We start from the raw sequence: 144179 nt of genomic DNA on the forward strand, positions 1-144179 counted from the left end.
ATCCATATTTTCATAATTATGCCAGGACATCAAGTCGAATAAACTTACAGCTTTATATTGTACATACGCACATGGAATCATGCGAGAGACACGTCGTCTACCAAATTGAATATAATTTTGCCACCGCTCGATACACTATACCCGACAACGCTTCACAAACTTAAAATTATTTCTACCCTCTTTCGGCCAACATTCTTACTAAATGATGAAAGAGAAATATTGACGTCAGCCGCATGCCGCATGAGGGCATTGAGATAATTCAATGACGCGACGAGCCCTCCCCCCTCCCCCATCCACCCCAGCAGTTCGCATGATTCTTGCGAGAGGTCAGACCTAGGGCGCATCCACACTAAAGTTATCATGAAATGCCGGAAGGGCGTATGTATTAGACTCTGATTAAGATTACTTTGTGGCTGACGTTTCAGAGAGTCGAGTGGTAGCGGTCGATCATCAGCTAATCGCAGCTGTTTGTCGGGATCCATGTGCTCCATGTGTTGCCAGCTCCGCCCGCACATGCTTTATCGAGTGGCGCGGCCTGCAGAGGTTGAGAGGGCGGGAGTAGAGCGGACGAACCGACAAATATGCAGCGATTTTTAGATGTTCGGTTGCGTCACTACAAAAATATTTTCATAAAAATAAAGCAGAAATAAATCTGCAAACGAGTTAGTACTTTGGTAAACGTTTTACTGCACAGTAATACTGAAAAGAACAATGTCAGGTTCACAGTCTATGTGAAGAGATGATAAATCAACTATTTGGTTAAAGACTTCCATTCTTTCGCATCTTATTGTTTCGCATCGTCGCTTGCCTTCAGTCGTCGGAGCTATTACTATGTTTTGAAATTAATAAACACAGCAGTTAATTCGGACAGCTGCCAGTGAAGAATATGGTCGCTTGATACTTTACATTCAGTCTTACTATTTACGAAATGCAGCCATCGTTAAAAATTGTATGTTGTTTAGATCGAAGAAAACCGCTGATTACCACGAAGAAATGAAGGAGACGCATTTCAGCGGTGGATTAAGGAGTTGCCTTTGCAAAATTAGAACAAGCCTTCAGTAACCGTTATGAACAACGCCTCGTATCAGTCGGCTATCACTGGTAAAGCGCCTACAGCAGCTTTCAGAGAACAAGACATTATCGACTGTCTAGAAGGTAAAAACATTCCCATACCAAACGACTGTAGAAAAAGTGAATTACTGAATCTCGTGGCTCAGAATAAACCCCTTCATGTCTACAGAGTGTTCGTAAATTCCCGTTACAAACTTCTATGACTTGTAGAGGGGAGTCAGAATATAATATCTTGAATAGGAACCCATACCCGGAAACGTACCATTTCCGTTCTACGATTGTTTTAATTCAGATGTTTAGCTCATCCACTACTGCTTGAGGAACTGAATTGGGCGTGACGCAGTACAATTATTTGGTAACGATTCGAAAGGAACCAGAACGTGTGTGTGTGTGTGTGTGTGTGTGTGTGTGTGTGTGTGTGTGTGTGAATTCCTATGGGACCAAACTGCTGAGGTCATCGGACCCTAGACTTACACACCATTTAAACTAACTGAAACTAATTTATGCTAAGAACAACACACACACCCATGCCCTAGGAAGGATTCGAACCTCCTGCGAAAGGGGCCGCGCAATCCGTGATATGGCACCCTAAACATAAACCTGAACGAAACATCCATTTATCACTTATGCACATTTGTTTGTATTAACACTTGGACATTACGTGTTTACATTATTCTAAACCAAAAAAGAACTCGGCATACAGTACGTACGGGGCAGTTCTGATGCATTGAAAGAGCGGGTATATGTATCGACCACCTACGTTGTTAATACATTCTACCTACGAAATATGTTCTGGTGCACACTCCCCGTCGTACCTGGTATCTCTTCAATTTCTAGTGCAGCGGCCAGAATTCTTGCCAGCCGATCTTTCCCTGTATTAAAGGAGGCAGACGCTAAGTGACACAAGGTGACCGTCTGACGCAGTACACGTCATCTTATCTACACAATTGCATACCATGACAAGCAATTCTGAGACTTCTCTTTTTACCTCAGCAGACATGGACGCGTTACACATCTGAACTGGTAAGTGTCGCAGAACGGAAACGGTACGTTTGCGGACATAAATGCCTTTCCAAAATATTATGTACTCTCTTCCCTCTGCAAGTCTTAGAAGTTTGGAACAGGAATTTCTGAACGCTGTATAGAGGTAAAGGTGGTTGAATATGAACCACGAAATACAGTAGTTCACGCTTTCTAAAGTCGTTTGGTACGGGAATATTTTCCTCTTGCAACCAGTTGCTAATATCTTATTTTTTCAAGATTGGAACGGGAATTTCCGAAAACCCTGTACATGTTGTAGATGAACAGGCACATAAAATGTGGTCCCAGGTTCCTCAGACTGCTATCATACCACTGCCACTTAAGTCCCTATGAATTCGTAGGGCCCATGCAAAAGGTTACGTCGCAAGGAAGAACAGAAAATGTAAGACAGCAGAAGTGTAAGGACTGACAAATGATGTTATAAACCAGATTTCGCCGGCATATAGGCATAATAAGATGCACGAAGTAAGCCATCATGAAAGCATGGGAGAATGAATGCGAGGAGGAAAATGACAGTTAACAACTCATTGTTTCGTTAGATTCTGACAGCACTTGAAGTGACAACACATACGACAGTTAAGCGAATCAGATATAAGTGGTTGGCATACGTCAGCGGTATAGTGTGTAACCTAAAATCCAGTTGTGTCACCTCTTACAAATTTATCAGTTTATTTACAGAGTGACAATTATTGAATTACACTGAAGTGCCAAAGAAATTGGTATAGGCATGCTTATTGAAATATGTAAACAGACAGAATACGGCGCTGCGGTCAGCAATGCCTGTATGAGACAAAAAGTATCTGGCGCAGTTGTTAGATCGGTTACTGCTGCTACACTGGCAACTTATCAAGATTTAAGTGAATTTTAACGTGGTGTTGTAATCGACGCATGAGCGATGGGACACAGCATCTCCGAGGTAGCAACGAAGAGGGGATTTTCCCGTGCGACCATTGCACGAGTATACCGAGAATATCAGGAATCCGGCAAAAGATCAAATCTCCGATATCGCTGCGGCCGGATAAAGATCCCGCAAGAACGGGACCAACGACGACAGAAGAGAATCGCTCAACGAGACAGAAGTGTAACCCTTACGCAAATTGCTGCAGATTTCAGTGCTGGACCATCAACATGTGTCAGCGTGTGAGTCATTCAACAAAACATCATCGATATGGGCTCTCAGAGCCGAAGGCCCAATCGTGTGCCCTTGATGACGCCTCGCCTGGGCCCGTCAACACCAATATCGGACTGTTGATGACTAGAAACATGTTGCCTGGTCGGACCAGTCTCGTTTCAAATTGTATCGAGCGGATGGACGTGTAAGGGTATGGAGACAACATCACGATTGTACCAGTTTGTTTGGCCCTTCACTGTTTGCGTTAGGATATTTAATCTTCACGGTTGGCCGCAGGCCATGATGGGAATTACTGTGCGCTGTATGATCTGGTTCAGCGACGAAGATGGGTTCATCCATGGACCCTGAACGTCAGCAAGGAACTGTTCAGGCTGGTGGAGGCTCTGTAATGGCGTGGGGCGTGTGCAGTTGGAGTGATATGGGACCCCTGACACGTCTAGATACCACTCTGACAGGTGACACGTACATAAGCATCCTGTCTGATCACCTGCTTCCATTCGTGTCCATTGTGCATTCTGATGATCTTGAGATATTCCAGCAGGACAATGCAACGCCCCACACGTCCAGAATTGCTACAGAGTGGCTACAGGAACACTCTTCTGAGTTTAAACACTTCTGCTGGCCACCTAACTCCCCAGACATGAACATTATTAAGCATATCCAGGATGTCTTGCAACGTGCTGTTCAGCAGTACTCTTACGGATTTATGGACAGCCCTGCAGGACTCATCGTGTTCAGACATTAGTCCAGACCATGCCACGAAGTGTTGCGGCACTTCTGCGTGCTCGGCGGGGACCTACACGATTGTACCAGTTTGTGTGGCTCTTCACTGTTATGAAATTAAATAGTCATAACTTCTGTACGGTTTGCTTTAGGGTGTTTAATCTGCACGGTTGTCTGGAGGACATGACGGGAATTAATATGCGCTGCATGGTCTGGTTCAGCGACGAAGCCCACTTTCATTTGTATAGGTTCGTCAAAGAGCAAATTTGGCGCATTTGGGAGACTGAGAATCTGCATTTCGCGATCGAGAAGTCTGTTCACCCTCAACGGGTGACTGTATGGTGTGCAATGTCCAGTCACGGAATAATCTGTGGATATTCCTCGATGGCACGGTGGCAATCTAACGGTACGTGAAGGTTTTGGAAGATGATTTCATCCCCATTATCCAAAGTAACTCTGATTTCGACAAGATGTAGTTCATGCAAGACGGAGCTCGACGCCATCCAAGCAGGAGAGTGTTTCATGTCCTGGAGAAGCATTTTCTGAACTCAAAACAGCCACTCAGGAGGTCATCGACAGCATCGATGTTCCTACACTTCAGCGGGCCATACAGAATTTCGCTATTCATCTGAGCCATATCATCGCCAATAATGGCAGGCGTATCGAACATGTAATTACCTAAATCAGAATATCTTTAGTGACGTTGACATGTTGAATAAAGTGTGTGCAAGCCGTAGTTTGTAACTAATTTACTTTTTTTCATATAGTTCAATAATTGTCACCGTGTAAATTGTTTCTTATTTCGCGAAATGTGTGTGATTGAACGTTGGTCTTATTGCTGTTACTCGCCTATAACACGTGATGAAAGAATCTCAGCGCATCGCCGTTGGTACAGCAGCAGCCGGGTCTCCCCCACCAAACCTACAAAGACTTAAAGTCGTTGAGTCGACTACTTGTTTATTTCTCTGTGCGCGCGCAACTATCGATCGCATGAGCACGTGGCTAGTTGTGTACGAGTCGGCAACTCCCCTCCGCTCCACTGCTATTTGTCAATCGCGAAGGAACTGCGTGTCTGTATTTTCGGACATGTCATTAAGGACGGACACCACACATTCCGCCGCCGTACAAATACATGATGAATGACAAATACCGACCTCAGCAGCGTGAGGACACTGAAGTAATTTAATGGCGACAAGTTAAAATGGGATACAAATGTATTGCTTCAATATAGGAAGTAGGAAATACGTCTTGCAAGAGCGAAATTTTCTGATTTACGGAAAATGTGAAAAAAAATAGAATCAAGAACAAAATCTAAGGAATTTCACAGTACAAATATCACAAGCGATAAAGAGAATTTTCAACGAAGTCTTTAAAGTGAGTGAATCCTGGACAGGGGTCTCATATTAAGAAATTGTACTCTTCACACTCATCAGAAACTCTCCATTGTGAACAACTTTTAAAGATATTTACAAGAAGGTAGCGAAATTTGTTACTTTCAACTGAAACAGTGTAACCGGACTTTAAATAAGCGCAGGTCAAAGAATTTTGTGACTGCTTTACTTCATGTTTATTGAAAACTGTAATAACTAATTTCAGTGGGAACATTTTGTCCTAAAACTTCGCTTGAGAACGCTGTTAATTGCTCGGGTAGGAACCTTACGTTGAAGTAAGAACAGAACGTCGAGTTTTTTATGTATTCTGTGGTTCTGGGAGAATGACCTTGATCGTTACAGTCACTTTCTACGAAGGTACAGTGGTGCTAACGTCACGCTCGGTGATGGTGCTGCAACTGCGTCTGTCCTTTCTCCTTTAAAATACAAATTACTATTTTAAAGCAATATTGGCTGTAATGTTGTAGGAAGAAGTAGAAGAAACAGTTCATTCAAGAGGCAGAAGAAGATTCCTAAGGCCATTTTCATTATAAACGTTTTTAACGCGTAATGCGTGGAAGCTGTTAAATGTTGTAAGAATGACGTTTGTAAGAAGTATTTTTTCAAGTGTGAATCGAAGTTGTTATTTATTTTGTTGTCAGCCATTACTTTAGCAGATATTGTAAAACTGTAGCTCATATTTTGAAACGAACGCTGCCTATATGAACTCACAGCATACACTTATTTGCAAACCAAACAGAGGAAACTTTTCAGCGATTCGATAAAAGTTAGTTTCATTCGTTGCTATGAATTTCACATAGTGAACCAGGTTGTTGTTGTTGTGGTCTTCAGTCCAAAGACTGGTTTATTAACCCCTCCATGATACTCTGTCCTGTGGAAGCCTCTTCATCTCCGAGTAATTTCTGCAACCTACATCCTTCTGAATCTGCTTAGTGCACAACAACTTCGGTTTACACTTGAAAATACACTTCTTACAAACGTCATTCTTACAAAAATGGCTCTGAGCACTATGGGACTTAACATCTGTGGTCATCAGTCCCCTAGAACTTAGAACTACTTAAACCTAACTAACCTAAGGACATCACACACATCCATGCCCGAGGCAGGATTCGAACCTGCGACCGTAGCAGTCGCGCGGTTCCGGACTGAGCGCCTAGAACTGCTAGACCACCGCGGCCGGCTCATTCTTACAACATTTAACAGCTACCACGTATTATGGGTTAAAATCTTTTATAATGAAAAGGGCCTTATGAATCTTCTTCTGCCTCCTGAACGAACTATTTCTTCTACTTCTTCCTACAACCCTTCAGCCAGGATTATCTTAAATTAGTAATTTTTATCTTAAAGGAGAAAGGACATATGAAGTTGCATCACCATTACCGAACGTGACGTCAGCATCACTTTACTTTCGTATAAAGTGGCTGTAACGATTAAGATCATTTTCCTAAAACCACAGAATACGTAAAATACTCGACGTTCTATTCTTACTTCAACGTAAGATTCATATCATAGGAATTAAGAGCGTTCTCAGATTTCACTTCCAAGCGTCTCAGGCCAAAATGTTGACGAACCCATCCAAATGAAAGTGGGCTTCGTCGCTAAACCAAACCACACAGCGCATACTAATTCCCATCATGCCCCGAGGCCAACCGTGAAGTTCGAACGTCAAACGCAAACCGTTCAGAAGTTACGACGATTTTATTTCATATAGTTCAATAATTTTCACCCTGTATATAGTTCGTAGACGGCTTCGCATTGGTTGCAAATTACATAAAGCTGTCGCAGATGGTGTCAACGTTGCGCTGTTGCCGCCATTGGTCCTGTCGTTGAGTAAACATTGAGGCGCAAATCTCTGGTTCTTCTCTGCGTCGAGAGCTGGCTGCCATGCAGCGCTAAGATTAAATCCACTTTCACCGGCAAAGACCTTCTCTCACAGTCTTATTTCTATAGCCTATTTAATTACTGAATCGTATTATGTAGGAACCTGGCACAAAATTTTGGTTTCGTCAAACAGTATTTTGTGATTTGTTTGTGAGGCTGTTCTTGGCAAATGCAGATTTCTCCAGTTCTCGATTTTTAATATGTCGTTGATGTGCTGCACAGTGGTCGGAAACGGTTTGGATGGACTGGCCGATGTAATTGCTCCCGCATACATAACTAAGCAGAATTTACATACCTAAGCAAACAAACCCTGAGAATTTTGACAGTTATCAGCAAACCTTTAACAAATTAAATTTTGGAGTCCTTTTCATGTTTTTTAAATGTTCAGTCGTCCATAAAGTACTGGTAAGAAATAAAATATTAAACGTAGTTCAGTCATGGTTCAATAAGCATAATCAGTGTCATGGTAAAAATTTGTCCGTATGCGTTTTCATTCCTTCTCCTTGCATCTGTTGCCCTCAATGAAACTATTTTATTTGTGTTTTGTTGCATCTTTGGAATGCGTTAAAATCAGGACTGGTAGTTTAAACACATACATTTAGTCACAGTTCAACGTCTGTTCAATAAATACAGTTGATATCACAGGGAGAAATATTAATAAAATCAACGAATCGTCGTGGGTACTTTTACAGAATGTGATTGTGGGGCCCAAGAACAAACCGTTCAGCATATTGTCAGAGACTGCCTCTCAGAAAGTACCCAGGACCATTCAATTATTTTATTAACGCTGCTCCCTCTGCTATCAACTGGCTTCGTTCAACAGATGTTGATCTCTGGCTAAATGCATCTGTTTTAATTAGCATTCCTAATTTTATAGTTTATATGTCCTACTTTTAGTATTATTCAGTTATTAACTTCAAGAATCTGAACGTATTAGCTTTATGCCTGCATCCTTAAAATTGTAATTGTAAGCTGTATGTTTTTCTCAATATTTGCCGTTGTCGCCATACGATAAATAAATAAAATAAATAAACAAATGCGTTTTTTGAATATCCATACATTAAAACTGCAATCACCGCACATCAATGAATGTCTGAGTGATTAATTAAGTATTCATAAGTGGTTTGTGTGATTACGGCGTATACGGAGCAGAACGAAGTGTTGGATAAAATCTTACAAGTTATCGTTCCTGCAGAAAAAGTTGACAAAAAATATTATCAGTGGATGGATGTCAGGGTGCGAACAGAAATGTGGAGGGGACGCTCGTCTGCCAGAAAGCTTACGAGAAACATTGCTGTGGTAGTGAAATCGCTGTTCGTGGAATGCTCGCAACACATCTGATGGCTAACATTCGGTAGAAATCAATAAAAGGGGAATAACGCTACGACGGGCTCACGTCTACTAAGAGGGAAGCTGACACGAGTCTCAACTATGGACTAGGGATTTTGTGTGTGTGTGTGTGTGTGTGTGTGTGTGTGTGTAAGAGCACCGCTATTCCGATTATTGGACGACTGCGAGAATCCTTAAAGGAGGACATACTCGTACCGCCGTCGCCAACATTTCGGACCAGACCGTTGAAATTGCCAGACGGAATGAGACTGCGTCTACTCCGAGACTTCATAAGTCACACACTGATAAAGAAAATACCCCGCTACATTCATTTCATTTCTTTCATTTACCCATCTCATATCAAGGAATCTGCAGTTTCTGGAAAATACGAGTGTATGCTGCTTCTCTATGGTCGATCGAATCTTCTTGTTTGCTTTGTTTTTTTTTCTTTCCCCATCTTCCAGACGCTTCATCTTCACTAGTATCAATTTAAAGCCCCATGTTTATCGTAAACGTAATACAATATATTAGCAATGGTATTACTAGAGAAGCGGTTACTACGACATTTCATCAGTTCTACTTAATGCTTATGATATCACAGGACCTGCGTTATTCCAAATTACGATGGAATGCCCGAAGGAACTTTGCCTCTTAATTCGGAATAACACAGGCACTGCAATATCGTATTTATCCGCGGACACCGAGAAAAGCGACTTTCAAGTGAAATGTCTCCCCTGTATGAGAATATACACAATGAATGTACGAGTACAGGTTGTAGACACATGGGTGACCACATATGGAAGTTTGGGGCTGTTCGTGAGTCGTGTTCGGATGGCCAAAAGCTAAGGCGGCCGCTCGCAACAAGCGGGAAATCTGGGTTCGACTACCGGTCCGGCACAAATATTCATTGTCGCCATACCATCATAAGCTGATGATTGTCCATACTCGCAACTGCGAATACATTTCTTGTACCACTTAATGCTTTTCAGAGCTCCGCAAAGAGATCGACAGATACACTCCTGGAAATTGAAATAAGAACACCGTGAATTCATTGTCCCAGGAAGGGGAAACTTTATTGACACATTCCTGGGGTCAGATACATCACATGATCACACTGACAGAACCACAGGCACATAGACACAGGCAACAGAGCATGCACAATGTCGGCACTAGTACAGTGTATATCCACCTTTCGCAGCAATGCAGGCTGCTATTCTCCCATGGAGACGATCGTAGAGATGCTGGATGTAGTCCTGTGGAACGGCTTGCCATGCCATTTCCACCTGGCGCCTCAGTTGGACCAGCGTTCGTGCTGGACGTGCAGACCGCGTGAGACGACGCTTCATCCAGTCCCAAACATGCTCAATGGGGGACAGATCCGGAGATCTTGCTGGCCAGGGTAATTGACTTACACCTTCTAGAGCACGTTGGGTGGCACGGGATACATGCGGACGTGCATTGTCCTGTTGGAACAGCAAGTTCCCTTGCCGGTCTAGGAATGGTAGAACGATGGGTTCGATGACGGTTTGGATGTACCGTGCACTATTCAGTGTCCCCTCGACGATCACCAGTGGTGTACGGCCAGTGTAGGAGATCGCTCCCCACACCATGATGCCGGGTGTTGGCCCTGTGTGCCTCGGTCGTATGCAGTCCTGATTGTGGCGCTCACCTGCACGGCGCCAAACACGCATACGACCATCATTGGCACCAAGGCAGAAGCGACTCTCATCGCTGAAGACGACACGTCTCCATTCGTCCCTCCATTCACGCCTGTCGCGACACCACTGGAGGCGGGCTGCACGATGTTGGGGCGTGAGCGGAAGACGGCCTAACGGTGTGCGGGACCGTAGCCCAGCTTCATGGAGACGGTTGCGAATGGTCCTCGCCGATACCCCAGGAGCAACAGTGTCCATAATTTGCTGGGAAGTGGCGGTGTGGTCCCCTACGGCACTGCGTAGGATCCTACGGTCTTGGCGTGCATCCGTGCGTCGCTGCGGTCCGGTCCCAGGTCGACGGGCACGTGCACCTTCCGCCGACCACTGGCGACAACATCGATTTACTGTGGAGACCTCACGCCCCACGTGTTGAGCAATTCGGCGGTACGTCCACCCGGCCTCCCGCATGCCCACTATACGCCCTCGCTCAAAGTCCGTCAACTGCACATACGGTTCACGTCCACGCTGTCGCGGCATGCTACCAGTGTTAAAGACTGCGATGGAGCTTCGTATGCCACAGCAAACTGGCTGACACTGACGGCGGCGGTGCACAAATGCTGCGCAGCTAGCGCCATTCGACGGCCAACACCGCGGTTCCTGGTGTGTCCGCTGTGCCGTGCGTGTGATCATTGCTTGTACAGCCCTCTCGCAGTGTCCGGAGCAAGTATGGTGGGTCTGACACACCGGTGTCAATGTGTTCTTTTTTCCATTTCCAGGAGTGTATAATGCAAGATAAAAATATTTACGTAGCAAACGGAAATGACATTAAGTTCTCTACTTCTCTCTAATACCATGCCTTTTTTCTACTTTTCTTGACGATAGTAGTAATATTAAGAAAGTACCTTGCGTTTACAGTGACACAAGTTTAGATGAGTATTTAGTGGCCTTCGAAGAACGAAGATGGTGTTCTTTGATCGGACTAAGCAGCACAGTGGATAAAACATCGAATTCTCGTCAGTAAATGCTCATTTAGATTGTCCGTGGTTTCCCTAAATAATCTGAGGCGACGATTCCTTCAGCATAGTAGCGTCCGAGTTCCTCGTCCATTCTCATCCAGCCAGCTACATCTCCAACTCCAATAATTTCGACATTGACGCAGCATAATACGTTGCATACAGTGTAGTTAGGACACTTCTCAGTGTCAAATCTTACTTGTAGTGGTTCCACGGACGAGAGATTTTGTGAAACGTTGTTCAGTGGATCTACGTACAGTCTTATTATTGCCAGTCGTACATCGCCCCATACTTCTTCTATGTAAGAGTATTTCTGTGCCACTGAGAATACAGAAACACTCAGTACGGATCAAGCAAATGTTTGTGCTTCAGACTGAAAGAAGATACTGAATTATCAGATTTCACTAACTGAAATAATTTGCTGGTCACATCAGTTCACAAAGTATTTCCTTTTATAACGACTACGAAATATAAGTATTTGTTGGCGGGCGTGGTTCGGTGCCTTAATGAATAATTACCAGATAGGGAATCACAAGATTTGAGGGTCAATTCCTCATTTACGCTACCGTTTCTTTTCCGGACACCGAACATCATTTCCACCTCTGTCTATGTTTTTTGTGGGCGAAAAAGTTAAACTGCACCGTACGTTAGCTATAATTAATTCAATAAGTCAATGTACGAGGGTGTGCTGAAAAGTAATGCCTCCGAAATTTTATGTGTAAACTCTTGAAGTTTTTTAAATGAAACGAACGTTATTAACAATCTGCATCTTTATTCTTCATGTCTACGCTAGTTGCAGCCCACTGTTGCTAGGGGGATCCGGATTGTGGCGTATAAAATGGGGGCGTGTAACGTAACAATGTAAGCGCGAGAGAAACAGCGTGCTATAATCGAGATTCTAATTCGGAAAGTTCGTCCACACATGGGGCACCCTCTCCTTCAGCATGGCAATTCCAGATCACACAAGAGTGCTGCGACGCTTTGGGTTCGCTGTCATCGATTATTCTCCATACAGTCACGACTTGGCCCCATCCCATTTTCATCTCTGTCCAAAACTTAAAGAACACCTTTGAGGACTTCATTTTGATAGTGATGAAGCGATGCAAGCAGAGGAGAGGTTGTGTCTCTGTCAAAAATGTCAAACGTTCTACAGCGACGGTATCAACCATCTCGTTAGGAGAAATTGTTTCGTTGCGACGATGATTATGTTGAGAAATAAGTATCTAGACGTGACGAATAATGTTAACAAAACTTGATTTATTTAAAAAAATTTCAGAGTTTTCACATTAAAAAATTCAGATGCGTTATTTTTCAGCACACCCACGTAGAACAAAGATTTCTGTCTTGCGTACACACACCAAGCACCTCACAAAAACACAACTGTGGTCAGCAACAACAAGTAAGTAACCGAATTTGTGACATTTTACGAGTTTCTAACCAAGAGCGACTTTTATAGTCTGTGTGATTTGGTACTATTGTATCTTGAGCTTCTGCGTGTTAATTTAATATTTAATAGACACAGTTCTAGAGTTTTCGTTTGCGTTGGAGAGTGAAGCGATTTTGTGACACATTAAAAGTTTCTAATTAGGGGCGAATTATTTAGTCTCACGTAAGTGCTTAGGCAGTTCTGTTTTTGAATCTCTGCGTGTTAATGTAATTTATTGGACACAGTTCTTACGTTTCTCTCCATGTCCACAGTAGAGTTCCATAGCGCGTGTCGATTGTGCTTGTTTGTCTGTGTACTCTCGTTTTCTACAGTCTTTAGCACGGACAGGGACTGTGATGGCTGTGTGCGAACGGAAGCCGAGTTGGTGACACTTGGCTCTCAGTTCCGGGCTGTGATCGCTTCGGCTATACAGCTTGAAGCTGCAGTGCATGGGAATCACTGTCGTGAGCCGGCCGTGGAGATGCAACGGACGTCCAGCGTACCCGAGTCCTCCGATCGGTCTTCACCGGTGGCCAGCCCAGTTACTACACGCAGTGAGGCTGACCCCTCACCCGTGGTAAAGTGGGAGGTCGCCTCGGGGCAAGGCAGGCGGCGAAAGACTTCCCAGGGGGCCTCCCCGGTTAGTCTGACAAACAGGTTCAAGGTGCTGTCTTTGGTTCCAGGTGCTGTCTTTGGTTGACACTGTCCCTCAGCCAGATACAGTTGCTTGCCCTATTTCAGAAGGAACCTAACAGCCTGCAAGATCCGGGCGATCACAGATGGTGGGATTATTGGTAGTTGGGAACTCTAGTGTTAGGCGCATTATGGGTCTGCTTAGAGACATGACTCGCAAGGAGGGCAAGAAAGCCAAGGTGCGCTCCGGGTGGAGTCATTCCAGACGTCGAAAGGGTAATTCCGGATGCCATGAAGAGCACGGGGAGCAGCCAACTGCAGGTAGTGGCTCATGTCAGTACGAATCATGTGTGTCGCTTTGGATCGAAAGAGACTCTCTCTGGTTTCATGTGGCTAACAGAAGTGATAAAGACTGCAAGTTTTGCTTGCGAGATGAAAGTGGAGCTCATCATTTGCAGTATAGTCCATAGGACCAATTACGAACCTTTGGTACAGAGCCGAGTGGAGGCTCTAAATCAGATGCGCAGATGGTTATACGACCGTGTAGGCTACAGACTCCTCGACTTGCGGCATAGGTTGGTGGGGTTTCGGGTTCCGCTAAATGGGTCAAGTGTCCATTACATGTAGGAGGCGGCTACACGGGTAATAGGGATTGTGTGGCGTGGATTCGGCTCTTTTTTAGGCTAGAGGGTCTCGGGGAATCACAAAAATGGCTCAGTCTCAAAGGGTGCAAGTCAAACATAGGAAGAACGTAGATACAGGAACCATCGGTATAACAGTTGTAAACTGTCGTAGCTGTCTTGGGATAGTACCAGAGCTCGAAGCGCTAATAGAAAGATAAAATACATGTTTGAATCCGCAGGTACACATAAAAAATCATCCGAAATTGTGCTAAACGCATTCTATGAAAATTATTTCGAGCAGTTGGTTCACAAGCCCACGCGAATAGTTAACGTTTGTGAAAATACACTTGACCTCTTAGGAACAAATGCTAATAACGAGCATCAAAACGGATTAGCGATTAATGAACACTGGCTTATCGTAGCGAGACTGAATACTGTAACCCCCAAATCCTCCAAAAATAAACGAAAAATACACTTATTCAAAAAAGCAGATAAAAATTCACTTGATGTCTTCGTGAGATACAATCCCCACTCCTTCCAAATTAACAATTTAAATGTAGACCATGTGGCTTGAACTCACAGAAATGGTATGGACAGCAATTGAGATTTATATCAAATAAAATAACAAACGACGTAGCTGACCCCCACTTGGTACACAAAACAGGTCAGAACACGGTATTAGAAACAACGAAAAATGGATTCCACATTTAAACGAATGCAAAATCTCAAAGATTGTTATAAGCATCTCGCATTGAAGTCCGTGCTAAATTTTGAGCTTCTGTAAAAGATCGCCAGTTTCCATAACGAAACTTTATCTCGAAACCTGGCAGAAAATCCAAAGAGATTCTGGTCGTATGTAAAGTATGCTAGATGCATGACACAGTCAATGCCTTCTCTGCGCGATAGCAATGGAAATACTATCGACGACAGGGCTGACAAAGCAGAGTTACCAAACACAGTCTTTAGAAATTCCTTCACCAACGAAGATGAAGTAAATATTCCACAATTTTAATCAAGGAGAGCTGCCAAAGTGGGTAACGTAGAAGTAGATATCCCCGGAGCAGTGAAGCAACTTAAATCACTTAACAAAAGCAGGTCTTCCTGTCCAGACTGTGTACCATATAGGTTCCTTTCAGAGTATACTGATCCAATAGCTCCATACTTAACAATCATATACAACCGTTCGCTAGACGAAAGATCCGTACCAAAAACTGGAAAGTTGCGCAGATCACACCAGTATTAAAGAAAGGCAGTAGGAGTAATCCACTAAATTACAGGCCCATATCATTAACATCGACGTGCAGCAGCATTTTGGAACATACATTGTGTTCGAATATTATGAATTACCCCGTAGAGAACGGACTATTGACACACTGTCAACACGGATTTAGGAAACATTGTTCTTCTGAAACACAACTAGCTCTTTACACACACGAAGTGTTGAGTGCTGTTGACAAGGGACTTCAAATTGATTCTGTATTTCTAGGTTTCCAAAAGGCTTTTGACACTGTACCTCACAAGCGGCTTGTAGTCAAATTCCGTGCTTATGAAATATCGCCTGAGTTACGTGACTGGATTCGTGATTTCCTGTCAGAGAGGTCACAGTTCGTAGTAACTGACGGAAAGCCATTGAGTAAAACAGAAGTGATTTCTGGCGTTCCCCGAGGTAGTGTTACAGGACCTCTGCTGTTCCTTGTCTATATAAACGACTTAAGAGACAATCTGTGCAGCCGTCTTAGGTTGTTTGCATATCTACATCTACATCTACATCTACATTTATACTCCGCAAGCCACCCAACGGTGTGTGGCGGAGGGCACTTTACGTTCCACTGTCATTATCTCCCTTTCCTGTTCCAGTCGCGTATGGTTCGCGGGAAGAACGACTGTCTGAAAGCCTCTGTGCGCGCTCTAATCTCTCTAATTTTACATTCGTGATCTCCTCGGGAGGTATAAGTAGGGCGAAGCAATATATTCGATACCTCATCCAGAAACGCACCCTCTCGAAACCTGGCGAGCAAGCTACACCGCGATGCAGAGCGCCTCTCTTGCAGAGTCTGCCACTTGAGTTTGTTAAACATCTCCGTAACGCTATCACGGTTACCAAATAACCCTGTGACGAAACGCGCCGCTCTTCTTTGGATCTTCTCTATCTCCTCCGTCAACCCGATCTGGTACGGATCCCACACTGATGAGCAATACTCAAGTATAGGTCGAACGAGTGTTTTGTAAGCCACCTCCTTTGTTGATGGACTACATTTTCTAAGGACTCTCCCAATGAATCTCAACCTGGTACCCGCCTTACCAACAATTAATTTTATATGATCATTCCACTTCAAATCGTTCCGCACGCATACTCCCAGATATTTTACAGAAGTAACTGCTACCAGTGTTTGTTCCGCTATCATATAATCATACAATAAAGGATCCTTCTTTCTATGTATTCGCAATACATTACATTTGTCGTTTATCGTCAAGTAAACTAACCAGAAGATCAAAAGAAATTTCAAAACGATTTAGAAAAGATGTCTGAATCATGCGAAAATTGGCAATTGACCCGAAATAATGAAAAGTGTGAGGTCATCCACACGAGTGCTAAAATGAATCCGTTCAACTTCGGTTACACGATAAATCAGTCAAATCTAAAGGCCGTAAATGCAACTAATACCTAGGAATTACAATTAAAAACAACTTAAATCGGAAAGAACACACAGGTAAACTAAAGACTGCGTTTTATTGACAGAATATTTAGGAAATGTAACAGATCTATTAAAAAGACTGCCTACACCACGCTTGTTCTGCTATTCCGCAGTACTGCTGCGCGGTCTGGAATTCTTACCAGATAGGGCTAACGGAGCACATCGAGAAAGTTCAACGAATAGCAGTACGTTTCCTATTTTCACGAAATAGGAAGAAACGATCATCTTAATAGGATAAGGGAACTCAGAGATCGCTCGGAAAGTTATAGGTGTTCTGAAGAGGTTGAAAAATCAGCCAACCAGTTGCAAACAAAGCTTCATTAGCCCTTGACCTAGATTTCGATATTTGTAAAAATATCTTCTTCACAAAGAGTGGGCCTTGTTACATCACATGATGGTACGTTAGATTAGCGTCATATATAAAACTCACAGAGCAAGAATTATCACAAGCCATGGCTTTAGACAACAGCCAGATTACATGTATCGTACTTCAGAATGAATGCTCACTAATAAACGCCCATAGGTAGAGGCTCTTGTCAACATAAAATTGTAATAGGAGTCACAGGATAAAATATTTGCCTAAGTTACGTGTACTCCGTGCCAGAGACTACTAATGCCAACAATTGGCATGATGTACACGTAACATATATGTAATCTGGCTGCTGCCCAAAGCCATGGCTTGGGATAACTCTAATCTAACGTACCATGATGTGATGTAACAAGGCCCACTCGTTCTGAAGAACATATTTTTAAAAATATCGAAACCTAGGTAAAGGGCTAATAAAGCTTTCTTTGCAACTGGTTGGCTGACTTTTCAATCTCTTCAGATTTACATAGTCGCTGTTTCGTAGCCACGTTTAAGATTTTAGTATAGGTATTCTTTTTTCCGTGCACTGTTGGAGAGTGGAATAATTGACAATTACTGTGAAGGTGGTTTGATGGACCCTCTGCCAGGCACTTAAGTGTGATTTTCAGAGTATCTATGTAGAGGTAGACGTAGCTAACTCTAACGTTTTTTCTCTCTATAGAAGTCATTGCTAGTGCACTGTCTAGTGGAGTGTTCATTATTTTAGCTCGCGTAAGAGATTTAAACGCGTACTGGACTAGGACACAAGTACTGGCCGCTGTTTATAGTAATTTACTGGAGGAGAATAAACATTACTAGATAGAATCTGTAATAACAGCAGTGACGCATACATAGACTCTTCTGTTGGTGCAGCATCGTCCACGACAAGGAATAATACGCTCCGACACACAATTTATCACTGCCTGCTGCATCAGTAGGTCACGTCCTTTGTAAGAGAATATTTTTGATGTAAAATAATTTGGTGTCAAACCGACAGACTGGCTGATTCAGCGACATGGTAGAAACAGGACTTCTCTTAAAAGAGTGGGGATACCACTACAATAATTCACTCTTTGGTGTCAGCAGGGCATTGCACAGACCTTTCACCATTACTACTATTCGTAGAACTACCGCCTTCATCTGTCAACATGTTAATGGTCGTTGTATCGGATAAAATGCGAACGCTTGTCAATATTGACGTTTATTGGACATGCTCTGTGCTGTCTACAAACACTCTCTAATAAATCACTCACCTACTGCGACAAATAATAAACACAGTCAGAGAGCTCTAGCGACGTAGCCAAATCTATGTCTTTTAGTTCTGGAGTGCAGGTAATTCCTGTATGCACGGAACCGAGCGAGTTGGCGAAGTGGTTAATGCACTGGACTCGCATTTCGGAAGACGACGGTTCAAGCCCGCATTCGGCCATCCTGATTTGGATTTTCCGCAATTTCCTAAATCATTCTAGGCAAATTCCGGGATGGCTCCTTTGGAAGGGCACGCTCGGTTTCCTTTACCATCCTTGAAATAATCCGAGCTTAAGCTCCGTCTCTAATGACCTCGATGTCGACGGGACGTTTAAACCCCAATCTTTCTTCCTCTCCTACCTGTATTCACGAAGACTATTCAGCATCACGACAAATTTAGCAATGAATTAAAACAAGTCCTGCAATCATCGCACTAACGTATTGTCAGAGATGTGAAGAAGGTGTTTCCTAACAATCCAGCAACGAAGAAAATACCCTCTCGTTACTGTTCTTCTGAATTCCTCGCGAAATTCTTCATCTTTTTTTTAATTATTAACATTCTGTTCTATTCATATTGTTTCTTCACTCCTCCATAATTTTCTTACACTTTGGCGATTAAGATCAGCTTCATTTAACATTTAACACTTACTTATTTTTATTTTAAGAAAATCGGCGCGTTTAGCATGGTCTCCGTCCATCCGTTTCGCACCAGTTGTCTTTTTGTGATCTCATAGAGTTGCACAAATCTTGACATCCATTCTGAAATAGTCCCATTCACGCGGCTTTTCTAGTCACATTCTACATTTCTTCAAGATCTTTTTTAATATTCGTCTACTAGGAAACTGTTGCTTGTCGTTATGAATGTAAAATGTTAACGATGCTTTAGCAAATAGGGCGCTGTCCATCCGACTTATATCGTCACCGAAGCCTCTGCCGTGTGGCATACTTATTGGTCCACAATTACTTTTCTTCTAGTATACCAGAATCAGTTTTTTTTTTTTTTTTACAAAGGTTCTCTCTTTACGTTGTAGTTCAGCGAGCAAATATTTTAATACAAGGTAAGGCATCACCTACCGACTTCAAGGCACTCTTATAATGGTGATTTTTTGTATTTCTAGAAAACAAAATGGTGTACGACTCGAGCGGTTTGGAATGGTACTGCAATATTTGTGTTAAAGTATCTTTACTTACTCTATTTCAGCACATTACCACGTTATTATTATTATTATTATTATTATTATTTAATAAATATTACTTCTCAGCCAGAATTATTATTATTATTTAATATAATACTACATCTCAACCAGAATCTTATTGTGACCTCGATCGAATTAACACTACTGTGATTACAATTGTTCTTTTTAATTTTTAGTAATCGTTTAGCCTGCTGGCACTAACAGTTTTATGATTCTACTTAGTTTAGTTTAGAGTTTATAATTTACATTCACCACTATCTAATACCGCTTCTCGTGTTAGCATAATTTGTGAAGAAACATTTGTTAGATGTAAGAGAGGGCTCCATGGCCCAAATCTTGCAAATTAAAACAATCGCACAGATAAAACAAAAAGGCAAAATGGTTCAAATGGCTATGAGCACTATGAGACTTAACTTCTGAGGTCATCAGTCCTCTAGAACTTAGAACTACTTAAACCTAACCTAAGGACATCACACACATCCAAGCCCGAGCCAGGATTCGAACCTGCTACCGTAACGGTCGCGCGGTTCCAGACTGTAGCGCCTAGAACCACTCGGCCACTCCAGCCAGCACAAAAAGGCATTTCAGAGCAAAATAAAGTGCATTCTGTTAGACTTTTTGGTGCCCAGCCAGAATGACGACTCCATTTTTGTTTCCTATATCTGGGCGACAGATCTAGTTGTGTTCGCTGGCAGACAGGTTGGGTTCAGTCTGCACACACACGTAACATCACATCTCACAGCATTTGGAGAAGAGTATTGGATCTGCCGTTGAAATGTGTGCATATAAATGGAAAATCACGACACATATCTTCCGGTTTCGGATGGTCAACTATGTTTTCGATTGTTATATTATAGTCTCAGTATTGGATTTTTTCCGTAGCTATTTCGTCAGTGGGAAATAGTAACAGCCACTCGAAGTGTTTCTTCTGTTATGTTTCAAAAGGCCAACAACACTTAATAATTTCAATAACGACGGATTGAATAATATGTGTTAAATGCCAGCAGTTTTGGCCGAAACATGTTCTCAACATTTTAGACAGAATATTTGTATGCAATTGATGTAATCTATCATTATATTAAGTTTTGTTTTGCACAACCATTGGTTTGGCACACCGGATAGCGTATTGGGATCTTTAGGCGGTTCCCCCTAACCCATTTAGACGAATGCCAAGCTGGTGCCTTAACCCCACCTAAGAAAAAATTAGAGACCGAAGCACAGTTTACGTGTTTCGCTGACAATTGCTCTTCAACAGTGGGAAGCAAGAAGGTGCTTTAAACATCAATGTAGGCCTGTGCTGTGATAGCGCCACGCAATACAACAAGGGTGCAAGCCCCCTCCATGAAAAACACGACCACACCATAACACCACTGTGAGTTGCGCGGAGCGCCCCATTCTGCTCTCTCACGATGTGTAATGACTACTGAGTTCGCTGATATAGAGTACCTAGCAGTAGGTGGCAGCCCAATGCACCTAATATGAGAAACGTATGCCGACCCTCGTGACCGAGCGGTTCTAGGCGCTTCAGCCTGGAACCGCGGTGCTGTTACGGTCCCAGGTTCGAATCCTGCCTCGGGCATGGATGTTTGTGATGTCCTTAGGTTAGTTAGGTTTAAGTAGTTCTCAGTGTAGGGGACTGATGACCTCAGATGTTAAGTCCCATAGTGTTCAGAACCATTTTTTTTAAACGTATGTTTTGGGGGGTATCCGGATACTTTTGATCACATAGTGTACACAATCTTAATCTCCATAGTATTATTGCAAATGTCCTAGATTTTTACTTACACCGATGCTTTACTGTCAACAAAGAAGAACCGAAAGTACTGAGAAAACAATCGCAAGAAGATGAAATATACCGATTCTAGGCTCCCTTCGTCAGTGCAAGCAGAAGGTATGTGACAGAGTGTTACTGTTCTTGCTGAAAGAATCCTTTGCCTAACTAAGTGACTAACATGAGCAGTGCTTTGTCCGTTCATATTTCTCGGAACTGAAGGTGAGTGCCCATGAATCAGTTTCTTAAAGCAGTACGACGCTATTCTAAAAGAAATTGGAAAAAATCGCCTATGAAGATTAAAAGATTTCCGAGTGCTGTTAAGAATATCTTTTCGTAACTGTTACTCAAAACTGTCTGCTTAGCGCAGAAGTTTTGGAGCCGGAAATTCACTGGTTATAATTTCCAACTTTTCTTACGTTGATTTAAATTCTATATTTATCATGAAATAGAAATGTTAATTAACAGATTCTGAAACATTTTAAAATAAAACTAACGTCTTTATTTTTAATTGCTAATGAAATGAAGTGGACGTTGTGGTCTAGCAGGTAAAAAAAAAGCGTGTAGAGCGCTAGGCTCTGGTCCTGGTTGCCCCTTGTTCAGTCCCCATAGGGGCGGCCATTTTCCTCGTCCCAATTCCTCCAGGAATGCGCCAGCTCCTCTCAGTAGCCGCTTGGTTAGAGGAGCCATGTCACTGCGCGACCCCTCCCGCCGGAGGTCCGGGCATAGGTGTTTTTATTGTTCTGAGCCTAAGTTAGTTTAAGTAGTGGTTAAGTTTAGAGACCTATGATCTCAGCGGTTTGGTCGCTTAGGAATTCACACACATTTGAACATTTTCCACTCAGTAGCGGGGTTCCTTCGCCGGGCCTGCCACTCGCACCCTCCTACTGCCACGGCGGAGAAAGGGGGAGACCGACAGCCCGCTCACGAGCACCATAGACTTTAATTTCACTTTTAATGGGATACAAATACGAGTACTCGCAATAAATTAAAATTTTGCGCAGAAATGCTAAACATAAAAAAAGGAAAACGTTTTTATGTTTCAAGATTGAACAGCATTATTGATGTACATAATTTTTTCATTTTACATTTGCGGCATTTCGCTGCTCCATATCAAATTTTATTTTCATACGAACAGAAATTAAATATAAAAAGATGTTATTTACGTTTAAAAAGTACGATACTATTTTGTTTATTAAAATTTCTATTCCTTAATAAATATGGAATGTAACTTTAAAAATTTAATAAAATGGTGCTACTGAGAATCGAACCGGCGGTTTTACGACAACTGAACTTTCATGCACTCAGCTAATGGCAGCTATGTTAACAACTGCGAAATGCTTTACACAAAAAAATAGCTCTGAGCACTATGGGACTTAACTTCTGAGGTCATCAGTCCCCTAGAACTTAGAACTACTTAAGCCTATCTAACCTAAGGACATCACACACAGCCATGCCCGAGGCAGGATTCGAACCTGCGACCGTAGCGGTCGCGCGGTTCCAGGCTGTAGCGCCCAGAACCGCTCGGCCACTCCGGCCGGCATGCTTTACACGTATAAGTGCTCGGCATATTTCTAATTTTCAAAAGCTATTTTTTTAATTGTTTTGTACTGATTTGGAAAGTCATGTCTGAGCATGTGGTAAAAGTGTGAAGATGCTCAAAGAGAACCAGAGTTGTAAAACTATCGTAAACTATCATGTGTAAGCGCAGACCACGGTACTTTTCGCAGTAGTTCTGGTTAGTTAAGGCCGCACCCGCGTTACCTGTACGTTAGGCGTGTTGCATACCAATCGCACTTTACCTCGTGTCGATCGCTTTCTTGACGTAGACGATTAGTGTCTTCCTAGAGTCCCGTAGAAACTGGAAAAGGTGAACTGTCTAGAAACTGAGTGGGATTACATAAAGCGTCGCATACCTACGGAACATTTTTGTTCTACACAGTTTTCCTCCTGTCTGTTACTTAAAAATACACTGCATTTATACCAATACTGATATTTTCAGTGTTTAATTCAAGTTTTATTCGAATATGGTTGATTTTTTACGTGAAACAGAGGAATGTTAGAATAGGAATTAAGAACAAACAATACAAATTTATAACGTAGCGTTAGAAAACGCAGTTTCTTTAAAAAAGCTGAAATAAAGAAACCACAGAACAATAATATATGAAACATCGCTTCAGTACTTCGTCGAGCTTACATAAATCATGTTTCTGTTATTCGTAAACAACTACCGCATTTATCGATAATAACAATAAACTCTTGCCTTTGATCATGCCGGCCGGAGTGGCCGTGCGTTTCTAGGCGCTACATTCTGGAACCGCGTGACCACTACGGTCGCAGGGTCGAATCCTGCCTCGGGCATGGATGTGTGTGATGTCCTTAGGTTATTTAGCTTTAAGTAGTTCTAAGTTCTAGGGGACTGATGACCACAGCAGTTAAGTCCCATAGTGCTCAGAGCCATTTGAACCATTTTGAACCTTCGATCATGACTAAGAATGTTCTGTATAGATTTTTTTTGCATGTAGCCTGTACTTGCATCAAAGGTAATTGCTTTACTTAACTAAAAGCTTAGAAGTTGCGCGATTAACTCATTTTTATCACTTATAGAATGCAATTTATACTCCGTAAAGATATAAAATACACAATGGACTGACACTGAATGATGTGCGGGTCTAATTATGTGCAAAACGAATATAGAAACAAACAAACGAAGAGAAGTCGTCGTTTTCCAGTTCCACTCTTATCTATTTATTTATTTTTCTTTCCCTACCAGTGCAATCAGTACCACCGGTAGACCTACCATTTACTACGTCATTTATGTACTGTACCAAAACTACCGAACCGCATTTCTGGTAGAGAAAAACTCTAAAGAGAACAGAGCAGTCCGTAATCTGACTTTTTGTAGTGTAAAGTTTACCATTATAGCGATTTCGTTCGGTTGGGTCTGGGTGTTCAGGAATCGACGACGTATTATTCCGTCTAACATTCACCTGAAGGGATCGAGAGAAACAACGGAAATCGTGAACCAGAATGGCCAAACGAGAATTGGAGCCTCGCTGCGACTGAGGTTGCAGTGCGTTACCTCACTTGTGTTGCACAGCGTGCCGTTAGTGACGTGTCACAATTCTAGCCGCAAATGTGGCTGGACGCGGTTCCGGAACACAGCTTTCAACTGCCAGAAAAACAACGAACCCTTTAATTTCGTCCCGTGACGGGTAATCTGCTACGGACTGCTGGGTGCGGACACTGATGCGAATGCCAGCCGGTGTGGTACGTGCGACCCAGGCCTCTCGGTGTTATCATCTGCGCCTACGTGGCCGCGGCTGGCGGCTGGCGGCTGGCGGCTGCGCGTTTGTCACTGACTCCCGGCGAACAGCGCTCGCGGAGCCCGCTGCCGCGCCGGTGTCACCGAAATGCACGCTGCGAGTCTGCCGAATTACTCGTACAGCGCAGCGCGGCGCGTAAGGGTGCGGTGCGGCCGGCAAATGGGGCGCGTAATGCGCGCTTTGTGCACGACCGAGGGCTGAGGGCTGGCTTATGCGGCGCCCTTTCACGGCTCCCGTATCACCAGCCGGCAACCGCCATCGCTTCACTCGCGCACCGTCCGATCCAGTTTCCACGCGTTCAGTTCACTCGTACTCTAGCATTAAATTCGAAATGCACCTTCGTATCGCCTATTTTTTCTTCTCGTAAGTAGTTCGTGGCATGGCAATCCGGCTCACGTCGTTGCCAGAGTATCGAATATAGGACGTCATAAGTACTAGCTATTTTAACTGCAACACCACGAAGATGACGTGTAGCACACGTCAAGCAACTACGAACGGTCCTACAGGCTCGGACATACAAATGATAGACATTTCAGTGTAGCCTCGCAAATTAGTCAGCAGTAACGTCATCGACTTTAAGTACGAGGGGCGTTCAAGAAAGTAACGAAACGCATTCTTTCCTCAGCCAACTGTCGGCCGTTGTCGCCGAGCGGTTCTAGGCGCTTCAGTCTGGAACCGAGCGACTGCTACGGTCGCAGGTTCGAATCCTGCCTCGGGCACGGATGTGTGTGATGTCCTTAGGTTAGTTAAGTTTAAGTAGTTCTAAGTCTAGGCAACTGATGACCTCAGATGTTAAGTTCAAAAATGGCTCAAATGGCTCTGAGCACTATGGAACTTAACATCATCTGAGGTCATCAGTCCTGTAGACTTAGAACTACTTAAACCTAACTAAACTAAAGACATCACACACATCCATTCCCGAGGCAGGATTCGAACTTGCGACCGTAGCAGTCGCGCCGTTCCGGACTGAAGCGCCTAGAACCGCTCAGCCATCGCGGCCGACAGATGTTAAGTCACAAAGCGGTTAGAGACATTTGAACTTCAGCCAACTTCGGTTAAAAAAAAACACGGAATTTGTTGTGGGACATCGTGGAATACTCCCGCTTCAAACCCTACAGTTCCTTGAAGTTCCAATAGGTCGCGGCGCTTTACATACCCTTCAAAATGGCGGAGGTAGTTTTCAAGCAGAGAGGTGTCACTGAGTTTCTTTAGGCGGGAAAGCAGAGAATGCAGATATTCGTAGACTTTTGCAGAATGTCTCCGGAGATCTCCAGTGAACAAAAGCACGGTGAGTCGTTGGGCGAGGTTTTTACCACCATCTTCGAGGTCACTCAAATCTGTCCGATCTCCCGCGTGCTGGTCGCCCACACGCAGCTGTGACACTCTCAGTCGTGGTGATAGACGGATCATAATCAAAGCCTTAGCTTCACAACTGGACGCTTCTGTTGGTAGCGCTGCCACACCCGTCCAGCAGTCGGGGTACTCACAAGTCTGTTCCCGCTGGGTTCCTCGCCGCCTAACGTAAGACCATAAAGAGCAACGAAGGACCATCTGCGCCGAACTGCGTGCATGTTACGAGGCTGATCGTGACATTTGTCAGAGCCAATGAAACACAGGTTCATCATTTCTAACGGAAACAAAACGGCAATCCATGGATTGGCGTCACACCACCTCTCCTCTGACGAAAAAGTTCGAAGTCGCGAGCTCAGCCGGTAAAGTCATGGCGACGATCTATTGGGACTCTGAACGGGTTATTTTGTTTAGTGTACTCTCTCATCCTGCAACGATCAACTGTGAAGTGTATTTTGCTACCCTCACGAAATTGAAGAAACGACTTCAGCGTGTTCGTCGCCATAAAAATGAAAACGAACTTTTCCTTCTCTGTGAGAATGCAAGGCCTCACTCAAGTCTATGCATTCGAGAGGAGTTCATAAAACTCATTGGACTGTTCTTCCTCGTCCACCCTACAGCCCGAATCTCTCATCTTTCGGCTTCCATCTGTGTAGTCCAATAAAGGATGCACGCCGCAAGAAGCAGTACGTGGCTGATGGGGAGGTTACTGATGCAGGAACAGGAAGACGTTGGCTCTGACTTGAATGGTACGGTGTGGGCATACGAGTCCTCCCACTGAGGTGGTGCAAGACCGTCGCACTGAACGGAGATTAAGCTGAAAAATATGGTATTGTAGTCAGAAGAGTGGGGAATAGTATGATGTTCTGGAATCTTCAATAAAACCAGCCTGCTATCAGAAAAAATGTATTCCATTACTAATTGAACTTCCCTAGTATATAATGAAAGATTACGCAGTGGGTTTCGGATTCAGAAATCGTACTTTAGTGATGTTTCTTTTTCAGGAAATCGTGTTATGCCTCTTCTAAGAAAGCGCACTTCTACCTGCATGTTTTGGAATCCGCCAGTGACTGAACCGTAACCTATCGAGACTGCAGTTTACCTTTCTGCAGTACTGCTGCTTGTATTGGGCAGCATCCCGTGACATTCATGCAGGTATGTGCAGATACGGAGTACTAACATGCAGGACCTCAACGACCCCACGTGAATAGCGCTCGAGAGGGCAGAAATCTTGTTCACTTGGCCCTTGCATGATCATACAATTACGTAACGTACCTTGAGTCAGAAATGCTTGTATGCAGCAAGAGAAGTATCCACATGTCCTCTGGAGCCATACGGACTGTCAGCAAGGCGACCATTGTTGCGGCTTTCCTTAAGACAGAAGCACAAAAAGGCACACCGAAAGAGTGACTACTCTTTTGGCCTCAAACGAAGGTGTAACTTCGCTCACGCTAATCTCTATGTCCTGTGACGTGTTGTGAGCCGTGGTACAGAAGTGGTTCGGTGGCTTCTATACCCCATCGTGAGGATATAGTTTTGCATGCTTTCCTTTGACAGGGCACGACTGATTTACTTCCCCATCCTTGACACCATCCGAGCTTGCGCTCCGTCTAATGACTTCGATGTCGACAGAACGTTCACAGTCCTCCTTCTTTCCTTGATTGGTATAACTGCTCCCCAGCTTTAAATTGGCAAGCAAATTGTTGAACTGAAGGCCATAAACCTACTGTTATAGTCGACAACGAACCCTGTCATCAACAGAAACTTTCACACATGATAAGCTCAGTATCTACACAACGTCGTATATTTAGCGATCCGTGACGTCTCTGACGTGTGACGTCACGGCTACAGGAGAATATTTTCTCCTACTTAGCTGCTACCTCTCATTGCGCTGCTGATACATCTGGCCTTACGCAGGATCAGACGCGTTAGATGAAATACACATCTTATGTCGTGAGACGTTCAAGACTGAAACAACATTTTCTGCAGATGATACGCAGTGGGGCACGTAATTTTGTCAGAGAGGTAACTCTTGTATCATCTGAGACAGCAGAGCACGTTTTTGTATGCAACAGCGTGCTTTTAAAACAGCTTTCAGATGCTTTTAAAAGGCTTAGTACTGTGATATAGAGTTTGTTACTGATAGTGTTGAAACTTTTTCCAAAAGTGTCTGAAAAATATTCAAAAATTGAGAGGGAAGGCAGCCGAAACCAGTCAATTTGTTGCAAACACCGCCAGTGACAAATGCCCCTATTGTTGGACAGGACAGTTTGCTGCAGTAACATAGCCTACCAGGTACCATGATTAGACTGCTCTTAATTTTTTGCTTTGTGGTGTCCTCAGAGATTAAGTGCGCAGACGATATGTGTCTACAAATATGTCCATGCGCTCCTATATCATCCACTGACACTATATTGTCAGTTTATCTGTTTCTCGAGCGGCGATTTCAAATGTCCATTGCAACCGATGGAAAAAGAGTTTGCGCACATGCTGAAGTGTACCATAAGACCACGTTTTGTTGATAAAAGTGTTTATTTTGTACGTAATGTTAATAGCCTTCAAATAATTTTGCGTAAAATGATGGAAATCCACTTAAATACGGATCCGAGTAGTATCTGCATTCAAATTTGTCCGACACCAAATATTTTACAGAACCTCCTCAATTCCTTTAAGAATTGTTCGAGTGTCTCCGGGCAAATACACGACAGCACAAAATGGAATACCCTCTCTGCACAGCTGTTAAGTCCCATAGTGCTCAGAGCCATTTGAACCACCCTCTCTGCATGACACCTTTCAGTGCGGACAAGTAAGCAATTGAAATCCATCGCGCAGGCTTCAATGGGAAGCTTTGTGATGAAACTACACTCGTTTTTACAAAAACTGTTCCCATACAAATGACAACATACACATATTCAAAGTAGTTTACCTGAGCCTTTCCTGACTCGCTGGAAGTGTCCCATTTACAAGATCATGACAGACTTCGTATCTTAGCCGAACAATTTAGAAGCGAGAGGAGTAACAATTTAGAAGCCTCGACCTAACTTCTTGCAGCATATAACGACGGAGTCTGGCATGATTCGCTTAGCGTATTTTGTAATAAATTTTGTAATGAACTTTCAACGACAAGCGCTGTATTACCATACTCGTCTATTCAAGAGAGTTTGAAAGCCATTTTAGAAATACGCCATTCTGTTTTTTTAATGGTACTTGCTCCAACATCTCTTTGGATATAAGAGTTAAGAACATTAATCTCGTAACAAAATGACATTTTGCTCCGAGTACTTTGATTTGCGAGAACAATTTTCAGTAACGTGAACCGTTCATAAAATAAACTCAACCCGTATAGTTTCTAAGAATAACACAAAAAACAATTATTTTATTGTCATTTGAGACTATTACATCAGGAAACACATTTTAACGTGATAGACACTAAAATACTTTAGTTTTTTTTCGAGTTTCAAAATGTAATTCAATGTGGCTTAACGATATGCGGTAGCATATTCTAGTAATATTCATAAAAGGACTATGGCAACAATGAGCGTCTCTCAGTGGTCTAGATAAATAACAAATTTAAAGAAATTCAATCCATTCTTAAAAATGGGCTCTAAAAACACAAAAATCCACTTCAGTCATAAGACAATGCTCATATTTCCTTCCTCATTCTTTTACCGTCATGTTCTCCTTGGAACGTCGTCCTTGAGAATGTTTAATTGCATCATACTTCATTTGCTGTTAAAAATAAACATATTTTGCAATGCTCCAGTCCCTCTCATACTCCTTTCGTAATCTTAGTTATGGAAACTAATGCACAGATCTTGTGACACGCATCGGTAACTATATCCGAGAAGATATATTTGACGGCATCACATTTCACACAGATCCAAAGCTTCATACCATTTCCGACTTTACATCTGTTGCCTACACATTCAAAACGAGTTCCACTCACTTCCTCATGGTTGTTGGACTTGCAAAGGAATACGGCAACGATAAAATTCCGAGTTGTCTCATTTTAGTACACGAACCATTAGATAATATTAGTTATCAATCATATAACCGTTCCGAGAGGCCACGAAATTCACTTATCGCTAACGGCTGTCACTAGGTACAAATAACAGACAAGAAAAAATAAATTCTTACTGTCAAAAGTTATCCATTCTCGTTCAATGTTTACTTTTTGTAACATAGAAGTTTGGAGAAATTGCTTTTTAACTGTTTGGCAGATTTCTGTACCCTCTCATCTTGGATCCAGTGAAATCTGCTTCATTTAGAATTACTAAAAATTAAAGTTTCTTTGTGAATAGTCAAACTTCCACTCGCGTCTCATTTATCACGGACGCCTGGTGGGAGCAAGTGCCCTGTCCACCAACATGACGTGAGTTGCAGCCTCCTCTCATGCTTGGCAGCCATGTTATATCCAGGGACTTTCGCCAACTAGCTGGAGGAAGAGAATCTCGTTATTCTGTTATCTGTGGCGTCGTGGTCGACGATGATGTATAGCCATGCGCTATAACTGTTACCTCCTCTGACGCCACTACAGTTCACAATCACTCTTGTTGAAGCAAAACTCTAACTTTCCACGATGCCTTATATTTGGAACGTAGTTCGTCCATTCAGTAGAAAATTATACATTTATTAATTATATAAATCAAACTGTACCTTAAGCAACACTCATTTATTTACTATGTGCTAGGGCTTCTCAGTCAACACGAGAATAAGTTAGAACTTCTTTTACTAGGGAATCTGCGAATGGTACACTGTGATACATTTTTTAATAGGTCTTTAGGAGAGGAAATGAATTGCCGAACAAAAATACGTTAATAAGAATCACCCTGTAAATTTGTATGCCCATAACCTCCGCACGTGATGAATGAATTGAAATAATGTGTGGTAAGATGCAATTCATTTTTAGTTCGTTGAGGGAGATAAAAATTTATATAAGATCGCGCGCTAGAAATACGGCGACAGGAAAAGGAAGATAAAGAAAAGTAGTAGGAGAACATGCGGACTGGAAGAAGGCGTCAAAGCAGGAACTATCAAGAAGAATTTTGAACAGAACACAATTAAATCATTCTAGATGTCGCTCGTATCTTACCGAATTGAATTTGATCAGCTACAAGAACATAAATGAAAAATCGGAGTAACTACAATGTTTTATGCTGACAAAGATTCGAAGAAGAACGAGAGCGATCGTGTAGTAATAACTACTGAACAAAGGAATTAAAGACATCTTCCTAGCTACGTGTAGCGGTCCCTCTCACTCTGATGGTGGTTCCGTTTATTCACAGCATGGCGAGAACGCTACAAGTACGAATGTTCGAACGCCAACATAATTCACGAAATGAAATGGAGCACACTCCAAGGAGCACACATTTCTTTCAGTAGTAGTGCAGAAAGAGCTGTGGTCACGGGAATATGGGACAGTACATAGTAACAGGTTGCTAAATGATAAGCTATAAAGTGAGAATATAAATCTCATCGACTTCCTCAAACAGTTTCTCCAATGTGCAATACATTTTTTTTAAACTATTACTGAGAGTTAACTGAGGAGAAAAGTATTCTTAACATTATCGAAGAAACACGAATACCAAATAATCACACAGTTTATTATCTGCTACGACATAAATATTCCTATAGAAAGAAGATCGTATTTTCATTGTATTAATTTAGCATTTAAAACAAATTTTCCGTAGCATTCAAGAGCCTAAGGAATGTAAACCCCTAAATTTGAAATCCTTAAGCGACGATTTTATGTTTACAATTAAAATAAACGAATCTTTCAGTGCAAGATAAAATTTTGTACATAGCCCCGCTGACACACCCACCAGATAACGTATCGTCGCCTGATGCTTGAGATATCATTAGCGACTGTGAAGATGCAGTTAGTATTTTCAAACTTAAAGGAACTCAGGGAACTACATCTGAAAGATGATGTCTGTGCAAATTTCACGCCAGTCACATAAGCGTGGCGCTAATAGCACCACTATGAAGATGCGCAACAGGTTTGCTTTAAATACGCGCTGTAACCGTCGAGAACGTTAGTTACCTTTCAGACTGGACTTTGTGAGTCGATGTCAGTCAAGAATGCCTTTAAGGCGACAAAGACGCCATTATCAAACCTCTCTGAGTTTGAACGTGGTAACCGCGCGACCGCTACGGTCGCAGGTTCGAATCCTGCCTCGGGCATGGATGTGTGTGATGTCCTTAGGTTAGTTAGGTTTAAGTAGTTCTAAGTTCTAGGCGACTGATGACCTCAGCTGTTAAGTCCCATAGTGCTCAGAGCTATTTGAACCATTTTTTTGAATGTGGTCGACTAATAGAGCTCCGAGAAGCTAGATGTTCCTTCTGCGATGCTGCAGAAAGACTTGGCAGGAATATAGCCACTGTACGTTATTGCTGGCAGCTGTGGTCACGAGAATGTGAGGTCGGAAGAAGACCGGTTCAAAATGGTTCAAATGGCTCTGAGCACTATGGGACTTAACATCTGTGGTCATCAGTCCCCTAGAACTTAGAACTACTTAAACCTAACTAACCTAAGGACATCACACACATCCATGCCCGAGGCAGGATTCGAACCTGCGACCGTAGCAGTCGCGCGGTGCCGGACTGAGCGCCTAGAACCGCGAGACCACCGCGGCCGGCGAAGAAGACCGGGCTCCGGAAGGGCAGATGGGGCTGTTCGGTGTATGGCTGTGGCGCATCGTACTGCATCTGCAGCAGCAATTCGAGCAGCAGCTCGCACCACAACGAACTGTTACAGACTGATTACTTCAAGGAGAACTCCGAGCAAGACGTGCACTCCACTGTCCCCAAACCACTACCATTTTCGACTTCAGTGGTGTTAAGCGAGAGCACATCGGATGCCGCTGATGGCCGTATGTTGGTTAGAAGGAAGCTAGCTGAGAGCCTGCAAACAACCTGTCTGTGTTCTAGACACACTGGACCTACAGCTGGAGTTACGGCCTGGGGTGGGATTTCATATGACAGCAGGAGCACTCTCACAGTAAAACTGTGCGTCAATCTGGTGATTCGAACTGTTGTGCTACCATAGATAGAAAGCATTCCACGGGGTGTTTTGCAACAGGATAACGCTTGCCTACATACCGCTGTTGTAGCCCAACATGCTCTACAGAGTGTCGACATGTTGCCTTGGCCTGCTCGATCACCAGATCTGTTTTCGATTGAGCACATGTGGGACATTATCGGATGACACCCCAGCGTCATCCAAAACTAGCATTAACCGTTCCTATATATTGACCGACCCGCTGCAACAGACATAGAACTTCATCTTACAAACTGTCATCCGGCACACGTACAACCAAATGGGTGTACGTTTTCATAGCTCTATTAAACACTCTGGTGGTGACGCCGATTATTATACAACCAGCACTTCACATTTGCAATGGCTTATCTCGCGTTAACCTGTGATCTTGCACTGTTAATCACTTAAATATGTTACTTAGACAAATGTAGTCCAAAAATTTCATGATTGGAAGTTAATTATTTTTTGTGTTGTGTTTTTTCCCGTCAGTGTATTTGTACGTGATCGGATTGGGAAGTCATGAGACCGCGACGTAAAGTACGTCCACTTATGCGGATATACATCTTCATAAAAGATCAAATCACCATCGCAAGCAGAAAAGAAGAGTTATTAAAAAAATTTTGTTGGCCGTGCTAGAAGAATCTGTGAATCACTGTATTTGGAGGAAGAGATCGGTCATTTAAGATTTAGGTTAAGAAGAAATGGTTACTGTGACAAAAAGGTAAATAGAGCTCTACATCCCAAAAGACCAGGAGCTTCTAGCGCGAAAGTACCTGTTATAGGGCCCGGGTTCCCGGGTTCGATTCCCGGCGGGGTCGGGGGTTTTCTCTGTCTCGTGATGACTGGGTGTTGTGTTATGTCCTTAGGTTAGTTAGGTTTGAGTAGTTCTAAGTTCTAGGGGACTAATGACCATAGATGTTAAGTCCCATAGTGCTCACAGCCATTTGAACCATTTTTGAACCTGTTATAGGGGAAGTTTCCCTTCCATTAGAAAACAAGTCACAGATCGGATCCACTGTGTGCTAAGACGAGAGAGTATTGACACAGAGTACAAACCGACACGAAATGTTCTTGAATATTTGAACACATCAAATGACCTACGCCTGCCGCTTACCATAGAAATAGTATACAAAAGCCCCTGCATGTGGTGTCACGTTTACAAAGGAACCAGTACAAAGAGCACGAACACGCAGCCCAAATAACTTACGAGCATCTGTCGTCTAGGTAACACAGATAAATAGGCAGCAGCGCAGTACGGACCAGAACCAGGGAACCATTATCGGTTATCCGATACTATAATCTTATTGAGGTCGAATCGTTATTATGTCGTGAAGTACAGAAGGGCTATATAAATTCACAAGGACGAAAATACTTTATCAGAAACAAGGAGGATTGAAATAAGACAAATTGCGGTCCTTACCGCTAAACAAAGCAATCTGCAGCAATTTTTCGCCAGTATAAGCTCCGTAACACACTCGGCGCTACTCCGCGATATTTAGCAGCGGTCGGAGAACGTCACCACGCTGCCGTTCCACGAGTCCCCAGGCCGTGCAGCGCCACGCAGGAGGGGGTCGATCGCCGGCAGCCGCGGCGGGGCTGCCCTGCCGCCGGCCGAAATACGAGGACGAAGACTCACACTACGCCGACGGACTCCGAGTCGACAGCAACAGTACACCGAGCGGACGCCTACGGCGCTCGTACTGGCAACATACACTGGGGTGGCAGAAGTCGTGGGACACATGTACAGGTGGCGGCAATATCGTATAAAAGGGTCGTGCGTTGGTGGAGCTGTCATTTGCACTCAGGCGATTCGTGTGAAAAGGTTTCCGACGTGATTATGGACGCACGACGGGAAGTAACAGACATTGAACGCGGAAGGGTAGTTTGAGCTAGGCACACGGGACATTCCATTTCCGAAACCGTTAGGGAATTCGATATTCCCAGATCCACAGAGTCGAGAGCGTGCCGAGAATACCAAATGTCAGGCATTACCTCTCGCCATTGACAACGCAGTGCCCGACGGCCATCACTTAACGACCGAGTGCAGCGGCATTTTCGTAGAGTTTTCGGTGCTAACAGACAAGCAACACTGAACGAAATAACCACAGAAATCAATGTGGAACGTAAGACGCACGTATGCGTTAGGATACCCGTGGATACCCACGTGAATGTTCCCCAGAGTCAGCTTGTCCCCATTCCGCAGAACAGGTGTCAAGGAGCTGTTACCCCGGAAGATGACGGATTCGTGCCCTCCCATCGGCACGAGGAAGAAGGTATCGGGATTCATTAGACAATGCAACGCTGTGCCACTGCGCCAACGTCCAGTGCCGATGGTCATGTGCCCATTTCATTCGTGGTTGCCGACGTCGTGATGTTAACAATGGCACATATACGGGTCATCGCTTGCGGAGGCCCACCGTTAGCAGTGTTCGGTGCACTGGGTTTTCACACACACTTCTACTCTGGCCAGTATTAAAGTCTCACGTTAGTTCCGTCACACTTCTCCGCCTGTCCTGTTGTACTAGTCTTCCCAGCCGACATCTGTAATGAGGGGTAGTACTCAACCCCCCGATGTCTGGACAAGGTTTCACCTTGGTGGCGTCACGTGTTGAAGGCACTCACCACAGCACTCCTGAAAAACCCAACAAGTCGTGCAGTTTCCGAAATCCTCGTGCCGAGCCTGCATCCATCACAATCTGTCCTCGGTCAGATTCAGATAGATAGCGATCCATCCCCCTTCTACACACGGACAGAACGCTCACTGATTCTACATGAACGATGTGTGTGTGTGTCTTACTAGCATTCGCTTCTTGCCAGGTGACGCTGCTATCGCCTGGATGGGTTTATATCGATAGTAGGCCCGTGGCCACGATGTTCTGGCTGATCAGCATATGTTTCATAAGGTTGAGAGATGTAGGTAAAGAGGTAGGGGCTGTTGGGTAGGTAGGAGTTGAGGCGAATAGGGGGAATACAGACAGTGCAAAAGAGAGAGGGTGAGGACTAGTTTGGTGTGTAGGGAAGATAGTGATTACGAGAGTAAAGGGATAGGGATGGATGGAGAGGGGAAGGAGAGAGCGGCCGTGCTGAACACTAGAATAGGTGGGAAGAGCTAAAGTTTTCAGCAGGGTAAATATTGGGGCAGATCTCATTGTCTGGGAGAGGGAGTGGGTTGAAGTTACTTCGAGACAGGATATAAAGTGTGTGTAAATGCAGGGATAGAGGGATGTGATTGTCAAGACGTGGCAGCATACCAGAGTTGGTGATCAGAGGGAAAACAACGGGGTTACTGGAATCTAATTGGCATGTGGAGGTGTTCGATGTGGGTGAGGAGAGGTGGGAATACGATAACATAGTAGAGAATTCGTGCGGGGGAACGTAAATGGAAGCGGGAAGCGAGGCGGACGTAATCTCTCCTAAGCGCCACACGTAAATGACGTTTTCGACCGTCATATGCCTATTTATCGCCCCAACATATCAGACTACTAAGGTGCCAAAGAGCACTGAAGAGCCTGGAAATTGTATGTGCCCTCTTTTAAAGTCCTCTGGACAAATCTGAGAATATTTGGTGTTTATATGCCGCAATTAACGAGAAGTGCGAAGTCTGCGAAGCTGGAACGGCCTTAACTATTTGCCTCCGAGGATTGTTTGCAAAGGCGTGGAGCGGCGCACCTCGCGCGACTTGCGTGAGTGCGGCTCGGATGGCGGCCGTAAAGCTGCCGGCAGTCGGCCCACGGGGTTACGGCTCCTCGGGGGGAGAAGCTGTTCGCAGCGGCTGGCGCGCCACTGCCGCAATTTCCGTGAAACACTCTCGCGGCGGTACTGGTTTCACGGGTGCGGCTGCTTGTTTCAGATGGACCAACTCGCAAGGTGTTTTATCGGCTTCACAAATTTGGTCCAAGTTCCCGGCAATTCTTAGAACTGACGTGCGGCGTTGCAGCCTATCAATAAAAGTGGCTAGTAAGGTCAGAGTGAAACTTGCGAGTGCATCGAGAGCGCGAGCAAAACAGCGCTGGTACAGACTGGGCAGGAACTCCTCAAGTAACCATCCGGCTGGAACTTGCTGATAAACATCTGGCGTGCAGTATCTAAGTAAACTATTCGAGACCCACGACATTATCGCGATACGGGGATTGGAGCGCCGCTCTTCACGAATATGATCTGACGACTGCAACCCCCAGATATATTAAACGAAAACGACAAAAAAAATCGTGTCGCTACTGATATTGTAGTTGATATTCGAGCGTAACCCGTAGAGCGTTAAATTGCGAGATATGGTGGTGACGCAGGTGCGAATCTAACACGTTCTCCATATTAACGATCATTGGTCTCAGAAACCAGATATTTTGTTATTTTGTTACACTTGATAGACTAATAGCATGCTAGTTCTCTATCTTCACCTCAGAAACGTAGCACAACAACATCTAAAAAGTGAAAATACACTTCTGGAAATGGAAAAAAGAACACATTGACACCGGTGTGTCAGACCCACCATACTTGCTCCGGACACTGCGAGAGGGCTGTACAAGCAATGATCACACGCACGGCACAGCGGACACACCAGGAACCGCGGTGTTGGCCGTCGAACGGCGCTAGCTGCGCAGCATTTTCGCACCGCCGCCGTCAGTGTCAGCCAGTTTGCCGTGGCATACGGAGCTCCATCGCAGTCTTTAACACTGGTAGCATGCCGCGACAGCGTGGACGTGAACCGTATGTGCAGTTGACGGACTTTGAGCGAGGGCATATAGTGGGCATGCGGGAGGCCGGGTGGACGTACCGCCGAATTGCTCAACACGTGGGGCGTGAGGTCTCCACAGTACATCGATGTTGTCGCCAGTGGTCGGCGGAAGGTGCACGTGCCCGTCGACCTGGGACCGGACCGCAGCGACGCACGGATGCACGCCAAGACCATAGGATCCTACGCAGTGCCGTAGGGGACCGCACCGCCACTTCCCAGCAAATTAGGGACACTGTTGTTCCTGGGGTATCGGCGAGGACCATTCGCAACCGTCTCCATGAAGCTGGGCTACGGTCCCGCACACCGTTAGGCCGTCTTCCGCTCACGCCCCAACATCGTGCAGCCCGCCTCCAGTGGTGTCGCGACAGGCGTGAATGGAGGGACGAATGGAGACGTGTCGTCTTCAGCGATGAGAGTCGCTTCTGCCTTGGTGCCAATGATGGTCGTATGCGTGTTTGGCACCGTGCGGGTGAGCGCCACAATCAGGACTGCATACGACCGAGGCACACAGGGCCAACACCCGGCATCATGGTGTGGGGAGCGATCTCCTACACTGGCCGTACACCACTGGTGATCGTCGAGGGGACACTGAATAGTGCACGGTACATCCAAACCGTCATCGAACCCATCGTTCTACCATTCCTAGACCGGCAAGGGAACTTGCTGTTCCAACAGGACAATGCACGTCCGCATGTATCCCGTGCCACCCAACGTGCTCTAGAAGGTGTAAGTCAACTACCCTGGCCAGCAAGATCTCCGGATCTGTCCCCCATTGAGCATGTTTGGGACTGGATGAAGCGTCGTCTCACGCGGTCTGCACGTCCAGCACGAACGCTGGTCCAACTGAGGCGCCAGGTGGAAATGGCATGGCAAGCCGTTCCACAGGACTACATCCAGCATCTCTACGATCGTCTCCATGGGAGAATAGCAGCCTGCATTGCTGCGAAAGGTGGATATACACTGTACTAGTGCCGACATTGTGCATGCTCTGTTGCCTGTGTCTATGTGCCTGTGGTTCTGTCAGTGTGATCATGTGATGTATATGACCCCAGGAATGTGTCAATAAAGTTTCCCCTTCCTGGGACAATGAATTCACGGTGTTCTTATTTCAATTTCCAGGAGTGTAAATAGGTATATTGAGCACACAACATTCTTACTGTTGTATATGACTTCGCACACATCAGTAAGTGGAGTTGGGCTACAGAGTGGTGTGGCAACTGGCTGGACAGGAGCATAAATGATTAGCCAACAAGTTAACCCATCAAACAGAAGATTTACTTAACTTTTATTCCTCCAAGCATACGAAGACTTATTACAAATAATGCTGTAAGAATTAGAGTCCAGCTCGTGTGATAGTAACTAGGATGACGCTCGCTGTACTAAGGACGAACTACGGTGTCAAAGCGATGAGGCAGTCTGGCTGCCACTGGTTATCCTATATCATGGTGGCAGAGGGCGTTCGTGGAAAAGAGCCGCTGCAGCTGCGGCGAACCATTGGCGCCACCAGATCCCCGCCACTGCTACTGGCTCTAAACGAAGTTTGCAGTTACGTTACCAACCTCACGATGCCTATTGGGTAGTGTCGATACGACATACTACACTTACAAGGGAATGGTCAGACTTGTCATGCCGAAACATGTATTGATTTTTTTAGCACTGTTATTTAACTGTGCAAAAGGTCCGTTTGCAAAATTATAGCTGCTGACACGAACTGGAAGTCCCTAAAAAAAATCACGAACATGGCTGTGTTTCCTGCTTGGCGCTTGCAGTGACGGCTGGCCACCCCTGGAAATGGCGAGTCGTGAGCGTTGTGCGCGTGGTCGGGAAGAGCGGCCGTCTTACCGTGGCGTTCACTAAAGAGGAATATCGCTGCAAGGTTTTGGTGGAAAGGGGGAACGAATATTCGTTTCTGTGGCATGCACGTCCTTTTAATTTCTGGTACGTATTTCGAAACATACCATCCTGAAACTGGTTAGAGATATGAAAGATTTTCTGTACATGTTCATCTATACTCCGCAAGCCACTTTACGGTGAACATTCAATCTCCCCTCACAGGTGATGGCGAACCCTGTAAATGTTCTGCTGCTTGCTATGGAGATATACCACAGACGCCAAATGAAGCAATCAACAGAAAACACGCGTGAAGACTGTGTTGTGCGACATGGTTGTTAAACTTCTAGACGAGCATGTAAATGGCGCAGACATGTGGCTAGAAACAACTGGAACACTCGATATTGCCGACTGTGACTATACAGACGGCGAAGACACCGACGAAAGTAGCACTCGTGAAGACTCGTCGAGTGATAGTGCCGCGTACCATCATCAATTATCTCCGAAAGTAACACCAGCAACTACAATTACCTTATCAGACAAAGAAAAAGCGGTGACGTATTGGTTGAACGAAAGTGGTAAGAAACGCCTACGCGTCAGTACTGTTCAAAATAAGTATCGCTTTGTCCGTTCTGAACGTGAATTGTATAGATGGAAAAAGCAAATCGCTCGACGACGTAATAGTCGACTGGAAATTGTGACGGAGATAACTGCGCGACTTTTTGAGTTATTTACCGATGCCAGACAACAGTCATTTGGTGTGAGCAATACAACTTTGAGTGACTGGGCGTTAGAGATTGCCAACGCGATAGGCGCTAAAGAATTTACATCTTCTCAAAGTTGGATTAGTCGCTTTAAAAGATCACATAAAATTGTGGCAAGAAAAATAACAAAATTTGTATCGAGAAACAGGTCGGAAAATGAAGTAACACAAATCGAAATGATAGAAGCTTTTCTTACGAATGCAAAAAATAAGATCGCTAGTTTTAGTGAATCATACGTGTACAATGCAGATCAGTCAGGTTTTCAAAAAGAAATGCGTGCTAAAAGAACACTGTCATTCAAACGGGAAAAACATATTAAGGCGATTGCACAGTCCACGACTGCACTCACCCATTCATACACCATAATGCCCATAATTAGTCTGGATGGTTCATTGCTACCTAAAATTTATGTGTGTCTTCAAGAACCAACTAGACGTTTTGGACCACGTGTCAAAAGAACAATGTTCTACGCAAACAGTCTTGTAGTAGACGCATCGAAGTCTGGAAAAATGGCAAACGAAAATGTTACACTTTTCATACGTCATGCTTTTCTTCCGTTCTGCGGGAACAAATCTCTTCTCCTTCTAGATTCGTGGTCAGGTCATAAAAGGTCTGATTCATTAAAAGCTGTATTTCGAGCCCACCCTGACAAAGAAGTAGAGATGCTTCAGATTCCACCAGGCACGACCAACGTAATTCAACCTGTAGACAGAGAATTTTTCCGCCAGTGGATGGCATTTTACAGAAAACTAACAGAGAAAATTATTGTGTGCTGATCACTGCAATTTCCTGTCTATCACCGTGACAATATTCTCAAGCTGCAATCAGTAGTACATTATCAATTTTCCTCCCCACGATTTCAGAATTTCATTAAATATGCGTGACACTCCTCGAAATATGCTGATATTAGGCCTGATTCATTCCTAACACCAGCCCAGTTTTGTCTACGGACATCTAACAACGTCTGTGATTCTCAGGGCTGTCATATGTCGTCTTTACTTGTATGTTCTTGGTGCACAAAAAACCTATGTTTTGAACAATGTATCAATGTTTCGCATTTTTGCGGTAATTACAAGAAATAAAATTTGGACGTGTTCTAAACCGTATATTTATTTGTGTCTATTTCATAGCTATTTGGAAAGAATGTCGTAGATAACATATCAGCCATATTTGTCAATGAATGTTTAATTATCATACGATCGCTTTCACTGGGGGAATCAGCTCTCTCACCGCTGTGGCAAGAGAGCGGCGCGTAGCTAACGCCACCTTGTCCCTAGATGGCGTTGGTATAACGTAGCGAGAGAGGCCAGGGTTGTACAAGAGGCAGTTATAAGCGTGGAAACCATGCGACAATAATGTCTTACTTCATAAAATTTTTTACAGACTTCCAGGTCTTGTCAGCAGCTAAAATTCTGCATACAGACTTCTTGCAATGTTAACTCACAGTGGTAAAAAAAGCAACACAGGTTTCGACATGACAAGTCTGACCATTCCCTTGTTAGTCCTAAATTAACGTTAACTTATTATTTCATAATTTACTGAGGACTTCTGTCGAAATGATGTAGAACAAATGACTTTACTGGCTATGTATACATGATTTGTTTGTACAGACTCATCAGGAGCCTTTATAGAACCTTAAGTAGTATAGGTACTTGAATTTAGTGTCGAAAACTAATATGTTAATTTTTATTTCTCATGTTCCAAGCGAAACATTGTTAAATTTAAAAATAAAAGAAAATATCTTGACCCAAATTTGTCACCAGTTTTGATCAAATTAAAAATTCGAGGGTCTTGAGAGGGCGTCTTAGCTCACGTTGTCGGAATGGTCGTTAATAACTCGTTGCACAGCCTGATGCTGTAAGTGTGCCACGGTACTTGTGGGTGCAGGTCCTTGTTGAGGGTGGGTGTCTTCTGCCCCTTACGACGTCTGACGCTAGAACCCCCTGCCGAATTCTAGCTGAAAGACGTTCCGACAATCTGGCTGTACTTCCCGAAGGAGGCCGGGCTGCCAAGTCGCTGCTTGTGCCGGTTTGTGGGGCTGCAGGTGGGACGCCCGTGTGGCGTCACCGTGCGTTTTTGTGCGCGATGCAGCCTCTGTAATCAGCTGTGTCGTGGGCGCCGCAATTGCAACACTTGGCGGCAGTTTTCTTTGACTGTGGGCATTCCTGATTTTCGTGGCCACCGCTACACTTCATCCATTTCAAGGTTGGTGCAATGCCGACCTACACGTCAGAGCACCTGAAGCATTACAGTGGTCCTCTGCGTGCTCGTAATCTCTCAAAGCCAACGCTGAGTTCACAGAGACGCGTCACTTCGAGGATTTTTTGTAGTCTTCAGTATACGTAAGAATTAGCACTCTCAGCGGAGTTTGATTCTGTGAACCTGGAATCCTGTGACAGTCGACAACTGATGCGGCGAAACCCACATCTTTAAGTGCTTCTTTCACCTCTACATGAGGCACTGCTTATGGAACGCCCCTTATAATTGCTACACTTTCGTGGCAGAAACGTGCGGCGTGAGATGCCACTGGTTTCAGCCATGTTCATCACTTATTATCTAGTCGCCGGTAGTAGTACAGAACAGCTCCACCTTCTTGTCTGGCAAGGAAAGATTGTTGAAGATTCTGCTTTAGTCAGTCAAACATGGTCTTGTAGTTTTCCGAATACTGGAGGACTATAGACGGTATCCTCTGATTGTGCTGATTTTGCTGTTGGCGCTGCTGTTGTGTTTGTTGTTGTTGTTGTTGTTGTTGTTGTTGCTACTGCTGCTGCTGCAGCGCTGCTACGTCGATAGCTGGACAAGAGGTGCCTTCTTGTAAGGCGATGACGGTGTCTGCACAATTATTCTCGGGTTTGCCTGATTATTCCGCGGTGGTTTCGTCAACCCTCCGTCGCTCGCTGCCGAAGTCCGAAGTGCCTCGCTGGCGGCAAATGCGTCACTCCGTTTGCGTCTGGAGTTCGTGGCACAGACCTCTAATTCCACGGTTTCTTTGGCTGAATCCATGCTGCAATCGTTTTCGAAGTCCACATTAGTGCGCCGAGTGCCATATCCGATGTGCCTTCTGCCGTTGCCAAGTTCGCCTTCGGTGGAGCAGCCGATGAGGCCGAAGACGGAGCAAGTTACACTGGACTCGCACGTAAACAACACGTCCGTAGGCCGTCCCATGGCGTGCTCCCGTCTAGTTGCTGCAATCGTAGATCTGCTGAGCTGCGACCTATGTAAAGAACTTGCGGATGAATACCGGGAAGAACGTGACAGGTGGCAGCAAAGCAGTGCCGCTGGCAGCGCCCCCTGTGGCAAGAATCGCGGCAACAGGACACGTGGCGGGCACTGCAGGCGGTCGTGACTGTTTATGTATATTTCGGACTGTTATTACTCGGCAAAGCGAAATGGTAATCTCCCCACGGTGGCGGCACTGTCGTGTTTACGGCAAAGAAGCAGCGACCGGTAGGTAATACTGGTGTACGCTCCAGTATTCTCACAAGTGGCTCACTGTCGTACTCCGCGTTTACACAAGGCACAGTATGCCGAAGACGAAAATCTTATTTCAAAATTCGAATGCGATGTTCGCCGTGTGTTCACATGTTACACGTTGGGCCTCTATGTATTCTCCTAATCTGATCAAAAATATCGGTTTCCGAGTGTCACTTGTGTAACATAAATGGGTTGTGTAAATGGGCTGTTACGATTTAGTCAACCCTGTTACGTGAGACTGTCAGTTTCTTATATTTAAAAGGCAGGAGGTTCTTCAAGAAGAGATGTTTAAAAATCTTATCGGCTAAAGGCTGTCTTATTACTCACGCTAGATCACGTGCATTGTGGAAAATAATCACGAAGGGATCACTGGTTTGACATTCTTGTAATCAAACATTTTAGACACTTAAAATGTCTAAAACTATACCAAAGGGTAAAGACATTGCGAGCAATCAACAAAAATAATCTGCACGATGTTCTAGACTCAAGAGTCCACAGATTAACACCAACAGTGCTCTTCCGAGTAGTGGTGTAGCGTAGAGATGTAAAACATACAGATAACAAGAAAGAGGTTGTGAATTTGAACCTCTTCACGTGCGCTGAAATTTTTAAATCTTTATCAGATTCACTCCATTCATTATTTAATTAAAAGTATTTATTTTATTCCTAACCCTTTGTCGCGTCATTTACTCACCGTATTAATACTTTTATTTGCCCACCACCTTATATAGCGTTGAAAACGCCGATCCCACCCTCCGTTTGTAAGTCACCAGCAAATGGTTACGGACGAGAGTATTTGCCAGTAAGAGAAAGTGGGTATAATAATTTACAAATCAGCCTTCTACGAAGGATAATACGGTTGTCGCAAATTAGTTTTGGTTTGTTACTTTAGGAAATATTTCAGCAATTGTAAACCTTGTTTCGTCAAAGAAAGATAAAATGCGATACTCCTCAAACAAATAAAGAAAAGAATTCGCGTTCCGCTTCTGAGTGATAGTCCGATGTTTTTGGGTTTGAGTCATATATGATAAGTGAACACTTACTAATAAATCTTTGTCACCGCCTGCATGTATAACAATTAAACGCTCACCAGCACTTTCATTCGGTAATACTCCTCTCACAGTGTCATTCTGCCACCAATTACTTTCGATTTAATGTGTGTAATTCCACGTTTCATGTAAGTAAACCATTGCCAACTCTGATTCCCATGGTTCATTCTTCCGTAAAAACCTAATGTAATATGTACTTTTTGCAACTATATTCCCTTGTTCGCAAGTAACACGTTCATTTTAGATCCTTCTAAAGCTAAATCCCATAAGCACAACAAATTTTCTAAGAGATTCCTTGCTAGACCTGAAGTCCATTTCAAAGCTGTAGTTTTCCCAGAGTTGACATTTCTTTAAACTGTTCGTAGGAGCTTAGAAATTGGTGCCTAATAATACATGTATCCATATCGTCACTGGATTAATTTATATAAGCACCTGCTTCTCCTTCTTGAGTTCCACCCCGCTCGGCTTCACGTCCCCCCTTCTGCAAATTGCAAGCCACGCTCTTGCTCAACTTTAACATTTTGGGTGCACGTTCCGCCCCTTCTCCACCGGCACTATAAATCCCTTCTCTTTCTCGTCGTCAACAAATTTAGTCACGTTTACCGGAAGCCATCGCGCCAGCCAGCGAAGACATTTTCCGCACTCACTTCCCACGGTTGGACTGCGACACAGCGGCGCGCGCTACTTTAATCGGAGAGTGGCTGTACGTAGTCACGTGAGCATGTTAGTTCCTGCTACTGCCACGTTACCACTTCGTTTTGCCGGGTAATACATGAGATCGGCAGAGTCCGCGTGGAGAGCGGGCGAGAAAGTCGGCTACTCACGGTACACGACTGTAAGAAGGGTAGTAGGAAAGCGGGCGTTAGCCATACGATACTATATTCCCAAACCCGTCTTCCGATGTTGTCGAGTTCAGCCATAGCCCTATCTCTAATAATTACGCTGTCATCAAAATATTGGGCCTAACCAACCTTTATTTGTTAGTCCCATCAGCGATTGATAGTTGACCACCTACATCTACATCTACATGGATATTCGGCAAATCACAATTAAGTGCCTGGCAGAGAGTTCATAGAACCACCTTCACAATAATTCTCTATTATTTCACTCTTGAACTGTGCGAGAAAGAAACGAACACTTGTATCTCTCCGCGCGAGTTCTGGTTTCCCTTATTTTGTTATTATGATCGTTTTCCCTATGTAGGTCGTCGTCAACAAGATATTTTCGCATTCGGAAGAGACAGATGGTGATTGAAATTTCTTCAGAACATTTCGCCGCAACGAAAAACGCCTTTATTTTAATGGTGTCCATCCCAAATCCTGTATCATGTCCGTGATACTCTCTCCCTGCTCTGGTAAGGATCCCAGACCCCACGCTAGCAATCCAAAAGAGGACGGACAAGCGTAGTGTAGGCAGTCTCTTTAGTAGATATGTTATATTTTCTAAGTTTTCTGCCAATAAAACGCAGTCTTTGGTTTGCCTTCCCCATAACATTTTCTGTGTGTTCTTTCCAATTTAAATTGTTCGTAATTGTAATTCCTAGGTATTTAGTTGAATTTACAGCCTCTAGTTTTGATTGATTTATCGTGTAACCCTAGTTTAACGGGTTCCTTTTAGAACTCGTGTGGAGGACCTCACACTTTCCATTACTTAGGGTCAACTGCTAATTTTCGCTCCGTTCAGATATCTTTTTTAAATTGTTTTGAAATTTGTTATGATCTTCTGATGAGTTTATTAGGCGATAAACGACAGCATCATCTGCAAACAACTTAAGTCGGTTGCTCAGATTGTCTCCTAAATCGTTTATATAAATAAGGAACAGCAGAGGGCCTATAACACTACTTTTCGGAACGCCAGAAATCACTTCTGCTTTACTCGATCACTTTTCGTAAGTTACTACGAACTGTGATCTTTCTGACAGGAAATCACGAATCCAGTCACATAACTGAGTTGATTTTTCATAAAGACGCAAATTCACTACAAGCCGCTTGTGTGGTACAGTGTCAAAAGCCTTTTGGAAATCTAGAAATACGGAATCAATTGGAAATGCCTTGTCAATAACACTCAACAATTCGTGTGTGTAAAGAGCTAGTTGTGTTTCACAAGGACGATGTTTTCTAAATCCGTATTGTCTGTGTGTCAACAGACCGTTCTCTTGGAGGTAATTCATAATGTTCAAACACAATATATGATCCAAAATCCTGTTGCATATCGACCATAGCTGTGATCAAATGTTAAGTAATTCGTGCATGTAGATAAAAAGTACTTTTGTCGGTTGAGTGAAGAGTCTACGATGCCACGAATAAACTTAACACATTCTTTCAAATATTTAGAAAAATGTAAGGCTTAGAAAACACAATTGGTCTACCTCTCTTTTTTCACGCACATTGTTTTGTAAATTACAGGCCCAATCGAGCACAACTTTATATCTACTTCGGTAAGGCATTCAACACTATGCCACGTTGTCGATGTACTTTTAAACAAGATCTTCAGTATAGATTTTCACTTTAGAGAGCAGTGTGACCTGGTTACACATTTCCTGGCAAATTAAAACAGTGTGCCGATCTGGGACTTGAACATGGTACCATTGCCTGCCATGGGCAAGTGCTCAGCAGGTTGACTTATTCAGCACGAGTCATCAACCGCACTCAGGGCTTTACGTTCGCCAGTACCCTCTCTCTCGCTGTAAGGACTCCAGAGAAGTTCTCTTGCAGCCTTTCTTCCTGGCATGCTAGTCCCTCATGGTGTGCATGGAGCCTCTGTGGAGTTTGTAAGACAGGAGCCAGGGTACTGACAGATGCAAAGTTGTGAGACGCAAAGAAAGGTCCCTGGTCAGAGGCCGGTCCGGCAGGCAGTCTTAAGCTTTCAGGAATAACCAATATCTAGTCATATATCATACGCGTTATTTTCTCAAATGTGCGAGAAGTGAAACTGATCTATTTTGCTACTGCTAAAGTCAATAGAATTTCTGAAACTAAATTTCCTTTGTGTCTGAAACAGAAAGATAACAGTTGTTCGCCAGCATTTGTTTTATTTGTGGCAGTCAGACAGGAACTCCTGATGCGAAAATCGTTACAAAACGCAGGGTTACTGAGCGAACAATGGAGCGGCGCATGTTGGGGATTACTTCAAGAGATAGAAATACAATCAAAGCAATCAGGAACAAGCTGATGTGGTAGACGTCAGTACAACTGTAATGAAAATTAAATGGATGTGGGCGGGAACTATGAACAGGAAGACAGATGGGATACGGAACAAAGAAGCCATTTTCTGGGTACTAAGAGATAAGAGAAGGCCCAATAAATTGGGCAGATGACATTAGAAAACACTCGAGAGCAACATTGTGCTTGTAGCGGAAGACCGTATTTCATGAAAAAGTCCAGAGGAAACTATTATTCACCGCTATATGTCAAACAGTTGAAGAAGAAGAAGAAGATGATGATGACGAAGATGATGATTCATACTGATGTATGAGGACAGTCATTTGTATCTCACTTCATACAAAAATGGGATAACACAGGGAAGAATTAAGTTTCACACGATGTACTTCTCGCTATAGACTGTAGTGCCTGTTTTGTGGATACACGAGGTTAGACAAAAAATAGAAAAAAAAGACTGCTCGCATTAATAAAAACACAAGTCTCGTGAAGTAATAAGGTGCCACTGTTTTTCGATCACGAACTTATCCTTAGGCTGTCACAAGCTGCTACATGGACTCGGGTAGTCGACGAGCGTCTTAGTAAATACATATTCTTGAGCTGAACTGAAAGTCTCCTGCACAGCCTCACGGAAAACGATCGTTTGAGTAGGGGGAGGAAAGAATTCAGACGTGCGTCGACTCAAATGTGTCAAACGCTGGACAACGATCTGCCGTTCTCCACTGTCTGTACGTTGAATGTCAATAATTAAAATGTTCTGGGTTTTCCATATCTCCACGATGTCAAGTTTCACTAATAAAAATTTTTGAAACTGCGCAACACCATGATAGGATAGTGGTGTTATCTATTAGTGGATAATGTCCGTTACTTACAAGCCGATGTGTAATACAACAGTATCTGAGGGAGCACGACAGATGTCATCCCTTACGACGGTACAGTATGCAATGTGAAAATGTCACCGTGTAACCTAAGCCTTCATATAAAGTTAACCTATAACAAAGCAAACAACTACACAGTATATAAGTAAACTGATTTCAAAGAAATCACTCATTTTTAGGATAAGATACAAATATAATCTTCTATCATTTCTTTAAACATTTCTAGAATGACAGCTCTGTGCGGTACCAGATGCTGTATTTTCGATCAGAAGTTTCTACCGGCGATATTTATTTAATTTGTTGATTTGTATTTCTCGCTCCTTTTGTGGAGATGCACAGTGTGATTGCTCACTTCAAGAAAATAACGTACGGCCTCTTCTTCGTCAACAGAAAATGATGATCTTTCCACTATTTCAAAGTGGGAGTTTGGAGCTTAGAGGCTGGCACTTAAGTGAAGAGGCCCTCTAGCTGGATCTGTATACGATGTCGTCGTTAGATGAGATGGCGTCACCGACCAATGATACCTGATGAGTACTTCAGTAGGGCTTGTATTGTTCAACGGGTATTTAAAAGTCAATTTTAACGTCCAACTCCTTCTACAATGTCAGTCCGGAGGTGCTACCAGCAGTTTCACGAACAGGGTACATCTGTCATAAGAAAATTGACACGCTGCACGCTGGAGGCTAAGTGCAAGTGAAGACACACAGTGACTGCAAGTGTTCTACAGTGTTTGCAGAAATCACTGCTCTATTTCGTGAAACTGAATATGTTGCAATATACATCAATTACAAAGCCACTACGTATGGCCCATTGTGGAAAATATGGAGGTAACCTCACAGAAGACATCCGGCAACACTAAGTACACCAAAACAAAAGCCATAAATGTATCAGCAAGGCACAGAGGTGTCAAACACGTAAGATAGAGCACACACATGTCTGTCCTCTATGTGATGTATCGACACCTCTGTGCCTTGCTGATACAGTTCTGGGATTTATTTCAGTATCTTTAGTGCTGCAGGGGAGTGTCTGTTCTGTGAGCTTACTTCCGTGTTTTCAGTAGCTAGATGACAACGTGCCACATAAAGTCGCTTTGTAATTCACGTATCCGATGATCTGAAGATGACAATATAACTTGGCAGGAACTAGTAGTCAGGATATGCGTCAGCTGCGATCTAGGCAATAAAACCTATATTTTGGAAGACTTTTTACATTGATATAGAGCTAGCTCTCCTTCTGACAATGTCAGACAATTACAACAAATGTAAAACTTGTCAAGAAGTCAACGCTACCATCTGACGAAATTGGCGACTGTACGATAAAATCAGTTCTAAACATCTTGTGGCTGGTTGCAGTATTTCCTACAATGTAATTTACAACGACTGTGGTGTTCTCAAACGAAAGTAGATAGAATGAAGTTTCAACTTTTCTATTAATCCAATTTGTTAAGGATACCACACTGAAGAAAAACGCTAGAGAATAGGTCTAACAAGCGTTTTCCATGCCACGTCTTTCGTGGATGATGTACAGCTCCTTAATTGTCTTCCAGCAAATCTCGGCCTGGCATGTGCTTTTCCTGCTTTTGTTTTTTGTCCTGGCTGCGAATGTAACGGTATGCGTCCGATACTCGTCGGGAAATGGCGGTGGAGCAATGAGGCAACATCAAGTTTTGTGTTAAGTTAGATACATCAGCCACTGAATTCATCGAATTCGACCCGAATAACGAGAGGCAGGGTCACGGGCGCTCCTCCACAACATCGCCTCAGCCCACAAAGTAAAGATCATGCGTGAGTGTTTGGCCAGCAAACGGATCACAGTTATGGATCACCCACAGCATTCGCCGGATTTGGCCACAGCCGATGCCTGTTTGTTCCCCAAACTGAAGCTGACAATGAAGGGACACTGAAGGTGCATTTAAGGCCGCTTGCTTGTGAATCCACTTCAAAAATCGATCTTTTTTTCATCTTAAAACAATGGCAGTTAAAATACTTGAAGTGGAGGTAGGGAAGTTATTTGAAAACCAACTTAAAGATCTCTTGGTGTGTGGACACCCTTTCCGCTGTTTTCACACGTCAGAGGCTGTCATTAGTCTCTCTATCAAGAAAGATGTATTACACAACTGTTTCTTGAGTTGGAAGCACTGTTAAAAGATACGAGCTGCGATGGTTTTTCATTTTCCTTTATATATCCTCGGTTTCCGAGCGTTTTTTTTTTTTTTTTTTTTTTTTTGCTTATAAACATTTATGTAGTTCGAATTTTCGCTATTTTGTCATTCTCGAAAGTTTTAGTGTCTCCAAAAAATTGTTCTGCATGAGGCAATCACTGGCGTCAGTTGATTCCATAAGAGTGGCCAAAGCTGAAAAGTGGGGCCTTGAAGCAACTAAATAGGCCAGTTTAACAAGGAGAAGCAAGAAAGGGAGACACAAGACGAAAAACGTGTGCACCAAGAAGATTATGCAGCTGGAATGTAAAACAAAAGATGTTTTCTATAGGTCAAATATAACTCTGAATTGAATTTCCTGAGAATGAAATTTCTCGACATGTTTATTTTATGCACAAAAACTTTATTGACGTGTTGTTAATCTGTACTAAAGTTTCAGGCAACTGAGTAAGATGATTAGTCACTGCACGGTTTCCAAGTATTGACCGGAAAACAGAACACGTGATTTACAGATGTTCACAAAAAATTATAATCAAGTCCATATGAGGACTGATATGATTAACTGAATACTGTATCAAAATGTTCAGCAAGAAGAATTCCTATTGCCATACCATTTTCATCCTACTGAGAACTCAAGGTTTTTAGCTAGAGTCACGTAAGCTTTATGAAAATTGTTAGTATTTTTCCAGGCACTCGCAGGCAAGTTAGCTTAACGGCATCCGAGGAAATTGTGCTGCAGTACTAAATTCATCGCCAAAAAAGGACTACAGTCACAGTTTCAAAATATTTTTAAAACGATTCTAGCAATGTATTGATTCAGGGGAAGACTATTCCGAATAAGTAAAGTGATTTTGTGAACAAAATCCACGCCTTTTATTTTCCACAGGCACAGTCATAATAGAAGTGAGACGTACTGTGCACGGTAGTTTCTGTTTCGAGCGATGTTTCGCCGATAGTGTAAACGAACAGTAGCGGTCATTTTTCCCTATTTATGCGCAACATTACACATTTATTTCCGTTCACGTCAACGCCAGTCTCTGCAGCAATCGCTCCTGCATTTCGCTACAGCCCGTCTGACGTATTTATTTTCGGTGTCGGTCTACTATAGCTTCACGATACCGTCCATTAATTTTCAGTCGCTGTAAGCTGTGTCGTCACGTCGCCGGGCTTTTAGAGAATTGTCGTGCGCAGAGTTGCAGCGTCACGCAAACCAAATAACGCTAGGTAAAGAGTAGCGAGGTGCTCGCAGCCAGCTGCGAGTCGAAGCGGCCGGCAGTGGTGTATATATTCAGCGGTCACTCCATTGATAAAGCGCGCCCGAGAAGAATGGCCGGCAGAAACAGACGGCACAAAGCAATCAAAAGTTTGCGCGCCGATAGGGCGGCGACAAAGCGGGCCCTGCACCTAATCGCCAGCTGCCAGCGCGCCGTCACGCCGCCGCCGCTGACGCCGCCGCCGCCGCCGCCCCCGCCGCCGCCGCCGCTACTGCCCCAATATGTACGTGCGCGCCATTCTCGCCTTCCTTACTCGACCGCTGCTGCATTCCGTATTTTTGTCACGGTTTCGCGCTTTTTCTCTTCGTGAAAGGTCTGCAAAGAGAAGAGTCGTGCACACCGAAATTTGACCTCGACACAGGTCTGCAGTAGAGCTGTGACGATTGTCTTCAACACACCAAAACTGTCATTAGGTAGTTTTGGTACACTACATACGTGACGTAATACACTTTAGGATTACCGGTAGTATTAGTAAGGAAAGAAACACAAGTGAATGTGTAAGAGAGAAGATGGGAGCTGACAACTTCTCCTTGCTTTTTTTGTTCGCTTGTTGTTTGTTCCGTACATACACTAATCAGCCATAACATTATGACCACAGATCTACTATCGATATAAACCCGCCCAGGTAATAGCAGCGTCACACAGCGATGAATGACTGCTAGTCAGACACACGCACGGTGCGTGTAGCACAGTGGGCGTGCTGTGCGAGTGTAGAATAGGGAAGGCGCGCGATCTATGTGAGTTTGACTGAGGGTAGATTGTGAAGGCCAGGAGGCTTGGTAAGAGGATTTCGGAAACTGCACGACTTGTCGGATGTTCGAGGAGTGCTGTGACGATTGTCTTCAAACCGTGGCGAAACCGACGTAAAACCACGTCCAAACGTCGTGGGGTTCCGCGGCCAGCCCTCATTACAGATGTCGGACGTCGTAGGCTGGCCAGGCTGGTCAAACAGGACAGGCGGAGAACAGTGGCGTAATTAACATTAGACTTTAATGCTGGGCAGAGTAGAATTGTGTGCGAACACACAGTGCACCGAACACTCCTAACGATGAACCTCCGCAGCCGACGACCCATTTGTCAATGTTAATATCATGACGGACTCGTCACCATCGGCAATGGACGTTGACGCAGTGGCAGAGCATTGCACAGCCTAATGAATCACGGTAACTTCCTCCTCGTGCAGACGGGAGGGCGTGAATCTTTCGTCTTCCAGGGGAACAGCTTCTTGACACCTCTACTGCCGAACGGAGGCAAGTTGCCGGCGGCTCCATTGTGGTCTGGGGAACATTCACGTCGACAGCCGTGGGTCTAGTGGAGCTCGTGCAACGTACCACGGCGGCCCAGGAGTATCGTACACTGGTTGCAGAACACGTCCACCCCTTCAAGGCTATCATGTTTCCCTACAGCAGTGGCATTTTTCTACAAGATAATGCTCCATGTCACAAGGCCAGGAGTGTGATGGAGCGCTTCGAGGAACACAGTGGCGAGTTTCAGTTGAATGTGCTGGCCCCACCAACTCGCCAATTCCGAACGCGATCGAACACATCTTTGATGTGACTGAACGTGGCATCAGAGCTCATCGCCCCCTGCCGGAGTTTACGGGAATTAGGTGGTTTGTGTGTAGATGAAAGCCACCTCCTTTCAGTGACCTACCAAGGCTTCATTGCTTAAATGCCACGACGTGTCGCCGCTGTTATCCGTGCCAAAGCTGGGCGTACCGGCTATTAGGAAGGTGGTCACTATGTTCTGGCTGACCAGTTTACGGTAGAACCTCGCTAATCCGACCTCGAATGGTCCGACTTCCCACTTAGTCCTACCATCCCATTTCCGGAGTTCTATTTTTTTCTTTTTCTTTTTATTTTATTTTTTATGCACGCTGGATCGTGCTACAGTCAGATCTGGTCTTGTCCATGACTCGTCGTCTGTGATACGGATCAGTAGGCAGTTGATCGTTGCTAGGTGCGATAGTTCGATTAGTTTTAGTGTGAAATAACTTGTTTCTAACTTGATCAATAACTGTTACAACGCTCGCGTTTGTTTTATAAACTAGTGACTATGTTCGTCTTTCATATTTGAAGTGTGTAAAATTAAATTATGGCGTCAACTATACGTAAACGTATGACGCTCTCCTTAGCGGAGAAACTGAAAGGATCTGAAAGGTGAGATTGAAGTTAGTCTCTTTCAAACATTGCAAGTGAGGCACGGGCTGGCATAGCAACCGTTAGAAACTGCAGAAAAATTGGAAAACTCTTGATGATGAGAAAGGACTGAAAATGGGCAAGACTTTAAAGAAGCCTAAAAATGAAATTCTAGAAATGCCTTGTGGGTGTAGTTTGACCAGGAGAGAAGAAAAGGAACTTCGTTGGCTGGGCCAATCTTAAAAGAAAAGGCACTGATTTTGTATTAGAAATTAGATGGAAACAGTAAATATGAAAATTTTAAAGCGAGTGAAGGCTGATTACATCGGTGGAAAAAAAACGACTTAGCAATCGAAGTGTAATTATTTCCGGCGAGAAGCTGTCTGCTGACGAAACAGCTGCCGAAATTTGGAAACTTAATTAAAGAGCGTAATCTGATCCCTGATCAAGTGCATAACATTGATGCTTCCTACAAGAACTCTTGTTGTGCGGAATGCGCCTGTGACAGGTATAAAACATGGCAAAGATAAAATTACCATTGCTCTCTGTAGTAACGGTAATAGCAGTCACAAGATAATGCACTGTTCTGTTACAGATCAATAAAAGTGCTCTTCTGATTATCCGACCTTCTTTGCGTTCCAACCATGCACCTGATCCCACAGGAGACGGATAAGCGAGGATCTACCGTACGTATTTTTTTCTAAAAGATTCCTGTATTTTTTATTCTGAGGTACAATTCCTCTCCCGTAGACCTGTTCGAAAACGTGTACCATACACGCAAACATGATGTTTTTAAAAACATAGCAAAGAACTGACTCTGACTCTCCTGTAATAGCAATCAGTGCACGTTCCCGTGTAACTTAGCTCTTCCACTTGCTGGAGTTGACGTTAAACAAATGGAAAGACACTGAAAATGCACACTGTTCATTACCTCTCTCTTAAAATGCATTCTCCATAGATGACACTGAGCGAAGTGGCGCAGTGGTTAGCACACTGGACTCACATTCGGGAGGACGACTGTTCAAACTCACGTCCGACCATTGTGATTTAGGTTTTTCGTGATTTCCCTAAATAGCTTCAGGCAAATGCCGGGATGGTTCCTTTGAAAGGGCACGGCCGATTTGATTCCCCATCCTTACCTAATCCCACGGGACCAATGACCCCTCCTCCAAATTAACCAACCAACCATAGATGATAAGCAAAAAAATTGTTCCAATGGCTCTGAGCACTATGGGACTCAACTGCTGCGGTCATAAGTCCCCTAGAACTGAGAACTACTTAAACCTAACTAACCTAAGGACAGCACACAACACCCAGCCATCACAAGGCAGAGAAAATCCCTGACCCCGCCGGGAATCGAACCCGGGAACCCGGGCGTGGGAAGAGAGAACGCTACCGCACGACCACGAGATGCGGGCTGATGATTAGCACTTCTATCTTTTTTCTTCGTTGGTGTACATTGTACTTACACAAACCATCAACTGAACACGGTCGACCAAATGAGTGGTTACGTTTTCCTTGTGTTTCCGTTTGTTTACTACCGACTCCAGTAAGTAGACGAGTTATCTCACCATGGCTACATGCAACATGATCTGCACGCTGGGGAAAATAAAAGTATCCCGGAACAGAGAGTTCCAGTGTAAAAAGCTACACAGGAGACGAAAGAAAAACCTGACTACAGCAGATGTTGAAAGTGACCTACATTCAACTCTTGGCACTTGTGGGCCCTAGTCAGCAAATTGCTGATGGCGGTTCGAAGCTGGGCGGCTAGAATTGTTGCAGTCTCATCCGAAATTTTCTGCTGCAGTTCTTGAAGACTATGAATGGTGTTGCGATACAGCTGAGACTTAAGGGCTCCCCACACAGAGTAGTCGCACGCCGACAGATCAGGTGACGTGGGTGGCCAGCTGGGGCCACGACCACACTCACCTCTGCTAACAACTCTGTCAGGCGTGAAGATTGTGTAAATGTGATCCAGGGTTCGGGCGGCTGTATAAGCAATTGCTCCATACTGTTGGAACTAACTGTAGGTCTTTTCCTACTCCATTAATGCTACCACAAATGGTATCCACTCGTCCGGGCCACTTTTATTTCCTCCAACCTGTACTACAGAAAAGTCAAAACCAGTTTTGTATTGCTTTTTTAAAAAGTTCATGTTTACATGAATGGTACACTGTGATAAATTTTTGAGTAGGTCTCAACGAAATGAAGAGGACTGCCGAATAAAAAATATAGGTTGCTACTTAAAAGAAGGCTTACTTCTCTTCATATCCTCGTTAAAAAAAAGGTCTCCTTTGTAGCTAAACAACATTCGCTTCTTACATTTTTTTTATTTTCCTTTCGGACAAAAGGTTACTAGGGATGGTCAAGATGAATCGAAACCCTATATAAATTTTTCGTTGATAAATTTAAAACTGTTGTTGTTGTTGTTGTGGTCTTCAGTCCTGAGACTGGTTCGATGCAGCTCTCCATGCTACTCTATCCTGTGCAAGCTTCTTCATCTCCCAGTATCTACTGCAACCTACATCCTTCTGAATCTGCTTAGTGTATTCATCTCTTGGTCTCCCCCTACGATTTTTACCCTCCACGCTGCCCTCCAATACTAAATTGGTGATCCCTTGATGCCTCAGAACATGTCCTACAAATCGATCCCTTCTTCTGGTCAAGTTGTGCCACAAACTTCTCTTCTCCCCAATCCTATTCAATACTTCCTCATTAGTTATGTGGTCGACCCATCTAATCTTCAGCATTCTTCTGTAGCACCACATTTCGAAAGCTTCTATTCTCTTCTTGTCCAAACTATTTACCGTCCATGTTTCACTTCCATACATGGCTACACTCCATACAAATACCGAGCGGGGTGGCGCAGTGGTTAGACACTGGACTCGCATTCGGGAGGACGACGGTTCAATCCCGCGTCCGGCCATCCTGATTTAGGTTTTCCGTGATTTCCCTAAATCACTCCAGGCAAATGCCGGGATGGTTCCTCTGAAAGGGCACGGCCAACTTCCTTCCCACTCCTTCCCTAATCCGATGAGACCGATGATCACGCTGTCTGGTCTCCTTCCCCAAACCAACCAACCAAAACTCCATACAAATACTTTCAGAAATGACTTCCTGACACTTAAATCTATACTCGATGTTAACAAATTTCTCTTCTTCAGAAACGCTTTCCTTGCCATTGCCAGTCTACATTTTATATCCTCTCTACTTCGACCATCATCAGTTATTTTGCTCCCCAAATAGCAAAACTCCTTTACTACTTTAAGTGTCTCATTTCCTAATCTAATACCCTCAACATCACCCGACTTAACTCGACTACATTCCATTATCCTCGTTTTGCTTTTGTTGATGTTCATCTTATATCCTCCCTTCAAGACACCATTCACTCCATTCAACTGCTCTTCCAAGTCCTTTGCTGTCTCTGACAGAATTACAATGTCATCGGCGAACCTCAAAGTTTTTATTTCTTCTCCATGGATTTTAATACCTACTCCGAATTTGTCTTTTGTTTCCTTTACTGCTTGCTCAGTATACAGATTGAATAACATCGGGGATAGGCTACAACCCTGTCTCACTCCCTTCCCAACCACTGCTTCCCTTTCATGTCCCTCGACTCTTATAACTGCCATCTGGTTTCTGTACAAATTGTAAATAGCCTTTCGCTCCCTGTATTTTACCCCTGCCACCTTTAGAATTTGAAAGAGAGTATTCCAGTCAACATTGTCAAAAGCTTTCTCTAAGTCTACAAATGCTAGAAACGTAGGTTTGCCTTTCCTTAATCTAGCTTCTAAGATAAGTCGTAAGGTCAGTATTGCCTCACGTGTTCCAGTATTTCTACGGAATCCAAACTGATCTTCCCCGCGGTCGGCTTCTACTAGTTTTTACATTCGTCTGTAAAGAATTCGTGTTAGTATTTTGCAGCTGTGGCTTATTAAACTGATTGTTCGGTAATTTTCACATCTGTCAACACCCGCTTTCTTTGGGATTGGAATTATTATATTCTTCTTGAAGTCTGAGGGTATTTCGCCTGTTTCATACATCTTGCTCACCAGATTGTAGAGTTTTGTCAGGACTGGCTCTCCCAAGGCCGTCAGTAGTTCCAATGGAATGTTGTCTACTCCGGGGGCCTTGTTTCGACTCAGGTCTTTCAGTGTTCTGTCAAACTCTTCACGCAGTATCGTCTCTCGCATTTCTTCTTCATCTACATCCTCTTCCATTTCCATAATATTGTCCTCAATTACATCGCCCTTGTATAGACCCTCTATATACTCCTTCCACCTTTCTGCTTTCCCGTCTTTGCTTAGAACTGGGTTTCCATCTGAGCTCTTGATGTTCATACATGTGGTTCTCTTATCTCCAAAGGTCTCTTTAATTTTCCTGTAGGCAGTATCTATCTTACCCCTAGTGAGATAAGCCTCTGCATCCTTACATTTGTCCTCTAGCCATGCCTGCTTAGCCATTTTGCACTTCCTGTCGATCTCATTTTTCAGACGTTTGTGTTCCTTTTTGCCTGCTTCATTTACTACATTTTTATATTTTCTCCTTTCATCAATTAAATTCAATATTTCTTCTGTTACCCAAGGATTTCTACTAGCCCTCGTCTTTTTACCTACTTGATCCTCTGCTGCCTTTACTACTACATCCCTCAAAGCTATCCATTCTTCCTCTACTGTATTTCTTTCCCCCATTTGTGACAATTGTTCTCTTATGCTCTCCCTGAAACTCTGTACAACCTCTGGTTCTTTCAGATTATCCAGGTCCCATCTCCTTAAATTCCCACCTTTTTGCAGTTTCTTCAGTTTTAATCTGCAGGTCATAACCAATAGATTGTGGTCAGAGTCCACATCTGCCCCTGGAAATGTCTTACAATTTAAAACCTGGTTCCTAAATCTCTGTCTTACCATTATATAATCTATCTGATACCTTTTAGTGTCTCCAGGGTTCTTCCACGTATACAACCTTCTTTCACGATTCTTAAACCAAGTGTTAGCTATGATTAAGTTGTGCTCTGTGCAAAATTCTACCAGGCGGCTTCCTCTTTCATTTTTTAGCCCCAATCCATATTCACCTACTACGTTTCCTTCTCTCCCTTTTCCTACACTCGAATTCCAGTCACCCATGACTATTAAATTTTCGTCTCCCTTCACTATCTGAATAATTTCTTTTATTTCATCATACATTTCTTCAATTTCTTCGTCATCTGCAGAGCTAGTTGGCATATAAACTTGTACTATTGTAGTAGGTGTGGGCTTCGTATCTATCTTGGCCACAATAATGCGTTCACTAATGCTGTTTGTAGTAGCTTACCCGCATTCCTATTTTCCTATTCATTATTAAACCTACTCCTGCATTACCCCTATTTGACTTTGTGTTTATAACCCTGTAGTCACCTGACCAGAAGTCTTGTTCCTCCTGCCACCGAACTTCACTAATTCCCACTATATCTAACTTTAAACTATCCATTTCCCCTTTTAATTTTTCTAACCTACCTGCCCGATTAAGGGATCTGACATTCCACGCTCCGATCCGTAGAACGCCAGTTTTCTTTCTCCTGATAACGACATCCTCTTGAGTAGTCCCCGCCCGGAGATCCGAATGGGAGACTATTTTACCTCCGGAATATTTTACCCAAGAGGAGGACATCATCATTTAACCATACAGTAAAGCTGCATGCCCTCGGGAAAAATTACGGCCGTAGTTTCCCCTTGCTTTCAGCCGTTCGCAGTACCAGCACAGCAAGGCCATTTTGGTTATTGTTACAAGGCCAGATCAGTCAATCATCCAGACTGTTGCCCTTGCAACTACTGTAAAGGCTGCTGCCCCTCTTCAGGAACCACACGTTTGTCTGGCCTCTCAACAGATACCCCTCCGTTGTGCTTGTACCTACGGTACGCCTATCTATATCGCTGAGGCACGCAAGCCTCCCCACCAACGGCAAGGTCCATGGTTCATGGGGGGGAATTTAAAACTATGTAAGTAAATAAATATCGTATAACACCGTTGTCTTGAAACATCCGCTAGACGTTCGGCCTCGACTATGACTCTCACTTGTAAACGCTGAGAAGGAGAAGCAGGGGAGCAAAATTACACTCTTATTTCACTCGAATTTTGAAAGATTTTTTTTTTTTTTTTTTTTTTTTTTTTTTTTTTACAGTCTGTAAGTTTCACATAATACGTACCCACAGTCCGCTGTGAGCGACACCTTCCGCTTCAATGGCGCAGAAGCGGTTGCCGCCGAAAGACAATGCGTAGGGATCCCCGGTACAGATTAATGGAAACTGGTTCACTCGTTGTCACATTGAGCTGGACGTAAAGCTAGAAAAGTTTATTCCAGTGGTTAAAGGCAATTATTCGGTGGTACGTGGACGTGTGTTCCGTGCAACTGTGCAGACGTTACGTTAATGCACAAATTAAGCTTTAGTGAAATAAGTGAACCAGGAGTATCCTAATATTATGCTCACGAGGAAGCAGTAGGTGGACGTGGTTTGACTGTCAAATGTATTAAGATTTGTGTATGAGAATAACGTGAGAACAGTGCAGTTCTGAGAAAGAATAATTTCAGAATAGATTGAATGTTATCAGAACTGTGTTATCTTAATCGGTATAATAACACCCATTCATTGCCGAAGTTTATATGGTATTGAAAATTTCCATGTACCTACAACGACAGCGCCACGGACGAAGGAGAAACCCGTGTTGGAGCTTCAGTTAATTGGTATAAGATTCGGTTGTAAAATGTAAATCTAAAAATCGAACATTTTTCCAGCTAGGACATTTACAAGTCCTCTGAAAACGCAGCTTGATTCCAGCCTAGATTTCTATTTTTACCTTTATCTAGCGGGAGTGGGACGTTTCCAAATCGACAAGGCAATTTCATCACAGTAGCGAACTCGGACTAACGAAATTTCAAAACCCGCAAATATTCATCTCTCCGACTAAGTAATCATTACCGGCTTTCGGTAGGTCTCATTCTGGCTTTGTACACGCTGTTGTTGACTTTATGGGAGGTACTTTAAAGCTCCGCTCCAGTTGGTTTCGTCTGTAGGAGACAGCACGCCCCGGGTCGCTTAAACCTGAGCACGGTGCCTTGTAGCCCGCTGTTAGTGTAAAACGTAATCACGGGTTGAAAGGTGAACTTGTCAGCATGGACGGGCAAGACAAAATCCTTGTTGCAGTACCGTAAACAGATGTATTAATACGAAACTATGAGAAGTATTCTTAACCGTTCTAGCAGCACTCTGACAAAGAGAATAAGCAGGAAGTTTGTTTCTTCTCTACATGTCAGTATAGCTTTAATCGTCGTAACATATTACGTTAAAAAAGTTTTAGGTAGTTGTATATGTGATCATTGTTCCCCGCAGCCTTACAACAGTGATCGTTTTGGTTATTGAATACAATAAATAACACTCATATATCAGCTCCACTCTGTAAGCAATTTCTGCAAACCATGAACAGTTACTGTAGACGCATACGATATTAACCAGCGGTGTCTGTTTCTTCGTAACAGTAACTAAAGTACAAAAACCACGCGCATTGTCAAATGTACTCCCCCGAAACCCGGAAATAACATAAAGCAGATATAAATTTAATTTATAGTATCATTCTATACATTGTGAAAATAAAACATTGTTATTATTATTATTATTACTACTAACTAACCTAACAGATCGCTATCATTTTCCTTTACCTCTAAGTGACATTCTATGTACGTCTTTTTAGAAACGTTTATTCAAGAAAGAAAATGGCAGATACAGAGCTTTATAAACGGTTGCGATTATCAAATAACTATCTCCAAAGCAACTTAATGCCGCGGCAGAATATTATCGAATTATTGAACTCTCCAATACACACGGCGTCAAAAGTGAAGTATGTAACGGTAACTGAATTTTCACGAAAGAGAAAGATGCCACGGAGTCATTCCTCAAGCGGGCTGGAAATCGAAACCTGGTTTATAACTGATCATTCTCGGGTGTTGATAAAAAATTCATGGGTACGTCTGTAACTGAACAACTGGAGTATCCTGGGCTAACTTTCGAGAATCAAGAGCTACGGAAGTTTCGGATGCATATAAGAGATAATCTTTATTTATTAAATATGCGTGTTATGCCCCGTGAGTTGGTCATGTGGTTAGCTTATGCGAAAATCAGATGAACTATTTGTTTATTACAAATGAGAATAGTTAAACTACATTTATCTTTGAAACTAGCAATGAAAAGAAAGCAGGGGTGTATTCCTCATATGTTACATCACATTGTCTACTCCACTCGATAACAATGGCTCTATGTTACCGGTAGGACGCCATCGACCATAATCATCCATAAAAGCCATTCAGAGTAGGCTTGTGGCTCAGTATTTTCTCTCAATTTTTTCTGCCATGCGTTTAGAAAATTAATGTACCAAAATCTCTTCCAATAACTTTCTAGCATCACTTTACCTCACATATTTTTTATTACTGGAACATTATCCCTTCATTTTCATTTTATTCTTCCGCAATGAGTCGCAAAACTTGATTCCCTTTCGGCAGTAATTTCTATTGCAGGATTTAAATTCGAAACCTAGAAACACTTTTTATTTATCAATTGTATCTGCTCGAACTGTATTCAAATAGAAACAAGTCATTAAACGCAACTGTTTGAAGTGTCTCTTGTTTCGTTGATCCCAGTAACACAATAATTAGGATTAAAAATTCTGAGCTTTGTAAGACACTGTCAGATCAGCAGAATCACCGCGCTCCCGTTGCTTATTAAATCGGTCTGAGCGAGAGTATATCTTGTGGAGATAAGTTTGAACTAAAATCTTGATAGAGAGAGAGAGAGAGAGAGAGAGAGAGAGAGAGATGGGTAATCTGAATAACACCTCTCTCACGTTACGAGACGAAATATTTTCAGTTCAGATTTAGGGACACTGCCTCTACTTATGACGAAGAGAACGCAGTTACACCTGATTCACCGGACGAGGTATCGCAGTGGTTAACTCACCGGACTCACTTTCGGGAGGACAACGGTTCAAATCCGCGCCCAGCCATCCAGATTTAGGTTTTCCGCGATTTCCCGAAGTCGGTCTAGGCAAATGCTGGGATGATTCCTTTGAAAGGGCACAGCCGATTTGCTTACCCATTCTTGAAACAATCCGAACTTGTATTCCATCTCTAATGATCTCGATGTCGACGGGACATTAAATCCAAACCTTATCTCACCAGATTTCTCACAGTTACCAGCTGCGATTTGTACCCTTATTCCTCTTGTACGTACTGTCGACTAGAATTCCAGTAATTAAATTTAATAATTCCATGTGGTTTCATATCCAGTGCTGACGTTTGGAAATTGTTTTACGTATTACGCAATGAATAATGCATAAGCACATTGCGCCTAAGAGCAGGTCTGTTTTAATTTCAAGCAGTGCTAATACGTTTTCGTGTAACGTTATGTAATAGTGTCTGCTAATTGCCGTTTAATAAATTATTAATTTTTCACATAGTTAGTTTATGATTTCTGTTACTTTGAAATTTACTTCGGTTGACGTGTATTATATATATATATATATATATATATATATATATATATATCACCGCCAGAACTCCATTACTAAATTAAGAGGTTGCTCGTTGGACAACAAAGAAAGCCTGAATCGCAGGTTTGGAAAAACGAACACATTGATTCAAGGAAAAACAATGACTCTCTTTATTATACCGATCGAGTAAAGATGATCAATGTACCACTCTAAGCATTATTACACACATGGTTCAATTGTCTTTGCGTACAACAAACTGCTGATTAGCACAGATGGACCACTTGCTCGTATGTACATTACTCACCTCTCAGAGTCGAGTTGGGTTGCAGGTTGGAACCATCAGCTCTTCTAGTCTCGTTTCGGCAGTTGCGTTTACTTTGTCTTCTGTCTCTCTGGTTTCCACATAATTAGGGCGAGGCGTCCCGGATCATCCTGCAAGAAATTTTTTAGTGTTAGCTTGATAATGAGACCTATTTAACCTGCTGCGTAAAATCCCCTTATAGGCGATATATAGAAAACGCTGGGATATGCAGTATAAGTATTGTTTATACTATCGAAAAGACTTTTTTTAATGCGAAATTATTCTTCCGAATCTGCAACGATGGTTACCCAGAAAGTAATGCACCGCATTTTTTTTTCTCACACGAAAACTATGCTAAGAATGCGAAACGTTACGTATGTATTATTTGAAGTCTCCCGAGTGAGAGCGCCAAGTTTCCGTCACTTCCGACAGATAGCGTAGCTGCGGGACAGATTCAAAATGGCGTCTGTAGGTGATGTACGTCACAAGCAACGTGCCATCATTGAATTTCTCACTGCAGAGAAAGAAACTGTGGAGAATATTCACAAACGCTTGTGGAAAGTCCATGGAGCATCTGATGTTGACAGAAGTACAGTTATTCCCTGGGCGCAGAGGCTGAGGTAATCAGAAGGCGGTTCGGTGGAGCTCCACGATTTGCAGTCGTCGGGGAGACCATCCACGGCTGTCACACCTGGCATGTTGCAGAGAGCTGACGTTGTCATTCGCGAGGACAGACGCATTACGACTCGAGAAGACATTTTGAGGACGGTGAGGAGGTAATTCACTCAGTGAAGCACTGGCTCCACCACCAGGACAAGGATTGGTACCAACAAGGCACACACGCTCATGTTTCGTGCTGGAGTATGGCCATAGAACGGGATGGAGATTACGTGGAAAAATAGGATGTGTAGATAAAATGCCATTCTTTCGTGTGTTTAATTCTCATTATGTTCAATAAAGATTTGTTGAAGAAAAAAAGAAATGTGGTGCATTACTTTCTGGGCAACCCTCGTATATTTTTCTAGTGTAACTTGAAATTGATTTTCGTGAAATATTCATGTATCATTTCAATACATGACAGGTGCTGCAATTTGTTCATCATGCTGAGGAATTCTAAAACTTAAAGTATATAATTATACTGTTAAGTCATTCAACCATATAATATGTACATCAACTGATATGATATTTACCAGTCACAGCTAAATATGTGGTAATGTAATTGGCAATTCTTCTACACCTTTTATTTTAGCGGTCCCTCAGTCACTCGGTAACAGGTACACATATGGGGCGATTCAGCTGCCCTAACACCGGGTTTTATGCGACATATCACCCCTTCAAAAACTGCGAGTGAGATTTTCACATTCTCTCGCTCGCTATGCGCAAACTATTGAACCTTGTGTGTTGGTTGGGTTGGGTTGTTTGGGGGCAGAGACCAAACAGCGAGGTCATCGGTCTCATCGGATTAGGGAAGGACAGTGAAGGAAGTCGACCGTGCCCTTTCAGAGGAACCGTCCTGGAATTTGCCTGGAGCGATTTAGGGAAATTACGGAAAACCTAAATCAGGATGGTCGGACGCGGGATTGAACCGTCGTCCTCCCGAATCTGAGTCCAGTGTGCTAACCACTGCGCCACTTCGCTAGGTCATTGAGCCTACAGAAAAATTGAGTAGAACCTTTTTGTAGGAAATTTAATCCAGTTAAATTTTGCTCTGGGATACTTTTTTGCTGGAGGCCACGGTTTTCGTGTTTGAATGTCACTCTTGTCCGTTGTCTTGAATAATTCAGAAACTATGGCTTCTAGGAAATTCTCATCCAACAGCACAAAATTTAAGTTAATTAAATTTCTTGCAAGAAGGTTCCGTTCATTTTTTTTCAGTAGGAATAAAAGTATGTGCTTATCAAGCGAGAGAATATGAAAATGCCGCACGGGGATTTTGAAGTTGTTGCGTCAGAGCCAGCGGTAGGGGCAGCTAAATCACCCACCCTTATTTATATAGAGATCAGAGAGAGAGAGCGGACCGGGGGGGGGGGGCAGAGAGGGAGGAGGGAGACTATCACCTTCCTGACAAGGTTGCTTGGTGCCCTACGCGTTCCCACTTCTCACCTTAAGACGGTACGGCCAGCATAGTGGAACATGATCGTTTCCGGGGACGTTTCTGTGGCGCTGCACTCATTCCCAGGGTCTTTTGAAGGATGCATTCGGACCTGACTTCATTTTTATGGATGACATGTGCGACCGCATCGAAGACAGCAGGTAGAGGAGTTCTTCAAACGAGAGTATGGACTGGCCTGCCCGTTCCTCCGACTTATGGGATGCACTGGGGAGACGTACTCGCAGCAGTTGTCAGCCACGTTGTCTTATCACAGGATTTCAAATGGATCTGACCACTATGGGATTTAACATCGGAGGTCATCAGTCCCCTACAGCTTAGAACTACTTAAACGTAACTAACTTAAGGATATCACACACATCCATGCCCGAGGCAGCATTTGAACCTGCGACCGTAGCAGTCTCGCGGCTCCAGACTGAAGCGCCTAGAACCGCTCGGTCACAGCGGCCGGCACACAATAACTCTACCAGCCTTTGTCCAGCAAGGGAGCATATTGCAGAACATTCACTGCCGTTGATGGTTATCACACACGTTGTTATGAACTATGTCCCGCCTTTTGTAATGTCCAGGAAACCATCATGAACCACGGAGACTTCAGTGTATTTATCGTCTTTGAATAAACGTGTCATTTCTGTTTGTCTTATTGCGTATTTTTATAGTTACCTTCAGCACTATACTGTAGCAGTTCTTTCTGTGTATAGTCCAAGTTTCATCGAGCTACGTTGCATGACGAAAGTTAGTTTCACTCTGATGTTTTGTACAAGAGTGTACTTATCGCTGTAGCATGTGACTGAGTATGCTTGTCAGTTTCTATCGAGCGAGCGTTACCGTTTCATCATCACCATCATCATCATCATCATCATCATCATCGTCATCATCATCAACATCTTGGACAGTGTGCAGCCTGTGGCCGGGTCTGTTTGGAAAATAAGCCTCTCCATTGTCCTCTGTCTTGCCACCATCTCTCCGTCTTCACCTTGGTTCAGTCTTCTCCTTTCTTCTGGATGCATTCCTCCACTCCTTTCAGCCATCTGTCTCTCGGACTTCCTCTTGGTCTCCTTCCTTCCAGTTTCATCTCGTGTATCCTCCTGGGTATCCTCTTCTCCTCCATTCGCTTAAGATGCCCACACCATCTCAGCCTCGATTTCTCTACCTCCTCCTGTAATGGTTCCACCTTCATTAACTCTCTGATCCTCTCATTTCCTAACTTGTCTATCTTTGTCACTCCGATATTGTTCCTCAAAAATTTCATCTCACTAGCTTGTACTTTGCAATTCTCTCTGCCTTTCGTAACCCAGATTTCGGATGCATATATCAGGATCGTGACATAGTATGACTAGTATACAACTTTTTTACTGATTTGGGGTACATCCTTGCTCCATATCGGGCTTCTGACACTCTTCCGAAATGCTTCTGCTTTTCTCCCCCACTTGTTTATTTCTCTGTCGTTTTTTCCATCCTCCTATATCATGCTTCCTAGGTATTTGAAACTCTCCACTCTCCTCAATCGTTACCCACCGACTGTTATTCCAGTTGTTCCTCTTTCCTTCGTTCTTGTTGTGATAATCATCTCACTCTTACTTATACCAAATTTCATCCCATATTCTTGTACTGTTCGTTCCCATACGTCCACCTGCTCTTGTACTTCCTCCTCCTTATTGGTACAAAGTCGGCGTTCTAAAACATCCAAGAGGTGTTCTATAGGATTCAGGTCAGTCCACTGCAGGGATGTTATTGACGTGTAACCACTCCGCATCGGGCCCTGCATTTTGAACAGGTGGTAGATCGTGTTGAAAGATGCAATCGCCATTCCCGAATTGCTGTTCAATGGTGGGAAGCAAGAAGGTGCTGAAAACATCAATATAGGCCTGTACTGTGATAGTGTCACGCAAAACAACAAGGGGTGCAAGACCTTCCATGAAGAACGCGACCACACCATAACGACACCGTCTCCGAATTTTACTGTTGGCACTACACACGCCGGCAGATGACGTTCACAGGACATTCGCCATACCCACATCCTGCCATCAAATCGTCACATTGCGTACCGTGATTCGTCACTCAACACAACGTTTTTCCACTGTTCAATCTTCCAATGTTTACACTCCTTACACCAAGCGAGGCGTCGTTTGGTATTCCCGGGCGTCATGTGTGGCTTATGAGCAGCCGCTTGACCATGAAATCCAAGTTTTGTCACCTCCAACCTAACTGTCATAGTACTTGCAGTGGATCGTGATGCAGTTGGGAATCCCTGTGTGATGGTCTGGATAGATGTCTGCCTACTACATATTACGACCCTCTTCGATGGTCGGCGGTCTCTGTCAGCCAACAGACGACGTCGGCCTGTACACTTTTGTGCTGTACGTGTCCCTTTACGTTTCCACTTCACTATCACATCGGAAACAGTGAACACAGGGATGTTTAGGAGTGTGAAAATCTCGTGTACAGACGTATGACACGAGTGACAGCAAATCATCTGACCTCGTTCGAAGCCTGTGAGTTCCGCGGAGCGCCCCATTCTACTCTAAAAAATAGTTCAAATGGCTCTGAGCACTATGGGACTTAACATCTGAGGTCATCAGTCCCCTAGAACTTAGGACTTCTTAAACCTAACTAACCAAAGACATCACACACATCCATGCCCGAGGCAGGATTCGAACCTGCGACCGTAGCAGTCGCGGGGTTCCGGACTGAAGCGCCTATAACCGCACGGCCACCGCGGCCAGCCCATTCTACTCTCTCATGAAGTCTAATGACTACTGAGATCACTGATATGGAGTACCTGGCAGTACGTGGCTGCACAATGCACCTAATATGAAAAAAGTATGTTTCTGTGTGTGTCCGGATACTTTTGATCACATAGTGTATAAGAACTGTGGTTGTAAAAACATCCTTACCCGCAAAGTACGGGGCAAAGTTTCACGCCTTGTCAATGACAATCGGTTTGAAGTCCAACAGGAATTACAGCTACAGAGATTGCAGGTCCTTCGTGATCGGTTTTCGAGCGAAAACTGTGAAGGGACTTGCACGTAATGGTGACTGGCAGTGTGTAGCGTGCTCCGGCAACGAGGCTTTTCTCTCTTCAAATGTTGCAAGGCATACGAGCAGACTGCCCACACAGTCCAGTGGGGCAGTATGTGGGAAAGCCGCTCACCAAGAAATCAACGCACGTTTCCGCATTATTGCTAGATGTAACGATCGAGTATGAGACTTCCTTAGTCTCCAAGCGTCTCGAAACTAATAGTATCTTCAAGAGCCTGCAGACGTTTTCAAACGATGTGAATGGAGGACTATAAGCTGTGGTGTTTAGAATGGCGATCACAGTATCTGCGGAAATGAATGTCTGTGCTGTGTAACAGGGCTGCAACGCCGATACGACAGAGTGGGAGCTCCAAAGGGAATCCTCCCAAGGAAGAGCAAGTATATCCCCGCGTACTGTCCTACGTGTTTATAAGCAGTAGTACACATCTCAGCTTAAACAGAATTAGCGCCAAAAATGCTGCGGAAAGGCGATCATGAAGAAACGGGACCGCGGAAATGAATCGCAGCTCTTGAGTAATACCCGTTTCGCTATCAGCCACGAAGTGTTACGGCACAACTGCCGTCCTTTTAGAACAATTCCTGCACAAATACACCAATCGAAGTTATGTTGCATCGATTATATTGGGGCAATTTTATATGCATGAGATCGTTCCATTACCCCGTCAACAAATGTAACTTGTTCCAGTGTGCGAAGAGTCAGCATCAGGGAGTAGTGGAGAGTCAACGACGTTTTACCTGATGAGATACACTATATTTACAACTACACATAACTGATGCGAGGGGCGATGTTCATCGAGGAACTGAATCAGCTTCCGGAGAAGACTGCACGCATGGCATGCAGCAAGTTAGAGGAGACTGCCGAGCGAGGAAACAGCCGTTCCGGTAGAAATACGAGGCACATTGTATTAGGAGAGCTACATCGAGTTGAGAGAAGATCAGAAGCGCTCTCTTCCAGGCAGCCTAACTCTAATAATGTCGACACGTATGTCGGTTTTCGCATCCATTTGGCTAAAACTGTGACTATTTGGCACGATAAATATTCAGTAATAATCATATATGAATAATGAGCCATTCAGCCCCGAATTTGTTTTCCACTGAACAGCTCTGGAACCGCTCACCACGTCAGGGAAGGTATTCACGCAATTTGTCCGACCTGCAACATTTATTCTGGTAACTACTTCGGATACTGAAATCCTCTGTACACAAAACGTCATTTTAACTCACAGTCCCCCCCCCCCCCACCAATTTCGATAATGGTATATGACTACAGCTTTATAGTTCTGTCGACAATGCTGTAGGTGTAGTCGTATTTCCAACACACTTGTGGTTCACTCTCTCCCCTGCAGCTCCGTTGAATAAATAACGAAAGTTCTCAGCTACAGCCGGTTCGCAAATGATCGAAGAGATACCGTGGTGAGGCTTCTAGGCAGTTTAACACTTTTCTCACGAATATTTCGGTAACTTCTGCGTACACCTCAGGTTTATCGGCAAACTAGAAGTAACGGCTACGCTCCGGAGACCACAAGAGCTTGGCAGAGTGCGCTCGTTAAATATGCAGGAAGGCAGAAAATTGCCTCAGAAAGCTCTCCGCGCAACTGTTGACAGCACGTAGTGGAGCAAATACAGCTTTGCCATCCAATCGAACGTCGCTGTCGGCATGAAAAGAAATTGTCAGACGTCCAAAAGAAAGTTGAAAATGAGGTAGCTGTCGTAGCTGCTGGAGATTCAGAAGAACACTGCTCAAATGCTGATTGGTAGCGATTATTTAAAACATCTCCTTACATGAGAGTACATTTTCAGAAACATTCGTGTTTTTTAACTGCTTCAGATTACTCTACAATGAGACATTCGGAAAAAATGTATATGTCGTCTCATATTGCGACAATTACTGAGTATATTGTCTCGAGCGGTATAATTCTGAGAAAACGTTCCTGCTTAATTAGTGAACATCAACACTGCGTCCATAACGATTATGGACGCTTACAGTACTCAATTTTTTTATCTATAAGAACCTCAGATGTATGTCCTGGTATTTAAGGCCAATTTAAAATACCATATTTCCATAAAAGATAAAAATTACGTAATATTCTCAAAATATTTAAAAGCGTACCTTTTACATTTCAAAATATATTTTCCGAACTTGAATACTTTTTAGAAATTTTACAGTTGGCCTTAAACCAGGCACTCAATGTTCTTGGCGTTGTTGAGTAGCAAAACAGAAATCAAATTTCCGAAAAATAAACAGATCAAAGACAATACAAAGTTCCAATGTTCTGAAATAACATGAATTAAGCTGGATTGTAGACTTTTTGACAATCACTACTGAACATGAGATTCTTAGATCTGGCTCTGCGTTGCAACGACGTATTTACATAAAGTTATTGGCAGTGGGTGATTACTAGCATTCTGCAGTGTAAACGAGAACTCGTACGACGAAAGTATATTTTCAGAGTATTTTCGTATGAGGAGCCCACAGTCTTACGTGGCTCGTTAATGTGTACCTGCATCTCGTTTGATTTCTAACTACCATTTATCTTAATATCTGTACTGCAATGAAAATGTCTGCACAAAAGTGCAAATGACGGTAGTATGTGCTGTATGTGCTGTTTTTCTAGGGTCTGGAAACAAAATTTGTTCCATTCACTCACGGTACTTTTAGTTGGCAACAGGAATTCCAACTTTACTCTTCACCCCGAAGCTTACATTCAGTACTGCTCGTTCATGTCTCGGATTCGTTTTTCCCGTGGTGTTAGTAGTACGTTGACAGTGATACACAGCGGTATGAGTACGTTTACTGATGAAGAATTGACCAGTATACACCTCGTGTACGGGTGCAATGATGTGCAATTACTCGTGCTGTCCTTCCTCACTTCCTTGCTGCACGTCTTCCAGTGTGTGAATTTCTTTGGCCCTGTTACGAGACAGCTGGTGGTATTGAAATGATATGAGCACGTTAACTATTGTATAAAAAGCTCGCCAGTAAGCTCTATCACTTAGATAATCCTGAAGGAAAGCTTGGATGGATTTCACACTTGAGTGTTAGCTGGGAAGCTAGCCTTGATATTTCAATAGGCGTGCCGTTGAACACATTTAAATATTATGTACCATTCTATATCGATAATGATCTATTTATTCCCATAAGATCAATGCACATTTAAAAACTATGTAAGTATTTGAACAGACAGAAATATGCTACAATAGATCCACATACTAATAAATAAATCTATATTAAGTATTACTGTGTGTCCATGGGTGCCAGGGCACTTGCATGGATGAAACACTTAGTAATAGTACTAGCCCTGCTGAGGCATGAACTACTCACTCTCGGTTTTTGAGCATGCTAACATACTTAGCGCCTCCAATTGTTACCGGTACATTCCAGTTTAGCCAAATGAGAGACTACTGCCTTGTCCCCTCTTCAAATGCCAGCCTTCTTTCCCTTACACTATACTCGACGTTAACTTTTTTTATACCGAGACATATCGCACACTGACGTAAGTTAAAAAAAACGGCAAATTTTAGTTTATAATTCTGAGAAATACGTGTGAAGTACTCCAATATGCACGAGAAACGCCACATATCTGCCTCGTAATGTTTCCACTTTAGGACAGTTGTGTTAGTTTTGTTGTAGGCTTCTTGACGATTCGCCTCGGAAAGAACAGTGTCGCTTCAGCGTTACTACTGCCAAGTGTGCGTGAGTCATTCAAGAAGAGTTGTGGAACTTTTCCTGCATAAAGTAAGCTGAATGTAATTTTTAATTCAACTGTTTATTACATTGTCTGTGTTTATACAGGGTATCTTACATTACAATGTTCCTGAGAAATGCATGCATGTATGAAGGAACAGAAACTGTTTTGACAGTTACAGCTGCAGTAAATGTTACGAAATTTGGTGCGGTGATGGTTAAAGAAAAAAATTGGCAATTTCAGCTTTAAAGAAAGTTCATATAGACTCCCTTTTCTCGGCGAAAAGTATTCCTACATATAAGTCTATTTACGATTCTGTGTTTTCGTAAATTGTTGTCCTCAAACTGTAACTAATTGATGTTTCTTATTAAATTGTATTATTTTTCACAAATTGTTGTTGTTGTTGTGGTCTTCAGTCCTGAGACTGGTTTGATGCAGCTCTCCATGCTACTCTATCCTGTGCAAGCTTCTTCATCTCCCAGTACCTACTGCAACCTACATCCTTCTGAATCTGCTTAGTGTATTCATCTCTTGGTCTCCCCCTGCGATTTTTACCCTCCACGCTGCCCTCCAATACTAAATTGGTGATCCCTTGATGCCTCAGAGCATGTCCTACCAACCAATCCCTTCTTCTGGTCAAGTTGTGCCACAAACTTCTCTTCTCTCCAATCCTATTCAATACTTCCTCATTAGTTATGTGATCTACCCATCTAATCTTCAGCATTCTTCTGTAGCACCACATTTCGAAAGCTTCTATTCTCTTCTTGTCCAAACTATTTACCGTCCATGTTTCACTTCCATACATGGCTACACTCCATACAAATACTTTCAGAAATGACTTCCTGACACTTAAATCTATACTCGATGTTAACAAATTTCTCTTCTTCAGAAACGCTTTCCTTGCCATTGCCAGACTACATTTTATATCCTCTCTACTTCGACCATCATCAGTTATTTTGCTCCCCAAATAGCAAAACTCCTTTACTACTTTAAGTGTCTCATTTCCTAATCTAATACCCTCAACATCACCCGACTTAATTCGACTACATTCCATTATCCTCGTTTTGCTTTTGTTGATGTTCATCTTATATCCTCCCTTCAAGACACCATCCATTCCGTTCAACTGCTCTTCCAAGTCCTTTGCTGTCTCTGACAGAATTACAATGTCATCGGCGAACCTCAAAGTTTTTATTTCTTCTCCATGGATTTTAATACCTACTCCGAACTTTTCTTTTGTTTCCTTTACTGCTTGCTCAATATACAGATTGAATAACATCGGGGAGAGGCTACAACCCTGTCTTACTCCCTTCCCAACCGCTGCTTCCCTTTCATGTCCCTCGACTCTTATAACTGCCATCTGGTTTCTGTACAAATTGTAAATAGCCTTTCGCTCCCTGTATTTTACCCCTGCCACCTTTAGAATTTGAAAGAGAGTATTCCAGTCAACATTGTCAAAAGCTTTCTCTAAGTCTACAAATGCTAGAAACGTAGGTTTGCCTTTCCTTAATCTTTCTTCTAAGATAAGTCGTAAGGTCAGTATTGCCTCACGTGTTCCAGTATTTCTACGGAATCCAAACTGATCTTCCCCGAGGTCGGCTTCTACTAGTTTTTACATTCGTCTGTAAAGAATTCGTGTTAGTATTTTGCAGCTGTGGCTTATTAAACTGATTGTTCGGTAATTTTCACATCTGTCAACACCTGCTTTCTTTGGGATTGGAATTATTATATTCTTCTTGAAGTCTGAGGGTATTTCACCTGTTTCAAACATCTTGCTCACCAGATGGTAGAGTTTTGTCAGGACTTGCTCTCCCAAGGCCGTCAGTAGTTCCAATGGAATGTTGTCTACTCCGGGGGCCTTGTTTCGACTCAGGTCTTTCAGTGTTCTGTCAAACTCATCACGCAGTATCGTATCTCCCATTTCATCTTCATCTACATCCTCTTCCATTTCCATAATATTGTCCTCAAGTGCATCGCCTTTGTATAGACCCTCTATATACTCCTTCCACCTTTCTGCTTTCCCTTCTTTGCTTAGAACTGGGTTTCCATCTGAGCTCTTTATATTCATACAAGTGGTTCTCTTTTCTCCAAAGGTCTCTTTAATTTTCCTGTAGGCAGTATCTGTCTTACCCCGAGTGAGATAAGCCTCTACATCCTTACATTTGTCCTCTAGCCATGCCTGCTTAGCCATTTTGCACTTCCTGTCGATCTCATTTTTGAGACGTTTGTATTCCTTTTTGCCTGCTTCATTTACTGCATTTTTATATTTTCTCCTTTCATCAATTAAATTCAATATTTCTTCTGTTACCCAAGGATTTCTACTAGCCCTCGTCTTTTTACCTACTTGATCCTCTACTGCCTTCACTACTTCATCCCTCAAAGCTACCCATTCCTCTTCTACTGTATTTCTTTCCCCCATTCCTGTCAGTTGTTCCCTTATGCTCTCCCTGAAACTCTGTACAACCTCTGGTTCTTTCAGTTTATCCAGGTCCCATCTCCTTAAATTCCCACCTTTTTGCAGTTTCTTCAGTTTTAATCTGCAGGTCATAACCAATAGATTGTGATCAGAGTCCACATCTGCCCCTGGAAAAGTCTTACAATTTAAAACCTGGTTCCTAAATCTCTGTCTTACCATTATATAATCTATCTGATACCTTTTAGTATCTCCAGGGTTCTTCCATGTATACAACCTTCTATCATGACTCTTAAACCAAGTGTTAGCTATGATTAAGTTGTGCTCTGTGCAAAATTCTACCAGGCGGCTTCCTCTTTCATTTCTTATCCCCAATCCATATCCACCTACTACGTTTCCTTCTCTCCCTTTTCCTACACTCGAATTCCAGTCACCCATGACTATTAAATTTTCGTCTCCCTTCACTATCTGAATAATATCTTTTATTTCATCATACATTTCGTCAATTTCTTCGTCATCTGCAGAGCTAGTTGGCATATAAACTTGTACTACTGTAGTAGGTGTGGGCTTCGTATCTATCTTGGCCACAATAATGCGTTCACTATGCGGTTTGTAGTAGCTTACCCGCATTCCTATTTTCCTATTCATTATTAAACCTACTCCTGCATTATCCCTATTTGACTTTGTGTTTATAACCCTGTAGTCACCTGACCAGAAGTCTTGTTCCTCCTGCCACCGAACTTCACTAATTCCCACTATATCTAACTTTAACCTATCCATTTCCCTTTTTAAATTTTCTAACCTACCTGCCCGATTAAGGGATCTGACATTCTACGCTCCGATCCGTAGAACGCCAGTTTTCTTTCTCCTGATAACGACATCCTCTTGAGTAGTCCCCGCCCGGAGATCCGAATGGGGGACTATTTTACCTCCGGAATATTTTACCCAAGAGGACGCCATCATCATTTAACCATACAGTAAAGCTGCATGCCCTCGGGAAAAATTACGGCCGTAGTTTCCCCTTGCTTTCAGCTGTTCGCAGTACCAGCACAGCAAGGCCGTTTTGGTTATTGTTACAAGGCCAGATCAGTCAATCATCCAGACTGTTGCCCTTGCAACTACTGAAAAGGCTGCTGCCCCTCTTCAGGAACCACACGTTTGTCTGGCCTCTCAACAGATACCCCTCCGTTGTGGTTGTACCTACGGTACGGCTATCTGTATCGCTGAGGCACGCAAGCCTCCCCACCAACGGCAAGGTCCATGGTTCATGGGGGGGTTTCACAAATTATAATTTTGAATTTTTTATTTTTCTAATAAAACAATTTCAAACTGATTTTAATTTTTTATTGTAACTTAAACGCTAATGTTGCCTCATGGAGGTTGGAGTGTCGTAGTAATTCAGAAAAAGGAAAAAAAAAATATTATTTACGATGGAAAAGCGGCAAAAGTGTCACACGAGGCGTCATAAGAAAAAAAATTAAGAAAAGTAAGAAAAGTTACACAGCTCATATAACTAATTAGTGATTACCTGAAACACCTCGCATTCGACGAGAACAGAACTACACGTCCATACTACTGCTGTAAAGAATATAATGGAATTTACTGCCAAAAACACTTACTTGAAATTTGAAAGAAACTTACGCTATTTCAATGTAAGTATTATAGAATTCTTTAAGTCGATTACTCTCTAGTATTGCATTTTTGAGTTGTGTCATTGTTATTGCCGGGATGTAATATGTTTCTCTTAGCCATGTATCTTTAGCTATTCGCGTTGTTAACAATTTAGTAAGACCCATCACTGTGCGTACTTCTTCAATATTTGCTAATTCGTAATCTTCTCGGTAGGGCAGTGTGCAGCTCCCCACGCTTAACAAATGTTCGTTAAACTTTCTCCGGGAGTAGTGTCGTGGAGGCTGGCTCGCATGGCGGCCAGCAGACCCTCCAGTAGAAATAACACTGAGGAAGGCACCTGCCTGCCGCCCCATTGTATTCCGTTTCCTCCAAGTCCCACGTTTTAAAACTTCTACTGTAAGTCACCTTACCCACTGACTGCATAAGAATAGCAGCACAGCAACATTATGCTGAGCTATTCCCACTGCAGCGGCAGCCATGATCACAATGCTTTTGCATGCATACATAGGCGCCTATGACAATTGGAATCCTTTCGTGTTCGAATAGAAGTTACTAGCAGGGCGAGGTAAGCCAGAACACCCGAGTGGAAGAGAACACGTTATACACGACTGGTAACAATTGCGCCACCAGTAGACTGTCTCTGTGGTGTCACCGCCAGACACCACACTTGCTAGGTGGTAGCCTTTAAATCGGCCGCGGTCTGCTAGTATACGACGGACCCGCGTGTCGCCACTGTCAGTGATTGCAGACCGAGCGCCGCCACACGGCAGGTCTAGAGACACTTCCTAGCACTCGTCCCAGTTGTACAGCCGACTTTGCTAGAGATGGTTCACTGACAAATTACGCTCTCATTTGCCGAGACGATAGTTTGCATAGCCTTCAGCTACGTCATTTGCTACGACCTAGCAAGGCGCCATTATCATTTGCTATTTATCTTGTGATGCATGTACCGTCAGACCGGTGTTCACCAATTATGGATTAAAGTTAAGTATTCCATCAGCTACGTACTTTATTTGCCAGTCTCAATCCCTTTAACTGTTCCAGACCTCACGCCAGCCTGCGTGAGCTTAACGCGTGCCTTTCGGCTACCAGTCATAGTGGCTTGGCTGTCTTGCCAAGTCACAACAGTTTCAACCACAGAAGATACAGTCATTGCAGCCAGCGGACTTCCCATGTCGAGTGGAATTTGCAAATTAGTTCATACAGCAATATTTACAAACTCACAATTTTGCTGCTTTCGTGCTACTCGAATTTCCGACGATGCCACGTTTTACAAGAGACAGCATGTTCAGAATTAGGAACAGCCATGTATGGATTGAAAAAATGGCACTGGTATCTCAATTGTATGGACACAAGAGGTTCAATTCGACGGTAAAATATATATAATAATAAACACCCAAAAAATTGTAATTAGAAATAGACAGTAATTTAGCCTTAGAGAACTTGCATTCCAAAAAGTATAACATATCTGGAAGTTTCATACAACAAATTTGTTGTATGTATACAAAAATCATGTATTACAGGAGACTGAGTCTTCTTCGTAAGTAAAAGAAAGTGAAACACGATAACATTAACAACGAACAGCTTTTATTTAGTTGCATAGATGAACCACAGAGATAATAATAAGAATAATAGTAACAATAATAATAGGAAATTTTCGGCGCACTTTCGATGATATAGATTATTCACTCCTTATGAATCAGTCCAAAGCTACTGCTGCGGCTTACCGTTTGCCACGAATGCATATAAAGCAGTGACATTTTTCAGCTTAACATTACAAGTCTCCCAACAAGAAGTTTTTTAAATCCTAGACTGAATGAACGGGCTTGAGGACCACTTCCAAGCTTCAGATCGCCACATCGTACTTTGGTACTGCTTTCTGAGTGGTGCGATCACTTCTCTCGTCTCCTTTCATTAATAGTACCAGTAGCAACTGCGTTAAATCACTAAGCACATATAAAACTGAGTTGCTGCAATCATTTTAATCCCCTGCAAAATAAAAATTACTTTTCAGGCGCAGCCTAGTCTGTCTCTTTAAATAAATTAATGAGCACAGATACATGTATCACTTCTCTACGCAAGTGTAACGCTATAACATGATTCCCTACTCAACGGTACGGCAAAATCCAATAGTCAACAAAACCCAGTGGCTGTCGTTCTCAGAAACCGAAGTCTGTACCTCTAAGTACAGCCCTTCGACACTCAGACGACGATCGAAGACGTATTGCCAATAATCGTCTCTGAACTAACTGAAAGGTGGTGCGCCCATGGGCCACGCCCTCTTTGTAAGTGCTCTTCTTTTTCGTTTTATAGTCTGATTTTACACTGTATTTCCATTGTCGACGAACTGAACAGTTGTGGCACGTTCAGCCCTTTATTCGCAGAGACTTGGTAACTACAATGAAAAACAGTGTCATGTTTCTGTTTCACTTTAACGTATAGCACAGAATAATAGCAAGTGTAACTTATTTCTTGAAGTTCCTTCGTTTTTCCATGAGGACGCTGCGAACTGCCTTTATTCCTCGCTATTGACAACATGGCTGGTTTATGTTTTGTGGATGTGAGAATAGCTTGTAAACAGTACTTGTACGTTCGCTTGTGAGTTGTAGATCAAATAAAGTGTAGTTTTTGGCAACAACAATACAGGAAGCTCCTGATTTGAGTTGAATGGAGATCGTACCAGTTACCCAACCAATAAAAAATGGGAAACCCTAGTCCTACTTGTGGTAACACACCTCGACGAATTTATTTGTCTTCGTTGCAATGAACAACATGGCATAAAACTGGATTTCATCTGTGTCACTGGGAATTGCGATTTTGAAACAGCAGAATGCATCCGAATTTTGCAGTTTCCTGCACGTACTTTTGAAAGCAAACAAAACCTGCTCATTCTTTGATCGAAACAACGGGTATTTTCAGTAGGTTTTTACAGCCGTAGGTGTTTGCAACAATCAAACGTAACAAGCAGAACACAATTAATATAGAACTGGATGAACTGCACTTGTGAAGATTTAATTGATTAAAAGTGCAGCAGACCGGCGGCTGGAAAGCACTCGTGGGTTGAGTAGGTCAACATTTGCCCTCCTCTCCAACACCGGTGCGCCTGCGCCACCGCCCGGCTTTAATTACTCCGTTTCCTCGGCTGAAACAGACTTCCGGTTACCGCATTCCCAGAGACAAACGGTCGGTCACCTCTAACCGAGTGTTGCTTCGTAAAATAAAAACTATGCGAAGCTAAGCTACGCTAGACCGAAATATTTTGTATCTTTACGCTAGAAAAAAACACGGCAAGAAGGAAATGCTCAACCTGTCAGAGACATGGTATTGAAATTTTAATTTTGTTACCTTGCTACACGTTGCGCCATAATGCAAGTCAAGTGTCAACTTGATCTGCAGCATACTTTTTTATGTTAGTCCGTAAACAGTCATGTTGACTGTGATTTGTTACCATGTATAAAATAGTATCTGTGCCATAAAAAATTAGATGGTTCGTTATCAACGATAATTTATTCGAACTTCGTGAAAGTAGTGGGTCTTCAGCTTCTTGCGGCATGATAATAAGAGAATAATTCTCGGAAGTTCGGTCAGTTCTTTCCGTCCAGCGGGCACAGGTTTCTAAGAAGACTAGACAGTTCTTCTCTTGAAGCTGATCATTGTCGAGTCGGTTCCAAAACTGTAGAAAATTTTGTTGAAGATACGTTCCGCATCTACTATATGTGGCACAAATCATAAAACACAGCTGCACTATGCTGAAATTTTTATTTCACATCACTCTTAATCATAGGATATTCTCCAATGGTACATGCAAAATTAGCTTATCTCACCTCAGTATGAGCAGCATAATTTCTGTGACATGAAGCCAAGGTACATCAGAATGTGTATCATCACCCGCATTACGTAAAATACTGGTAACATGATTTCTGTGACATGAAACTACGTCGCATATAGGAATGTGTTTCATCAGTTGTGTGATATGGAAAGACATGAAATATGAGCAACACTGACTGAAAGACATAAAGCAGTTTACCAAGTAGCAGCAGAAAGCCCGTCAAGCCATATTATCGGCAATATACAGTTCAGACTAAAATAATGCGCACACCATGTTATTTAGCGATAGGCGGTTAGACGTGGACGAAACAGGTAACGTCTTACGAATGCTAGAAGAGATAGTGTAGTATATTTTATTTTGTGAACAACAGAATGAAACGCTTCAGGATATGTTGGATGCCGACCATAAGTAATTGGGAAGACGTGTGGTTTTGTCGGTTTTAAATTGATTCTGCTCACGAATTTGTTAATATGGATAAGACATCGGTCAACGTTTTCACGCCACGAGCGAAACAACAATTAAAGAAGTCAATGGAAGTAAGCAGCCCTCCTCGAAAACGGCAAACTGAGTTCGAGCTGTTAGAAACGTTGTAGACAGTGCAGTCTTCCCTACGAAACAAAACGAATTTTTCCTATATACTTACATCGCAAGGAGTAAATTAACTACTGGCGAATACTACGCAAAGAATTCTTCACCAACTAGACGAAAAACATGCAAAAAATTGGCTTGCGCTATAAATTCAGGTTGTTCCTCCCAAGAACCATCAGGCGTATTTTCTCTGATGTTTCGGCAGATATTTACAATTTCTTTTTTTTTTCACAAAATGCGACTGACGTTAGCCCAAACAAATAATCCTTGCCATGCAACGACCATTGTATTCGGAAAGCGTCAGTTTGTTTTGCATTGCTACCAAAATTCGTGGATGGACGTGTGTGATGTCCTTAGACTAGTTAGGTTTAAGTAGTTCTTAGTCTAGGGGACTGATGACCTCAGATGTTAAGTCCCATATTGCTTAGAGCCATTTGAACCATTCTGTTACCAAAATTATTTTTTTACGCGCAGATTCGCCGGTCCGAAATTAGTCTAGTGGGATATTCATTTCATCGTTATGTATTAACACAAACAGTGAAACACGGGCAACCAGTACTCCAGCAACGGCGGAGTTGTTGTCAAGTATTCGAAGGAAGCACTCAAATAACAAATTCACGATATCCAAACACTGATGGCTCCAGCATGTACTTTGTGACGTTTTGGACATTCCCTGTTATACATCGTTCGCGTTTGTAGTTAGGGTAAAGTGACTGTCAGTTTGCCTCCGTATATTCCCAACTTCTTATTACGCGTAAGTCTGGGAACACTGGATGAATCACGTAGCACATTCAAAAAGGGAGGTGTGAACTTTTTAGTCGGACACAAGCCTACTCCTCATTTTAGCATGTTGTGTAAGCGGTACTTATTCAAGTCATTTAAGTTATCTTGACCAGCTATTATCTATTTTTCTGCACTTTTCGGATTATTTTAATGTACTTGGTATTAAAGTTTGAACCGTAGAGGTCTGCCTCAGATATAAGTTTACAAAATAAGAACCTACAGTGAGAATAATGTGTATAGCGACAAGGTATCATCTTTTTGTGGTTTTAGCCGTGTTTTCAGAGGGTTAGCGTGCTATTGTACCTGAACAACTCGCTGATTCTGAGCGTGAGCATTCGCTCTTGCTCACTAGCAGAGCAGCTGCGAGGAAATGCGCGCTCCCCCCGTGGTCGGGCAACACCGGAGAACCAGGGGAGGGTAATTTGGACAGCGGTGCCACGTAATAGCAGCGATGGAAAACAGGCCTCATGTAACACTGGCGATGTCTTCTCACTTCAATCCGCAGTGCGAGTAATCTTATCACATGACACAATAAGGTGGGTTCCAAAAATGTTTAGTGTATCGTAATATGCCGCATACTTTCAGGAAGTTCAATTTACATATGCACTACATGTCTTACGACGTTAAAGAGTACGGAAACGGGAAAAGTGAAGGACCTAAGTGTGTACACGACGTTTTAGATCTTAAAAGGAGGCTCTCTGAAGAGGAAGAAGACAAATCAAATGAGTGTGTCGTTGGGACCCACTTCTCCACACTCACAGTGAACAACTCTGAACAACCTACACTATCCACTAAATCGACTCCGATAATATTATAGTTTCCCCTCTACTTTCCAACCTTACTACGCTGCTGCGCCTCTATCCACACAGTCCACCAAATCTACATCTACACATCCTCCACATAATCTTCCAAAGGAAATTCAATCGTCTCCCCCTCTCAGATCATGAACTCCCTGCCAACGTTTACCCCTCCTACCTACTTTAAGCCAACGCAGTGCATTCTACCTCGTCAGGGTTCCCTATCCCTCCCTTCCCCACATTTTCCCTACCCCCATTCTTTCCTTCCACCCTTATTTCCTTAGCACCTTTTCCTCACCAGATTATGGCGTCACTAATAACCCTCTGCTCCAACCCCTCTTGCACCGCAACATCCACTCCTACCCGTCGATAAATCCTCACCAGTCCTCCATCCACATACCACCTCCTTTCTACCTTCCTCTACGACCAATCTTTCCCCTTCAACAACAAACTACCTACCCCACAGCAGATCCTTCCAACCTTAGCGCGAGAGAAGTGCTTCTTTTTAACATCAGTGTTTCTGCATTAAGGCCGTCTTAAAGTGTTTTTAAATGTAATTTTATTGCGTATCTGATTTTTAACTTTTATTATCACTGTTTTTAACTAAAAGTGAAGGATCGTATGTCTTATATGCAAAAACTTCCATTTTTTCACATTTACCGAATTTTTAAATTCATTGTAAATGTCTCATCCTTCTGCTTATTATTCTCTCATTTCTTTTAAATTTTGTTGTTAGTTCGCTGAAGAGCAGTTTGACTGTACCACTGACACTCTACCCTCTCCCCCTTTCCCCCTCCCGACTCCTACACGATGGGGCGAAAGGAAAAGATCATTCGGATGAGCTAAATAACCGCTTTACTCTCACAGAGGTCCTTCGCTCTTTGAAGAATGATGGGTTAGTAAAAGAATAATTGGCAGTTGCAGCTGAACATTTATGTCCAATTATAACTGTTTCGAATGCTGCCGTTATCAGATGTGACAGTTATGATATGTCACAGGTTACTGAAGACGACATTCACAGCCAGCTTGCAAAATTCTTGTAGAAAGTTTGTTGCATATTCTTTAGCTCTCTATGCAAGTGCAGCTATCGCTGACAAACAGCTACAGGCGAAATTCCTAGCAGCGCTGAATAAAGCGTAGAAAATGTAGGTTTTTAGTGAATTTATTGGGCTATTTTATCTGTCTACAGACGGAGCACCATTCGTGTCGGTAAAAATCTGGATTCGCAGCGCAGCTGAATGGAAATTGAACAACCTTCCAGACTTAATTTGTGGCGATCTGCAGCTTGAGGTAATTGATCCGAACGCGACAGGGAATACAAATACACTCTAGATTTCTCCAATCCCTTCCGTCAGGATCGATTTCCTCATTTACACGCCGGCCATTCTACTCCCGGCGTCGAGGTACGCGCCGCTCGCAGGCCTGCCCACACCTTCGCTAGCGGAGCACGTTTGCTCTGAACCCCTGTTCTACAAGAACTATATAAAAGTGATAAAGATAGAAATGTCAATAAAAATATTAAAATATTCGTGTCACTGCCCTTGTAACAGCGTCTTCCTAAAATGTGCTTCAACAGAAGTCGTCCAGTCGGTAAAACGAAGTAAAATGAATTTTCGTACGCAGTCCACGAGTGTATCAACGCAACGGCAACAGCTATTCGCGTCACGGTCCGTGTCCCTCCAGGAAGCCACCTGGTTACAACCACAATAAGTAGCGCGGGACTAGGCACTTCGTGTACATAATCGAGAAACCAAAGACATTCGCACCAGTGATCAAATATAACCCCAACGGAGGTTCTCCGGAGTTCGAATATCGCCACGCACAGAATGTCAATAGCATTACTGCAATTGAAGTAGCTAACCAAAGACTGATATTATAACAGATCTTCAAAATTTTGTAAAAACGTTGTTTGCGTCGCCTGTAATCCATTCATTTACGACAAGGATGAGAAAATAGTGGCCCGCTAAGGGTTTTTGTGTGGTCCGCCAAGATAGTCAGAAAAATCAGCCATGAACCAAGATTTCCCTCCTGCGCGCGACCGACGATTTCCACTACGGCGGCCACGTCAATGTGCATGCGCAATACGCAGTGTAGATACTAATCGCGCAAACCAAGTTGACTCTCGGCGCGGTGGCTGAAGGGAACGACCATAAAGGCATTTTCCATTTCCTTATTGACATGCATTCAGATCATACTGTGAAAGACATATCTAATACTGTGACATTATTTGACTTTTACAAAAGTTTGTCTGCTGAAAAATTTCTATCAGTGAAGAAATTTGCTGGGAAAATGATTTCTACATTTGGGTGTACATATTTTTGCGAGCAAAGTGTTTTTAGCCTGAAGAACAATATGGGTAAATACCTGCCCCTAGATGCCCTTTGACAGGCAGTAACCTTCAGGCTATGATGAGAATCTCAACAAGCAATCTCACTGTTTAAAAAAAAAATTGTAGAAAAGGGTGATAGGATACATTTGTGTAATTAAATTGGTTTTAAAACTGAATGTGCCTACAACTATAAATGATATGAAATTAGCACAATAAATAAATTTATTAAGACTTTCACTATTTCATTTCATTTACGTTTACTGACTTTCATGGAAAATTTATATCTTTTCTAAAATGTAATATTAACTAATGAATACAATCATTTTGAAAGGTGCAGCCCCACGCTGACCTGAACTTCCACAAAGTGGCCCCAAGCTAAAACAATTATCCATCCCTGATTTAAGGACTTTTATTTTTCCCGCTATTATCCTATTTTCAAAATGTCCTACTAGATCCAATTTTCTACCCTTATCCTGTACATGCCAAACTGTAAGGTCTTCATCACTTCTAAACATATCGTGGCATACTCTCAGAGTATGCAGACACAATAGCGCCTTTTCTTAGCAATCATATACAACCGCTCACTTGACGAAAGGTCTGTTCCTAAAGACTGGAAAGTAGCACAAGTCACACCAATATTCAATAAAGGAAATAACAGTAACTCATCGAATTAGAGAGCCATATCACTGACCTCAATTAATGGTTCAAATGGCTCTGAGCACTATGGGACTCAACATCTTAGGTCATAAGTCCCCTAGAACTTAGAACTACTTAAACCAAACTAACCTAAGGATATCACACACACCCATGCCCGAGGCAGGATTCGAACCTGCGACCGTAGCAGTCCCGCGGTTCCGGACTGCAGCGTCAGAACCGCTAGACCACCGCGGCCGGCTGACCTCAATTAGCAGTAGGATTTTGGAGCATATACTGTACTCGAACATTATGAATCGCCTTGAAGAAAATGACTTACTGATACATAACTAACAAGGATTCAGAAAATATCGTTCTTGTGCAACACAGCTAGCTCTTTATTCCCATGGAGTAATGAGTGCTGTCGACAAGGTATTCAGATTGATTCCATATTCCCAGATTTCCAGAAGGCTTTTGATACCGTTCCTCACAAGCGACTATTAATCAAATTGCTTGCATATGGAGTATCGTCTCAGTTGTGTGACTGGATTCGTGATTTCCTCTCAGAGAGGTCACAGTACGTAGTGACAGACGGTAAATCATCGAGTAGAACAGAAGTGATATCTGGCGTTCCGCAAGGTAGTGTCATAGGCCCCCTGCTGTTCCTGATTTATATAAATGATCTACGTGATAATCTGAGCAGCCCCCTTAGATTGTTTGCAGATGACGCTGTAATTTACAGTCTAGTAAAATCATCAAACGATTAATTTTAATTACAAAATGATCTAGAGAGGACCGAGCGAGGTGGCGCAGTGGTTAGACACTGGACTCGCATTCGGGAGGACGACGGTTCAATCCCGCGTTCGGCCATCCTGATTTAGGTTTTCCGTGATTTCCCTGAATCGCTCCAGGCAAATGCCGGGATGGTTCCTTTCAAAGGGCACGGCCGACTTCCTTCCTCGTCCTTCCCTAATCCGATGAGACCGATGACCTCGCTGTCTGGTCTCCTTCCCTGAAACAACCAACCAACCAATCTAGAGAGGATTTCTGTATGGTGTGAGGTCATCCACATGGGTACTACAAGAAATCCGATAAATTTAGGGTATTCGATAAATCGCACAAATCTAAGGGCTGTCAATTCGACTAAATACCTAGGAATTACAATTACGAGTAACTTAAATTGGGAAGACCACTTAGATAATATTGTGGGGAAGGCGAAACAAAGACTGTGCTTTGTTGGCAGAACACTTAGAAGATGCGACAAATCCACTAAAGAGACAGCCTACATTACACTTGTCCGTTCTCTGCTGGAACATTACTGCCCGGTATGGGATCCTTACCAGGTGAGATTGACGGAGGACATCGAAAACGTGCAAAGAAGGGCAGCTCGTTTCGTGTTATCGCGCAATAGGGGTGAGAGTGTCACTGATATGATACGCGAGTTGGGGTGGCAAGTCACTGAAACAAAGGCGGTTTTCTTTGCGGCGAGATCTATTTACGAAATTTCAGTTACCTACTTTCTACCGGCCGGAGTGGCCGAGCGGTTCTAGGCGCTACAGTCTGGAACCGCGCGACCGCTTGACACAGGTTCGAATCCTGCCTGGGGTATGGATGTTTGTGATGTCCGTAGGTTAGTTAGGTTTAAGTAGTTCTAAGTTCTAGAGGACTGATGACCTCAGCAGTTAAGTCCCATAGTGCTCAGAGCCATTTGAACCATTTGAACCAACTTTCTCTTCCGAATGCGAAAATATTTTGTTGACACCTACCTACGTAGAGAGAAATGATCATCATAATAAAATAAGAGAAATCAGAGCTCGAATGGAAAGATTTAGGTGTTCCTTTTTCCCACGCGCCATTCGGGAGTGGAATGGTAGAGAAGCAGCATGAAAATGGTTCGATGAACCCTCTGCCAGGCACTTAAGTGTGAATTGCAGAGTAACCATGTAGATGCATATGTGAATCGTTACTCTCTCAACATTCTGTGCAGCATTCCAATCTGCCTTCGTGAAATGTCTCCAACAAATACTTCATTCCATATGTTTTCAAGGTATTGTTAGCTCAGGCTATCTGTCGTATAACATTTAACTCATTCCTTCGACTCTGTTTACTCATCGAGACTTGAAATGCCCTATCTGATAAATAGTGAATGGCGGACAGGTTTTGGCCATTTGGATGACAAACTTAATCATGCATCAAAATATACGTTGTGACGGCTTGTTGTACCCTACAAAGGCATGCCTAACACCTGCTTCATGATATTTAGATCAAGGAACTGCAGGTAACCTTCTTTTTTTATTCGACGTTGAATTAAATTTATTGTACAAAACATTAAATTTATTTACAATTTTCGTAACCTCCCCTTTCCCTTCCGTCTATCAAAAGGTGATCAGAGCCGACTTAGTCAAGTGAAGTATGTATATATACCTGAATAAAAACTGTTCAATCTAAAGAATTTTTATTGTTTTATACTTAAGCACAACTATTTCTCTTTTAACAAAACTTTTTACTTACAAAAGGACGGACAAGCTATAAGCGAGGTTACGAAAATCTACGCCAATAACAAATCTGTCAGACTGTCGTGTCTGTCTGTCTGAACACGCTTCTCCGAAGATATTAGACGAATTTTCATGGGGTTTTCACAGGCAAATTGAGAATATCTAAGGGCACCGTACAGGCCTTTGTTCATCAAAATCAAATCACGGAAAAATTAATTAATTGGAAGTATATTACGCGAAAGTAAGTCCGTCTGATACGTTTTCATGACTAATCTGCTAAACCGATTACGATGACATTTGGGATGGAAACGGCTTGAACACTGAGGGAGAACGTAGGCTACTTTAGAAAGTGTGTAATGAAATATACTTACTGATTTGAAGAATATTACGCGAATTATGGAAAAATATTTATCCTTTAAAAAATGTCAGGTTTTGACTTTTGATCTTTATCACATTTGTGAAAATGGTTTTATTGTTTGCTATGTGCTACGTGATACGATTCTCTCGACAGCGACACTGCACATGGAGGCCACAGGTCACGAGCTATGCCTACCCAAACAGGCAGACACGTGAGGGCATTTTATGTTATTGCACGTACACTAACTTACGGACTCACCGTAACTCATGATAACAAAATTACTGATATGCGAGTGCAGCCGTAAGTAACAGCTAGTTGTAAATAACTTCCGTGATTTGCGCGATAAAATCTTTTATATGATTTACAGACTAATTCTGGCGAGAAACTTACTCCTAAGCAGGGCGTCAATTTGAATGCTTTTGCATTGTGAAAGGTGGCTGAACCCACATTTTAACGTTAGTTTATAGAATTCGTTACTAACACAATTATTAGCAATTTCTTAACTTCAGATACCTTCCTGTTAAAATAGTATTGCGCAGAGTTCAAGAAAAGAAGATGTACTATCTCTTAATGTTTTTCGGTTTCTCATGAACTTCAACAAGACTGCAAACTTGCTCTAGTTCTCTTCGCTTTATACTTATGCCATCTGAATACCGTACTTTACCTTTTTATCCGACTCTACCCCTAACCACACCTCTAGAGATGAAATGTCGTCGGTACTATCAGCCATCATCCTAGAAACTCCGAAAAGTATGGATTCGACACTAACATCGTCGTTTCTGATTATTTTTTAATGTCACCCTTGCAGACAACCTCCACGGGGGTTAAGGTGTTTAACCCCAGCCATTCTCCGATAATATTATTTCCTATATAGTAAATGATATACGTAACATGTTTCATAGAAATTGCACTAAACGTTCCATATACAGGCTTTATGTGTCAGCCCTTCCTACCGCCACACACACCCCTCCACCACTTGAATCCAGTCGTAGTCGTGAGCCTCATCAGTCTACTCAACAACCCCAAAAAATATTTGTTTGACCGTATTATTAGATTATCACTAGTTTTTGCATTTCATTCCTTCATACCCGCTCCCCTCCCCTAAGGGTGCTAGGGGTCTCGTAACCACACAGCATATGTTTCCTGGATAGTAAGGCATATATGTACCAGATTTGGCTGAAATTTCTTCAGGCGTTCCACAACAGCGCTACAACATACACCTCATCAGTCGATGTGTTAGATTCAGGTAGATATTCGACGGAGACTCTCTCAGTCTGTCTAAACTTCGCTTCAAAAACAACAAAAAATGAAGGAAGAAGAAAAATAAGTAATAGGTAGATGACTTTGCAACGTCGCCATACTAGTGGCAACAGACAGTAAACCCTTATAAGAATGCGAATGACATAATTTGTATTACTATTAATATTAATAATACTAAAGTTGTGGCACCACCTAAACCGTGAGCAGTTCACAGATCGTAGGAAGAAGTAGACCACCTCACGTACCTAGATAGTACCTTATCAAAGCATAGTGCACGTCTCTAAAACTTTTGATACAGCATTTATATAGCTCATGTAATCTTAAAAAATGAAGCAATGCTTCTTGAAGACAAAATAGCAAACGGGATATGAAAATCTCATGGTACAGAAGACAATCTCCATTTCACTACCAAACATGAATCTCCACAGCCGAGTATTTCCATAGCAGTAACTTAGACTTACCAGGGGAGGCCACAACGTTGGGCTCACAGATTTACTTCACTCTTTGTACAACTTTACTAAGCCACTAAAACAACACAATGTGCATGTATTAAGGTGACCTACTCTGGCAATTCAGAGAAAATCCCAAGAGAAATTTTAGGCGCCTATTATGTGGCTCATATATTTGTGCGTAGGTTCCAGATGTTTACAGTTCATAATGGCCAATTGGACGACAACGGCCGTACCGTTTTCATAGACAGTCGCGCCTCTCTTCCTGGGTCGGAAGGATGCACTGATCACGGGAGACAATTTCAACTGCACCCAGGCACCCAAAGACCAACTACTGCGTCAATCTCCGTGCATGGCGCTAGCGACAATTCTCCAGCATCTCAGCCTAGTGGATTCCTGGGAGAATGTTCGTGGTGATCGTTCGGGGTTTACGCATTTCACTAGCCATTCTTCCAGCCGACTCAATCGTGTTTATATCTCCCGCGGTATTGTTAGTGGGGTGCAGGCTGCTGAAGTGTTGCCCATTGCGTTCTCTGACCATGGCGCATATACTTGCGTCATCGATTTCTGCCGCCAAAGTGTGTGGCGCGGCCGTGGACCACGGAAACTGAGCACGATCCACCTCACTTCATCTGACTTCCGGCACCTCATCGAGACCACGTGGGCAGCTTGTCGTCGACGTCGCGATGCCTATCAGTGTGCCCTGTCATGGTGGGTGCTCTGTGCAAAACCTGATCTCCGCAACGCCTTGATTGGTTACGGAAGGGAGGATGAGGTAGGGCGGCGACGGGATTCTCTTTCACCATTCTACGGAAAAGTAATATGATGCTGTGTTCGCGAGAACGCCAGGCAATGACGAATCGTACCAAGGCACAGCTCACATTACTCTTGGGATCCTTCCTTGAAGGAACTATGGTCAGGGCGCGCACACACGATGGGTTAGTGCATCATGTCATAGCGGAACGACGCTAGAGTCGGAGAAATTTGACTAATGTTTTTACGACTGATGATGGGCGGCGTTTTGTTACCCAACGGGATATCGGGTCTGTCAGCCATGCACATTATGCTACGCCGTACTCTGAACAACGTCACCGCCTTGCCATTCTTACGGCAGTCTCTAGACCCTCCTTTAGCTCGGTTCCCGTGGATGCGACAATGGATCTGACTGCTAACATCACGGACCACGGAGTCCACGATTCTATCCAGGACTGGCCCTGACGGTTTACCACTGGAGTTTTATCGGACATCTCATCCCCTTCTGACGCCACTGTGGATGGAAATTTGTTAGGACCTTGTGTCACGTTTCGTGACGATCCCAGACAGTTTCCTCGATGGTGTCCTCATTCCCATCTACAAGCCTCTGGGTACCTCACGGATATGCGATTATAGCCCCTTGACGTTACTCAACAGCAATACAAAGATCTTTACCCGGCTGTTGGCTGCGTGGCTTAAACGGACAGCACGGTACGTGGTTTCCCCCGATCAAATTTCTCTGGTAGGTGCCAATAACATCTGCACTGCCCTCTGCCGCTATCGGGACATAATCGCTCTTGCTCACGCTCGTCGTATGCCTGGACTTCTGGCAGCTCTTGACTTCAGCCAGGCATTCGATCTAGTCGATCACGACTACCTGATAGGGGTGTTCCGCAATATGGGCTACCCTGATACTACCGTCGACGTCGTAATGCGTCTCCTTCGCGGAGTTACGCCTCGTGTACTCTACAATGGCCGCCTTACTCCTCTCATCTCGATCTTTCGATTAGTGCGTCAAGGCTGCCCGCTCTCTGCACTGTTGTAAGCTTTCGCCACGGAACCGTTGCTATGCGGCACCCGTCATCGCCTCTCTGGGCTGTCTCTCTGTGACAGTGTATTCAGCTGCACAGCTTATGGAGACGATCTCATCATCGTTCTTCGTAGCGGTGCTGAGGTCAAGAAGTCACTGGCATGCGTTACCACCTAAGGCGAAGCTTCTGGTAGCTGCCTTAACGTCCGCGAATCGAACGCCATGGCTATATGTGCGGGACTTCCTGTGGACAGTGTTGCTACTTTGTGTGTAGCTGATGCTCTCCGATGCTTAGGACTCGATTTCGCAAGTGATCTGCGGCGGACAACTGTCCTCAAATGCCGACGTCAACTTTCCCAACTCTTAGATCACCGTTTACGAACACTCGGTCTTCTGCAACGGGCACAATACGTAAATGTATATTTGGCGTCACGTATCCCCCACGTGGCACAGACACTTCTTATTCCGCCATACACGGCCCGCCGCATGCTAGCGGCATTGGGTCCGTTTGTTTGCCGCGGCTTGCTATTCAAGATAAGGTACGAGACCCTCACCCTCGCGCGGTATCATGTGCCTGACAGAGCGGTAGCCCTTTTCATTGGCTCTCACATGACGTTGTGGCGCCGTAGTGCTACGTGCCTTACCAGCCTATTGCTGGAGGCGCTTGTACCACACTCTCTCTCTCTCAGCACCTATCCAGCTTTCGGGAGTCCCACCGCCCTTCTTTTACTTCCGCCACTTTTTCCTGGAACTGAGCTACGTCCGTACTGTAATACTGCCGGCGCAATTGACATCTATGGTTTCCTTCAGCAGCACACATCCCCGAATGTGGTTGAGGGGGAGCTTCCCCACGTCGACTGGCGTGTCCTTTGACGATCGGTGTGCGCTCCTTATCTTGACACTGCCGTCCACTCTGCATGGTACCTTACTGTCAATGGGAAGCAAGTATGCCGGTCACGCCTTCACAGGATTCAACTCGCAGGCACCCCGTTGTGCGTCGACGGTGATGTTATGCGAAAGATTTTGTCTCAAATTACCCGTACGACTCCTCATCAGATACCCACTCAACTGTTGCTCTTTCCGGACGCGGGATACTTCACGCAAGCGAAGACGAACTCTGTGAAGTGGATTTGTGGACACGCAGCAAACTACTTGTTTGCTGATGGCGAGAATAGTATCCTCGATTTTAGGCAGTTCCTTAATGAACGCCATTGTGCAGTTGTCCGCAATCCAAAATACAGACAATTTTTCTCCAATTTCCTTCGCAGTGTCTTCCTTAACCCACCCCAGGGCTGGGGTGTTCCTGTCACGAAGAGTTGATCCCTACCTCCTCCACACTTAGAACCGGTATATTCACTGGTCATTGGAATGTTCTTCTCGGAAAAATCATACATTAATAGTCTCAATTAGTCTCACGTCTTGCTCCACCCCCCCTCCTCACGTGACACCACTTTCCTTGTATTCTCGGTGGTAAAAAGGACAGAAATAACTAAATAAAAACAAAAGAACTGAAAGGAAAATAAAAACATAAACGATGTTCATTGTACCTCAACTCGACGTTCCCTTCGCTTTCCTTGGTTCCTGGAGGGTAGGAACTAGATATGGTGGCCAGACCTCGAATTGCGACCCCTGCGCACTTTGCCCCCACCCCTCCTTTTGGATGCCGCAAATGTTCCTTTCAGAAAAAAAGAAAAAAGCGTAGTGTCTTTGATAACAAAAAAAAATCAAAGTGGTTACCGTTCGAGATATGTAAGATAAACCTCTGTAAGGCGATGGTTCGACGTCCTCTCAAACTTAATTTTTAATCTGTATTTTTTCTATCACTGGTCATATTTTTCTCCAATTTCCTTCGCAGTGTCTTCCTTAACCCTTATATGACATCTGAGAGGTAAAATGATTAAAAAACACATGTATTTGCGTGAAGTTTTGGTGAACTTTAGGTTATTTGACTACTTGCTATTTTTAATTAAATTTAATTTAAAAACAAATATATTTATAACCATCGACAAGTGAAGGAACAAACACATATGTTTTTCCTGAAAATGATTTGCGAAATCCCTTATACATGCAGTCTGGTAAGGTATCCGGGACTACTTTGCACCTCGACGCGTTTAGCTGCAGATACAGAGGCAGGCCACATTTTTCAGTTAAGCTGCACAGCTGTGAGACGTTGCTAAATCAGAAAGAACGATTAGTGTAGGTACAAGTTTTTTCAATATCACAGAATTCATATTTGTACTACAAAAAATAAAGGTGATTTCCTGAAGCAGGATTCGAACCGTCGCCTCGTCTACGACCCTCTTGCAATGCGCGAACGCCAATTACTTTTTTTTTTTGTGGTCTCATATTGTTCGTAATTGTCCGTTGGATATGCCCGGGGCGGACGTCCCATGACACCTGCTAAGGCTCCTTGATCCGTTCACTGTTGTTTTATTACAGAGGGCACCTAACTCTCTGAACTACCGTGCCAGCACCACTTGATCACAATGACTTCTTATAGCGGGCACCTTCGCACAGGTACATCACTTACATAATAGGCGCGTGAACCTCCTCTTACGATATTCTCTGAATTTCCAGAGTAGTGCACCTTCTACTTGCACATTATGTTGTTTTAATAGCCTACTAAACGTGTACAAAGTTTTAAGTCAATCCGTGATCCCAGCGTCGTGGTCTCCCCTTGTTGGAAATAAAATTATGTCAGAGGACTACGTGACGAGTGCGCAACCGCTACTCTATGCGAGGCACCACTGTAGGTCATTGTTGACACGGTGCTTACATGTTCGCCTTATGAATAATGCCAAGCTTCCTCGTCAAGTACATGACAGCATGATAGTGAATTGTTCTCCTGTTCAAGGTTCCATGCAGAACCTATGAGGTTTCACAAAGGTTAACATATACAGAGAGGGTGGGGGGCGGGGGGGGGACTTAAAAAAAGGTATTTACTATGACACGAAATTGCCCACACCGCTCAAAACATTTTCGGTGAGGATCGTCGCACACACGAGGAAGATAATCGATGAACTCGCCATAGTCAAGCGTCCCCGTTTCCTAACATTTGCACACCGCATGTTTCAGGCAAAGTAGTACTACGTAGTGCTGTAAACATGCCACTAAAGCAAAATGAATATAAATTATGGATACCATGTGTACTGGGAAACGAGCAACGGTGGAAGATTAATTATTTTATCACGTTATAAAATACAACTATTAAGAAAGTACTTAATTTCAACTGAAGGGGAAAAATGTGTTCTGAAAATTTTATTTACACGCGTATCACTCTGCAGGATGCAGATATCGATAGCATATCTAGATTCGATATGTGCTCTATGCTGAAATGTAATACTCGATCTGGTTAAATCTATGTCTCAGAACGCAGCCGCTTCCTCAAGGCTTGCGGTTCTTAGCGCACATCTATGTTCCTTGTGGGTTTGGGGACCAGTCAACCTCCCCTCGCGGCTATTCAGACGAGTAATAGTCCCCAGCGGGACTAATTTCTGCTGGTGACACAGGGTCCCGCTCAGAAGTCCGGGCAAGAGTCCCATTATTCCTCGCAAGTGGTAAGTGGTAGAACTAAACTTGCCGGGAATGGCCTCGCCGTCTCCTCCCACAAACGCAAAGAGCATCACTGGTGACTGGACTGGCTTCTCCCGTATCACTTAGTGGTACAAAGCTTTTCAAGGTGGGCAAAACTGCGTAAAGATGTCCTCTGACGTAACACATTGTCTATCCTCGACAGGCACATCATAGAAAATAAAGAATAGGTCTTGGTTGTTTTCTGAAGATGACAGCTACCTGCCGTTGAACTACAGACAGTACTGACTCCGTGATAGTGCTAAGAAAGACGACAGTCAATACTGGAAGAACAGACAGGCCAAAAGCCACTTTGGTGTGCAAGACGCTTTGAGAGACGTTTCACCGTGCGAAATTGCGTAACTTACGATGAGACGGAATTTCCTCTCTGTATGATGGAGAAGTATGCCAACGGCCTTGACGCACTGGTAACACCAGTTCCTGTCAGATCACCGAAGTTAAGCGCTGTCGGGCTTGGCTAGCACCTGCTCGGGTCGCCGTCCGCGTCTTCAGAGTGCTATTGCCAAGCGGGATGCACTCGGCCCTTGTGAGGCCAACTGAGGAGCTACTTTATTCATCTACATCTACATCTACATCTACATCCATACTCCGCAAGCCACCTGACGGTGTGTGGCGGAGGGTACCTTCAGTACCTCTATCGGTTCTCCCTTCTATTCCAGTCTCGTATTGTTCGTGGAAAGAAGGATTGTCGGTATGCCTCTGTGTGGGCTCTAATCTCTCTGATTTTATACTCATGGTCTCTTCGCGAGATATACGTAGGAGGGAGCAATATACTGCTTGACTCTTCGGTGAAGGTATGTTCTCGAAACTTTGACAAAAGCCCGTACCGAGCTACTGAGCGTCTCTCCTGCAGAGTCTTCCACTGGAGTTTATCTATCATCTCCGTAACGCTTTCGCGATTACTAAATGATCCTGTAACGAAGCGCGCTGCTCTCCGTTGGATCTTCTCTATCTCTTCTATCAACCCTATCTGGTACGGATCCCACACTGCTGAGCAGTATTCAAGCAGTGGGCGAACAAGCGTACTGTAACCTACTTCCTTTGTTTTCGGATTGCATTTCCTTAGGATTCTTCCAATGAATCTCAGTCTGGCATCTGCTTTACCGACAATCAACTTTATATGATCATTCCATTTTAAATCACTCCTAATGCGTACTCCCAGATAATTTATGGTATTAACTGCTTCCAGTTGCTGACCTGCTATTTTGTAGCTAAATGATAAGTAGCGCACCGGTCACAAAAACTGTCAACGGCTGGGAGAGCGGTTTGCTGACCACATGCCCCTCCGTATCCGCATCCGGTGACGCCTAGGGGCTGAGGATGATACGGCGGTTTGATGGTACCATTCGGCCTTCGTGGCCTCTTCGGACGGTGTTTTTCTTTATGATCAGGAAGTACATAGTTCTTCAAGAAACATATCCTCTATCTCGTTGCCAAGAGCGACGAAGATTCATAGAACGACTCCAATTTGTAGAAGAGGAAACTTAATGTAAATTTATATCAGTTCTTATTCGCCTTTTGTACAAATTTATGATGAATTTCCTAAAACATCAAAGAGAAAATCAATTATTTTCCACAGAGACAATACGCATTTCATTTTGTTAGTAATGATTCAATTTCGGGAGTACTTAAAAGTTCAAAGACCGTCTTAAAAATAACGTTTTTGAAAACTGCACCACTAAGAATAATATTACAAACTTAATAGTAGAAATAAGGTACGTGGATATTCATAAATTATTTAATATTTTCACAATCAGAGGTCATTTAACCTTTAAATATTTGAGATTTGTTAATTCGGTTTCTTTTTTTTTCCTCTGTACATTACATGTAGCTATTTAATTAAAGTCTTCACCAGTAATAGATTTCATCTTCTACACTGCTGATGTCTTTACCCTGCAAACCTTATGGCTCATATCCGTGTAAGGGAGTTTTTAGCTCTTTTTCTTTCAGATAAGAATTCTTTTGTGTTACTGTGTCATTATTAATAACTTACACGTCAGTTATTTGTTCCTTGATTATATGGTTCGGACAACAGTAATCACATACGTTGTTATCATTACTTTAACAACCATCACTATTATATCTACAGGAACACTGACATCATTATAATCATCATCATCATCATCATCATCATCATCATCATCATCATCATCATTATCCAACAACACCACCAATGTCACAGACGTTATTGGGCCATTCGTGAGTAAACAACTAAAACACACATGATATGTAAGAATATCTAAATTTTCTATCCGATGTTAAGAAAGTGAAAGTTGCATCATAGGTTAAGGTAACTGCCCAGTTGACTTGCAAGGAGTGCAATCTTGTCGGTTGTAGCCTTGTGGGACAGCATGAGCTACTGTTACACAAGAAATTAGTTTAGTGGGGTCCTTACATACCGAAAGCGTCATGCTTGCGCACTTCAGTTGAGTGTGTACAGGCGCATGTTAAGTTCTCTGACTACTGCTGTAATCGTAAACAGGAGAAAATGTTGGTTATGTTTATATAATAACAAGTTTTCCCTGAGATGTATATCCTAGTGGTTTCAGTGTACGGGTGTAAAAGAAAACCAATATCATTTTAACTGTTTTAGCGACCAATTACAGCAATTGCACGGAATAATTTCCCTGACTCGGATATTCAGGAAAACATAAGATATGGTCCAATTATTTGCAAACGCGAGTGAATTGTTTCACTTTTCAGTCAGTTTTCTCCATAAAAACTATTGCAGTTGTCGCCATCTCCAACCAGCTCCTCTTAGGTTTATTCTGCACTTAATATCTATCGTTCAGTTATGGGAAGAGCCTCGTCCAGTGGGCAGGCACACGAGCGAGAGGGCAATGTGAGCCATTTGCGTTTTTACCGCAGGTAATACTTTGGAACGACACAATCCGATGTCTGAGTTTTTTGTCAGAGAAGTTACTGTTGTTTGATGTACTGATATACGATAGTATCAATGGCATTTTTGAATATCAATGTTATTAACGTACAAAAGAATTCATTCGTTTTGTCTCTACGTGCGTCTATCAAATCATATGCGACCGTGGCCACAGCAAAAGCTGACGCAACGGTTTTATTGTTCGCCGATGGCCATCGCTATTTAATAACGTCAGGTGGCGTTTATTTCTAACATAAAGCCTAATTGCAGTGCTACTTTCCAGCCTTAGAGGTAATCTTTCAATAAATACAATCACCACTGATTGCTTCAAATCTTTCTCTGTGAGTAAAATACTCTCCTGACATTGTCGGAATTTTTAAAGCCCCTTCCCGTTTGCAATTGTCCAAAAACTGCTCATCTGACAATTTAAGTGCATGTGCACAACGTTTATTCGCTATGTGTCTAACAGTTTGATGCTGTGTCGTATTATTTGATATGTAAGTAATTAAGGTAAATTTATTACATAGTTTATGAAGTGAACGGATTAGGTTTTTCCTCCCAGTAATGGTAAAGAAATAGCGTTTAAATACCATACTAATTGCTGCGAAGCTTCCTTTCTGTCTACGAATGACTAATTCGTTTAGCATTGCTGCCTCTCTATCACGGAGTCCCGGGTTCGATTCCCGGCCGGAGATTTTCTCCGCCAGGGGACTGGGTGTTTGTGTTGTCCTCATCATTTCATCATCATTCAGGAAAGTGGTGACACTGGACAATGAAAAGATTGGGAATTTGTACGGGTGCTGATAACCACACAGTTGAGCCCTCCAAAAATCAAATATCATCATCATCATCATCATCATCATCTTCACCACCACCACCATAATTCATTTGGCATTAGCTGTGGAAGCTGAATTTTCCATACAAGTCTTAGTCTTCCAAGAAACACGAAATTTATTCTTAGTAATTTATTTGTAACTAATAAAAGTCTCGGTTTATGCAAAATGGCACAATTACAGGCGTAATAGCCTTTCACTACTCATCGTTGGTAAACTTCGCTCTTATCTTTTCTTGTAAGCTAACGATATAAGGTTCATATCGTTACCAATTAATATCTTCAGCTGTAACACATTGCCTTTCATTTTTTTTTCAGGCAATTTTCAGCAGTCGATATATGTTTCTAAAAACTCATTACACTGAACTGCATTAACTGGATTTTATCAGTACTACCGATTACGGTCGTAAGCCATCATCTGGTACCTAACAACACAACATTCCAATTTGTAGAACAATATTAAGATAAAAGAAATTGGCACCTAGCAATCACATAATATAATTACAAAAAACATTTAAAACATTTCATTTGTCAAGAATACTGAAACACAAAGCAATCAAAATATTAATTCACAGGAAATACGTAATAAAAAGACTCATTTATAAGTGCAGCAGTCGTCCTATTCATATGCGATGACAACAACAAATACAAAGTGACTTGGCATAACAGCCCAAAGATCACGTTATGCTGAAGATATCCCTATGAAGGTATATTGATATGTACTTTACTCAATTACAAAATTTGAGAAATGACGTAAGGAAAGTTGAATCTTATTTCCCTATCTTTATTCTATTTATCTGTATTTAGCTTTCTTTGTATTATTTGTCACATTTTGTAACTGAATAATGTACATATCGATATATCTTCTTAGCTATAGCTTCAATATGACGAGATCTTTGGGCTGTGATTCCAAGTCACTTTATATTTGTTGTTGTCATCGCATATTAGTAGGACGATTGCTGCAGTTGTAAATGCTAGTAATGAGTCTTTCATTAGGTGTTTCGTGTCGATTAAAAGACTCAGTGCTTTGTGCTTCAATATTCACGACAAACAAAATGTTTTAATGATTTTCCTAAGTATATTATTGTGTGATTGCTGTATGCCAATTTGTGTTCTCTTAATGTTGTTCTACAAATTGGAATGTTGTGTTCTTAGTTACCATATAATGGTTTAAGGCGGAAACCGGTAGTACTAATGAAATCCAGTTAATGCAGGTCAGTGGCATGAGTTTTTTGAAAGCATTGTATTTCGTTACTGTTTTTCGGTTTTCCGAGGAGGGGTTCTCTGTTTCCTCTGTAATTGTCTGGTTTTGAATGTTGGTTATTTCTTATGGGTCCTGGTGTACATTTGACTGCGATATTCTGCAGCCATTTCATGGTGCCGAATATTCCTTGCCAACAGCTGATCTGTATGTCATTGCTCTACTACGATCTAATTCCTTAATATAGCTGAGAAAAATAACTGATTTTATTGATGTTTAGTTCCTCAAGCAGTTTGGTAATTACTGCCCGTAGAGGTGCATTCACAACCCATTTCAAGCATTTATCGTAGATTTCTTGGTGGTTCTCCAAGTTTGATTTACAAGGAAGGAAGCATTGTAAGGACACATCACCAGTTTGACCTCATACTTCAAGGAGAAAAAAGTCCACTTAGAAGCTGTCGGCTCCCGCAAACGATCGTTGAGAGTATTTGGGCCATAATTCTGATGGTAAATAGTAATGACCATCTGAACGTACAGCGTTTAAACTTTCGCGCGCAACAGGTGATTGTCCGTCTCTCCGCTCCACTGCAGCCGCCTTATGTCAGAGCGCGAGGTATTGTACAATGGAGTGACAAACATAGCCCTCCTCCTTTTTTTTCTTTTTTGTACACTTGGAGAAGAATCTTGTCACTCAGCGGGTCCTTTGAACGTCAAGGCAAGGAAAATACATTATTTATGGGGTAAAAAGTCGATTTCGTCTTTGGGTTAATTTGATTTCGTGGCGTCCAAAATCCTGCATTCTTTCTTCTAACAGACTGTTGTACTTAAGACGGGTACCAGTTCACAATGGCCCTAGGCATTCGGTATTTATGCTATCACTCCTGACGGTGGTGCCATCCAGTTGGAGCTGACACACTGCGTCCTTCGACACGCCAATCTTCGTGAAAACATTAATAAAGTAGTGATCAGTCTTCATTAAGAAGTTCGTGGCGTTCCCGTATCCTGGCCCATCGCGGTGACCCCAGCGTCCACCTGTGTTGGTGTGTCTGGAGAGGTTGAATACTAGTGGCGGACGTGATGACCCATGCTGCACACGCGTACACAAGTTTTGGTTGTAGCGTGCAGTTATGTAATTGAAGGCGAGTACCGTCCTCATAAATAAAGGAAGTAAAGTGTTCATCATCTTATGTGTCGTTTTATCCTATTCCTGTGTGTGCAGCGTGAAGGTAGGCGACTTACACAAGAATTTGTCCACCAAGTACTTGGAATCGGTATCTAAATATTGGCAGCCGGTTTTTCGTCAAAAATGCTGCCGCCGATTTCGTTGGATTGATGGTGATCTTGTTCGCAGTCACCCATAATTCCACGGCGTCGACTTGACCCTGGCCCTGGTTATCAACTGGTTTATGTTTCTTCCCGAGGTAGAGAACGAATTGTCGTCGGTATAGACAGCATATGATGTGAACATTCGTACGGAAGTTGAAAACTAATGGCGAAATAACCGACCCTTGTAGAATGCCTTCAACAGAGGTACTGAGCGCTGAAAGTTTGCCATCCACTGATACGAAGACCGCCCCGTTGCTATGGAAAACTGTCCACCAGTTTTATGTAACAGTACGGAAGGAGGGTTTATTCACACAGCTTAACTATCAAATTGTCGCACCATTCTCTATCGTAGACTTTTTCAATTTCAAAGAAGACACCCACTGATGGACTGCCGGAAGTTTCTATGGTGTCGGACATGTTCGGTTAGACATATCAGTTGCAGTTCGGGCGACATTCTTGACTGAAAGCCTGGTAATTTCAGGTTCACTTAGGCATTGCTCGAGTCATTCCAAAAGCAGTCCCTCTAGAATTTTACCAGCGACGGCAGCAAACAGATAGGCCTGTGATTTGATGCTTCCACAAGGCCTCTGCAAGGTTTTGGTATCGCAAGGACCTTCTCCGTTTTCCAGGCCGTAGGAAAGTAGGCATGTGGGAGACAGCTGTTTATAACGCTCGCGTCTGGAGCGCGACAGCTTTCTGTGGAAGGTGCTTAAGTTCTGGATTCCTGATGTAGTCTATTCCTGGCGCTGAATTTTTGGTTTTACTTAGCAGCCTCGCGATCTGGCTGGCTCTGAGCACTGTGCGACTTAACTTCTGAGGTCATCAGTCGCCTATAACTTAGAACTACTTAAACCTAACTAACCTAAGGACATCACACACATCCATGCCCGAGGCAGGATTCGAACCTGCGACCGTAGCGGTCGCTCGGTTCCAGACTGTAGAGCCTAGAACCGCACGGCCACTCCGGCCGGCCCTCGCGATCTCCCGAGGCGTTGTAAGCAGTGGCTGATCCTGCAGAGGCGTTAATCCAAATTGTGCCACGAAATCGTGGATTCTTTTCGTCGTGTGTGTCAATGTTCCTGTCGAAATATCGACTGTCTCGGGCTGTAACCGTCATCTGTTGGACGTAAGCCGGCCGAAGTGGCCGCGCGGTTCTGGCGCTGCAGTCTGGAACCGCGAGACCGCTACGGTCGCAGGTTCGAATCCTGCCTCGGGCATGGATGTGTGTGCTGTCCTTAGGTTAGTGAGGTTTAACTAGTTCTAAGTTCTAGGTGACTAATGACCTCAGTAGTTGAGTCCCATAGTGCTCAGAGCCATTTGAACCATTTTTTTGTTGGGCGTAAGCACCGCCGAGAAGTTCCGCTCGTTACAATGCATCGAATATCATTCCATCTGGGCCACTAATCGCCTGTTTCGCCAGTCTCTGCTGTCGGATATTTTTCACCAAATGCAATTCGTCTCCGTCGTATTTAGTACAAAGTACGCTCCAGTCTACCGCCGTTCCAAGACACGCTGCCGTAAGTCTTTAGACATCCGCTTCACCTCCTGTCTATCGGCCGGATCCCTCAACGTCTGCCATCTCTTACCGAATCGGTTTCTCAGCACTTTCAAATCCTGCAGGGTCTGGGACAAGGGATCGAATTGCGACTCCGGAGGGACAGCAACTGCTTCACTGTATTTTCTGCCCATTGTATTTTCGTTGTCAGCACCTTAACAGAGATATCCACACCCGTTGATGTTTGGATGTTCATAGTCGGTCGGACACTGTTTTCGGAATACGTTCGGAACTGATCCGAGTCGAACGCAGTTTGAGAGATTGGTGGGGCGAAGAGACTTCCTCGTTCGATGACTCCCATAACTGGTTGGTAATCAGGCGAGAAATCGTCGATTGTCCTCAGGTGGTCGTTCGAATTGATGCCCTTCGTCAGTGCGTTGTATGAGACATCGTGCGTTTGACGCCAGAAGTAACTGACTCTATGGGTTCTCGTGGGCCTTGTATAACACAACTAAGGTCGTATCGCTTGGCGAAAAGAGCCTGTCCTTCGTGAATTGTTTTCCGCGAGGCAGAACTTTCAGGAACCGGTAGAATATTGATTTTGAGGCTAATACATGCCGCCATTAGCGTTACACTGCCGACTGCGCTGCTGACCGTCACTTCCATCGCTTCCAGTGACAGGAACACTGGTAAGGTTTCTAGGTGGTGTCCCACGGAGCTTTTAATGCAAATAATCATTCCTCCAACGCCCTGACCAGGGCTATCTGTTCCGTAAATTTGCATGTTGCGGAGACGGAGGTTGACCGTGCCTTTCAGGTGTCAGAAACACCACATCGATGCGATTACTTGAAGTAAATTCCTTGGCTTCCCTCTTTGTGGGTCGAAGGCTATTACTGTTCCATGTAAGGAGATGTCGTGTTTGCTGCCGTCGATCCATTTAACAGCCCTTTATAATCCCCCTACCGAGCTGAGGAAGGAGGTAATACACTCCTGGAAATGGAAAAAAGAACACATTGACACCGGTGTGTCAGACCCACCATACTTGCTCCGGACACTGCGAGAGGGCTGTACAAGCAATGATCACACGCACGGCACAGCGGACACACCAGGAACCGCGGTGTTGGCCGTCGAATGGCGCTAGCTGCGCAGCATTTGTGCACCGCCGCCGTCAGTGTCAGCCAATTTGCCGTGGCATACGGAGCTCCATCGCAGTCTTTAACACTGGTAGCATGCCGCGACAGCGTGGACGTGAACCGTATGTGCAGTTGACGGACTTTGAGCGAGGGCGTATAGTGGGCATGCGGGAGGCCGGGTGGACGTACCGCCGAATTGCTCAACACGTGGGGCGTGAGGTCTCCACAGTACATCAATGTTGTCGCCAGTGGTCGGCGGAAGGTGCACGTGCCCGTCGACCTGGGACCGGACCGCAGCGACGCACGGATGCACGCCAAGACCGTAGGATCCTACGCAGTGCCGTAGGGGACCGCACCGCCACTTCCCAGCAAATTAGGGACACTGTTGCTCCTGGGGTATCGACGAGGACCATTCGCAACCGTCTCCATGAAGCTGGGCTACGGTCCCGCACACCGTTAGGCCGTCTTCCGCTCACGCCCCAACATCGTGCAGCCCGCCTCCAGTGGTGTCGCGACAGGCGTGAATGGAGGGACGAATGGAGACGTGTCGTCTTCAACGATGAGAGTCGCTTCTGCCTTGGTGCCAATGATGGTCGTATGCGTGTTTGGCGCCGTGCAGGTGAGCGCCACAATCAGGACTGCATACGACCGAGGCACACAGGGCCAACACCCGGCATCATGGTGTGGGGAGCGATCTCCTACACTGGCCGTACACCACTGGTGATCGTCGAGGGGACACTGAATAGTGTCATCGAACCCATCGTTCTACCATTCCTAGACCGGCAAGGGAACTTGCTGTTCCAACAGGACAATGCACGTCCGCATGTATCCCGTGCCACCCAACGTGCTCTAGAAGGTGTAAGTCAACTACCCTGGCCAGCAAGATCTCCGGATCTGTCCCCCATTGGGCATGTTTGGGACTGGATGAAGCGTCGTCTCACGCGGTCTGCATGTCCAGCACGAGCGCTGGTCCAACTGAGGTGCCAGGTGGAAATGGCATGGCAAGCCGTTCCACAGGACTACATCCAGCATCTCTACGATCGTCTCCATGGGAGAATAGCAGCCTGCATTGCTGCGAAAGGTGGATATACACTGTACTAGTGCCGACATTGTGCATGCTCTGTTGCCTGTGTCTATGTGCCTGTGGTTCTGTCAGTGTGATCATGTGATGTATCTGACCCCAGGAATGTGTCAATAAAGTTTCCCCTTCCTGGGACAATGAATTCACGGTGTTCTTATTTCAATTTCCAGGAGTGTATTTTCCTGCAGAGTGTGAGAAGCGCTGCGATGTCCGTAAGCGCCCGGAAAAAGACAGCATCATGTTCTGGAACGTTAGAAGGCTGCCGTCTGCAAGAGGAGGTGGAACGCTTCCCAATAGCTCCCGGTTGCACAAAGCCGACCTGTAGCATGCATGCTGGATTGCAGCGGTGTCGGTTGAGCCGGTGAACCAGGTGGAGTGGGTGCTGATGGAAGGGTCACCGCTGGTTGTGAATCGAAGACTAGTTTCTGTTGCGTCTCCTTTGGCGCCTTAATTTTCCTGACATTTGTTTTGTCGAGCAAGTACTGATACTTCTCGCTGCCTAGCCATGAAGAGAATGTTCGCCATCACATTTGGTACACTTTGGCTTCGACGTGTGTGGCATTGCACATTCTCTGGATAACTGGTTTCCAGCGCAACGTACACAGCTAGCCGATACAAACAAGCACCGTCCGAACATGCCTTGAAGGTCCATCGGTACTGGCCGGCCGCCACGTCATCCTCTGCCCTTAGGTGTTACCGGAAGCGGATACGGAGGGGCATGTGGTCAGCACACTTTTCTCTCCGTTGTCAGTTTTCGTGACCGGTGCTGCTACTTCTCAGTCGAGGAGCTTCTCTATTGGTCTCACAAGGGCTGAGTGCGCCCCGTTTGCCACTAGCATTCGGCAGATCCGGACAGTGACCCATGTAAGTGCTAGCCGAGCCCCACAGCGCTTCGGTGATTTGACTGGAACTAGTATTACCACTGCGGCAACATCTTGCCGATAGGGAGCATTAATTTTCCGTATGATCGAAACGTTGCATCTCTCACACAGTGCCGGTCCTGCCCTGCTTCAGTAAATCTCGATACAGACATGTCTGTACAGGAGGTACTGCACCACAAATCTTGTCATTGTCCTCGGATTTTGATAAACTGACGACGAAAACCGGAGATGGAATCAGTTATTCGTCATTTTGTCCCTTTTCTTGCATAGATGCACCAATACTGAAAGTAATCCTTTTTCATTAAGTGCCGCCGCGCGGGATTAGCCGTGCGGTCTGAGGCGCTGCATTCATGGACTGTGCGGCTGGTCCCGGCGGAGGTTCGAGTCCTCCCTCGGGCATGGGTGTGTGTGTTTGCCCTTAGGATAATTTAGGTTAAGTACTGTGTAAGCTTTGAGACTGATGACCTTAGCAGTTAAATCCCATAAAATTACGCACACATTTGAACATTTGAACAATAAGTGCCCGTGTTAGTTGCTCCACAGTCACCTGTGCAGGCACTCGCTTCATAACGACTTCCAGTTCCTTGTCCACCAAGCGCTGATGAATTAAAAGCGGTAGCCCATACTGTTTAAAAAACGGGAACACTCTCTCGTGGTCTTCGTGAGAGTCAAGGTGATATTTGATCCTGCCTCCCTGAAAAGTTGCCTCGACGGCGTTTTTCAGATGTCACTTCAATGTTTCATACAGTTTCACGTAATTCTCCGTGTAGCAGGTTGTGAGTGGCGGAATTTTACGTGGCGGCGTTGTCTTGCGCGCGGGCCCTGATTGGTTGGAGGTAGAATGGGTCGGTCCAGCCGGTGCTGCCCCCTGTTCGGTGTCCTGTTAGTCGATATGCTGAAAACGGTTCGTCGTTGCCATCTCTCCATTCCGTCTACACGGATTTTCGAATGTGGAGCGGCGCCGGGGTTGCTTCTTGTACTAAATGGTAGTATATATTGCGTGTTGTCAGTTGTCAACGTTCGGGTCTTCTTCTATTTCTTCGCCGCTGGCAGAAGACGAAAAAATATGTTCTAAAAGAGACCTCACTAGTGCTGTGGTCTTCTACTCGAGGCCTTCCTGTGGACAGTGGCCGGGCCTCTGTTTGTATTTCGACGATAGCGTCACCTGCAACGTGTCGAGCGCTCCTGTTGTTGGGATGTTGCTGTGGTATTACATTGCGGGTGCCGAAACCGGGCCTGTAATGTGTTGAGATGTTTCCTGCGGGTCCGTTGCCTCAGTCATGACACTCACAGGGCCGCCTGAGTCGTCATACTTGGAGCAGCCGACGGGACGTCGGCGAGGCAAGCCACGCTGGCCGGCTATCGGCCCATGCCGCACCGCAATGCGCCTGCAGCGACGTCGCGCTCTCCACAGAGCCGAGGTATGCTGTAGGCGAGGTAAGAGAACATGTTATCCTACAAGACAAATGGTAGTTAATATGAGTACATAAATCACTGAAGAGCCAAAGAAATTTGTCTATCGAACTAATGTCGAGTAGAGCCCCCGCGAGCACGCAGGAGTGCCGCAACATGACGTGGCACGGTATGAAGTCGTTCTGGAGGAAACTGACACCATGAATCCTGCAGGGCTAGGGGTGGAGATCTCTTCTGAGCAGCACATTGCAAGGCTTCCCAGATATTCCAAGTAATGTGCGTGTCTGGGGAGCTTGGTGGTCAGTGGAAGTTTTTAAACCCGGGAGAGTGTTCCTGGAATCACTCTGTAGCAATTCTGGACGTGTGGGGTGTCGCATTGTGCTGCTGGAATTGTGCAAGTCCGTCGGAATGCACAATGGACACGAATGGGTGCAGGTGATCAGAAATAGAGTCCTGCATAACCGAGTAAGCGAGCACAAAATACGAGATGGGACGAGCACACCCTGACTGGATAGGCTGCCCGCACTAGTTCTTGTGACCGAGCATAGAAGCCGTGACCGAATACGTAGCACGTAACTTCAGACACATTACACGTGTCATTATCCGTTTGAGACTGCAGCCAGTACGCGCTTCTCATTTGTGGTGTGTCTCTCTCTCTGTAATCATGCAGCGCGAGGAAACCAGTAGAGTAAGACGTAAGATTGAAACCAATGTTTACACACTGAACAAACGGGAAGGTCTAAAAAGCCAAGTATGGAGTGCATTTATGTTGGTTGTAGACGAAAACAGTGCGTCTACTGGGTACGTATCGTGCATAAACTGCTCCACATTACTGTGTTTCCAGTTGGGAACCACTCATTTAAAGAAACACAGTTGCAAGAGACCTCAAAAAGACACAGCTTCTTCAGGGATACCGGCAGTAATAAAAAATAGTATTACAGCAAAGTGTGATGCAAAGTGTTCGAAAGATATGAGACCTTTTAATGCTGTTTCCGGTGAAGGTTTCGGAGAACTAGGCCAAGAATTATTACACTACTGGGCATTAAAACTTGCTACACCACGAAGATGGCGTCCTACAGACGCGACATTTAACCGACAGGAAGAAGATGCTGTGATATGCAAATGATTAGATTTTCAGAGCATTAACACAAGGTTGGCGCCGGTGGCGACTCCTACAACGTGCTGACATGAGGAAAGTTTACAAATGATTTCTCATACACAAACAGCAGTTGACAGGCGTTGCCTGGTGAAACGTTGTTGTGATGCCTCTTGTAAGGAGCAGAAATGTGTACCATCACGTTTCCGACTTCGATAAAGGTCGGATTGTAGCCTATCGCGATTGCGGTTTATCGTATCGCGACATTGCTGCTCGCGTTGGTCGAGATCCAATGACTGTTAGCGGAATATGGAATCTGTGGGTTCAGGAGGGTAATACGGAACGCCATGCTGTGGTATCGTGTTGAAGCTGCATGGGCAGCTGTACCTGTATACGCCATCCAAGCTCTGTTTGATTCAATGCCCAGGCGTATCAAGGCCGTTATTACGGCCAGAGGTGGTTGTCCTGGGTACTGATTTCTCAGGATCTATGCACCCAAATTGGGTGAAAATGTAATCACATGTCAGTTCTAGTATAATATATCTGTCCAATGAATACCCGTTTATCATCTGCGTTTCTTTTGGTGTAGCAATTTTAATGGCCAGTAGTGTACATTTAGGTGCGCATTATGGAGAAGTTAACGTGGCAGGTGTCATGCCACATCCCTCTACTACAAGCAGACATGTCAAAGAACAAGCTGATGCAATACGAAACAGCATAATGCCTTCTGTTATTGTGGAAGTTATTAATCAAACACGTGCTGCGACAGTTGATATGTGAACTGATTCGCATACTCAGGTGCACTATTTGACGCTTATAACACATTACATTGACACAGATTGGTCTCTTGTGAACAATGTTTTATTTACAAGAAAATTCCCGGACTTTAAGAAGACGGGAGTAAATATTGTGAAAGAAATTGAAGAGAGGATGGCTGATTGAGACATTTTGCAGGACATGTTGCACAGTTTTGTTTTTGTCTCCGACCAGGGTGCCAGTGTAATAAAGGCTTTGGAAAATCACGAAAGGATTCCTTGTGCTGCTCATTGTATAAACACAGCACTCAGCCATACTTTCGATGGAGATTACGTCTTGCTAAATCATGCCCCGAACATCGCATCAACAATAAATACTGCAAAATGCATTGTAGGGTACATTGAGAAAAGTGGCCTCTACTCGTCTTTGAAATCATCGTTGAAACAAGAGGTCTGCACTCGCTGCAACAGCTTGTACACTATGCTGGAATCCTTACACACTCAGTATAACGAAGTTGCTGCTTTGTTGACGGAAAAGGACTCCGCTTACAGAATGCAAGGATATTTTTCTGAGACCATTTAAAGAGGCCACAGATGAAATAGATGGCGAAAAAGAAGCGACAATCCAGTTAGTTCTTTTTTGGTTTCACAAACTGCAACAAATTTGCCGTGTAAATGACACTGACTGTCAGGTGAGTAATTACTGCAGTTGAAAGAACTGTCTCATTATGATACGCGATAGATTTACAATTAACTAGCGTAATTGATGTGTACTAACAGATATTTATTTTTAACAGGAGGTACAAAGGATTAAAAATCGAGCCTTGACTTTCGTTTGTGAGAAGATTGTGATCACTTCCTGAAATAAAACTGCTACGTTTCTTTAGCCGTCTTTCCGTGATCTTCATATGCTTGAAATAAATAAAAAGAAGGAAATTCTTAGTAATGTGCGACAAATGTGTCCTACCTACGCAGGTACAACATGCAATCATTAACATAATCGTTTTTCCTTAGTTAGTGGATAGTGTGTTATAGAGTAACGAGAATGTTATAATTCTTATAATATTTCATTAACGTAAAACACCTCGTTTTTACGGGAACGTTTTGATGATTTCCACATCAGTTCTGCATTACTAGTCTCTTTTGTTTATAGTCATAGACCCTTCAAGTACTGTCCTCACCACCCAGAAAGAGAGATGGTTTCAAGGAATGGAGGAACAACATATCAGCCGCAGCTGATGAAGTAGATCTCTACATTTTAATGCACCCCGGAGATGATGATGACATCTTAAAGTGGTGGAGCAGACATGAAACAGATCTGCCAGTCCTGGCTGCAGTTGCAAGACGTATTTTATGTATCCCAGCAACAAGCGCACCTAGTCAAAGATGCTTTAGCAAAGCCGGCATGTTACTAACAAATCGCCGCAGCCAATTAAATCCCGAACGCGTTAGTGATTTACTTCCGATTAACAATAACTACAATTTTGTTTCTTTTGCAAAAAAGTTACGCCTGTAAATGTTTAAGGTTTCTTCTATGCTTTCTTTATAAAGATGGTTGTCTTCTAGATTACATGGACAGCAATTATTTAATGTTCCCTATTAATGAAAGGAAAAATATGTCTTCTGTTTGGAAATGTCGTCTTCTATCCGCGATTGAATTGAAATATCATTTTACTTTCCAAGTGCTTTATGAATTTAGCTGTGTCACTTATCCTTTCTTGGAAACGTTACTTTTGTATTAAAAGAAAGCGAGACAGAGATAAATACATTGTGTGTGTGTGTATGTGTGTGTGTGTGTGTGTGTGTGTGTGTGTGTGTGTGTCATAGAGAGAGAAAGAGAGAGAGAGAGAGAGAGAGAGAGAGGCATTGGATTTGTACTGTACAATGCAGCGAGCCGGGGCAAAGCGAGATGAGACGTCAGCGGTGACCGGTCATGCTCGGTTATTCCCGTGTCCGGAATCCGGACGACAGACATGGGGCGAGTACGTGAGCGAGCCGCGTCGTGTGGGACCGGACACGAGCGGCTGCGTCCCCCCGTCAACAGGCGAGCCGTCACCGGTCAAACATGGAGCGTTGCAGCACTCTAATCAGAAAGGACGCTTATATACGTGTCACGTGTCAGAGTCGTGTCTAGACGAATCAGGGATCCCATATCACTCCATCTGCACACGCCCCACGCCATTACAGAGCCTCCACCAGCCTGAACAGTCCCTGATGACATGCAAGGTTCGTGGATTCATGACGGTTGTCTCCATACCCGTACACATCCATCCGCTCGATACAATTTGAAACGAGACTCTTCCGACCAGGCAACTTGTTTCCAGTCATCAACAGTCCAATGTCGGTGTTGACGGGCCCAAGAGAGGTGTGAAGTTTTGTGTTGTGCTGTTTGTGTGTGTGTGCGTGTGTGTGTGTGTGTGTGTGTGTGTGTGTGTGTGTGTGAGTTCTTAAGGGACCGAACTGCAGGGTTCATCGGTCCCTAGACTTACATACTACTTACCCACTTGTGCTAAGAACAACACACACACCCATGCCCGAGGGAGGACTCGAACCTCCGGTGGGAGGGGCCGCGCAGTCAGTGACATGGCGCCTCTAACCGCGCGGCCACTTCGCGCGGCTGTTGTGCTGTCATCAAGTGTACACGGGTTGGCCTTCGGCTCCAGAAGTCCATATCGATGATGTTTCGTTGGATGGTTCGCACGCTGACACTTGTTGATGGTCCAGCAACCTGAAGTAATTTGCGGAAGGGTTGCACTTCTGTGATGTTGAACGATTCTCTTTAGTCTTCGTTGGTCCCCTTCTTGCAGAATTTTTTTTCCGGTCGTAGCGATGTCGGTGATATGATGTTTCACCGGATTCCTGGTATTCACGGTACACTTCGAAATGGTCGTACGGGAAAATCCCCCCTCCATCGCTACCTCGGAGATGCTGTGTCCCATTGCTCGTGCGCCGACTATGACAAAACGGTCAAACTGGCTTAAATCTTGATAATCTGCTATTGTAGCAGCAGTAATCGATCTCACAACTGCGCCAGACACTTGTTGTCTTATTTAGGCTTTGCCGACCCTAGCGCCGTGGTCTGCGTGTTTCCATATCTCTGTATTTGAATACACGTGCCTATACCAGTTTTTTCGGTGCGTCAGTGCATGTCAAACTCACCCACATGTATGTCCGAAATTATTTTAAGAATATTGTTTGATTGGTATTCCACATTTAAATATGCGCCTCAAAGTCAAAATAAATAAACCAAGCGACGGTATAATTGTTATGAAGTGAAGCTAATGATCGTCTATTTACAATTTAATCATGCTAATTACGTTCAAGAATAGCGCATCAGTGCCAGCTTTAAAATCCAAAGAAAATAACGCACAACAGCGATGTTAATAATGAAATAGCACTACACTAGCTCTTTAATGGCACACTCTACCCCCATTCACTGGCTAGAAACAGCGCACTCTGACGCCATAAACAAAACGTTTTAACAATGTGAGAATAGTAATTCACGAACTTTTTACTCACTCCACGGTATAGTACTTCGCTCTCGGGCATTAGGCGGCTGCAGCGGGGCGGCGCGAAAGACAAACATCCGCTGCGAGCGAAAGTTTAAAAGCTGTACTTTCAGAAGGTCCTACTGCTTACTATCGAAATTATGGGCCAAATTTTTCACTTGGGATCCTTTGCAGGAGCTGATATCTTTTTTCCTCCTTCAATTATTAGATTCATTTGAAGTTGCTTCCTTCTACGTGTGGGTTTTAGCCGGTTTACGACGCTCGTTTAGTCAAATGAAGACCTCGAACACAATTTTCGCCTCAAAAAGATGAAACAGGAGCAGTTATGAAATCATAACACACAAACTTTAGACGATTCTCAGGTGTATTTCGCACACAATTTTCTGCCGTTACCTTAACTGACGATAGTGACGGTAGGAAGGACAAAGAGCTAAAAAGAGCGAAACCAGCGACAACGTATGAGGAAGAAGGAGGAGTAGGAGTAGCATGAAGACGTGTTGGTTAGGTTTTATCGTCCCATTTTCATCGTCAAATTGCACAAAATTGGTTTATAGAAGGACGGGGCAGCAAAGCGACAGTGGTTCTCGAATGAAATTGCCATATCCCCACATGTTGAAGAAGAACTCGCTGTAACGGTGACGCTCGAGATAGAAAGCAAGTGCCGGCCGCGGTGGTCTAGCGGTTCTGGCGCTGCAGTCCGGAACCGCGGGACTGCTACGGTCGCAGGTTCGAATCCTGCTTCGGGCATGTGTGTGTGTGATGTCCTTAGGTTAGTTAGGTTTAAGTAGTTCTAAGTTCTAGGGGACTTATGACCTAAGATGTTGAGTCCCATAGTGCTCAGAGCCATTTGAACCATTTTTGAGAAAGCAAGTACTATAGGCCTCAGTCCTCAGCCTCTTGTTTACCTGTTCAGTTGTTTCTGCGACGCTTTCATGTTACTTTTGACTCGGACAGGGACTGTGTTTTGCAATATGACATTTTCTCTCCAGCGTCCAACCGCCTACGAATACATATATGGCTGTCTGCTTTTCAAGACCTGTGCCCCGTCCTATAATAGCCCACTTACACTACGACCTCTCGGCCACCACTAGGGACTATAAGCTTTCTCCCTCTATATTCTATACATTTAAAATCTACATCGATGCCCTCGACGAGTTTCGAATCGTTGACTGTCGTCTTACGACAGACTGTCATTATGAATAAATTTTGAGATGTACCGTTAAAAGTACAAAAATGAGACGAGTCATTCAGAAAAACTAGGTGAAAAATTTTTTAAATTGTCACAATTCGTGACGATGCACACCCACACATTGTCCAGACTGTTGGAATCTTTTTGATCGCCTTCTTTTAGGTTTAGACGTGCCCTCAGTAACTACCATTTCTTTCAGAATCGTAAGAACGAGTAGAAGTCAGCGACGAGTTCAGTACTTCAGTTCTGAACTATACGATATCCCACGTGGCGGAATTACATGAAAGCTATTTTTTTAAAGAAATTTTGTCCATTGTGCCAATACTACCTGCAAATCATTGTGAATATGTAGAAAAATGAGTAAATACATATGTGTGGATATCATACTAATTTTTTTTTATCTTCAAGTCTGTCCTCCTCGTGTCGTCTTTCAAATACAATTTTGATGTTTGGAGGGAGTGGCACACGAATGGTGGCCAAACGGTTCTAGGCACTTCAGTCTGGAAGCGCGCGACCGCTCCGGTCGCAGGTTCGAATCCTGCCCCGGGCATGGATGTGTGTGATGTACTTAGGTTAGTTAGGTTTAAGTAGTTCTAAGTTCTAGGGGACTGATGACCACAGCAGTTAAGTCCCATAGTGCTCAGAGCCATTTGAACCAGCACACGAATGCGCAATAGGGAAACTAGAACCGTGAAATTCAGTCTTCGAGTCGGTAATGGATCACAATCAAAACAAATAAAAGGAACTGGAACTGTAGTTCGTCCTCCTGGGAGGGAGTTTATTGTTTGTTTTGTATCAAAGTCTGGCAGAAACAGTAGCTTTTCTTGATGAAGAAATCGTGTGGTAGTAATTACGGCTTCTTTATGATACGGATACTTTTTCTTATGGAATCTTTTTTAAACACCGCGTCACCTGATCGTGCGAAAATACTCCACCTAGAGTAAAGTCATAAAATTAAACTTTTGTTCCAATAGATTTGTCTAGGTCACGCTTAAGCAGTACATATTCATCCCTGCTTAATAACTACTATAACGTAAATATTATTGACGGTTTAAACACCAAGGTATAATAGTTTGTCTATTACGTTTCTTCTGTTAACAAAGGGCTGTTTAATGGCTGCGCAGTGCACATGCACTATAAATTTGTACCTGCTGCAACACAATATTTGTAGCATGCATCTCATCGAAAAATCTGTTCATGTCATATCCCGGTGGGGCAGGCAGAACTTCTGGCGTCTCTGCTGAATGCTTGATCCTTAATTATCAATGTAGTTTTATTAGCAAGATATATTGAAAGATTAAACGTTTTCTCTGTATCACTCCACCATAAATATCATCAGAATAACGTTAATGTCATCGGAAAGATTTCGCGATTCGCAGAATACGCCAAGATATTAACATTACGTTCGTAATATATTCACAGATTTAAAAGTCATCTGCTATTACGAAGATAACGTTTCACATTTCGAGTAGAGCAACAAAAACAACTACAATGTCTTATTATGCAAGATTTATTAATATTTATTTTATCCACGAAAGGTAGAAAACTCCACGACTGTTTGGAATCATAAAGATGGAAAGGAAACATTGAACCAGGTTACAGTTTCGTCGAATGAATGATTTATTCAGTCGTAATAATTTACAGGCTACGTCCTCCTCTGAACAGTGTCGTAGAGCGCTCGTGAATGGAAGATCAGATTTATTCCATTTAATTAACTGACAATAGTGTACAGAAATACAGGGTGGTCAGAAACAGTCTGAAAAGCTGGGAAGGGTGTTCAGGGTAGGTTGTGATGAGAAATAATTCTTAAGAAAAAAATTCGATTCGGTGCATCGTTTGCTCCTTAATCAGCGTTGAAGTTAGCAAATGAGGCCGTTGAGCGTGCAAATTCAAGCGGCCCGCCAGAGACAGTGCCGCCAAATTTGATCTTCGTTTGGTTTCTACATCTACAACTGCATACGTACTCCGCAGTCCACCATACGCTGCGTGGCGGAGAGTACGTCGTACCACAACTAGCATCTTCTCTCCCTGTCCAACTCCCAAACAGAACGAGGGAAAAATGACTGCCCATATGCCTCTGTACGAGCCCTAATCTCTCTTATCTTATCTTTGTGGCCTTTCCGCGAAATGTAAGTTGGCGGCAGTAAAATTGTACTGCAGTCAGCTTCAAATGCTGGTTCTCTAAATTTCCTCAGTAGCGATTCGCGAAAAGGGAGCCTCCTTTCCTCCAGAGACTCCTACCCGAGTTCCTGATGCATTTCCGTAGCACTCGCGTGATGATCAAAGTAACAGTAACACATCTAGCAGCCCGCCTCTGAATTGCTTCTATGTCCTCCCTCAATCCAACCTGAGAGGGATCCCAAACGCTCGAGCAGTACTCAAGAATAGGTCGTATTAGTGTTTTATAAGCGGTCTCTTTTACAGAAGAACTACATCTTCCCAAAATTCTAACAATGAACAGAAGACGACTATCCGCCTTCCCCACAACTGCCATTACATGTTTGTCCCACTTCATATCGCTCTGCAATGTTACGCCCAAATATTTAATCGACGTGACTGTGTCAAGCGCTACACTACTAATGGAGTATTCAAACATTACAGGATGCTTTTTCCTATTCATCTGCGTTAATTTACATTTATCTATATTTAGAGTTAGCTGCCATTCTTTACACCAATCACAAATCCTGTCCTAGTCATCTTGTATCCACCTACAGCCACTCAACGACGACACCTTCCCGTACACCACAGCATCATCAGCAAACAGCCGCACATTGCTATCCACCCTATCCAAAAGATCATTTATGTAGATAGAAAACAAGAGCGGACCTACCACACTTCCCTGGGGCACTCTAGATGATACCCTCACCTCCGATGAACACTCACCATCGAGGACAACGGACTGGGTTCTATTACTTAAGAAGTCTTCGAGCCACTCACATATTTGGGAACCAATCCCATATGCTCGTACCTTAGTTAGGAGTCTGCAGTGGGGCACCGAGTCAAACGCTTTCCGAAAGTCAAGGAATGTGGCATCCGTCTGATACCCTTCATTCATGGTTCGCAAGATGATATGTGGAAAAAAAGGGCGAGTTGCGTTTCGCAGGAGCGATGCTTTCTAAAGCCGTGCTGATGCATGGACAACAACTTCTCTGTCTCAGGGAAATTCATTATATTCGAACTGGGAATATGTTCTAGAATCCTGCAACAAACCGATGTTAAGGATATTGGTCTGTAATTTTGAGGATCCGTCCTTCTACCTTTCTTATATACAGGCGTCACCTGCGCTTTTTTCCAGTCGCTCGGGACTTTACGTTGGGCAAGCTAAGTAAGGAGCCAATGCGGTAGAGTACTCTCTGTAAAACCGAACTGGAATCCTATCAGGACCTGGCGATTTATTTATTTTCAACCCATTCAGCTGCTTCACAACCGCAGGGATGTCTATCACTATGTCCTCCATACGGTAATCTGTACGAGACTCAAACGGCGGTATTTTTGCACGATCCTCCTGCGTGAAAGATTTCTCAAATGCTAAATTTAAAATTTCAGCTTTCGTTTCGCTGTCTTCCGTTGCCAGGCCAGACTGATCAGTGAGTGATGGATGGAAGCCTTCGACCCGCTTAACGATTTTACGTAAGACCAGAATTTCCTTGGGTTTTCAGCAAGATCTTCTGCTAAGGTATGACGGTGGTAGTGGTTGTATGCTTCGCGCATCGCTCTTTTTACATCAGCACGAATCTCTACTAACTTTTGGCTGTCCTCATTCTTCCGATCTTTCTTGTACCGCGAGTGCAACTGTCTTTGCTTCCTGAGTATTCTCCGAATTGCGCTGTCAAACCACCGTGGGTCTTTTCCGTCCGTAACCCACTTTTTCGGCACATAATTCTCCAATGCGTGATTTACAATGTGTTTAAAATTTGCCCTTAATTCTTCCACGTCCATCGTACCGGAAGTAAATGAAGTCGATTAATTTACTAAATGGAATGCCAACAACTGTTCATCTGCCCTTTCTAGTAAAAATACTCTCCTATCCTTCTTGACCGACTTTTTAACTTTCGTAGCCATAGTCGTAATGACAACATCATGATCGCTAATCCCTGTCTCAATACTGACACCGCTGATGAGGTCTGGTCTGTTCGCGGCTACCAGATCTGAAATATTTCCATTACGCATTGGCTGTCGATTTAGCTGCTCAAGACAGTTTTCGGATAATGTGTTCAAAAGTAATTCACACGACGGCTTGTCTGTACCACCTGTAATGAATCCATAGACATTCCAGTCTATACGCCGGCCGCGGTGGTCTAGCGGTTCTAGGCGCTCAGTCCGGAGCTGCGAGACTGCTACAGTCGCAGGTTCGAATCCTGCCTCGGGCATGGATGTGTATGATGTCCTTAGGTTAGCTAGGTTTAAGTAGTTCTAAGTTCTAGGGGACTGATGACCATAGATGTTAAGTCCCATAGTGCTCAGAGCCATTTGAACCATTTTTATCCAGTCTATACTAGGTAGGTTGAAGTCGCCTCCGACTAATATAGCATGATCCGGGTACTTCTGCGATACAAAGTGTAGACTCCCTTTGAATGATTGTAGAACTGTCACGGTGGAACCTGGTGGCCGGTAATAACACCCAACAATGAACTTTATTTCTCCTACCCCTGTTAAACGTGTCCAGATAACTTCAGAATCACACTCTACTTCGATCTCAGGAGAGACAATATTTTTGTCAACTGCAATGAAGACACCATCTCCTACGGTGTCTAATCTGTCTTTCCGATGCACGTTCCAACCCTCACTAAATATTTCAGAACTTCCTATCTCAGGGTTCAGCCAGGTCTCAGTCCTGAGAATAATTTGCGCGCCACGCGCTTCCTGGAGGGCAGTAAATTCAGGAACTTTATACCGAACTTGCTAAAAATGAGCAAGAGGGCGATACAAAAACTGGAATTCCGCTTCAGTTTGCGCGTGCAACGGCCTGATTGGCTAACGTCAATGATAATTAACACGGAAACGCCGCAACGTATCAATTTTTTTCTTAACAATTATTTCTCAGAGCAACCTACCCTGCAATACGCTTGCTAGCTTTCCAGACTGTTTCTGACCTCTCCGTAAACATGGAATTAATCAAATAAGCTTAGTAATCACACAAAAAATAACGCTCTCTTAGCGTAATCTTCCACAAATTTTATTTAGTTGTGTCAGTCTGTACCATAAATCATCGTCATTTGCATATAGGTCAGGAGAAATGACACTTAATTTGAACCAGAATTATAAATTGCTGTGTGAGTCCATTATCAGAGCCGATCTAGCAATGGTTACATACATCATAGTATCGAAGGTGTTGGATTGATTGCATTGCTTTCTTGCTCGTAAAAAGATGTCCAGTACTGTAAGTGAGGGTATCCGGTTGCCTGCATACTTTAGTCGGTGCAATCAGGTACAAAGCTCGATGGAAACCGAGTAGTCATTGAGGCAGTGGACCAGTATTCGGAAATTCTAGGGTTCAAATCCTCGTCCCGTTATTCTGATTTAGATTTTCCGTAGCTTCCCTGCAACAATTTCAGGCTAAAGGCGAAATGATTATTTTATTCTCCATGCCTTAACTGTGTTAGAGATTCGTCTCCAGTGACCTCGATTCGATCAGACGTCAATATCTTAACTTTCCTTTGATTCTTTCTCCTCCGCCGTGGGCGGTCACATTTAGATCCTGTTGTGACTTCCAGCTTAGCGCCCCACTGGAACAGACTGAAGCTTGGTATAAAGCAATACAGGTGCTTTTATCTTTCAGATCCTTTCGCGTCATAGAACACAATTCTTCGATTTGTTCGTTGTCCGCTAGCAAGAGCTATATCTAACTTTGTTCTTGAAAACACCGAGATAATCCCTGAAAAGCGAAAGGAAAATAAATAATGCACACAGGAACTTCCAGAATGAAGGCAAGAGAACGTAGATCTCCAGTTATTCAGAGATGCCGAAGGCCTTGCATAAAACGTCCCAGGACGGAGAATGGAAACACGTCATTTTAGCTCTCAAGAATGTACTCGATAAATGTTTTCTTTTGCAAAGTGCGAAAGGAAGGGTTATTTGAGGGAAACATTGAGCTGACTTTATACCAGCATTTAATGCACCGAAGGTGGTCTGCTGCAGCAAGAAGGACTGAGTGACTGCAGCTGCGGCCTTGTTATACCATAAAACACGAACAGCAGAAATACTCTGCGTATTCTTCTCTCTCCAAGAAGAATTTTTAATGAGCATTTTAATTGAATTTCACGATCAAATTTAGTTGCCATTAAATCTTTACAAATCGGGTGTTACATTTCGTGTTTAATTAGCAGCAGGGGTGATATTTCAAGCGGAGATATTGTAAGTGCTAAATAAGAAAGTAGAGCCACCTGGTAACCTAGAAACAGAATTGGGGCTTCAGACGGCTGCTGTGAACAGAGCTGGATGCGTAATTCACTCACTCCAAAAATAATGAGGCATCGAAACGATTTTGTTTCTGAAAAGATACCGTGTATCTTTAACTGCTTTAATATTTGTAAGAAACTATAAATCTAGTATGTTACATTATTTGTTCACGTGAACTACTAGCACATGCCAGTAGATCGAAGTAATGGGTTAGAGCCCTGCGTCATACAGGGATGTGATTTTGACGTTGCTGTCTATTGATACGTGTCGTCACTAAATGCAACACAAAAGATTACATACATGAGTAAGGATATGTAACATCGTGCTATGAACATATTCAAAAATAGACTCATAGCGGTTCTCCAGGCTGCTTTTGGACATTTCACTCGGATTGTAGAGCTTCGTGAGATGACGTCGTGTATGGGGACATAAACAAGTGATAGCTCACAATCTTCTTATATGAAGTGGAATTATTGCTTAGTATCGAAACATGTCACCCTATAACGTCACACTTCGACAATTCGCTTCATCACTAATGCCTCCAGCATTTTCCAAACGCGGTTTCTTACTTTATTTTTTAAATTATTTGCTGCCTTTCCAAAGGTCAACAAACAGTCCTCTTTGCCGTTATTAAATAGGGTGTCTACGAAAAGCAAGCAGTGTGGGGAAAATGAGCTACAGTATGCCCAGTTAGTTGTATAAATGTTATTCCAAAGAAATGTTCATTTTGTTCTGGAAAAACAGTTTTAAAAAATTGGAAAAATCAATCAAATGTTTTGTGAAATGATTTGTCTAAAGGCAAGAAATAAAACATAGTAGAAAAACATGTGACCCACGTCATCTGTTGTACATGATTTCGAGCATCATTCAAAGATACGTCAAATGTTTCTCTAATCTGTTTTATTTCTTACTTTTAGGCAAATCATTTCACAAATAATTTTACTGAATTTTCCCAATTTTTCTTAATTTTCAAGATTTGTTCAAAAAGTACGATATTATTATAGACACTTGATTTGCTTTCCTAGCGTATTCCGTTCTCGAAACCTTCTTAACTTAGTATCTCATTCGGAGGAAACGAGGATTGTGGTCGGGCATTTCTTGGTCGGCAGAACACTCGTCATTACGCTAGAATCGCAGCGTCAGCGCTTTTTACTCTTCGCTATTTGTTCGTGGTATGAACGAAGTTCACAGGTCCAGTGGCTGGTTGCACTAATCTAGCAGTCTATCGTCGCAAGTCTTTCAAATGTATGGGAACGACATAAGAAAGGGATGAGAATTTTCAGTATATATTATGCAGTACATTAAGCGAGGGGTACCGCAAATTTGCTATCAAACATTACAATGCCATGCAGAAGACATTTAATGATTCGGTTGGCAATGAAAGAGCAAAAAATTACAACGATCGACAGACGGGATTCATTGTACAATTGATAATACGAATAGTAAAATTTCTGATGCCGCAATCATTATTTCGTTGTCAGTTACAATAGTTTTCGAGGGAATTGAACGAAGAGTATAGAGACTTCATATATTACCACAAAATACGTTAGTTAAATCAAGAGGCATGCTTGCAACAATTTTTCGACTTAAAAACTGCTGTTGTTGAATTTATAAAGGAAGGAGTGCAGGAACGAAAATTAGAACAGCCGAAATGGTTGTAGACCTAACACTTTTAATTATACTTGACAGCACATTGCCCACAGTAAGACATGTTTCTCATTTCATTGGGATGCATTTAAAAAGAAAATCGTGTTGTAGAAAAGACACATTCTGACCCAGTCCATTTCCCTAAGTCGACTGGCGTCAAAGAAAACGCGAGAACTGAAAAATTCATTGTGGCCTTGAAAGATTTATAACAATACTTTCCTAATCATTTTGGGGACGCTGCCAATCTTACATCTGCTGGCCGGGGTGGCCAAGCGGTTCTAGCCTATACAGTCTGGAACCGGGCGACCGCTCGCAAGTTCGAATCTTGCCTCGGGCATGGATGTGTGTGATGTCCTTAGGTTAGTTAGGTTTAAGTAGTTCTAAGTTCTAGGGGACTGATGACCACAGCAGTTAAGTCCCATTGTGCTCAGAGCCATTTGAAGCTTTTGAACCAATCTTACATCTGTATTCGAGACCGTTTGTCGTTTCAGTTGAAAGCACTCCTTTGCACGTGTAGATATAACTGACTGATCTGGAAGGTAATTCCCTTTTTAAAGATATATACCTTTAAATGTTAAAACTGACCAGGGCGTCTACATTGCTTTCCTCAGATAGAGTTTCGATGTTTTCATTATGACGTTGCAAAAGCGCTACTATATTTCCACCAACATATGTCTGTGAAAGACGTTTTGTCAATAATGAAACTAAATACACTCCTGGAAATGGAAAAAAGAACACATTGACACCGGTGTGTCAGACCCACCATACTTGCTCCGGACACTGCGAGAGGGCTGTACAAGCAATGATCACACGCACGGCACAGCGGACACACCAGGAACCGCGGTGTTGGCCGTCGAATGGCGCTAGCTGCGCAGCATTTGTGCACCGCCGCCGTCAGTGTCAGCCAGTTTGCCGTGGCATATGGAGCTCCATCGCAGTCTTTAACACTGGTAGCATGCCGCGACAGCGTGGACGTGAACCGTATGTGCAGTTGACGGACTTTGAGCGAGGGCGTATAGTGGGCATGCGGGAGGCCGGGTGGACGTACCGCCGAATTGCTCAACACGTGGGGCGTGAGGTCTCCACAGTACATCGATGTTGTCGCCAGTGGTCGGCGGAAGGTGCACGTGCCCGTCGACCTGGGACCGGACCGCAGCGACGCACGGATGCACGCCAAGACCGTAGGATCCTACGCAGTGCCGTAGGGGACCGCACCGCCACTTCCCAGCAAATTAGGGACACTGTTGCTCCTGGGGTATCGGCGAGGACCATTCGCAACCGTCTCCATGAAGCTGGGCTACGGTCCCGCACACCGTTAGGCCGTCTTCCGCTCACGCCCCAACATCGTGCAGCCCGCCTCCAGTGGTGTCGCGACAGGCGTGAATGGAGGGACGAATGGAGACGTGTCGTCTTCAGCGATGAGAGTCGCTTCTGCCTTGGTGCCAATGATGGTCGTATGCGTGTTTGGCGCCGTGCAGGTGAGCGCCACAATCAGGACTGCATACGACCGAGGCACACAGGGCCAACACCCGGCATCATGGTGTGGGGAGCGATCTCCTATACTGGCCGCACACCACTGGTGATCGTCGAGGGGACACTGAATAGTGCACGGTACATCCAAACCGTCATCGAACCCATCGTTCTACCATTCCTAGACCGGCAAGGGAACTTGCTGTTCCAACAGGACAATGCACGTCCGCATGTATCCCGTGCCACCCAACGTGCTCTAGAAGGTGTAAGTCAACTACCCTGGCCAGCAAGATCTCCGGATCTGTCCCCCATTGAGCATGTTTGGGACTGGATGAAGCGTCGTCTCACGCGGTCTGCACGTCCAGCACGAACGCTGGTCCAGCCTAGGCCCCAGGTGGAAATGGCATGGCAAGCCGTTCCACAGGACTACATCCAGCATCTCTACGATCGTCTCCATGGGAGAATAGCAGCCTGCATTGCTGCGAAAGGTGGATATACACTGTACTAGTGCCGACATTGTGCATGCTCTGTTGCCTGTGTCTATGTGCCTGTGGTTCTGTCAGTGTGATCATGTGATGTATCTGACCCCAGGAATGTGTCAATAAAGTTTCCCCTTCCTGGGACAATGAATTCACGGTGTTCTTATTTCAATTTCCAGGAGTGTAAGTCATGATTACGTGGTAAGCTGAACGTGAAAATCTGTGAAATTGTCCGCGTCTCTCCGCGTACCGACAGGAAATAATTAAATAATACTGAAAAGAAATAATTAAACAATACTGAAAATTTGCTTTTTTATGTGTTGTTGATAAATTTCAAATACAAAACCAAGTCGTAGAAAGTGCGACTGTGTTGCCATTTCAATACGGCGTGTTCGCAGTTTTTGATCACTTTCAGACAGCGTGGCGTGGCGGAGGTGGAAACTTACCAACCAGCAGGCTGAATGTTATTGGTACTCGTCAAGGGTACGGCCCGCAAGCCGAATTCTTGGCCACCCCTGATTTTGACACTTAAATATCACACCAATGTAAATTTTTAGGGGCAAAATAGCTAGTCCCTGATGAAAAAAATGGTTCAAATGGCTCTGTACTGTTGTCCCAAGCATATTGCAACAAACGGTGTATTTCTATCGCTGCTCGTTTAGTTTTTATTGCCGTTTCAAATATACCGGTCATTTTTGAAACACCCTGTATCTAGTTTTTACAAAAGACTTCCATAAAATTCGCCTGTTTTTTATTCATTTTGTGAGATTATAAGTAAGGAGAACTCCTTCATTACAGTAAACGGTATCCCTTACGACAGATAAAATATGATCAAGGTTTTTCGTTTCAGGGTTACTGGCTTCTAGCCACTGCTTCGATTTCTGTTTCGCTTGGTATCGGGCGATGGACTCATACCTAATCTAAAGCAATGAATCGTAGCACAAAATTACTTAGATTCTTCTTAACATAATCCAAACACTGGTGAGAAATTAGGTTTTGCACTGGACTTCGTCACATACTCAACAAACGAGGGACACACCTTATATGAGGCTTCCTCACTGCTAATTCTCCATATAAAATGTATCCCAGTTTTCCTGCTGATTTGTCTGTGGCGTCAGGCAGTTTACTCACATTAATCGGCGTCCATCAATGAGCATCTGGTGCTCCCCCGTGTGTAAAATCTTCAAGACACGTACAGCCACATCTGAGTGTAGCTGTTTGTTTCTTATCTTCGTCCTACGACTGTACACCAACATTGAATGAATGTCCAGTAACGTTAAATGGTAACAAATGATAAAAATATGACACTCAGTATTCTTGTTTATCCATTTGCGCCAATGACAACAGTTTTACAGACCCATATGAGTGAAATTGTTCTCTATGTATTGTTGACACACAACTTACGTTATTGCAATGCATTAACCAAAATAACATGACCAGCTAAAGTGTCGGAACATCGATACTGTCAATGACCGCCTGAATGGCTGTTTTCAACTCAGCAATGGTCTTGGGATTATTGCTATACGCATTGTCTTTAATATAGTCCCACAGAAAGGAGTCGCACGTGTTGAGATCCGGAAAATCTCAGATGCGCGAACTTTGCTTATTGACGAACCCATCCAAATGAAAGTGGGCTTCGTCGCTAAACCGAACCATACTAATTCCCATCATGCCCCACGGCCAACCGTGCAGTTTGAACGTCCTAACGGAAACCATTCAGAAGTTATGACGATTTTATTTCATATAGTTCAATAACTGTCACCCTGTATAAAGCAAGTAAGTGCATCTGATATTAATTTACGGACTGCGGGAACACGACGCGTAGACTGTAGAACACTGCGGGCAGCCTCTAGCAGACACTAGGCATGCTAGCTGTCGGTGTCTATTTGGCGTGAGCCCGACTTTCCCGCAGTTAGGCGCAGCCGGGCCACTCGGCCACTGCTAAATGAGTTCCGAGGCAGCCGCAAGCCTACTCCCACACGCTCTGTCGCTGGTCCCCAATATTCCAATCTCGTCTTCTAATGAAATCCTTCGTAATATTATTTCCAACCACGTTCTGTAAGAACGTGCTAAGACCTTTGTGTTAGCAGACGTATCCTAACTCTACGATCAACTTACCAGGTAAGGTGCAGAAAGGGAGATTTGTCCAAGGATCACAGCAATAGAACAGTTCCTCAACTTTACATATTAGATATAATTACGTCTGAATTTTGTATCTTTAACTTTTAAATTTTAATCAGATGGGATAAGGCTTATTTCTTCTTTTCTTTACTTCCGTAAGTTACAAAACTTCCTAATCCTACATTCTGTAGGTTTATAATTAGTTCAGACGCAGTTTACCAAGGTCGTAATTCGACGAGGGGCGTTCGATAAGTAATGCAACGCCTTGGCTTCATTCACGATTCCAGTACTTCACATTATTCCCTACCCTTTGGTTACATAACCCTATTTTTCAACATAATGTCCATTCAATGTGACGGCCTTACGCCACCTTACTAGCAAGGCCTCTCCGCCCACTCTCCTGGAAGACGTCGGAGCATCAGTAACCTGCACATCATCCATGTACTGCTTCCCGTGGAGTGCATCTTTCATTGGGCCAAACAGACGGCAATCGGAAGGTGAGAGATGTGGGCTGTAGGGTGTATGAGGAAGAACATGCCAATGAAGTTTTGTGAGCTTCTCTCGGCTGCACAGGCTTGTGCGACGCCTTGCTTTGTCATGAAGAAGGACGTAAATGTGAAGGTTGTGGATTAACTGCCCATCGAGGTGAATCAGTTCTACGATTTCTTGGCGCCTGCTCTTTCGGACATGTCTGAAATTACAAAAACAGCGCGTTCATATAATTAATGGGACATGCTGACTGTAAGTCCCGATTTGTAATTCCATCGGCTGTCCATCCGGGAGAATGTCAAAAATAATTGCTCAGATTTCAGTGTTTCCACTACGAACTATAATTTCTTCAGCAATACTTGCGGCATATCTGCTCCCCTCCTGTTTTAACTAGACATGCCGACGTTCAACTCCTGACGAAGTAGAGATCTGCAAACTAATGAGCTCCAAATTCAAACTACAGAGCTAGTGGTACAGATGCTGTAAGTATTCATTCTGATTGGCAAAGGTTGATGAACCGTCATCAACGTGTGTATTAGTGATTCTGTTAAAGAGAAGTCCAGTACTCTTGATATCAGATTCTCAACATCTTTTATCCAAGGCAGTTACTTCTTCTAAGCTTCAGGCCGTAGCATAGAGTAGTCAACGTAAACTGTGACCTCCTGCTTACTAGGGTATTAGTTCACCTACGTAACACTCAGATCGTTAAATTCCCGTAAATTGTGGTCCGATGCCTTGTTGGTGTCCCAGATGTGTTCTATCGGGTTCCAATCAGGCGAATTTCGAGGCCAAGACAACAACGTCAGTTCACTGTCGTGCTGCTCAAATCACTGTAGCCCGATTCTGACCTCGTGACACGGACTATCAACCTGCTGGAAACTGTCGTCGCCGTTGGGAAAGACATCAAGCACGAAAGAGTGCAGGTGGTCCGCAACAATTTTCATGTAGTCCACAGCAGTCACGGAAGCTCAAGTAAATGTCCTCGCCGGTCTGCATCTGTGGTGATGTCCATGTCCGTTTGACTGGATTACGGTGCATCCGGACACCACTATCCACCCGGTCCCGGTGAAAGAAGGAGCGTCATTGAACAAATCAGGCGACACGTTTCCATTGGTCCACGAATCAATCTCGATGATCCTTCGACCACCGAAATCGTAACTGACGATGTCGTTGGGTCAACATGGGAACACTTACGGGCCGGCTCCAGCGGCGCCTACTGTTCAACAATACATGCTGACCGGTGTACTCCGAAATACTTGTGCTTGCAGCACCTTTGTACTCTGTCAATAATTCTGCCGCAGATCACCGCATGTCCTCGTTTACAGAGCGAGAAAGCCTCCTACCTTCACGTTCAGTGGTGCGGCGTTATCGTCCAACACACTGTCGTCGACTCGTGGTATCACCTTCCTTCAATTACTCTCCATAGATGATAACGACAGTGGCACGCCAACAGCCGACCAACTTACCATTTCCGAGGTGCTCGTTCTCCGGCGCTGGGCTTTAACAATCTGCCCTCTGTCACAGTCACTTACGTCAGTGGATTTCACCATTAGTGGCCCATATCGTGATAGACTGATTTCACAACTGTCTCTGCCCAGCATACAACTTACCTTACTCTATCGCGTGCCCGCAACGCCTCTAGGTTTTATTCAGTCCCATGATACTCATACCGTTTCGGATCTTAAGTGCATACCTTATAAGCATTCATCATTTCGCCAAGAAACCTCATCTTCAATGTCTTTACACGATACTCAAGTCCTTCATCTTATTTCATGTGTTCACATGTGTCCTTTATTTATTGGCATAATTGCAGCCCCATTTGCTCTGATAATAAACCAAAGTGGTACACTTCACTCTACTTGTTTTCATCATTTACTTGAGGCCTTATTCCCGTAGCAACGCGGGATTGGCCTTGTAACTACTGATTTGGCAGTGTTAGTTGCAGATGGTGGCCAGATGCCCTTCCTGGCGCCACCCTGAATTAGTGTACCCGAGCTGTCTGCGTCTAGTGTAAGCCATGGAAAAGTGCGAACGTTTGCCAAATGTCTGCGAGTCGTGTAACTGAGGCGGAACAGGGGGGGCAGGCCAGTATTCACCTAGCGGGATGTGGAAAACCGCCGAAAAACCACATCCAGGCTGGCCTGTATACTGGCCCTCGTCGTTAATCCGCCAGGCGGATTCGATCCGGGGCTGGTGCGCCTGCCCGAGTCCAGGAAGCAGCGCATTAGAGCTCTGGGCTACCCTGGCGGGTCACTTCAATCTACTTGTTTTGTACATCGTAAATCACTAACGTTCAGTCGTAGATTACTGTGATCCACTATTCACCATCGTCTATAATAACATTACACATTTTCCACGTTTGTTTATTTTTTTTTCAGCAGGCTAACGAAAATGTTAGCTTAAACAGAATCAGCAAATGACAATTATATGGTTCGTGTACTCAAAAATGTTCAAATGTGTGTGAAATCTTATGGGACTTAACTGCTAAGGTCATCAATCGCTAAGCTTACACACTACTTAACTTAAATTATCCTGAGGACAAACACACACACCCATGCTCGAGGGAGGACTCGAAAGTCCGCCGGGACCAGCTGCAATTCGTGTACTGTAGCCACATACGTCCAGTTCGAGATATGTAGCGTTTCGAAAAACACACAGATGTATTGGTTTTCTATCACCTATCTGTGTGTGTGTGTGTGTGTGTGTGTGTGTGTGTGTGTGTGTGGTGTGTGTGTGTGTGTGTGTTAGACCAATGGTGTGTGGAAGCATCTAGATCACTTGTATACGGACTGGAAGAGAAAACAACTTTCGCCTATTCAAGGAACTAGTTCAATCATTAGAAGATCAAAACGAACTGCGAAATGATTTAGACAGGATATCTGTGAGGTGAGAAAGATGGGACGCTAAACAATAAAAAGTGTGAGGTCTTCCAAATGAGTACTAAAGAAAGTCCATTAAATTTCGGTTACACGATAAATCACATAAATTTAAAGGCGGTCTTTTCAATTGAATACCTAGGGACAACAATTACGAACAATTAGAGCCATCGCATAGTAAATGTTGTGGAGAACGTGACCTAGAGACTCGGTTTCATTGGCAGAACACCTTAACGGTGAAACAAATCTACTAAAGACACTGCCTACACTACGCTTTTCCGTCCTCTTTTGGGCGATCGCTGCGCGGTATGGGATCCGTACCAGATAAGACTGACGGAGAATATCGAGAAGTTCAAAGGAAGTCCGCAGGTTTGTATTTTCACAAAACAGCGAAGAGAATGTTACGGATATAAGAGACTTCGGCTGGCAGTACTTAAGCAAATGCATTTTTCATTGTGGTGAGATCTTCTCACAAAATTTGTGTCAGCAACTTTCTTCTTTGAATGCCATAACATTTTATTGACACCCTCCTATCTATGGAGAAATGACCGTCATAACCAAATCAGGGCTCGCACGGAAAGGTTTAGGTGTTCATTTTTTCCGCTTGCTATTCGAGAGTCCAGAGGTCGATAAATTGTCCAAAGGTGGTTCGACGAATTCTCTACCATGCACTTCAGTGTGAACTGCAGAATAGTCATGCAGATGTAGATGTTTGGACAACGCCAAAGTGTCACAAATATGCTCAACGACCTTCCGCGGGAAATACTAAAAGAAAGACATTGTGCATCACCGGGAACCTTACCTGCAAAATTCCGAGAGCTCAAGCCAGTAACCGTACTACTTCTTACATTATACATGATGCGTCATGAACCAAATTAGAAGGATGATAGAAAATCACTTATTATCCGCGAATGGAATAGGAAGGTAGAAAAGGTAGAGAGGTAGAAGGTAGAAAAACTGTAGTGGTACACCATATGCAACAATCTGTGTAGTGGCTTTCAGCGTTCAGATGTAGCAGTCAAAATAACACGCGATCTGAAAGGGAAAATGTTGAACTTCATTACGAAGCATGCCCTGTACTCTGTAGGCTCAGGCTATCGGATCAACTTAAGTTAGCGTTTGCCTCCAACTGCGAGACCGACTTGTCCATTAGACACTAATTGAGATCCGAAAACTTGATACTAGAGTTACCAGTAGCGGTAGCGACGACGCCACAGGCTGCATTGCACTAACTCGATCTTGCGCCCAAGGTTTGGACAAATGGACAACAGTGAAGATACTGAAGATGTTGAAGACAATTCATGCCTACCCATTTTTATTCTCTTTGCCTTCTTCAATGTGCCCCTCTTTCACTTCAAGGCTCTTTCCTCTAGGAAGGTTTTAAAGTACAGTGCGTCCGTAAAGTCATGATGCAGTTGTAATCGGTCACAGAAAAGCAATGAAGCCAGATAGAAATGTGAAACAGGAACGAAAGGAAAGAGAAACTCTCCAAGTGGGCATGCTTCTTCAGGACAGTTCGATGTGGCTTCCATTTGTTACCCTTCATACACCTAAATGATATTCTAGTTCTTCCAACTCACGTTTAAGGACATCTGGTGTAACACAGTAAATAGCGTCTGTGATTCTCTGTTTCAAATGACATTACTGTACCCCGTTGTTTAACATAAGCCCAAAAGAAAAAGTCTAATGACGTTATGTCCACAGATCGAGGTGGCCGTGACTTAAAACCAACACTTCCGCTTCACCGCTGGGGAAAGTTTCTATCTAGAACCTCGCCAACGTTTTTGGCTTACTGTGTAGAAGTGCTGTCTTGTTAAAAGAGGACACCTTCTGGAAATTGTGGCACTGCGTACAACTGCAACATGTCAAGGTAGTTGTTTGACATCACATTCTCCTCCTCGAAGGAAAAAAGGGCCTTTTTGTTTACTAGCTTTCGGGACGTGTCCATACTGCTATCTCAATACTGGAATGTCAATTATGACGATACGAACGTGAGGACAACACAACATCCAGTTCCCGAGCGTATAAGATCTACGTTCCGGCCGGGAATCAACACCGGGCCTCTTCGGTTAGCAATCCGACGCGCTGACTGCGCAGCTACGGAGGCAGACAAGTGTTTTCGCCGTAGTCAATGTAGGCAGGAGGATTTTCGGGAGTCCATATCTGACGTTATAGCGATGAAGATGACCGCAGACATGGAATGTGGCCTCATCGCAAAACACAAGTTTTTTTGTAGGTCGTTCGTCATAGTCGATCTATTGAGCATACCTGTAACAAACTCGAATCGTTTAGGTCTAAGGCACTGCTGCTAGACGAATCGTCGTGTAGTGTCATCACCTGCTCGCGCACACCACTGAACATCATACTACACAAACTCTTTGCTATACTGTCCAACGCGCTGCAAGTTTCAACATTATTTTTCAACAATGGTTCGTGATTTTACTGACGGACTGGAGATTCGTTTGCCGAACTGTTTTAACTATTTCTAAACATGAGCCACTAATCCAGTCGATATTATTCATCTATTACTCTATATTAGATTCAGATACAGACGAATGGAAAAACTAGTAGAAGCCGACCTCGGGGAAGATCAGTTTGGATTCCGTAGAAATACCGGAACACGTGAGGCAATACTGACCTTACGAATTATCTTAGAAGAAAGATTAAGGAAAGGCAAACCTACATTTCTAGCATTTGTAGACTTAGAGAAAGCTTTTGATAATGTTGACTGGAATACTCTCTTTCAAATTCTAAAGGTGGCAGGGGTAAAATACAGGGAGCGAAAGGCTATTTACAACTTGTACAGAAACCAGATGGCAGTTATAAGAGTTCAGGGACATGAAAGGGAAGCAGTGGTTGGGAAGGGAGTAAGACAGGGTTGTAGCCTCTCCCCGATGTTATTCAATCTGTATATTGAGCAAGCAGTAAAGGAAACAAAAGAAAAATTCGGAGTAGGTATTAAAATCCATGGAGAAGAAATAAAAACTTTGAGGTTCGCCGATGACATTGTAATTCTGTCAGAGACAGCAAAGGACTTGGAAGAGCAGTTGAACGGAATGGATGGTGTGTTGAAAGGAGGATATAAGATGAACATCAACAAAAGCAAAACGAGGATAATGGAATGTAGTCGAATTAAGTCGGGTGATGCTGAGGGTATTAGATTAGGAAATGAGACACTTAAAGTAGTAAAGGAGTTTTGCGATTTGGGGAGCAAAATAACTGATGATGGACGAAGTAGAGAGGATATAAAATGTAGACTGGCAATGGCAAGGAAAGCGTTTCTGAAGAAGAGAAATTTGTTAACATCGAGTATAGATTTAAGTGTCAGGAAGTCATTTCTGAAAGTATTTGTATGGAGTGTAGCCATGTATGGAAGTGAGGCATGGACGGTAAATAGTTTGGACAAGAAGAGAATAGAAGCTTTTGAAATGTGGTGCTACAGAAGAATGCTGAAGATTAGATGGGTAGATCACATAACTAATGAGGAAGTATTGAATAGGATTGGGGAGAAGAGAAGTTTGTGGCACAACTTGACCAGAAGAAGGGATCGGTTGGTAGGACATGTTCTGAGGCATCAAGGGATCACCAATTTAGCATTGGAGGGCAGCGTGGAGGGTAAAAATCATAGGGGGAGACCAAGAGATGAGTACTCTAAGCAGATTCAGAAGGATGTAGGTTGCAGTAGGTACTGGGAGATGAAGAAGCTTGCACAGGATAGAGTAGCATGGAGAGCTGCATCAAACCAGTCTCAGGACTGAAGACCACAACAACAACAGATTCAATTATTTCTAAGAATTAACATACTATGTCACTCAGCTGTAAAACTGACTTCTCAGACGTCGTCTGGCATTTCTTCGTCGATAATGGTGCACTTCCGAGTGTTCAGCCGTGTTGTTGTTTCCATTTAATGTTCAATATTTCGACAACCGATCCAGTCGTCTCATTCAGGTGCTGCGAGCTGTGCAGTTAAGTGTACTCGCTGTCTGGACTCCAACCACACTGGGAACTATTATTAGACTTGCACCGCTAGTTATAGATGATGCACTAGGTAGACGGACTAAAGGCCTTTAATTCAACCAAAGAATCTTCCGGGCTGTTGAAATCGCTTTGTCTGCAATGGGATCTGCTACTAACATTGCTCTTCAACCATCTCATAGAAAGCATGCCATCTCGTTATTAAGAATAGATGGATTAGTTATATCGGATATTAACTGTTTTGATTGTTGAGGAGACTTCCGGTCGTTATGAACTTTTATAAGTGTATGTTCAGCTCCAAACTTTTCCATTTACGTGTTTAGGCCACCGTCAAAGCAAAATGACACTGATTTTGCTCTGCCTGGTTTTGTTTCCTGATTATTTCTTGCTTCTGGATACTAGTGTAGTTTCGCTTTCTTCTCAGCTAATATTTTATGAGTGGATGAAACAACAGCAACTTTTCCATGGCTGCAGCGATAAACTATAGATATACACTGAAGAGCCAGAGAAACTAGTACACCGCCTAATATCCTGTAGGGCCCCCGCGAGCGTGCAGAAGTGCCGCAGCACGATGTAGCATAGACTCGCCTAATGTCTGAAGCAGTGCTGGAGGGAACTGACAACATGAATACTGCAGGGCTGTCCATAAACCCGTAAGAGTACGACGGGGGGTGGAGATCTCTTCTAAACAGCACGTTGCAAGGCATCCCAGATACGCCGAATAATGCTCATGTCTGGGGAGATTGGTGGCCAGCGGAGGTGTTTAAACTCAAAGGAATGTTCGTGGAGCCACTCTGTAGCAATTCTGGTCGTATGGGATGAATCATTGTCCTGCTGGAATTTCCCAAGTCCGTTGGAATGCACAATGGACATGAATGGATGCACGTGATCAGACAGGACGCTTACGTAGGTGTCACGTGTCAGAGTCGTGTCTAGACGTATCAGGGGTCCCATATCACTCAAACTGCACACGCCCTACATCATTACAGAGCCTACACCAGCTTGAACAGTGCCCTGCTGACATGCAGGGTCCATGAATTCGTGAGGTTGTCTCCATACCCGTACACGTCCATCCGCTCGATACAATATGAAACGAGACTCGTATGACCAGGCATCATGTTTCCAGTCATCAACAGTCCAATGTCGGTGTTGACGGGCCAAGGTGAGTCGTAAATCTTTATGTCGTGCAGTCATCGAGGGTACAAGAGCAGGCATTTGGCTCCGAAAGCCCATATCGATGATGTTTCGTTGAATGGCTCGCACGCTGACACTTTTTGATGGCCCAGCATTGAAATCTGCAACAATTTGCAGAGGGATGGCAGTTCTGTCAGCTTGAACGATTTTCTTCGGTCGTCATTGGTCTCGTTCTTAAAGGATCTTTTTTCCAGCCACAGCGATGTCAGAGATTTGATGTTTTATCGGATTCCTGATATTCACGGTACTTTTGTGAAATGGTCATACAGGAAAATCCTCACTTCATTGCTATCTCGGAGATGCTGCGTCCCATCGCTCGTGCGCCGATTATAGCACCACGGTCAAACCCTATTAAATCTTGATAACGTGCTATTGCTGCAGCAGTAATCGATGTAACAACTGCGCCAGACACTGTCTGTCTTATAAAGGCGTTGCCGACTACAGTTCTCTATTCTGCGCGTTTCCATATCTCTGTATTTAAATACGTATACCTATACCAGTTTCTTTGGCACGTCACTGTAAACAGACAATGTAAGCACTAGGGCGTGCTGACAAGCAAGGACTCCGATTTTTTGTGTGAAAACTCTTAAAGCTTATCGAATAAAACAAACATTATTAACATTCTACATCTTTATTCTTCATGTCTACATATTCGCTGCCCTCTGCCACTAGAGGCCTCCGAATTTTAGCCTGTAACATGGCGGTGTGTAACGTAACTATGTCGGTGCGTGAGAAAGCGCGTGCTGTAACCGAGTTTCGAATTTAAAAAGTTCTCACACACATGAAGCACCCTCTCCCTCAGTGTCAGGCAACTCACGAGCGCTTCCGCATCTGCAACAATCCGATGCCTTTGGTTCACTGTCATCGACCATCCTCCATTCAGTACCGACATGGTCCCATCCGATTTCATGTGTCTCCGGATTCTTAAAGAACATCTTCGACAACTTCAGTTTGATAGTGATGAGGCGGCGCAAGCAGAGGTGCGGTTGTGGCTCCGTCAACAAAGTCAAACATTCTAGAGTGATATTATCAAAAATCTAATCTCTCGTTGGGGGAAATGTGTTCGCCGCCAGGGTTAGTTTGTTATAAATATGTAGATAAGAATAAAGATGAAGAATATCAATAACGTTTGTTTTATAAAAAAGCCTTAAGAGTTTTCACATAAATTCGGAGACATTAATTTTCAGCACGCCCTCGTTATGAAGATCCTACCACAAATAAACAGAAATGCTGCTATTGTAATCTTGATAGGGAACTCATTGTTAAAACTTTGAAAATTCCCCATAAAATGGATACTTGCGTCGAACACTGAAACCATACGCATGCAAGTAAACAATGTGTGCTAATGCCGTACAGTTATGTAAAGGTAATAACAATTACAGAAATGTGTAAATAAAAAATAAATAATGCAGTAATTCTAACAAATATAAACGTTACTTTTGGAAAAAATACTGTAATCGAAATAATATATTGAAGTTGCCAGAGCAGTGACGAAAAATGAAGCAAAGATAAAATATCACAGCACTTAGCATAGTAGGGATACCTCCCAAAAAAATTATACAAATAGGGGAATTACAGATACTCAAAACAATTGTCTAGTGAGTCGACAGAGCACATCTGCGTATTTGTGGAACTGTCATTAGTACTTAGGTGATTCACCTGAAAAGGTTTTCGACGTGATTGTAGCCGCACGACGGGAATTAACAGGCTCTGAACGCGAAACGGTAGTTGGAGCTAAGCGTATGGGAGATCATAATTCGGAAATCGTTAGGGAATTCAGTATTCCGAGATCCATAGTGTCAAGAGTGTGCCGAGAATACCGCATTTCAGGCATTACCCCTCACCAAGGACAAGGCAGTGACCGACGGCCTTCACTTAACGACCGAGAGCAGTGGCGTTTGAGTGGAGTTGTCAGTGCTAAAAGACAAGCAACACTGCGTGAAATAGCCACAGAAGTCAATGTGGGACGTACTACGAAGGTATCCGTTAGGACCGTGCGGCGAAATTTGGTGATATTGTGGGCTACGGCAGTAGACGACCGATGCGACTGCCATTGCTAAAAGCGCGATATCGCCTGCAGCGCGCTTCATGGGCTCGTGACCATTTAGGTTGGACCCTATACAACTGCGAAACCGTGGCCTGATCAGATGATTCCCGATTTCAGTTAGTAACAGTTGATGGTAGGGTTCCAGTGTGGCGCAGACCCCACGAAACCATAGATCCACGTTGTCAACAAGGCACTGTGCAAGCTAGGCGTGACTCCATAATGGTGTGGGATATGTTTACATCAAATAGACTGGATCCTCTGGTCCAACTGATCCGATCATTGGAAACGGTTATGTTCGGCTGCTTGGAGACCATTTGTAGCCAGACGACGATGTATGACAATGCGCCATGGCGCCGGCCCACAGTTGTTCCTAACTGGTTTGAAGAACTTTCTGGACAGTTAGAGCGGATGATCTGACCACGCAGATCGGTCTACGTGAATCCCATCGAACATTTATGGGACATAATTGAGAGGTCAGGAAGTGCACAAAATCCTGTGACTGCAATACTTTCACAATTATCGACGGATATAGAGGCGTCATTGCTCAGTATTTCTGCAGGGGACTTCCAACGACTTGTTGGGTACATGCCAGGTCCGACACGATACTAGGAGGTAAGGAGGTATTCCATGACTTTTGTCACTTCTGTGTATTAAATGACTGTAATGACGTCGGCCAAACGTTAATGCTAAAGACAGAGTTTTGCAGAACTGTGCTACTTTCCAGTATCAGTCTTCACTTGTATATCTGAATGACACAGATTCGTAGTCCATTGGTGGCAGATGCAAGCTCAGCGACTCAGCGACTGTGCAGCGGAGAAGAATGCAACGAGGAGTGCGGGGGTCGCAAAGCCCCTATAGCACGCTGCACACTGCAAACCGCCACAGACAAAGAAGCGGCGACATCCGGCCACGCGCATTACAGGCCCGGCAACATCAAAGGAGATTTTGCATTCTGCGCCGCCTCCGCTGCATTTGCAGGTATCCAGGATGGCCCGCACTGCACGGTCAAAGAATCATCACCGCCTCTTGCGCTTTGACTTCAGTTTTCAATGTCACGAGTGAGAAGGGAAAAAAGAAACATTATCTCCGCTGGCGACAATGTTAGGTGCGATAATCGTTTTATTACTTCACTCCATCTCAGTAGCTCTGACCACAAATCGCCCACAGACTCTTTTATTGTACGAATTTGCTTTTGTTGTCCACGAGCAATAGTTGTCGACTGCTTATCATTTCGCGTCAGCCCTTCATTTGCTCACATTCGCTTTTTGTTTAAGGACTCTTAATTACCACTTCATCTGGTCTTCACAGATTTTGAGAAATCTTGGATTCAATTTTTGCAAAATATGTACTGACAGCCCTTGAGACATAACGCCTTAGTTTAGCCTACATTACTATGCCGAAGAATACAGAGCGCAATTGCACAGGTTCCTTCAGATTTTAGCAAGACTACAAGAAATTCAGAATTGAGAGGGAAGTTAGGCAAAGAGTTTCCCTGTATCATGTCAGTGACACACTCTCCTCTATTTCGCGATAGTAAAACACGTGCTGCCCTTCTTTGAACTTTCTCGATGAACTCCGTCAGTGTCATCTGGTAAGGATCCCAAACCGCGCAGAAGTGTTGTAAAAGAAGACGGACAAGCGTAGTGTAGGCAGTCTCTTTAGTAGATCTGTTGCATATTCTTAGTGTACTGCAAATAAAATACAGTCTTTGGTTAGCCTTCCCTGCAGCATTTTCTGTGCGTTCCTTCCAATTTAAATTGTTCGTAATTGTAATTCATAGGCATTTAGTTGCATTTACGGGCTTTAGATGTGACTGATTTATCGTGTAACAGAAGTTTAACGGATTCCTTTTAGCACTCATGTGGATGACCTCACACTTTTCGTTATGTTGGGTAAGTTTTCAATTTTTGCACCATACAGATATTTTTTTCTAAATAGTTTTGCAATTTGTTTCGATATTCTGATGACTTTACTAGTCGATAAATGACAGCACCATCTGCAAACAACCTAAGACGGCCACTCAGATTGTCTCCTAAACCGTTTATATAGATAAGGAACAGCGAAGGGCATATAACACTACCTTGGGGAACACCAGAAATCACTTCTGTTTTACTCGATTTACTTTTCGCCAGTTACTGCGAACTGTGAACTCCCTGAGAGGAAATCGTAAATCCAGTCACATAACTGAGACGATATTCCATAAGCACACAATTTCAATACAATCCGCTTGTGTGGTACAGTGCCAAAAGCCTTTTGGAAATCTAGAAATACGGAATCACTTTGAAATCCCTTGTCAATACTACGCAAGGTAAAGAACTAGTTGCGTTTCAAAAGAACGATATTTTCTAAATCCATGATGATTGTGTGTCAATAGACCGTTCTCAAAAAATGGTTCAGATGGCTCTGAGCACTATGGGACTTAACTACTGAGGTCATCAGTCCCCTAGAACTTAGAACTACTTAAACCTAACTAACCTAAGGACATCACACACATCCATGCCCGAGGCAGGATTCGAAACTGCGACCGTAGCGGTCACGCGGTTCCAAACTGACGCGCTTAGAACCGCACGACCAAACCGGCCGGCCAATAGACCGTTCTCTTCGAGGTAATTCATAATGTTCGAACACAATGTATGTTCCAAAACCCTGCTGCATATAGATGTTAATGATATGGGCCTGTAATTTAGTGGATTATTCTTACTACCTTTCTTGAATAATGTTGTGACCTGTGCAACTTTCTATTCTATGGGTACGGATCTTTCTTCGAGCGAACAGTTGTAACTGGCCGTTATCAAAGTCGCTTATCTCGGTGGATTTCCCCATTTGCAGCCCATATCTTCGCTAGGGCGACACCCGTCCGTGTCTACTCTGCTTACATACTTTTGTTACCGCGTCACGTGCTCGAAACGTCACCAGTGTCGCAGCGAGCGATGGTAGTAATGTTCTGGCTAATAAGTGTAACTCTGTCTTGTAGCGCTTGCCTTTCGAATTTGTTGAGTAACTCCATAACGCTCTCGCGCTACTTAAGGACCTCGTGATGATACGTTCCGCTGTTCGACTGATCTTCTCCATCTCTTTTGTTAATCCTACTTGGCAAGGTTCCATACCGTTGAAAAGTACTCAAGAATCGGTCGAAGAAGTGTTTTGTAAGCCACTTCTTTCGTGGATGAATTACATTTCCTTAAGATTCTTAGAACGAATCTCAGCCTAGCATTGTGCTAACATTAGAGTCAGACTGATAATTATCTGGGTTCTTCGTTTCGGCTAAACATTGTTATGATAGTCATAAGTGACTTGAAGGTTAGTTCAGGTATTTGTCACGCTGTGATGCTCAAAATGTCGACGTGGCACTGCGCAGATGTCTAATTATTGCTCTTAATTGACTGTCCCTTTCTTGCATTTAATGGTCGTGACGTGTGTCAGCTGCGCGTCCACTTGACGCATTTAATTCTAGAAATTTTGTAAATCAGGAAAGAGCTACTGACAGATTTGAGTCGAATCGTGAGATGTCCCGGGACAATTAAGTTGGTAAGTTCATTGGCAGAAAAATACGTGAGTCTGATTTCGACTTCCGGTCTGATACACGCATTTAACCCACCAGTAACTTTACTTTCGTTTACATTGTCTGTTTCGGAGGAATTAAGTATTCTGCTAGTAAGCCCTAGTACTTAAGCATCGTCGCCATCAAGAACGCCCTAAACACCTTTAAAATATCTGTGGGCTGATCCGTAATTTGACGTATCGCTCAATACAAGAGATGAATGTAGTAGCATCAATTAGATTTTAAAAGAGGAGTAATTTTTTCTGGGTTTTCGTGCCGTTAAAGGACCTAGTGTCAGTACTGAATTCTGGTTGCTCCCGATAAATTGCGATAACTTTCGAATTTCCTTAGTGGCTCGTAGATCTATTATTTTCTCTCGAAGGCAACTGGTCGCAGTTCTGTGCCATATATTGTTTGTGTGGATGGGTGATAATCTACGGCTCTGACGTGCTGTATGCAGTTTCACAGGCATCAAAAAAACGAGCATACTTTGATGAAATGGTGCCGCAGGTATACTGGTAATTTTGTTTAACAAGATTTCCGAAGAGATTTTGTTTCCGTTCATAACAGGAGTCCGGTATAGTATTTCTCATAGACGCTAGACATCACTATAGTACGCCGTCGATATATACATTATAACCATAATACTTGTATACGCTGTTCTGTTTCTAGATCACTGTCTATTCGCAATGAGTAACCTTAAGACGAACCGCGGAGACAAATGTATGTCATTATTTTTTGCCTGCTTTCTACTCCAATCAGTGATATTGCTTGGTAACAAACACTGCTTGTACGCTGCACCATTCGTCCTAATCACAATTGCTTCATCATATTGTTATGAATTTAGGGGACGGAGAGAGGCTTACTTTATTAGAATCCCCTATGAGACTGAATGTTAGAATTGTAAAAGAAAAGCTTCACCCTAAGCACTGTCTCTTTATAGAGTAGTATTTCCTACTCTAGCACTAGTACGTGTCTGTAACTGTCTACAACGTACAAATTAAAATATCGTCAAGTTGATTTTTTGAATTTTTTCTTTACTCAGTCATGACCTCTGCATAACCCTTCCAGAAAGGCAAACTGTCTGAAGAACGGGATGTATGAATTCCTTGTAAGCTATATATTTCGCAGAGTATTTACACTTTCCCAGAATTCTCAGCCTGCAGCAGAGCATTAGACGCACTGTCATGATTATAAAATCGACGCATTTGCTTCATTAAGTGCGACTTTGCAAGACTATGTAAATTTAGTGAGTGACCTCTGATGGTACTGTCGAACAATACAGGGAATTGAGTGCTGGCTATTACGTTGGATTTCCTTATGTTTAATAAGTTGCCACAGGTTTCATCGGGAACTTATTTTCTGAAAATTTCTCTGAATTTCGCAACACCTACATCTATTCTCCGTAAGCCACCTTACGGTGTGTGGCGGAGAGTACTTCGTGTATGAGTCTCACTTTCCCCTTTTCTCTTTGCAGTCGCGGGAAGAGCGATTGCTGGTAGATCTCCGCGTGGTCTCGAATGTCTTTCATTTTATCTTGAGGCTCTTCTCGCGAGAAATACATTGAAGGAATGACGACATTGGTGGACACTTCTAGGAACGTATGCCGTCGGAACTTTAACAGTAGACCATTCCGTGATGCAGAACGCCTCTCTTGTTGCGTTTGCTTGGTTGGTTTGTGGACGGAGACCAGACAGCATGGTCATCGGTCTCATCGGATTAGGGAAGGATTGGGAAGGAAGTCGGCCGTGCCCTTTCAGAGGAACCATCCCGGCATTTGCCTGGAGTGATTTAGGGAAATCACGGAAAACCTAAATCAGAATGGCCGGACGCGGGATTGAACCGTCGTCCTCCCGAATGCGAGTCCAGTGTCTAACCACTGCGCCACCCCGCTCGGTGTTGCGTTTGCTATTGGAGTTTGTTGAGCTTTACTGTTTACAATGTATATAAATGATGTAGCAGAAAGCGACGTAAGCTCTTTAAGACGGTTCGCAGATGAAGCGGTTGTCTACAGGGAAGTAGCAACGCCAGAAGCCAGTATTAATTTCGAAATGACCAACAGAAGATTGATGAATTGTGCAGTCACAGACAGTTGACTTTGAACGTAAATGAATGTAACATATTGCGTATACACAGACGAAAAAATCCTCTACTGTACAACTACACTATTGACGAAAAATTATTGAAAATAATACATATAGTAAAATATCTAGGATTAACTATCCAGAGCGACCTTAAATGGAATTACCACATAAACCGAACAGTACGAAAAGTAGACGCCAAACTAAGGTTCATAGGAAGAATCTTAAGGACATATAACTCATCCACAAATGAAGTTGTGGCGTTTACGCCACATCACTGCCCACGTTTATTAAATTTTTGTTGCTATGTTTTAAGGCACAGCATAGGAAGATTTTGTTATGGGAGCACATATTCTGGGTGTTCACAAACTCTTAAATTCAGATAAATATGAAGTGTAAAATAAAAAGCATCTGCTGTATAACAGTTGCTCGTCAACATATTTATACAACTTCAGCCGCTGTCAATAATAATAATAATAATAATAAATTCCGTGGAGGTCCGGGAAAAGAATAGGCCTCCGGTATGTTCTGCCAGTCGTAAAAGGCGACGAAAAGAACAAACCACTAATAGGGCTAACCCCCCTTTTAGTGTGATTAGTTGGTTCAGGACAGAACTAAAGAAGCCTCGGACAAGCGCCGTCATGATCGGGGACGACGTTTGAACCCTGTGGTGTCACCGCCAGACACCACACTTGCTAGGTGGTAGCCTTTAGATCGGCCGCGGTCCGTTAGTATACGTCGGACCCGCGTGTCGCCACTATCAGTGATTGCAGACCGAGCGCCGCCACACGGCAGGTCTAGAGACACTTCCTAGCACTCGCCCCAGTTGTACAGCCGACTTTGCTAGCGATGGTTCACTGACAAATTACGCTCTCATTTGCCGAGACGATAGTTAGCATAGTCTTCAGCTACGTCATTTGCTACGACCTAGCAAGGCGCCATTACCAGTTACTATTGATGCTGTAAAACATGTACCGTCAAGAGCGATGTTCACCAATTATGGATTAAAGTTAAGTATTCCAGCAGCTACGTACTATTTTTGCTAGTTTCATTTGCATGACCTGTTCCAGACCTCACGCCAGCCTGGGTGAGCTTAAACGCGTGCCTTTCGGCTTCCTCCTAGTGGACTGGCTG

Source organism: Schistocerca cancellata, chromosome 4, assembly GCF_023864275.1.
Source record: "Schistocerca cancellata isolate TAMUIC-IGC-003103 chromosome 4, iqSchCanc2.1, whole genome shotgun sequence".
NCBI classification, from domain to species: Eukaryota; Metazoa; Arthropoda; class Insecta; order Orthoptera; family Acrididae; genus Schistocerca; species Schistocerca cancellata.